General features: G+C 31.8%; 10 protein-coding genes, 1 long non-coding RNA gene and 1 other non-coding gene across 14 annotated transcripts in view; 5 read left to right on the top strand and 7 right to left on the bottom strand.

Annotated features, from left to right (window-relative positions):
* Positions 1–26,472: 26,472 nt before the first annotated feature.
* On the bottom strand, positions 26,473–29,823 carry LOC112744232 (CBS domain-containing protein CBSX6). Its single transcript, XM_025793788.3, has 2 exons — positions 28,838–29,823; positions 26,473–27,559 (listed from the first exon to the last, which is right to left on the bottom strand). The coding sequence occupies exons 1-2, from the start codon at positions 29,176–29,178 to the stop codon at positions 26,623–26,625; spliced, it is 1,278 nt and encodes a 425-aa protein (XP_025649573.1). The 5' UTR covers positions 29,179–29,823; the 3' UTR covers positions 26,473–26,622.
* Positions 29,757–31,432, top strand: LOC140178368 (uncharacterized). The gene is made up of 3 exons (XR_011871398.1): positions 29,757–30,104; positions 31,070–31,119; positions 31,230–31,432. It is a non-coding gene; the product is annotated as an uncharacterized lncRNA (long non-coding RNA).
* Positions 31,433–42,321: 10,889 nt separating this feature from the next.
* Positions 42,322–45,234, top strand: LOC112744230 (receptor-like protein CLAVATA2). 2 transcript variants are annotated; one of them, XM_025793787.3, is made up of 2 exons: positions 42,330–42,562; positions 42,859–45,234. In XM_025793787.3, exon 2 carries the CDS (start codon positions 43,008–43,010, stop codon positions 44,922–44,924), a length of 1,917 nt encoding a protein of 638 aa, XP_025649572.1. In that variant the 5' UTR covers positions 42,330–42,562; positions 42,859–43,007; the 3' UTR covers positions 44,925–45,234. The 2 variants fall into 2 exon arrangements, with proteins under 2 accessions (XP_025649571.1, XP_025649572.1); XM_025793786.3 differs by having other exon boundaries at positions 42,322–45,234.
* A 578-nt stretch (positions 45,235–45,812) lies between these two features.
* On the bottom strand, positions 45,813–50,674 carry LOC112744229 (protein TRIGALACTOSYLDIACYLGLYCEROL 3, chloroplastic). Its single transcript, XM_025793785.2, has 10 exons — positions 50,028–50,674; positions 49,703–49,831; positions 49,207–49,302; positions 49,041–49,118; positions 48,895–48,956; positions 48,719–48,794; positions 48,457–48,564; positions 47,297–47,472; positions 47,097–47,181; positions 45,813–46,376 (listed from the first exon to the last, which is right to left on the bottom strand). Exons 1-10 carry the CDS (start codon positions 50,235–50,237, stop codon positions 46,338–46,340), a joined length of 1,059 nt encoding a protein of 352 aa, XP_025649570.1. The 5' UTR covers positions 50,238–50,674; the 3' UTR covers positions 45,813–46,337.
* Positions 47,941–48,027, bottom strand: LOC112746369 (small nucleolar RNA Z161/Z228). The gene has a single exon (XR_003174258.1). It is a non-coding gene; the product is annotated as a small nucleolar RNA Z161/Z228 (small nucleolar RNA).
* A 14,548-nt stretch (positions 50,675–65,222) lies between the features above and the next one.
* Positions 65,223–65,705, bottom strand: LOC140178749 (uncharacterized). The gene has a single exon (XM_072215986.1). The coding sequence runs from the start codon at positions 65,703–65,705 to the stop codon at positions 65,223–65,225; it is 483 nt and encodes a 160-aa protein (XP_072072087.1).
* Positions 65,706–76,308: 10,603 nt separating this feature from the next.
* Positions 76,309–79,498, top strand: LOC112744226 (flavin mononucleotide hydrolase 1, chloroplatic). The gene is made up of 6 exons (XM_025793782.3): positions 76,309–76,815; positions 77,573–77,624; positions 78,254–78,368; positions 78,445–78,515; positions 78,630–78,717; positions 79,228–79,498. The coding sequence occupies exons 1-6, from the start codon at positions 76,465–76,467 to the stop codon at positions 79,352–79,354; spliced, it is 804 nt and encodes a 267-aa protein (XP_025649567.1). The 5' UTR covers positions 76,309–76,464; the 3' UTR covers positions 79,355–79,498.
* Positions 79,499–80,411: 913 nt separating this feature from the next.
* LOC112744227 (uncharacterized) lies at positions 80,412–82,560 on the top strand. Its single transcript, XM_025793783.3, has 3 exons — positions 80,412–80,760; positions 81,515–81,784; positions 82,312–82,560. The coding sequence occupies exons 1-3, from the start codon at positions 80,556–80,558 to the stop codon at positions 82,365–82,367; spliced, it is 531 nt and encodes a 176-aa protein (XP_025649568.1). The 5' UTR covers positions 80,412–80,555; the 3' UTR covers positions 82,368–82,560.
* Positions 82,561–83,795: 1,235 nt separating this feature from the next.
* Positions 83,796–88,895, bottom strand: LOC112744225 (uncharacterized). Of its 2 annotated transcripts, none has more exons than XM_025793780.2 (5): positions 88,694–88,895; positions 86,515–88,335; positions 84,980–85,571; positions 84,434–84,906; positions 83,796–84,351 (listed from the first exon to the last, which is right to left on the bottom strand). In XM_025793780.2, the coding sequence occupies exons 2-5, from the start codon at positions 88,333–88,335 to the stop codon at positions 84,025–84,027; spliced, it is 3,213 nt and encodes a 1,070-aa protein (XP_025649565.1). In that variant the 5' UTR covers positions 88,694–88,895; the 3' UTR covers positions 83,796–84,024. The 2 variants fall into 2 exon arrangements, with proteins under 2 accessions (XP_025649565.1, XP_025649566.1); XM_025793781.2 differs by having other exon boundaries at positions 84,434–84,891.
* Positions 88,896–103,463: 14,568 nt separating this feature from the next.
* LOC112744223 (probable 6-phosphogluconolactonase 4, chloroplastic) lies at positions 103,464–105,378 on the top strand. Its single transcript, XM_025793779.3, has 3 exons — positions 103,464–103,813; positions 103,948–104,083; positions 104,552–105,378. Exons 1-3 carry the CDS (start codon positions 103,650–103,652, stop codon positions 105,014–105,016), a joined length of 765 nt encoding a protein of 254 aa, XP_025649564.1. The 5' UTR covers positions 103,464–103,649; the 3' UTR covers positions 105,017–105,378.
* Positions 105,379–105,685: 307 nt separating this feature from the next.
* On the bottom strand, positions 105,686–110,721 carry LOC112744222 (uncharacterized). Its single transcript, XM_025793778.3, has 8 exons — positions 109,890–110,721; positions 109,337–109,428; positions 108,554–109,251; positions 107,959–108,029; positions 107,748–107,837; positions 107,468–107,662; positions 107,013–107,184; positions 105,686–106,334 (listed from the first exon to the last, which is right to left on the bottom strand). Exons 1-8 carry the CDS (start codon positions 110,256–110,258, stop codon positions 106,171–106,173), a joined length of 1,851 nt encoding a protein of 616 aa, XP_025649563.1. The 5' UTR covers positions 110,259–110,721; the 3' UTR covers positions 105,686–106,170.
* Positions 110,722–120,028: 9,307 nt separating this feature from the next.
* LOC112744221 (ALBINO3-like protein 2, chloroplastic) overlaps positions 120,029–122,552 on the bottom strand; it is a 6,079-nt gene continuing 3,555 nt past the window's right edge. The window contains exons 8-14 of the mRNA XM_025793777.3: positions 121,888–121,935; positions 121,595–121,792; positions 121,450–121,505; positions 121,205–121,322; positions 120,937–121,026; positions 120,567–120,676; positions 120,029–120,462 (exon numbers count right to left, since the gene is read on the bottom strand). Of these exons, the coding sequence (XP_025649562.1) occupies positions 120,288–120,462; positions 120,567–120,676; positions 120,937–121,026; positions 121,205–121,322; positions 121,450–121,505; positions 121,595–121,792; positions 121,888–121,935 (795 nt within the window). The 3' untranslated portion in view covers positions 120,029–120,287. The remainder of the gene's footprint in view (positions 120,463–120,566; positions 120,677–120,936; positions 121,027–121,204; positions 121,323–121,449; positions 121,506–121,594; positions 121,793–121,887; positions 121,936–122,552) is intronic.

The following is a 122,552-nucleotide window of genomic DNA, read 5'->3' as shown; positions in this document are numbered from 1 at the left end:
TAGTAGGTAGAAGTATAGCTCGGTCCCTGACGGAGGTCGGCGATCCTTCCCAGCGAAGTGTGGTATACGTCGGTAGACCAGAAACAGGGAGGTGGGTACCTGCAAAGGCACTCTGATGCTCAAGTTAGCAAAAGGATGTATATGTGAAAGCTATTTTTCATGAAAGATATATCATACCTTCAATTGTTTCCTCGCCCCTTTTATACCTGTGTGGACGAGGTTGATCATTCTCTTTCTTAGTTATAACGCCTAAGGAGAGGATTGATTGCATATCCGACTTACCAATTTGGAGTTAATGCTGTTTATTAAGAATGGTCGATTATGATTGAGGACCATACGTTTTCGAGCTATAACTCGTAACCGATGTTTACTGGTCATATCATGTACCATGCACGCATATATCAAGAATAAATTCAATTTCATACTGAATAAAGTTTTATTTATATTATTCCATTTTTTTTATACGTAGTACATCATTAGGTAGATAATTTTTAATACATACTACTCAAACACTAAAAATTATAACGGAAAGATTTAGCGATTTTTTTTTACAACAGAACAATTTTTTAGATAACGACGGTTTAAAATAGCCGTTATATGACTACAAATTCTAGGTTTATATAAACCGACGCAAAAACAAACTAATATGATATACTAATATATCGACAGTTATGTACGCTAACGGTTGCTAAAAACTACGGAAAACCTATTTTTCGGTGCCTTAAATAATAGCGGTTATTTAAACACTGCTAATTAATCTATTTTGCAGCGATTATTTTTCATTATAAAAAATGTCGCTATTTTTTGTATTCCTTATAGTGCCTTACTTATATTAGCTTATTAGACAACATAATTATTACGGCTTGTATATAGAAAAATATACAATTTCGCTATGTTACTAACAGCATTTCTACTAATTTCTATCAATTCTTGTTTATAATTGTGTTTAATGGAAGTGTTTTTAATGGAATTGTCTTTGTGGATGTGTCTAATAAAAAATTTTTTATATCTGTGTCTAATAGAAGTGTCTTTATAAATATATTTTCTGAATGTGTCTCTTTATATATATATATATATATTTAAAATATAATAATTAATTATTGTTAGTAATAAATTGACAGATAATATGTTAGTATCTATACTTTTCCAAAAATATAATGTTTTGGGTTTATTAATGATAATGAAGTTTAAACCACTAATATTATTATATTATATTGTAAACATAATGACCACTATTGAGAGATATATATTTTGAACTTTTGCGTGAATATAGGCATTAAATTGCTAAGCTAATCACTATATATAATATTTTTATCATGTTACGTTTGAAAAATTTTATTTCAACTACAACAAACTATAATCACAATGATCACTACTGTTTCTGAATTTATCTTAAGGTTTATAATCTATCAAGTATTTATCCATTTTAGTTCTTACAAAATTTTGGATCAAATACTTTAGTCTTTAATTAAAATTAATTGCTTGATTGATTCTTAACAATTAATTCTGTCAATTACTTAGGTCCTTTGTTCCGTCAACTCTAAAGAAAGATAAAATAGTCCCTAACAATTCTAATAGGTGATAAAATGGTCTCTGACCTCCTCTGTTTAGAAACGACACTGTTCTTCCTCAATTTTCATCATATCTCGCATAACCCTAGTAGTCTAATACTGTAATTTCAAGCTGCCTACTCAATGCACACTCTACAACTTCAATGTTCATAAGAAGAAAAATTCTCAATCAATTCATAATCAGGAAACTAATGATGATATCTATCAAGTACTTGTCGTCTTCGATGGATCACATGAATCTAGACAACAAGTCCGATTTGTTAAGACCCGTTGTCGTCGTCGTCATCTCCTGCCTCCTCTGCGCTATCATCTTCATGGCCACATACAATGTCCACCGCACCGGTCACTTCCTTCAGTTTCTTCTCCGAATCAATGTTCAGTAATCGCTTCAGTTTCTATATGAGCGGCGACGGTGACATTGCTCGTTGTACTGATAGCTTGGATGCGAAGTCGAAACTGTCTACTAGTTTGGACTCCGGAAAAGAAGGAATGAAGCATTCGGAGTCCATTCCAAATGAGAATTTGCATATGATGTCAAAGAAAAATCTTCTCATGATGTCCTAATATCCAACAATCTATATTGTTTGTCGGAGAATGGAGAAAGGCGTGCCCATGGGGTAGTTCGTTGTAGAACATGGTCTTGAGGATGTGGTGGATGCTGTTGGGATTGAAGGTGATGCTGTTATCGAGAATGTGGAGGTGGATGCTTCTGGTGGGTGAAGGGAGGAGGTGGGTGTAACAGTCACATAGATTTGAGAAGTGTGTGGTCCATGCACATGTTGAGGTAGATGCGACACACGTGGCAATTTGTTGAGTTAAGAAATTAATTAATAAAATTGATGATGACAAACATTTGATTAGTGGGCTAATCACCAAATTAGTTTTGATTATTTTTGATAAGTAATGCAGGCTAAAAACAAGTGTTGCAGTAGCCCAACATCAAACAAAAGATATATGCTAATGGGCTGAATGGTAAGTGAAAATAAAGACAAGCCCAAGTCATTCATCTCAAGCAAAAAGTCTTCCAAGAAGCAAGGCAAGGCACCAACGGGCTGAACTTGAGAAAAACCTGATCCAAGCCCGAATTGATTTTCAATTCCCTCCATCTTGCCTTACCAGAAGCAACGTTCCTCTCCTCTCTAATCAAGTCAAATTAAAGCTTCAGAAAAGTAAGAAAGAGAAAGAGAGAAAAAGCTTCTTCCCTAAGCTAGTAACCAAAGAAGCAAGAGAGAGAAAGTTTAAGCTTGAAGCACAGAAGCTAAAACAGAAAATCCAAACCAAATCAAGCTTAAGTTAAAGGTAATCCATCTCATCTTGCATGCATCAGATCTTCTTCTCTTCTTCCCAACTCTCTGCTCTATCCGAAAATAGCATTCAAGGGAAAGTTGTTCTCTACCCTATTCTGCTTTACATCTACGGTCACAAGTGATACTTGGGGACCAAGTAGTTTCTCAATGGCTAAGATCAAGTTGACCATGAGAAGATTTCTATGGTTACTGCTTTGTGGCTTTCGGTCAAGATGAAGGAGTCAGAAGCAAAGTTTCTACTCTAAGGTTTAATGTGAAAAAGTGAATCTGTGGGTTGGTGAATCTCAAGGCTCAAGGTGTTGATCTTGGAAGAAGAACCCAGCAACATGCAAGGAGATAAATGAAGCTTGCTGTTCATTTAGAAGGCAAGGAGAGAAAACTAGAGTGTGACAACAGTGTTCTGTAAAGAAGTTCCTCTACTTGGATAATGCTTTCTTTCAAAGAAGCATTCGGCCAATACTGAAGAACTCAAGCTGAGGTTTGCGAATCTGGTTTTGCATATAGCAAAGAGGCTGCTGATGAAGTCAATCTCCTTCATGTTTTACTGATTGTAATGTGATTTTCTAAGTTTATCTTTCTGTAATTTCTTGTGAGAAAAGGCATTGTGAGAAAGATTATGAAAAAACCATGAGTGGAAAAAGACTGAGAGAAACACTTGAGAGAGAAGCCTAGAGTTTATTTCAGATTTCTTTAGGTTGATTAAGTGTCTTGTATCTTGTACCTGTAAGGTATCCCTTTCTTAGTTGGGTTAGCACTAAGAGGAATAGTTAGGTATTAGCATAGCCAATGTCAAGTTAGGTTAGAACTTGAGTGTGAAAGGATTGGGTCATTCCTGTGAAATTGGTGTATGTAATACTGTTAACTATAGTGAAATTCTTCCATAGTTGTGGAGGAGACTGGACGTAGGTTGCATAGCACAAGGCAACCGAACCAGGATACATGCTGGTGTTAGCTTTTTTCTTCTCTGATGTGTTCTGTTTTCTGATATTCATGAGACAAAAATAAATTGTCTCATAAATTTCCGCTGCTGAGTACAAACAGAATCAGAATTGAAAGTTTGTTTAAAAAGGATAATAACAGCAACTTAAAAGGTAGGCATAGATTCAACCCTTCTTCTCTAAGCCTACCACAACCTTTACAATTACACCATGTCTTGATCTTGGAGTTGAAGAGGAGAAAGGAAAAGATGGAAAAGAAGACTGTGAAGGTGAAGAAGGAGAGTATGAATGTTAGTGTTATACGAGATATGATGAAAATTGGGGGAGAACGATGTTGTTTTGAGAGGGTCAGGAATTATTTTGTCTCCTGTTAGACTTGTGAGGGACTATTTTGTCCTCCGTTAAAGTTGATGAAGCAAAGGACTTAAGTGACTGATAGAATTAAGTGTTAAACACCAATCATTAATTTTAGTTAAAGACTAAAATGTCTGATCCAAAATTTTTTAGAAATCAAAATAGATAAATACTCTAATCTATCTTTATTTACCTATTTGAGTGCGATCATAACTCAATAATAATTACGGTTTTTTGAGATGAAGTCACGATGGTTTTTTACCTATTTGAAAATCGTATTGATAAAACTATACTGACGGTTGAATTTTGAATTTTGTAGTGTTTGATTTGATTAAAATGTGCGTCATCGTGAATCTAAGAACTGCTTCTTTTGGTTACAGGGTTACACTATCTATAGAGAAAGAGCTAAAAGACAATTTGCAAGTTGCAACTCGAATCAACTCTACTATGATGTATTATCCGCATTTAAGTACGTGGATTGGTTTCTTTAATTTATCACTTATCACTGAACCCATTCATTAGTTTTTTGGTATCGCTAGAGAAATTAAAAAAAAAAGTCATAATTTAATTTATTTAGTATTTATTAATTATTATAATAATTAATAAATATTAAATAAGATAAAAAAAATTTTGTTATTAAATATTTTTGTTAATTTTTATCGATAATGTTAAAGAAAAAAAATTTAAACTTATCTTATTTAATATGTCAAACCTTAATAAAAAAAAGAAGGTGTTCGATTTATATGTATGTCGTTTAATATTTTTTCACACACACAGTATATATACAAACATATAACTAGAAAAATATCAAGATATGTACAGAATTATATTATTTTTTGGAGTAAAGTATTATTTTTGTCTCCAACATTTCATCGTTCTATTTAAGTTTCTAACATTTTAAAACTGACTCAATGTTGTTCTACCGTTAGGGATCCGTTAACAGAATTGACGGTGGGACAAAGTTGAGACGATTTTAAAACGTTAGAAACTTAAATAGGACGAAAACATTAGGGACAAAAACGATACATAAAAATAAATTTTAATTTAATTTTATCTTTCAATAATATTAATTTTTTACTGTACATAGTATTTAATTATTTTTCAATTAAATCTAAATAAATTACACTTAATCACATTACTTTAATTTTAAATAAATTTATTTTTTTATAATTTTAAAGAATTTTGATACATTAAAGATAAAAAGTATAATTTATATTTTATTGTATATATATATTTTTTTTCTGTAAGTTTATATACTAGTCATTTTACAAACATTTCATGATAACTAAAAATCTTTAAGGATGTGTTTGTTTGAAGTAAAAATGGAAGGAAGGAGAAGGGAGGAAAAAAAATTGAAAGAAAAATAGTTATTTTTTTTGTTTGATTGAATGAAAAAGTCAAAGAGAAAGAATGTAGTGTAAAAAAATAGATGGGACTCATTGAAATTTTTTTCCCTTCAATATTGGATAGAAAATGGAAGAAAAATATATTTGGTATTAGTTTTCCAATATTATCCTCTATTTTTTAATATATTTTAAAATATATAAAGATAAAATTATCTATTTACAACATTATATATTATTTCCTTCTTCTTCATTTTCCTTTCATCCAAACACATCTAAAGAAAATAAAATTTCACTCAATTTTTTTCCTTTCTCTTTTTTCCCTTTCTATTTCCTTCCTCTTTATTTCTTTTCTTTCAACCAAACAAAGCTTAAGAGTAAAATTATAAAAAAAATTTATTTATTTAAAATGAAAGTAATATGATTAAGTGTAATTTACTTAGATGAGATTAAAATATAATTGAATATAATGTATAGTAAAAAATTGATATTATTGAAGGATAAAATTAAAATTTATTTCTATGTATTATTTTTGTCCCCAACGTTTTCGTCCTATTTAAGTCCCTAACATTTCAAAATTGTCTCAATTTTGTCTCGCCGTCAATTCTGTTAACGGATCCCTAACGGCAGGACAACATTGAGTCAATTTTGAAACGTTAGGGACTTAAATAGGACGATTGAAACGTTAGGGACAACTTTAAAACTTACCCCAAATGTTTAAAACAAAAACGATACTTTACTCTATTTTTTATATGGTCATATATATGAATATTATCGGTTAATTAATCATCAAACGTAAGTATTCAAGCTTTTTGTCACTGTCGTATATGGTAGTATAGTTACGTTGCATGTTAGATTATGATAAAACGTGTCACTGTGAATATATAAAACTTTTGAATGCTTCGAGTTACTTATTGATGTTAAAGCAATAGTGAGAGATAATTTGACTAAATTTTATCCGCATATAAATATCTTAAACGGATTTGTTCCTATGAAATATGGAACGAAATTAAAGAAAAAGAACATATGGTGCAGTGAAAGGTAACAATATATTTTCATCAGTTGCCATTTGTCTTCGTTCTTGATAAAAAGTTTCCCCTGATGTGAAAATTCATTAAGAAAAATCTAATAAACTTTTAATATATGTTGTTGATTTTTAATTTCTCCCTTCTTTTCAGATGTGAAACATTAGGGTGACGATTATATGTACCATGCACGCATATATCAAGAATAAATTCAATTTCGTACTGAATAAAGTTTTATTTATATTATTCCATTTTTTTTATACGCAGTACATCATTAGGTAGATAATTTTTAATACATACTACTCAAACACTAAAAATTATAACGAAAAGATTTAGCAATTTTTTTTTTGCAACAGAACAATTTTTTAGATAACGACAGTTTAAAATAGCCGTTATATGACTACAAATTCTAGGTTTATATAAACCGACGCAAAAACAAACGAATATGATATACTAATATATCGGCAGTTATGTACGCTAACGGTTGTTAAAAACTACCGCAAACCTATTTTCCGGTGCCTTAAAAAATAGCGGTTATTTAAACAATGTTAATTAATCTATTTTGCAGCAATTTTTCATTAAAAAAAATGTCGCTATTTTTTGTATTCCTTATAGTGCCTTACTTACACTATAAGAAAATCAGGATTTTGCTACGCTTTTAAAGCGTGGCGAAAAGCTGAAAAAAACTTAGTGATAGCTTTTCGCCACACTTTTTGAGTTATCGGCACGCTTTAAAAAGGTCACATCTGTTAGGGTGGTTGCTCTATCGCGTTTTTGGTGACCTATCGCCATGCTTTTTTTGTCGTCACGCTTTTGAAGTGTGCCAATAGCTGAAAATACGGCTACACTTTTAAAGCGTGCCAATAGCCGAAGATACGGCTACGCTTTTTAAGCGTGCCAATATCGTTTTTAAATTTTAACACGAACATCACCACAATTAGCAACACCAATAGATAAAAATTAAATAAACTAAAATAATTGAAAACTTTGCATACCTGAATCGACATAATTGAACAACTGCTAGTAGATGATCTGGTTCTCCTTGGAGCAGGAACCGATTGGGATCGAGTTGAATATTCGCTGCGTTTGGAACGCCTTTGAAAACACAACGGTTAAGATCTCGTGTCTTTTACTACTCTTTATACTTACGTTCGGCATAGTAGAAACGGGATAAGGCTATCTTTCAGATTTTTATTAATGGCTATGAAAACGGGATAAGTAATGAGAAACTCATAGTAACAATATAGCACCTCCTAATCAGAATTTCATGTAAGAGGTTCAAATTATTTTCTTACAAATAAATTGTAAGCATAAATATGCATAAATTATACAATATCCATCACACACGCAAAAGACACTTATATGAGCACATTGTCAACTTTAATCCGTTCATTTTCCATAAGGACCTTGAAATTCCTACCACCACCTGCCCAGGGACCAACTCACTGCGACGGAAGCATTGATGGCTGAAGCAGAGCTTGCGACAGAGCGCGATAGAGCAGCGACGGTGACAGAGCGCGACGACCTTGAGTCTGAAACGCCCGCGAGAGAAGCGATATACCGAAGAGATAGAGAGAGGTCGACGGTTCGAGACCATCCGTGAGAGAGGTGAGACTCAGTGAGCTTGAGGGTGAGAGTGGCGAGAGAAAAGAGAAGAAACTCAAAGGAGGGTTAGGTGTTCTTCGTCGCGGTTAGGGGTTCTTCTACGGAGGCATTGCGAGCGCCGACAACTGGCGACGTTCTTCGTAGAGTGCTGTTAGGGGTTTTTCGTCGCGGTTAGGGGTTCTTTGATATGGGATTCTTCGTCACGGTTAGGGGTTCTTCGTGAGACACAATGAAGAGAGGGTTAGGGTATGGTGAGGCACAATAATGAAGACAGGGTTAGGTTTAGCTAGGGTTCTTCATGGAGGACTTTCTGAACTGAGCTAGGGCAATTGTAAAGGAGAAAGACTAAGTCTGGAAGAGTAGATGGTGTTGTGCAAATTGTAACTTAGAATTTCGAAGGGACGACTTTGTAATTTTCTTTTTTTGGAACTTTTTGGTCACGCTTTTGAAGCGTGTCAAAAAAGTAGTAAGAAACGGCCACGCTTTTAAAATGCTCCAATAACAAAACTCTGTCGCTACGCTTTGAAAGTGTACCTATTTCTTTCTATGGCCGTTGACCCCTTTCGCCACATTTTTAAAGTGTAGAAAGAAAAAACGTAGCCAAATCTCTATTTAATCGCTATCCCCATAAAAGCGTAGTTATTGACCATTTTTTGCCATACTTTTAAAGTGTAACAAAAAAAAGTGTGGCCATAGACTTTTTTTTTGTAGTGATTAACTTATTAGACAACATAATTATTACGGCTTGTATATAGAAAAATATATTTTATGTTTTGGGTTTATTAATGATAATGAAGTTTAAACCACTAATATTATATTATATTGTAAACATAATGACCACTATTGAGAGATATATATTTTGAACTCTTACATGAATATAGGCGTTAAATTGCTAAGCTAATCACTATATATAATATTTTTATCATGTTACGTTTGAAAAATTTTATTTCAACTACAACAAACTATAATCACTACTGTTTCTGAATTTATCTTAAGGTTTATAATCTATCAAGTATTTATCCATTTTAGTTCTTAAAAAATTTTGGATCAGATACTTTAGTCTTTAACTAAAATTAATTACTCGATTAATTCCTAACAATTAACTCTGTCAGTCACTTAGGTCCTTTACTCCGTCAACTCCAAAGAAGGATAAAATAGTCTCTAACAATTCTAACATGTGATAAAATGGTGGTCCCTGACCTCATCTGTTCAGAAACGACACTGTTCTTCCCCAATTTTCATCATATCTCGCATAACCCTAGTAGTCTCATACTGTAATTTCAAGTTGCTTACTCAATGCACGCTCTACAACTTCAATAATGTTCACAAGAAGAAAAATTCTCAACCAATTCATAATCAGAAAACTAATGATTATATCTATCAAGTACTTGTCGTCTTCGATGGATCCCATGAATCTAGACAGCAAGTCCGATTTGTTAAGACCCTTTTGTTGTCGTCGTCATCTCCCTCCTCCTCTGCGCTATCATCTTCATGGCCACATACATTGTCCACCATTCCGGTCGCTTCCTTCAATTTTTTCTCCGAATCAATATTCAGTAATCGCTTCAGTTTTCATATATATAAGTGGCGACAGCGACATTGTTCGTTGTACTGATAGCTTGGATGCGAAGTCGAAACTGTCTATTAGCTTGGACTCCGGAAAAGAAGGAATGAAATACTTGGAGTCCATTCCAAATGAGAATTTGCTTATGATGTCGAAGGAGAATCTTCTCATGATGTCCTAATGTCCAACAATTTATATTGTTTGTCGGAGAATGGAGAAAGGCATGCCCGTGGAGTAGTTCGTTGTAGAACTTGGTCTTGAGGATTTGGTGGATGCTGTCGTGGTTGAAGGTGATGCTGTTATCGAGGATGTGCAGTGGATGCATACTAAAAATTAGTATTTTTCGAACGAATTTTGAGACGAAATTGAGATAAATTTCAAACAAATTAGAGACAAAATTTTTTTTTTCGAACAAAATTGAGACAAATTTTTTTCGTCCCAAAAACCATTGTTGCTAATTTACATTTTGTCTGAAAATTCGTCTGAATTTTTTTTCAAACGATTTTGTGACGAATTTCGAATAGGCATTTATCTGCTAGATTTCTAACTATTATGATGTATTTTAGACAAATTTTAGATAGATTAGCCAACATAAATACAATATATTTCAAACAAATTTTAAACAAAAAATATACTTCATTTCAGACAAATTTCTAATAATTTTAGTCAAATATAACAGATTTTTTCGAACAAATTTTAGACAAATCAAATATTTTTTCGATTAAATTTTAGACAAATTTAATTTAATATAATTTACATATTTTAAACAAATCTCATACAAAATAAAAAATTATTTTTCACACAAAATTTTTACAATTTAATTTAATATTTCAAGCAATTTTCATACAAAATAATTTGCTATTTAATATATAAATATTTTAGAAAATAAATTGTATACGATTTGCTTTTTATATTAAGACCATTATAATAAACAAATTTTTTATATTACATCATTGAAATTATAAACATATATTAAAATCATGAAAAAATTAATTACAATAAAAGACTTAAAAAAGATTTATTATTAAAATATTTTTATCCATAAATGTAATCAAACTAAAATAAAAAAAAAATAATTAAACTAAAATAAAGAAAGCCTTTAAAAAGGTCACAAATTATGAATAAATTAAAATGTATTAACTAATTCACCTAAAAATTTCTTAATCTAAATTCGAAAAAACATATATTCCAGATATCAATCACTCATGTTATCGTCCTCATCATCACTAAAACTTGTCCCAAGCTCATCTTCCGCAGGAACAAACAAGGTTGAAAGAAGTGGGAGAGTCAATTTTTCATATAAAGCATGAAGTGTCTTTTCAGCAACATCAATTCTTTTCTGTTGAACTTTTAGCTGACGTCCTTGATCTTTTGACATTTACTCAGCATCATTCAACTTAATTTTTTACTCTTCATGATCATTCCTTTCTCTTTTGCCTTTTTTTTTTCCACATGTGAAGTTTTTACTCAATATTTAGATCGTCTTTGGATGTCTCTTATTTTAAAGAAAAATCTAAATCAAAAGAACCTAAATCAAAAGCAACTTTTTATGAAGAAAGCTCTGCTCATAATAAGAACAAATACTAAAATTAAACTATTTTTATCTTACCATTTTACGTGCATGTTCACCCATAGATATAGAACCTCCAGTGTGTATGAAACTTCCATTCTACATGCATATTTACCCAAAAAATTAAACTACAATTTGATTTAAAATATTTTATTATTTCAAATCATCTATTGATTACATGAAAATTAAGCATTCAGAAAATATAATGCTAACTAATAATAAAAATTTGTAATCGGTGATAGTAGATTTCATAGATTATTCTAAGTTAATTTATACACATATATATTCATGTATATATAGGTCTTATTGTATACATACTTTTAGAAAAAATAAAAGTGGTCTATTTTTAAAATTTGTAAGATAAAAAATTACAAATATATATGCATGGTTTAACATTATTGACTATCAGAGCTTAATTTCTCAACAAAATTACAATAAATGATGAATAATTGAATATAGTAAAAATATATCAATGCTTGATCTAGCAGATATATCCAACTATGCTGAAGAAACTGCAAAGCATATCCTGCAATTGTTAAGATAAATTAACAAAATAAATATTCATAAAAGAGAACTATACTAAGATAGTGTATGTCTTGAAAAAAGAAACAAAGCAAACAAATGTATAAACTGATTATTTAAACATAGTACCTTATGATTAATTATTGCGAAATGTCAAACCACATTAACAGCACAAAATACAAACTAAAGTTGCAACTTACATGGCTATGAAAAACAACTCTAGAAAGAATACAAGAGTTAATTGCCTGAATTAGTTTTCTAACTGCCAAACAAAGTCCATCTACTAAAAATAATACTACAAGAGTTAATTTAACAACACCTATATAGCATGAAGAAGCTTATTATGACGATTAGCTCACTAAGCATAAATTATTTTCTTAAACATATTAAAGATATTTAAGGCATTTTTCTTGACTATTCAGTTAGGGATCAAGCCATAACTAAAATAACGTTCTGTCGCTAAAGCTAAGGTTCATGAGCATTATACTCTTAACCTATTCCAAATTCAGCAAAATTCCTTGAACCATAACAAACCATTAAAGAATCCAAACAGTTCCAGTCATTCGTTCTGAAGTCAAATTGAACAATCAGGTAAAAGAAGACAAATACTCAATCGGATTTAAATTGCTTTAAACAACAACTATTAAACCACTCTTCTATCTTAGCTCATGACAACAATAAAGACGCACTCTTCCACCTTAGCCCATGACAACAATAAAGACGTCTCACGGTCCACAAATTCAGCTCAACAGAATACACAAATTCAATTATAATTTTAGTCTTTATCTTATTTTATCTTTATCTTATCTTTATTTGCTTTTATCTTTCATAGTCCAATACTCTATATATACTTAGTTTTACCTTCATAGTTTATAATTTTCTATCAATCAACAATCAATAAAATTTCTTCATCTTTTCTTTTCTTTCATTATTCTTTCATAATTTTATTATCTTTGCGTACTCTTTATGTACTCTTTCCGTTTTATTAACAACTACAAAGTTTGAAATCAAATCCAGCAAACGGAAACAACAGTAGCCACACACGAATTCTACTTGAAAAGCCAAAGCTCATTCAATCACGCTATTTTGTTTTTGACACTTAGAGTTAAACTATAAAATTCAAGAATCTGACACAATGTTCAAGAATTCGAAATACGATGCGTAGAGAGCAAGAACATTAGGTGGAGAAATGCAGCATTTTGGATCGAGAGAGAGAGGGTGAGGTAGAAGACGAGGTTGAAGGAGCACTTGTGCGGAGGAGGATAGCAGAGAACGATGACGCCTGAACCAACGAACCTGCGAGCGTGAAGCACGAAAGAGGATGGAAGTCACCTGAGTTGTGAGGTCGGAGGCTGGCTGGAGTGCGACCCAGAAGATCGACGGCAGCCACAGGTAGGAGAGCAGTGTGAGTGAATAAGGGTAGGCTCTATGTGAACTGTGAGGCAGGGCATTTTTGAAGAGGAGATAAAAACTGAAACCAAAAGGGCGATTTTGAAATTGAATTTGACTTTTAAAATTTGGCTTTTTGGCGCAAGTAAAGATTTGATTTTAAAACAACTACATATAAAATTTTAAAATTAAACTATATCTAATTTTTATTAATAAATTAAAAAAAATTATAATATTGGTACCTAAAAAATAAATTTTAGGATATTGATATCTAAAAAATAAATATTTAATAAAATCATATCTAAATTTTAATTTTAAATTATTCAAATTAAATTGTATTTTTAAATCTTTATTATATAATCATTTTAAAAGATAAATATTTAATAAAATTAAATTTAATATTAATGTTAGCTATATATATATATATATATATATATACTTGTCTTCTGAGAAGCTTTAGAGTCTAAAAAGAAGTTTTTATAGAATATCCTCCGCTACTATCCTCGCCCCGGGGACTGGTTCAAGGTAAGCTACTGCCTCTACCGGTGCTCCTGTCTCTCGCCTCCACGTGGCACGCACGTGATGACACACAGTTGGTTGTTCCCATCCCCGCTCTAGGGATATAGAACTTTAGCGATCCAGCATTCCCCTCTCCTCCTTCTATCTAGTCGTTCCCGGCGGGATCACCAAAAACGCCTTAGCAGATACATTTTAATCTGAAGTTCGAGTTGTTATGATTCCGTTCTGATAGTTCGAGGGCCGTGAGAAGCATAGCTAGCATCCCAAAGACAAAGGTAGGAGAAAGATCTTGCTTTGAGGCTCGCTCTAGATCGGATGGTTCTATGGGGCCTATATGGAGCTAGTCTAGCGATGGGAGATCCTCATGGAATCCATTCCATTCATCCCCTTGGAATGAGGCGGAGATATAGATTTCAAAAATAGACGCGAAAAAGAAGCCATCTTTCTCCTATAGTACAAAGAATGGACTTTGAAAAAAGGCGATGAATTGGGTCATCAAAAATTGAGAAACTAATCAGAACTTGTGTGAGATCAAGACAAAGGCAAAGCGCCTAAGATAGAGCGGAAGTTCTTCCCTCCCGTTAATGGCAGAACTCCCGTTAATGACAGAACCATTAATGGGAAGTAATTATATGTCGATAGGTTTCAATTAATATCACAAGTAAATTTTTTTTCAAATTCTTCAAGGTATTTATATAATTCTTATATGTGTGACGCAATCATTTAATCAATAAATAAATTAATATATGAAATTATACTTACATATATATAAAATTTTACTGTATGGATTGCAGTAATTTTTTCTTTTTGAACAAACAAAAATCACATTATTATTCACATTGTTTAACTGCTAATTTTGTTTCAATTCAGTTTATTCATTAAGATCCACTTGGTAACCAAAAAATAGATAAAGTAATATTAATTATTAAGAGACATTATTTTGTTTAAATAAAGTAGAATAGAAATAAAAAAAACGAGTGAATTTTTGCAGATATTTGTAAAAAAAAAATTGTCTATAAACAAATTAATTAAAAAGAATTAGAATAAAGACTTGTTTTTTTTTTTTTGGGAATAATGTTAGATTAAATCTATGAGATGCACATGATAAAGTTATGAACAACTGATTCTTCAATCAAATTATAGATAAATTTAAAATATAAACAATATTTTTATACTAAATGTTATAATTTCTCAATAAACATATGAATTCCGTTTGAAAATTGATGGACTTTCATACGGAATTTATAAATAATGTTATTTTCGTCCCAAATTTGTGGAAAAAAATTTTAGCTACTTCAAAGGGTTAGCTATAGTAAAAATATTTAAGTTTAATTATAGACAAATTTGGGATAGAGTTAACATTTTTTAAAATGCGCCCCAAATCCGTCTGAAGTTATTGTGCATATTCAGATGGAATACGGACAAATTATAGTTTTTGTCTAAAATGTATTGCTAATCTGTATGAAAATTTTGGCACCATCCAAAAAGAATTGGCGCTAAAATTTGGGACAAAATTTAGACAAATTTAGAACAGAATATATTCTTTCAAAACCTCCCCTAAAAGTTGTTCAACATTTGTCTTAAATTTATTCGAAACTAAAAATTCATTCAGACGAAATTTATTCTATCTAAAATTGTTGTCTGAAAAAATCATATTTCTAGTAGTGATGCTTCTGGTGGGTAAAGAGAGGAGGTGGGTGTAACAGACTAACCGTCACAGAGATTTGAGAAGTGTGTGGTCTATGCACATGTTGAGGTAGGTGCGACACACATGGCAATTACACCATGGTTTGATCTTGGAGTTGAAGAGGAGGAAGGAAAAGATGAAAAAGAAGACTGTGAAAGTGAAGAAGGAGAGTATGAATATTAGTGTTATACGAGATATGATGAAAATTAGGGGAAAATGATGTCGTTTTCAAACAGAGGGGGTCAAGAATGATTTTGTTTCCTGTTAGAGTTGTTAGGGACCATTTTATCCTCTGTTAAAGTTGATAGAGCAAAGGACTTAAGTGACTGATGAAATTAAATGTTAAAGACCAATCGAATAATTAATTTTAGTTAAAGATTAAAATATTTTGTCTAAAATTTTTTGGAGATCAAAATAAATAAATACTCTGATCTATCTTTATTTACCTATTTGAGTGCGATCATAACAATAATAATTACGGTTTTTTGAGATGAAGTCACGATGGTTTTTTACCTATTTGAAAATCGTATTGATAGAAGTATAGAACTATACTGGCGGTTGAATTTTGAATTTTGTAGTGTTTGATTTGATTAAAATGTGCGTCATCGTGAATCTAAGAACTGCTTCTTTTGGTTACAGTGTTACACTATCTACAGAGAAAGAGCTAAATGACAATTTGCAAGTTGCAACTCGAATCAACTCTACTATGATATATTATCCGCATTTAAGTACGTGGATTGGTTCCTTCAATATCACTCAGGGCCGTTTGGAAATTCTAGAAGTAACTTTTTTTTAACTTTTGACTTATGAAAAATAGTAATATTAATGTTTGGTGTAATTTTTAAAATTAAATTGTAATTTTCTAAGAAGTTATTTAAGAGCTTATAGAGAAGTTAAAAAAAAAATGACTTCTCTCATAATACTTCTACTTTTCATCATATTTCTATAAAATAAGCACTTTTAGAGTTAAAAATCCAAATACAAAATAACTTATTTATAAGTTACTTTTAACAGAGTCATTTATTGTTTAAGTTATTTTATCAAAAGAAGCTTAATTAAGTAGGTTACCCAAATTGGGCCTCAACCCATTCATTAGTTTTTTGGTAACGTTAGAGAAATAAAAAAATAGTCATAATTTAATTTATTTAATATTTATTAATTATTATAATAATTAATAAATATTAAATATATAATAATTAATAAATATTAAATAGGATAAAAAAATTTTGTTATTAAATATTTTTGTTAATTTTTATCGATAATGTTAAAGAAAAAAATTTTAATTTATTTTATTTAATATTTATTAATTATCACTATAATTAATACTTAATAAGACAAATTTAAATAATTCTAACTAATTTTTTTTATTTTCTAAATATTATTAAATTTTTATATATTTTTTACTGTTTCATATACTTAGCGTTTTTATTTGCGGTATGTGCCAAATAAGACACAAGAAAATACATATACTTGCATTGAAAGAACAGGGATAATTTTTTTTTTTTTTTTGAAATAACAGAGATAAATTAAAAAAAAATTGTGGAAGAATCAAATAATGAAGGATGTAGACAGAGAAAAGAAGCAGAAAATGAGATCATGAATGCATGATGTTAACTTCTTATAGATATTGCAATTTACTTTACAACCATATTTGTGGAAAGGGAAGGAATAATAGAATTTTTAGTTAAGCTGAAGTGAAGGAATAATTTGTGTGTGTGTGTGTGGACGCAACACGCAATTCTATTATTATTATTATTACATGATACAAAATAAAATCAATCATATAGTAGTCTGGTGAATAATAATTGTTGTGTATAAACTTTATAACTTTAAAGTATCAAATTCGATTCCTCATAATAGTTACTTAAGAATTACTCATACTCATTTTAATAACTAATTTAATCAAAATTAACTTGATTATTATCATATATTAGATATATCATTAAAAAAAAAGCGACTACAAAATCTAATCCCCCTGTAAAATAGTTATTATATTATTGCATCTAATTATTTTAGTAAAAAATAATTATATTTTATATTAATTATATAAATAATCATTTAAAAAAAAAAACAAATATGATTTAGAAGGTGTATTTTGTCATCTCATTTTTCCAGCAACTATTGTCCAAAAACAAATACAGTCTCTCCAACACTCCACTTGAATATTCTGGTTTTTGTCTTGAATGATGTCAAAATTTATTTGTTTCTTAAAAGAGCTTTTTTGTGTACATCATAGAAAGAATTGATGCGATTACAATACAGGCACCCATATTGTAAGTAAGCATGCATAAGTTCTAATTTAGAATATAATCTTTTAGTAGATTAATTTGATATCACACATATTTTTAACGGTCTATATAATTAATATTTTAGTGTATTTTACATTAATTATTCTTTTTCATATTTTGAGTTATTTTGTTTTATAGTTTTTCGTTGGTATTTATATATATTGTACTTGGAATATACATAAGAATCAAACTAATTAAAATGTATGGTTGTAATTTTTCTGCTTTTGTGTTGTTCTTTTCCTTTATTTATGCATTTACTTTGTCCTTCTTTTGATTTTCTTCTAATCACTACCTGAAAAATGGCGTTTTGCCACCAACAATTTGCCCACAGATCCATAAAAGTGGCAAAATCATATTACTCTGCCTAAAATTTGCAATAAAAATTGGTTTTATTTGGGAAGCCAAGCAGATTACAATCTTCCCTCCATTTTTTTATTTTTGTTCAATTATTTTTTTCTAATCAAATATCTAATTTTTCATACTTTTTAAATTTTTTGTTTTGCCACTATTTCATTAAGAGTAAACTATAACTTTTATCGATGAATATTCGAAACGCAGATAAATTAGTCCATGATAAAATGAAATGATATTATATTCATGAAGAAAATTTTTACATACGAATAATAAGTTTTAGTCTTTTTTGCCATCATTTGACCAGTACAAGTACTAAATTGTCTTTAACAAATAACTTTTACTAATTTATATCTGCAAACTCTGAAAAATATAGATACAAAATTGTATTAATTTATGTGTGTAAATTCTGATAAATATAGGTACAAACTATATGTTTATTGAATATAATACTTTTATAAATGTAAATGTAAATTATTACTAAATACTGATATAAAATAATAATATTTATTGACCATATAACATTTTTCTATCTATAAAAGATAAATTTTAATTGACAAAATTATCTAAATTATAAATAAATTATTTAAAATTTTAAAATTAACCTCTTAACCTAACTTACACCGGAATCTGTAACCCTTTACCAATACCAACTCAACTCATCTGCAGCCACGACCACCTCATTTCCACCTTATCAGAATTTTCAACATTTGTGAGTAAAATAATAAAAGATACTTTATATGTTTAATTTTTATATGAAAATATTATTTTATTATATTTAGTTCAATTTTGATTATTTTAGTTAAACTTTAAACTTTTAAATTTTTAGTTTTGCCACTTCAATAACTAGTCCGATTTCAGAATCTATTCAAGTCATAGAATGTTCTTAATTTTTTTTAATTTTTTGGAGGACTTATTAGGAATGTTCCCAAACTTGATGGGATCATTATTTTGTTTTATCAAGAAACTTTACATGGGGTGTTGAAGGCCCAGTCCATTTTTATTGGGTTCTTAATGGGCTTATGCCACTCCTTTTACGAATATGACCCATGTTTAGAACCTTGTGACACTTGGACCAATAATTGGATTGATTTAGCAGTTAATTCATTAATCCACTTAAATAAGTGTCGAAAATTTAAATCTCATCTTATGTCTATTGATCAGTGATAAACCCTTAAATCAAACAACATTGCTGCTGAGAGTGTTTTTTTTTTTTTTTCGAAAGAGAGTAAATAATTTATTACTATTTACAAGGGTCAGCCACCTAAAAGGCTGAAACCAAAAAATAAAAAAAAAAGGAGTGGCAGCCATATATAAATATAAGTTCTAGTATTATTCTATATTAAAAAATGATTAAGATTAAACATTATGAAAGATTATGTGTGATATTTTAAATAAATATAAACATCTCGTTTGTAAATGGAATAAATAACAAAATTATATTACTTATTTTGTTTAGACTCTATTTTAATTGCAGTGAAAACAAAATAAATAATCGAGTACAAAAATGTAAATAATTTTAAAAATACATCAAATGGTAAAGAATGATAACTTGAACCCCAAAGAAAATCACAATTATATATATGTATTTGGACGACTTTTACATTATTTTAAGGAAAAATAATATTCTTTATTTTATTACTAATACATTATATTTTTTTTATGTGCGGTTTAGTTATATTAGTCTGGTTTTGTTTTCACTTTTTTGTGGTTTTTAAGGTTATGGTAAGAAAATACTAAAAATAATAAAATAATTCTTTATTTAATTTCACTTTTTATTTTTAAAATTTTTAAAGTAAAAAGTATTAAAAATAAAAACAAAATTCAATTCAGAAAATGACTAGTGTGATTGAAAAAAAGAAAAAAAAGAGCATTATTAATTAGATATTTAGTGTATGAAGATTCCTGGATTTTTTTCAGAAATAAAATTAAAAAAATTCATATTTTCTTAAACACTATTTTTGAATTTTAATTCTCCAAATACAATTTTTCTTTTGGTTTAGAGCAAGTTCGTCGTATTCCCGTCAAACTCCCTTTAAATTTTTTGAATCCTACGTTTTTAATCCATTTTAATTCATTATTATCATTTTTAAATAGTATATAGATCTACAAACAGTATATAGGAGTACACAAAAATACACGGACAACAAGTATGACTTCTTCAAGAATTTTTTTAATTATAAATTAAAAAATAAGTCATATTTAATAATGACAACCATTATCATAGTCTCCAGAAATACACAGGTACATTAGAATAAGCCATATTTCACAAGAATTTTTTTAATTATAAGCGTATTTTATTTTGAAAAAATTTATTTATATTTTTTAAAATTTTTTTCAAAATAAAATACGACTTATAATTAAAAAAATTATTGTTAAATATGACTTATTCTGGTGTAGCGGTGTATTTCTGGAGATAATGATAATGGTTGTCCTTGTTAAATATGGCTTATTTTTTTAATTTATAATTAAAAAAATTTCTTAAAAAAGCCATGTTTGTTGTCTATGTATTTTTGTGTACTCCTATATACTATTTGTAAATCTATATACTATTTGAAGATGATGATAATGGATTAAAATGGATTAAAAATGTGGGATTCAATAAATTTAAAGGGAGTTCGCCAGGATAAGGCGATCTCTATAATTTTTATAGAATTCGCCGGAGGTACGATAAACTTGCTCTAAACAAAAAAAATTATATTTAGAAAATTAAAGTTTAAAAGTAGTGTTTAAAAAAATATGTATTTTTTTATTTTATTTCTGAAAAAAATCCGAAGATCCCTAGCTAGCTTATTATCACTTCTTCGTCGACAGCAATTTTATAGTTTTTTTTTTATAATGACACATCTAAGTATACACAAAAAAGATTTTAAATCTTGACCTGACATTTATCCGATATTTATTTAAGTGAATAAATAAACTAATCACTCAAATAATTCGTCAATTATTCAAAAAAAAATTATGTTAGTTTTAAAAATCAACTTTTATTAAACAACCTTAATTAGTCAATTATCAGTTTTAAAACACTAATATATAATTTCACTTAGGATACTGTCTAGAGAAAACTCAGTGTTTATAAACATCATTGTCACACTCCTCACATCACATGTAAAATAATTGTCCCTTTATATTTAAATAGCCAATAATTTTGCATGAATGACTGAATTTGACACGTCTATCTTTTGCCCCCATGAGTGTCGTGCTATACATGGCTTTCTCCTTTGACTTTAGTAATTTCTAATTATCAAATATCTACTTAATTATTCTTACACACTGAAAATATACTACACGTATACAATTTTGTTCTCCAATTTTTCATTAATAATAACGTGTTCATTTGTATAAGATTAGTGGTGTGATATTAGCTATATTCGATGGTTGAGTAATGTCTCACTGTTTTCATTTATATTGACAGAAATTCTAAAAAACAATTCTCTTCTGCAGATATTAACAACATATCCACTTCTACTTTATACTGTATTTGTATATAAATACGGACGACATGAATTTATTGTACCAAATTTTTGTCCCTAGAGGCCTAGAATATCTTCTGTTATGCACATTCACAAAACTAGTATTTTATTATTTCTAAACCTTAAATTCATGATTTTTAATAAGAAGAATGTTAGGGGCTAGTAACTTTTGTTATTTGTAGCCATTAAATAACTATTAATGATGGTTTTAATAGTGTGAGATTGGTATGAGATTTCATCCAATGGCTCACTTTTCTTTGCTGGTTACATACTGGTCAGAATTTAACAAAGTTATTGGCCCTTAGACTTTTTCTTTTAATAATTATAAATAAATATTTATTATTTTGTTTATATTTTTAATATTATAAATATTTAATAAATAGAATAGTAGATTGATAAATAGGGTAGTATTAATTGATATACTAGTATATATAAAGAAAATTGTACTAAAAATATATATAAAGAAGATTTTTGTGTATTCTATTCAGAATTTTACATTAATTACATCTTGTTTCAAATCTTTTCAATCTACGACGTAGTGCTTGTGAAATCGGATGAGTTTTCGTTAAATACGCATACCTTCGATGATAATGAAAAATTGTAGTTTAGATGAGTTAAATCAATATGAATTGAATTTTTTTTTGTATTGAACGGTAATAAATTAGTGTGAGCTACCAGGGTATTAACTTCGATTACTAGTTGTTTTATGCTTGATATTTGTGTGCTATTTGTATATATTTTTTTTTCTTGATTCTAGTTATTTAGATGATCTTAGTTTACGTTCTTTGAGTTATTGTTTGACAAATTAGTGTTGTTCTATGATTCTGATTTTTATTCTATACATGTGAATTTGTGTGCTATGCTAACTAAAATATGTGATAGGCTTAAATATTTTTGTACTGCGACAAACCAAAACTTATTTTTTATATGATCTTCACTGTACTGTGGCTATATATTTCAGAATCAAGTTTTGTATGGTATTAATGATCAGTATGTGTCAGGATGGGATGATTTATTTTTAACACTTTTGAAGAAGTTGAAACGTCCTAAAAAACGATTGGAATCAAGCACTGAACAAAAAATTGCAAATGCATAAAAGCAAAGAACTCTCACTGAGATAATTTTGATATCCCCTTTTATATTATGATTTGTTTAACTTGTTTTTAAATCTTTCAATTTGATTTTTGTTTTTTTAGGATTTGAATTTGATAGATTATGGATCAATAGTAGAGCCATGTTTAAGTCTTTATCATAGACAAAGTATGAATTTTTAATTTGGAGATTTAATGAGATCGATCAAACATAAATTCATAAACAAAGATAAATAAAGATATTTGTATTTGTTATAAAAGAGATATGTGAATTGTTTTCTTATCATTTTAGTTAGATAATATGATGGATTTGCTACATGCTAGAATAAAACAGAAAATGAGCATTAGTTTAATACATCTCATAATTGTTGTGTTGAGAAAAGACGTTATTGTTCTATGCTTTAAAATTTGTGTGCTAGTCACAACGGTTTTTATGCTATGTAATGAAGACAACAATAAAATAAGATTTAAAGTAATTCTTTTTTTTTGTGCTTATACAAATATTTTGTGTGTTATGCTACACAATTTGTGTGCTAGCTATAATAGGTTTTGTGTTATGCAATGAATGAAGACACAACAAAATGATAAATTTAAGACAATCTTTCTTCTTTGTGCTGACACAAATATTTTGGGTGCTATCATACATAATTTGTGTGCAAGCCATAAAAGTTTTTGGGCTATGCAATAAAGACAACAACAAAACGAGAGATTTAAGATAATTCTTAGTTTTTGTGCTAAATAAAAATATTTTTATACTAGAGAATAAATATTTGATTAAAGAAAGTAAATTTAACCAACGCAAGTTGGCACAGATGGATGAGGGTCTGTGTTCCTTAACCATCTCTCTCGGGTTCAATACTCACTGGAGGATGAGAATGGAGTTTGCTTGCTTGGGAGGGTTGCCCACTTTGTGTGTCTCTGCAGTACTTGAGGGATTAGTCATTGGGCTTCCGGCCTGATGGATACCCTGATGCAAACCAAAAAAAAAAGAGTAAATTTATATAATGAGTTTTTAACCAAATCTTCAAGGATTTTACAATAAGCAAAAAACAAATATTTGTATTCTTGATATTAAAACAGTGAATTAATATTCATGTTCTAAATTTATAGATAAAAATCTTATTTAATGACTAAATCAACTGATTTTAGTTGACAAGAAGGGATTTACAATGCAGTAGAGAATTTAGGTATTCTTCTTTTTTGTGTTCTTTCAATTGCTACATCTCAATATTCATTTAACTCATTGAAAAGAATTGTAAAATTATATTCTTTTCTAAATCTTTGAAGATATGTTAAAATTCTATCAAATTAGCATATAGCAGTACATAAATAATGAATCATAGCACATAAACAATGAAACACAACACACAAATAATAAAACTCATCACACACATACAAAATCACAGTACACAGACAATGAACATCAGCACACAAATACAAAATCACGGCACATAAACAATGAAAATTAATACAAACAATAAATCACAGCACATAAATAATGAATTTTATGACCGAAATAATGAGCACAAAATATGAATTATAGCACATAAATAATGAACATTTCAGCTTCTTTATTATTTCACTTACATTTTTCATAAGTAATTTTTCGAGAAAAAATCAAGTGTGATAAAGTAAGCAATAATCAAACAACTTGAATGAGTGATGAGCATCTTATTACACAAGACTTTGTACTTTAATTGTAGTTGGGTCAATTTAGTTGAGTTTGATTATCAAAAGACTTGTGCTCGTAGCATTGTTATTCAACAAAAGCTCATCTTTAATGAGTTTTATACTGAATTTGTTTGGTAACTTATTATAATATTAGTTGAAATTGACTACCATACTATTGGTCGTTATTATTACTCTATTAAAAATTAAAGCGTTAAACTGGCAACCAAAAAATGCACTCGAATAATTTTGACGCTCACAAAAATACACTCAAATAATTTAAAAATACGATAAAAATATCCAACATTAAATATGTATTCTCAAAAAATATTTTAGAGATTAAATTTTGATGTGGTGTTTTGTAAGCATGATTAAAAAAACAATAATGCTAGGAACTAAGATGGTTCTAGCAAAAAATCAGTCAAATGTCTTTGGGTGAATCTAAAACCTCTACGTGGATAGTGTTTATACTAGGCATTAGGATGTTTCTTTTCTTTGTAAATTGGATGGTTTTGAATCTGTTTTCTGATTTATCATGTTTTAGGCATTTGAAAAAAGAAGGAGGGTGAAAAAACGGAAGCTAATTGAATCAGTTTCTGTGATTCATGTTGCAATGATACTGAACGTATATCCTTCTAATTTGAATGTGGTGAAACATTTAATAACCAATATTTTAAATCATAAATAAATAAAACTAATTACTATATTTATAATTAATTAAGTTGTTCTATTCTTGACTGATTTGGAATTGGTTCCATATACTTTTTCTTAAAAAATGAGATATTTTTATATTTAATATTTGGTATTTTTTTCTAAGTATATACTTTTTTGTGATTTTTTTTCAACAATCAATAATACTTTTAAAAAATAAAATAAAAATATCGAGATCAAATTTTTATCTCTTTTTTTGTGTGTATTTTTTAAACAATTATCTAAATATTCTTATAAAAGTTTGGATCAAATGTATAAGTAATTGTTAAATATAAAAGTCATTTGTCATTTATAAAAAAATATTTTTTTAGCATTTTTGTCGTATTTTAAAATTATTTAAATATATTTTTGTCAATAATAAATTTTGGATACATTTTTGTTAACAATAAAATTATTCGAATGTATTTTTTGTAATTTTTTTTTATTTTTTCGTCAAAATATATAAGTTGAGTGCTATAATTGTTCAAAGACAAAATTATTTTTTTTTTCTCAAAGAACTCTTTATATATTCATTGCAAAAATTTGTGACATCATTCCATTATAATAAATCAAGGAAAAGGAGTCTAATGTTTTATATCTTAGCATTCCCTCACCGCCTCATACCACATGTTTGGAGTATCCAAGGATTTTTTTTATTTGTAGAACAATCCAATCCCAATAGTTGGCTTTGTTGACTAATTTTTATGTAGAAACTAAAAAAAATGAATGATTGTGTTGGAGGAGGAATCCAAAATTAGTATAATGCTAAATAATAATATTAAAGTCATAATCATATCAACCATGGCCATGCCAAATAATTAACCACATTATTTGTGGTCATCAATATTTTCAAAGACATGACCGGCACCTTATTAGGGAGATCTTTTCTCTTCTTATAATGGACAACTTTTTTTTTTCTTTCTTATCTTGGAGTTTACTGAAAAAAGATCATGTGTAGTATATATTAAAATAAAACTTCTCCGTCAATATTTCCATTTATTTATTTAAATATAAGTTATGCTATATAAACAACCGCAGCCATCCATAACTCTTTAATACATATATCTAAAAGCATACAACGTATCTGTAATAAAAAGAAGTCAATTATTTCAGTTGTTTAAATATTATTTATTTCTTTTTTTAAGCTAACCAGAATTTTATTAAAAAAAAGGAAGGCAATCGGATTTTGTATTTTTATTATATTTTTTTATATTAAAAGATAATTATTTTTACTAATGTAATATACACGTGTAAAATAATTTTACACTGACAATGTATTAAAATTAAATTCATATTTTATGTCCCTCTATTTTTTACTTTTGAAGTATAAAATTCATCTTAAAACTTGTTTTAAGAGAACAACTTTGAATTCTGACCCTAATCTCACAAAAGTAACAAAACTTAAATAAGGGAGATGATTACATCAATTGAACTGGGTTATCATGTTACTCATGTTGATCAAGAAGGAAATTTTCATGTCAAACTAAGATGCCAAAATAAAGCAAGAATTCTACTCATTGAACAGAAAGCTATTATTCTTTCATTTTCATTCCAATACTGCTTATTCATGTTTATTATCAAACAATACATACTTGTACAAACAACACAATCCACCTTTTAACATAATATGACAGATTCATAAACATCAACAAATTGAAACAAAAATTTCAACTTTGAATTTCGTTTCCAATCGCTTCTGTCGATCTATTTGCAGAAACGAAGGTCGTTGGTGGTTTGGTTACAGCAGCCATAATATCGGCATATCCAACCACGCCAACTAAAACTTCATCGTTCTCATCCTCGGTCACCCAAATATGAGTCGCCCTGTGAGATAGCATCTGAGCCATGACTGCAGCCAATGAACTGGTAACTTTACATGTCAGAGGTGCGCTTCTACCCCGATACATGCTCCTGGAACCAAAACTATGGCTTGCAGAATTACTGAAGAACCCGATACTCCTGCTACTGAACTTTTTTGGTTTTCTTGGACTGCCACCATTAACTAAATTATTTTCTCCAGCTGCCGAGTTTATGGAGAAATCGGGCAGGGTCCTTGTGGTAACATTGTCTTCAACTCCCATAACAAACTGCCCAGATGAGAGATTGGCTAGAGCCCATGCTGCGGCTAGATAGTCGCATTTCCATAACCTGCATGATGAAATTTCTCCAATGATTTTACGCTGGCCATCTGGCATGCTTTCAATGACTGCCACTGCAGTAGGGTCTTGAGGAAGCTTTTGAGTTGCTTCAATGGCCGGAGAAGAGGATTCGATATAGCTGTAGTTAGAATTAATTGCTCCAAGAGCAGCAATGGAAGTGAGAGGAAGAGGGGCGAGAGCACCAAGGCAACCAATGATAAAACGGAGTACATCTTCTCTAGAGAGACAGCAGAACTTGTCACGGATAGCAGCACTGGAAGATGAAGAGTTTCGATTCATGTTGGCAGGTAGGTTGTTGCTGCTGCTGCTAGGAGTTTCAGAATTCTTGAGCCACTTGCCATAGTAGATAACCGAGAATCGCTTACTCATGCCCTTCCACACCACACTCTTTGGAACAAGAAGACGTTTCACACCTTGCTTCATCATGTCCAGTGCATCTATCAACCTAAATGAAACATTAAGGGTGTGTTAAGCAAATTAGAAAACTGATCCAAGAATATTACTAGTTACGCAATCTACCTAAATTTAAACTAGCTTCAAGAGACACATATTTGTCTTGAATTTGTTTTGAATTTAGATCAACATCAATTCATTTTTGTTAAACTAGATGACTATGCATTTTTTTTTCTTATAAAAAATGGGGATGGAAATGTGGAAACCTTTTAGCTCAAAACCAATAATTTATTGGATTTTTACCATACATGTCTAACTTCAAAACCAGCTCCAGATTAGTTATTGGATTTTTGAAGCTTAATAAAACCTCAACATTTTCATTTGTTACTATGTTTTTATTCTTTTCATAAGACAAGATGGCAATTCCCTAAAATATGAGCACTTTATCCTGAGATGGTGACTTTTACAACCAGAGCATATATTGGACACCATTTCCCAGGGCCGATTTGGTAACCAAGCAAAAACAATTATTTCCAAGAATTCAAATAGTTGATAAACTTTAAACTTCATTTTCATATGAATATAAGAAAGCAATAAATTCACATTTAGGACAGAACTTCAGATAACACGATATAATTCTGGATACTTCTAGGCGGTATACAGGCGTATTTACTTCCTACATAAGTACGAGAAACCATACGTGGGTACCTAAGAAACATGTGCTCGGCATAAGACTAAAGTTATGAAACAATTACTTGGGAATACAAATCTGCCACTTATGTTTTCAGAGGCATGAGATACTTGTAATTTGACAGAATCATATTCCGGGGAAGGATCTCGAATACTAGTATTGGATTCATCTAATCCTAGATGCCTATAAGAATATGATGTTGCAACAACATTCCCCAAATATCTCATCTCTATTAGCAATACAAATCATACCAAAAACACACACACCCTCCATCCATGTATGATGTAATAAAGCATTCTATCAGTATGATCAGACACAAAAACACACGCAAACATTAGAATCTTATCCCATTGCACACTCGCAAAGAATTGTCACCAAAGCAACCTATAGAATTGCTATAGTAATAGCACAATCATCAGTTCAATTCAGCACTAATCCAGCTCAACACAAGTCAACGAAATTCTTGTCGGTAGAGACACTGGACAAACTTACCTGAACCAGATTAACTGAGTGGATTAGACTAAGCAATTCAACAAACACATGGTAAGCATACCAACCCAACAAGTATAGTTTAATTTTTTACTTATTTTCATATGATCGAATCTAAAAAGTATTAGTAGGGATAGGTTGCTTGTTTACCTTGTTGCAGGATCAACCAATCTAAGCAAAGAATTATTAGGAACAACCACATCAGAAACAGGTGTCTTCAATGCCTTGTCCTGATCCTCAAGACACTGATTCTTAGCCAAGAAAGCAACTATATCAAATGAATTAAGGATCCCAACAAACCTCTGCTGCCTCATCTCACTGTTCTCAATACCAACATGAGATCTCTTCTTCCAAATTGGTATGCTCCCTTCAGGGGATTCACCAATTGCCCTGATTGCAGTCTCCACAGTCTCACTCTCATGGAACTCCACTATCTCTGGCTTCCCCACAGTGAGATCCCCAACAACATGGTACAAGAACACCGATGCCATACTCAGAATCCAAAAGGGTAACCGGATTCACAACAAAGATTAGATTTTTCAGAAGGGGGAATTAAAAAAAAGCAAAAAAAAAAAATTAGGGGAAAAACCCTAAAAAAAAGATGAATTTTTTAAAGGTATGAGCTATAAGAGGGTATGGAGGAAGATGAGGAGAAGATCAAGTGCTGTAATGGGTAGTCTGAGGAGGATCAAGTTGAGAAGGAGAAGTGAAGAGAGAGAGGTTAAGGAGCAGAGACCCTTTGCTTTTGCCATTGCCATGGAAGAGGAATCCTCACAACAAGGTTAAAGCCCATCAATCAAGTAGGGAAAAAAAAGAAAAAGAATATCCGAAAGGTTTGTAATATTAGATTAAGAATTGGGTTGTTGATAGAAGATTATAGAGAATTTTGAGTGGCCTATGGAAGAAAGGAAGAGGCAGAAAAGAGAAGAAAAGAAAATGAAGGCATTTAAGATGAAGGTCTCACGCGGTCGGGGACCTGAGAAAGTGACAGTGATCATCAGCTCCCTACCTCCACATTGTAGTAACCCAATTATGTTGTAACAGGACATTAACCGAGTAAATATCCTTGATGGCTTCCTAGACTCATCCAAACATTGGCTATTACTCATCCATAGTTATATGTAATTAAGTTGGCCAAAATTCAAACAGAATCAGACGCATTAAATGGCGAGTGAAAACACACGCTAGAGACAAACGAAATTCTTCCTTTTTCATTCGCACTTCATTATGAAAAAACGTTACATCTTCTTTAACACGAAACCAATACACGAAATGACTCATTCTCTTCGAATCTCTCTTAACATCACTCAAACTTCAATCATGTTTTCTGCGGAAATCACTACTAGAAAGGAATCGGGAGAAGATTTCGCAAGCAACAACCAGAAACGAACAAAAACTGCAACAAAGACTACCAAAGGTATGAGAAAACTATTGTTCATTTGAAATCTTGCAATGTCGCGCTTCTTCTACTTGCATTTTAGGTTTACTAGATTGATTTGTTTCGCTTAGTAGATGGAACTATTGTGAATGCATTTTTACAGTATAACTAGCCCTTGGAATGAAATTTATTATTATTTTCATTCAATTCAGTGGATAGTGTAATTAGGGCTTTGAGATTTGTTCGGTTCGGTGACTTTTGTAATTTTGGTTCACCAAGTGAATGATGTTCGATTTGGTGGGTTCCTTTTGTGATAGCATGCAGCAAATCATTTCCTAACTGTTTCATTATTTATAATGTTTGATTCTGTGCATGAATGAGTTTCGTTAAGGCTGTCCTATATAATGCTAGTAAGAATCTTCAGTTTGGATCCCTTTGAGAAGCAAATAGTGTATTGCCCAAATGTAAATTTTGTTTAGGACAATTGACATTAGAAACAACTCTTTAACTTTGATAAGCCATACTACTGTAAAATTGTCTCATTATATTGGATAAATTTCAGTAAGAGTTTTTAAAGAAGCCAATTTGCAAATGTCATTTTGAAAGAACACCTAATTTATGAAATTTGAAAAACTTTTCTTTTGGAAGATATTGATTTAATTAAGATATACGTGCTTGTTCTTATCGATGTGGATAGTTTAACTAGAGCTTTGAAATTGGTTGTTACTATCTTCAGTACTTCTTTTGCATGGAGGAATACTATTCTTATTGATTGAAAGTTGATCACCATTTATTAACCACATGAATGTTGTTCGGTTCGGTGGCCTTTGTGATTTTGGTTCACCACATGAACGTTGTTCGATTCGGTGACCTTTGTGATTTTGGTTCACCAAGTGAATGTTGTTCGATTCGGTGTCCTATGGCATTTTAATTGACTTGATTAAGATATACATGTTTGTGCTTGTTGATGTATTGAGTGTATTGACCAAAATTTTTTATTAAAGCAAAACAGAACAAGACAATGGCAACAATGAAGGAGAAGCCGCACTATAACGTAAGTAGATTAAATATATTTATCCGCTTTCATTTGAATAATATCTATTTTGTATTATAAATATATCCTAGCATTCTGTTTCAAAACTTGCAAAAAATTCATTATTGCAGATGCCAAACAAAGTCAATAGCAACAGTGTACAGGGATATGAGTCAAGAAAAGAAAGATAGAGTGGAAGAAATGGGATTTGGTGCCCTGGCAAATGTCCCAGAAATGTTAGATAGTAAATAGCATGTACTATGATTGGCTGATTGTAATTAACAATATTTTGTTTAACTTGTTTAAAAAGCAAAAAATGCTTACTTTAAATGTATATATGTCAATATTAATCTAAATGTTAATGTTAATATTTATATTTGATTCAAGATGGATTACTCATCTGAGATGTTAATTTATATATCTGTTGAAACTGTCTGGCTGTTGTTTTATTCCAGGTTCTCAATGATTGCAATCATTGTATTTACCAATACATTACGAACTCCAAAAGAACACAGTAAACCGACATTAATACATTGGACGAACCGAAAGTTGAAAACATACTGAACCCCTAAACCCTGAACCCTAAACCCTAAACTCTAAACCATGAACCCTCAACCACTAAACCTTAAACCCTAAACACTAAACCCAGAACCCTGAACCCATAAACCCTAAAACCCTAAACCCTAAACTCTGAACCCTGAACCCTGAACCCTGAACCCCTAAACCCTAAACCTTGAATCCCTAAAACCCTAAAATCCTAAACCCTGAACCCTGAAACTTGAACCCCTAAATCCTAAACCCCTAACCCTAAACCCTCAACCCTGAACCCTGAACACAGTGAACCGAAATTAATACACTAGGCGAACCGAAAGTTGGAAACACACTGAACCCCTAAACCCTGAATCCTAAACCCTAAACTTTAAACCCTGAACCATGAACCACTAAACCCTAAACCCTAAACACTAAACCCAGAACCCAGAACCCTGAACCCTGAACCCTGAACCCATAAACCCTAAACTCCTAAAACCCTAAAACCCTAAAACCATAAACCCTAAACCATACTCTGAACCCCTAAACCCATAAAACCCTAAACCCTAACCCCTAAAATCCTAAACCCTAAACCTTAAACCCTGAACCCCTGAACCCCTGAACCTTTAACCCTTAACCCTTAACCCTGAACACTGAACCCTAAACCCCTAAAATCCTAAACTCAAAACCTTAAACCCTGAAAATCCATCCAAGAAAGAGTTTTAAAACTCCACCAATGTAAGTTAAGAATAATTATGTTACTCCACCATAACTTTGGAAATTGTCCAAAGACCAACATCCTTCATTATGTGTATGTAAATTCTGGCCGGACAATTTAACCCAGCTGAAGGGTTTGTCTTCAAAGTTGGAGATATCTTGGATTTTCACCTCCCCTCTCTAGTGCATACAATTAGTTGATTCTTAATCTTGTCTCCGTCCCGAGTCGTGTTCCTTATTTTCGTAGAAAAACCGACAAGTTTGGAATAATGTTTGTAGAACTTTCCAGCTTCTTCTAGTATCTTGAAAATCATTCCCACCTTTGGGATGAATTTTTCATCCACAACACAGTTGATCTGCACGGTGAACTGAAATCTTAAATACAGTGAACCAAAATCTTAATTACGGTGAAACAATTATATAGTACTTAGGGAACAAAACAGAATATATTCGTCTAATTTTTTTAGACTCCTTTCTGCATACCGAACCGAACACATGGATATGGTGAAACAACTCTATAGTACTTACCAAACTGAAAAGTTACTCACAATGAACGAAACCATTATACATATTATCAATTCAATTCAGATACAGATCACCTCAGTCCATTCAATTCAATTCAAATAAAATTAGCAATTGCATTCAATTGAATTCGATTCAAAATTCAATAATCCAAACCTCATCAAATTGATGCGTTTCGGAAGAATTATCCAAATCACACTCATTCAACTGATTTAAAGTTGATTCATTCATTGTTTCAATTCAAAAGTGTAGATCGACGAAGAAAACGAAGAATAAGAAGAACGACGAAGCTAATTATGTTGAAGTCAATCCAGATCCATAATGCAAAGAAGAAAAATGCAAATAGGGGAGAAGAACGAATTTAATTAGGTTGAAGAAGAAGGAGGAGAAGAGGAAGAAGAAAGAAAACGTGAGAATAGAACAAGGTTTACATTGAGAAAGGTTGATCACGCAAAAGAAGGATTACGTTATATACGTTATATGAGGCACGTGTAAAACAAACGAGTGTAAAACGCGTATAGTGGAAGGTACTTGGATAACATTCATGTAATTTTTAAATGGATGTAGAGCTTTTCTGATTATTTAAATGGTCTTTGAGATTTAAATTTTTTTATAATAATCTGTTAGATAGAGTTTTAATTATAGTAGTCTTTCAAATTTCTTTCAAGATTTTCTTTATTATTTTCGGTACTAAATCAGTTATCAAAGTGCTAATGTGATTAGAGATGGTAATGAATATTTATAGGGGTAGAAACTCTCTCCTTTCTCCATCTTTTTCCTCTAGTTTTCGCTCTATTTCTATTACAGATCTCATTTATTTTGTTTATAGAACAGGCATATATCTGTAGATATCCGTGAATATTAAATTTTAATAATAAAAAAATTATGATAAGATTTTATATAATTCAACTAAAATATAAAGACAATTAAAATAACTAACTTGAGTTGGTTGAGTGGTCAGTTCACTCGTCTGCTTAAACAAGTAGCGGAGCCTTGTATATGTAGTAACCCGTTGACCAACAACAGACTATTAAATAGAGCTCAGATCTGCGACGAATTAGTCTTTTGACCTGTCAGGCTGGGGAATAATGTGGACAACAAAAAACAAGACAATTTAAACATATTCAACATAATAACTGTTCTTGTGCGAATGGATTGGATGTAACTCGTCTTCCAACCATCGGCACCGAGTTGTTATCCTCAATTCTGAGCTAGTGGCTTAAATGTCCGAGCTTTTCGTCCAGAGAATATACCACATCACGGTGAGAACAAAAAGGAGGGATGCACCTGCAAAAGGCACTCCGATGCTTAAGTCAGTATTGTGTGTATTTTTTGTGCTCGTTCTGCCGAAGATAACATGTCATACCTTTTTTATGTGAGGTGAAGCAGAACAGTTACATTTTTGGCAATCATTTTCATTGAAGGATAGTTGTTGAGTTAAGAAATTAACTAACTCAATTGATGATGAAAAACATTGATCTAATGGGTTAAACACCCAATTAGCTTTTAATTGTTTTGAATAATGTTGCAGGCCAAACTTACAACAACAGAAACCCAATGAGATAGAGTAATTGAAACAAAGATTATTAGTGAGTTCTCTAGCTAACAAAGCCCAAAAATAATAGAACAAAGAATTCAGCTGTGCCAGATGGAACATATATCCAACCCAAGTCCAAGAAGCGAGCTTCCACCAAGTTGAAGCTTTCCAAAGCCAACGTTCACATAATTTGCTTCAGTCAAAATCAGAGAGAGAGAGAGAGAGAGAGAGAGTCGTTCTCCTTGTTCATTTCACCAAGAGAAGAAAGAAAGAGAAAGGTAAAACTCAAAAGGTAGTGTCTAATTACCCAAATCAAAGTAAGCTAAGCTAAGTTAGAGGATAAAGGTGATTTATTTTCATTTACATGCAATTTACTTTATTTAATCCTTCTCCAAATCTGTACAACTCCAATTTGGGATAAATGGAGAAAGTGTTCTCTGATAATCATTGTTGTGAATCAAAGGCTAAAATTATTTCTTGGGGACAAAGCATTTGCTCAAGGGTTCAGATTTGGGATTACAATGAAACATTTCTCTTTACTGATCTGAGATCTTCGGTCAAGCAAAATGACCAACTTTGAAATCCCTAATTTGGAGGTTAATTGAAGAAAGTGAATGACAAGCCTGAGAAGCACACAGCTCGAAGAGTTGACTTAGAAGAGATCAATACAGCAACTTAGAAAAAGGTACAAAAAGAAAAATCTTCATCTTTCTAAAGACAAGGAGAGAGAACCAGAATCTGAGTTTATTTGAGAGCTTCACTGTGAAGGGTTCAACGTTTTGGACAGTGTTTTCTAAGTTAAAGAAGCATTCCGCCAAGATGAAGAACTAATTCTGAGTTAGCTGAATCTGGTTCAACCTATAGCAACAGAGGCTGTTAAAGCATCAATCTCCTTCATGTTTTACAGTCTGTATTTCATTTTCAATGTATATCTTTCTGTAATTTCTTGAGAGGTAAAAGGGTGAAAGAGAAAAATTAAGAAAAAGCCTATGAGTGACAAAAGACTGAGTGAAACATTTGAGAGAAAAGCCTAGAGTGATTTCAGATTTCTTTAGGTTGTTTCATATGTCTTGCGTCTTGTAACTGTGAGGTGCCCCTTTCTAAGTTGGGTTAGCACTTAGAGTGAAGAGTTAGGTATTAGCATAACTAAGTCAAGTTAGATAAGAACTTGAGAGAGAAAGGATTGAGAGAATCTTGAGAAATTGGTGTATGTAATACTTTAATTATAGTGAAAATTCTACCACTGTTGTGGTGGAGACTGGATGTAGGTTGCATTGCACAAGGCAACCGAACCAGGATACATGCCTGTGTTATTCTTCTTCTCTTTCTCTATGTTCTGTTTTCTAATATTTATGAGACAAAATAAAATTGTCTCATAAAATTTTCGCTGCACAGTTCAAACAGATTTTAAATGAAAGTTTGATATTAAAGGCTTGATCCATCAAAGCAAAAGAAGGCCATAGATTTAACCCCCCTTCTCTAAATCTTCTGTAACCTTCAATAGTAATACTGTATTAAGTCGTTACGATACTTATTTTGTGTGAATTCGAATTATGACGTTTGAATAAGTCATAACGTGTGGGGCCGAGCTAAACGTATAAGGCCGATTTATTGCTTTTTAATTAAGTTTTACCGACCATATCACAGCCTTCAAGTTTAGCCTAACGATGTTTTAATAGAGCAGGTTGAGTTTTTGGTGAGTTATAGCTCGGCTAGTGTGGTGGTTATGGTGAACTTTTGGCTTGATGATGTTTTAAAGAGGATATTTTAGTAATTTCACACTATTGGGAATTTAGCGAGTCTTTATGGGCTGGGTACCTCAATCCCCACCCCGTTTCCGTTTATTCGAGGGACGGGTTCCTGTCTCCATGTGGATTTCGTTACTCTCAACATACAATGCTTTGTTTTTTGCAAAATATTGGTTGAAGTTTGTTTTTCATTTTTCTCGCTCTACTTTATTAGTGAATCTTTGGGAGACGTTGGTTGATTATGGTTGTTGGTGATGGTAGGGTTCTTGTATGCTAGGGTTTGATTTTTTTTTATGTATATACATATGATCAACTGAATCTTTTAATTCTTTGTCCGTTTGAGCAGTCATTGATTTTTCATATTCCATTTTAAAATGACAATCTTATTCCTTCATATCCCATTTTAATTCTTTGTCCATTATTTTTCAGTTGAAATTATATATATTTATTATCGGAGCAGCCATTGTTAGAGCAATTGTATTACTCTTTGATCAATTTAAAATGACAATCTTATTCTTTTATGGTTCTCTAATACAATTACTGTACATAACAGAAAAAATATAATTACATATATGAATAATTGACCATTTGTACCCATGATAGTTCAGAACGCTGACAAATGTACCCATCGTAGAAGGAAACTGACTTTGTAACCATGAGAGATGGGCTCCGTGTGACAAAAATAGCCTGGCTTGGGTTGGCACCTGCTTCGGGTTTGTATAGTCCTACATGGCAATCCGAACCTCCCAAAGCCTAATCCACGTGGATCTGAACGTTGTATACGTAGATAATGGTTGAAATGAAAACCCTAGCAAGCTCTCTTCCCCAATTCGAACCATAACCCCAAATCTGAAATTTTGTTGCAATTCGAACCATAACCCAGAGTGATCTCAGAACCCCAGCGATGTCATCACGCAGATTTAACTCAGATGGAAATTTTGGAACTCGCAGCAGTTCTTCAAGTTCGAAGAAGATGAAGGAGAAGAAGCTCGACGGCAAATGTTTCTGTGGGATAGATGTTGTGTTGATGGAGTCTGGAACGATTACGAACCCTAACAGATGGTTCATCAGATGTCCTCTATGGGCGGTAAGGGACAGCTGCTGTTGTTGTTGAGGTTAGACAATGATTTCTGAGTTTTAGTTGACAAATTTGGGATTTTTTTTCTCTTAGACAAGAGATTGCAGATACTTTGTTTGGGTGGATGAACTCGAACAAGGATGGGAGGGTGTGGCAAGATGTTTAGCCAAGAGGAAGTTCGAGCATTGTTATGCAACACCTGATGATGGATTGACTCTGAATTCAGGGGGGAAAATCTGCAAGCATCCTCAATTATGGCTAAGAAGATAGACAAATTTAGGGTTGAAATTAGGGGTGAAATTAGGGAAATTAGAGTGATGATTATTACTGTTGCACTGGGGGTAGCATTTTGTCTGTTTTGTGAGTTGTATTTGGTTATGAAATCATAAGACTTGTAAAAAGAGAGGTCTTTGTTCTGTCATAGTTAAAATTTTTGAATGATATGGGTTGTTCCTAATCTATACTGGTTTGCTTTTCATGTGATACACTGATGTAGATACATAATGTTTGAAGTTGTTGCTGCAATCTAAAATGATGACCAGGACCTGGTTAACTGGAGCAGCAGGATTGCTCTGAGGAAAAACTGGAGTTTGTTCGGTATCGTCGTCACTTGCTATGTTATGCAATTCCTCTGATTCATAGCAATGATGACCAGGATTTTCATCAGAGAAATCATCATCATCAACGGGGACGTAGAAGGTTGGAGGCTTGTCTGGATCGGGGTTTGGAATGAAAGACTGGCCTGTATGGGGGGCCTCCTAGTTGATCTCCTCTTATTCACCTTTGGCCTTCCCTGAACCTCCTCTGAAGGATTGCTCTGATCATTCTGGGGAGTCCTATTCGTGTCAGAGGGTGGGAATGTCTGAGGGATTGATTGTGAGAGTGGATTCCCATATGGATGAGGGGTGTATTGGGTTAGTTGTTCTGGTTCAAGAGGTGTAGAGACATTGGGTTCAGAAGCAGGGACTGAGTCTGAACAAGCAGTATGTGTTGGTTGCTGATCTTGTTCAATAGGTGGCTGGGAAGGTTGGGACTGACTTGATGGTGGTTTATCTGGTATGCCAGGTGTTGGGGGAGGCTGAGAAACACCTGAGAGTTGTGGGTCTGCTGTCTCCTCTTCCATAATGATATTGTCCTCTTTTTGGGCATCCAAACCAGCCTGTGTATGTGCTTCATAGGCCCCTTCCCTGCTCTGGGTCTCATTCCTTTTTCGGTCATCCATCCCAACTTGCAGATTACTTACAATATCAGCATCATCCTCATCTTCCACTACTATCAACCTTCTTTTGGGACTCTTTTTCGGAGTTGGAACCCTTTTAGCACACCGCTTTACTCTCCTCTTTGATGGAGTCATGTTGTTCTCCTCTACTAACACGGGCTCATCCACCGGATGCTCTGTATATACATTTACTCTGTTACTGTTCTTCACAGCTGCCTCATACATCCTAACTATATCCATGTCAACCTTGAGCTCCCTCAACCCATCATCAAGCCCTTTCCCAGGTTCCAGCCAGAAAAATTTAGAAACAGATGTATATCCTATGTCCTTCACCAAATCAGATACGAAAAAGCCATTCAAGGTATCAACATTAACCCTCTCTATCTCTGTGACTTCACCATCAACATAAGTAAGCTTCCCAGACGGCCCTCTCTCAAACCGTCCTCTATGATTAATACATAGTGTTATATGGATGGTGGCCATTCCTGAAACTGAAATAAACCAACACATTCTAAGATAACAGTGCATGTTACTACACCTAACACAAACCATAAATCAACTACTTCAGCACCTAACAGAAACCCTAAATCAATTAATCAACTAATTTAGCAACTCTCAGCCACGATTTCATATGGTAATGTAATCTGTCCAACTAGTCTCAGTGACATTTGAAATAAATTAACACTGGCAATGACATACCTCAGCTCTCTGCCGAGCAAAGGGGGTGACCTCTACACCGTCGGCGACGAAATCCCAGGGTTCGAGCTCCGCTGCCTATTCCTTGCAAGTTCCTCTACCACGTTCTCGTTTTGATGGCTCTGTACTGCTCCAAATGCCTTTTCCAACTTCCGAATGACAACGTTGAAAGCCGTAGCTTCAGATTGATGGTTTCGGAGTGTTCCCGGCATCTTCTCCGGCTAGGAAACAAAAGGACGTTCTCTGCTAGGGCATAGTCAAGGTCCGCGAATTTTTCTTCAATGTTAAATTTTTTAATGTTAAATTCCACGTGGATTGGGCTTTGGGAGGTTCGGATTGCCATGTAGGACTATACAAACTCGAAGCAGGTGCCAACCCAAGCCAGGCTATTTTTGTCACACGGAGCCCATCTCTCATGGTTACAAAGTCAGTTTCCTTCTACGATGGGTATATTTGTCAGCGTTCTGAACTATCATGGGTACAAATGGTCAATTATTCTTACATATATTTAGATAATTGCATGATTGAGATTGGATTTAAATTAGACATTTTTAATAAAATACTCTGCTTTAAATTTTAAATTTTAACACTTTTTTTAATGGTTGTCAAAATACTTTTGATTGATTGAATTATTCAATATATTAAAACTAGACTCTAAATAAATTGTCTGTCATCTAAATTACTTTTTTTAATATATTAAATTTAGTATTATTTTTAACTATTGTGTCATTTTAAATTTTATTTGCAAATAAATGATGGTATAACGATTTTGTATTATTATAGAGAGAATTTTGTCACCAAATTAAATGACAGTTTGGTTTATGACAAAAACAATTCACTAGCTGGATGTATTCTTAGTTAAAGGCAGGACTACTCTTTCTCCGGACTTATATTGATATCTTGGGCTCTAGATGAATTCACAGTGTTAATTGTTGCCTCCAATTGCAATATGAGCAGCTTATATGCCGAAAACCAAAAATCATAGTAACTTATTCTAATACAAATTATATCAATTGCCTATCTGTAACTAATAATTGTGAAGTTCCAAAGTTACAACAATGTACACCCAGGAAATGAAGATGAGATGAGGGATCCACATATGGTTCCTTCACATTTGCAGCACAGTTTGCTGAGATATTCTGCTAGTATAGACAATTTAACGACTCTTCCATCGCCTCAAAATGTGATATTTTGTAGAGTCTTTTTAAATTATACTCTTTCCATATTTTAAGATTTTGTTATGTAAGATATTGTGTTTTGATTAGGATATTTTAAAACTGTGTTATGTAGAATATTGTAGTATGTTATAACAGACACTATTACCGTTAATGTTGTTTATCACTAATAATAATAATTAATTACTATGAATTAATAAATTGCGAACTATCTTTTATTTTTTTTATAACTTATTTTATAAAATTTTATACCTCTTTCATGTAATATCAGTTTTAAATAACTTTTATAGGATACATTATTACTCAAAAGGACATAAAATCTCATTTCTATTATATCATCAACTTTCAGTTATATGAAAAAAAAAACAATCAAATATATAATAATATTTTATTCACATAATTAATATCAGATTTACATATATTTCATTTCATTTAATTCATAGACTACAATCACAACCCTAAAAATAATGACAAACACAAAAAACGTAATATTCCACATTCTTAAAATTTTAATTTCAATTTCAACTGTACTAATTTTTTATTCTAGAGATATTTTTCAATAATTTTTATTAACTGGAGTTTCATTTCTTTCAATTATGACTTCTTCTTCTTCAACATCTGCCCATTTAAAAAAATCACATCATCTCTTAACGATAGTCTACAACACCAAATACCCAAAAAATTTGAGAGAAAGAACAACTACAAACCAACAAGAATTTGATAAATAAGACATAGAATCAAGTTGCAACAATTCAACCAACTCACATTATTGTTAGGGCATCCATAAAATAATCTCTCTGAATTAGAATCCATCTTAGGCCATTGAAGAACAGGTCGCAACCCACAACCGCACCAATGCAGCTGTCTGTGCGTTCTTCACCCAAACACCATGCGAACGAACTCTACTAAAACTACTTGAATCTTGGCTGCTGCTCTCCAACATCCTTTCCAACTCTTGAAGATACTACTACAATTTGGGAGAATTGGGGTTGCTAGGTTTTATGTTCAAATTATAAGTGATTAAATTGATATTTTGAAAAATTTGGCCACGTCATCTAACCGTTAAAGTGTTAGTTAGGTATCAACTAAATGTGCCAGGTCAGCTTTTCGTGATGAAAAATAACAAAAAGACCAAATTGAGACATAAGTCAAAATTTCAGGGTATAATTAGAGCCAATTGAAAATTTGAGAGCTAAATTAAATTGAAAGTCAAACTTTAGAGGTCATCTTGAGTATTAGCATTTAGGAAGATATAATAATTTGTACATCATATAAATTCTTCTTCTTTTGTTCGTTTTTGCCTTGTTTAAATGCCAAAATGAAACGACGCTGTTTAGCCATATATCCAGCGTGACAAGTCAGAGCCAATTCAGCATTTAGTTCGCTAATTCAATATTAGAAAGGGTTCAAGGACTAATATTGTGCCCAGAACTGAATCTTGGGATTTAGTCAATGAGATAAGACTTTATTATTGTTGTATATTATTATTAGGCTTTATCGAGATAATTTTATAATTATATATATTGCTATTTTTAATATTTTTTTAAGAAAAATTTTAAGAGTTTAATTTTGATCGAAATATTTTACAAAAATATTGAATTAAATTGATTATTTATGTCATGTAATTAATATAAAAATTTATTTTTGTACTATACATAATTAAATGTATGTAAAAAACTTTTTATTGTAAAACATTTTTTACAACTAGAGTATACCAAAATTAAATTTAATTTTGAAGTAGTACTTGAGTAAAAATAATGCTAGTTAAAATTTAAATTTAACTATTAAATTGTTCTCTAAAATAAAATAATAATAATAAAAAATGTAAAAATTTAAATGCAGTCAATTTAACGTGAAGTTGATAATTGAGAATTGTTAGATTATTTGATTGATTTGGCTAAATTTTTATCTAACCACTCTCATTTATCAACTTCACGGCGAATGCACTTGAGTTTTCAAAAAAAAAAAAACAGTGAAGAGGAATATAGCGGGAGCAGTGGCAGTAACACTCAGAACAGGAACATATGCCACATCTGCAACTGCAAGTGAATGGGGAAAAATATAAAAAAGAAAAAAAGAAAAGGGTAATGCTGATGCAGATGAAGCAAGCACGGCAAGAAAAAAAAGCCACTTTATTTTTCTTTCTTTGATCTAATCTAATCTAAACCCTCCCTTTGCTGTGGAATTAGGCACCACCACTTTTCCTCATTGCAGCACCACCCAACACAACACACAAACACCAATGTAAGTTTCTTCCTTCTTTTTCAATCTTCTCTCTTTCTCTCTACTTTTCTGTTTTTTCATTCTATTCTTCAAGTTGTTGCCTTCAAGTTCATGTTTTTACACCTTGTTTCTGTTTAGAACTCTTGTTTCCATTCCTAAAGATTGCAACTTTACAATGGGACACACATGGGGTTATGCTATTTCCTCCTTTTTTTCCTTCACACCCCACCATTGTTTTTTGCATCCACTCACACTCTTGTGTATGATTTTTCTTCTGTGTTCAACCACTTGTCACTCAATTGATATTCACCCACAAGACAAAGTTTCACTTTTGTGCTTCAAGTCATGGATTCAAGACCCTGACCAGGTTTTGTCCAATTGGGGTAGCTCCAACAATAACTGCACTAATTGGAATGGAATCACCTGTGACAACACTGGCCATGTTCTTTTGGTTAACCTCACAAGTATGAACTTGTCAGGCCAAATCCACCCGAGTTTTTGTAACCTTTCATACCTTGAAAAGGTGGATTTTTCACACAATAACTTCACATGCCCTCTACCTGTATGTTTTGGGAACTTGCTTGGTCTTCGAGCCGTTGATCTCAGTCACAACCGGTTCCATGGTGGGGTGCCAGATTCCTTCGTGAGGCTTAAGCAACTTACTGAGCTTGTTCTGAGTGGGAACCCTGATTTGGGAGGGCCAATTCCTGGTTGGATTGGTAATTTCTCTGCTTATTTGGAGAGATTGCAGCTTGGTTTCTGCTCATTCAGTGGGATGATACCTGATAGCTTGGTTTACTTGAAGTCCCTTAATTATTTGGACCTTGAGAATAATTTGCTCTCTGGAAATCTGGTTGATTTTCACCAGCCACTGGTTTTGCTTAATCTGGCTTCGAATCGGTTTTCGGGTACTTTGCCTTGCTTTTCGGCTGCGATTAAGTCTCTAACTGTATTGAATCTGTCAAACAATTCAATTGTGGGGGGAATACCTGCCTGTATTGCATCACTTGAAGTTTTGAGTCATCTGAACCTATCAGGGAACCACTTGAAGTATAGAATATCTCCAAGACTAGTGTTCTCAGAGAAGCTCCTGGTTTTGGACTTGAGTAATAATGGTCTGAGTGGTCCAATTCCAGGTAAAATTGCGGAGACGACAGAAAAACAGGGCCTGGTTCTTCTTGACCTTTCACACAATCAATTCTCTGGTGAAATTCCTTTGAAAATTACAGAATTGAAAAGCTTGCAGGCTTTGTTCTTATCTCACAACCTTCTGTCCGGAGAAATTCCTGCTAGGATTGGAAATTTGACTTACCTCGAAGTCATTGATCTCTCACACAACTCACTATCTGGCACTATTCCGCTGAATATTGTTGGGTGCTTTCAGCTGCTTGCCCTCATACTTAATAATAACAATCTTTCTGGCGTGATTCAACCGGAGTTCGATGCACTGGATAGCTTGAAGATACTGGACATAAGCAATAACAGGTTCTCAGGGGACATTCCACTCACTTTGGCTGGATGTAAATCTCTAGAGATTGTTGATTTTAGTTCTAATGATCTTTCTGGATCCTTGAATGATGCAATAACCAAATGGACAAACCTCAGGTATCTGTCTCTAGCTCAGAACAAATTCAGTGGAACTTTGCCTAGTTGGTTGTTCACATTTCAAGCAATAGAAATGATGGATTTCTCACGCAACAAGTTCTCTGGGTTCATACCTGATGTTAATGTTAAGGGTAGTTCATTGTTTAACAACAGAGACTTAACTGTTAAAGAGCCAACAGGTGCAACAAGAAATGTTCAGCTGAGAGTATCCGTGATTGTTTCCGATAACAATCAATCCAGTTTCACTTATAATCTTTCCTCAATGGTTGGAATTGATCTATCGAACAACTTGCTACATGGGGAGATTCCAAGAGGCTTATTTGGCCTAGCTGGCCTACAATATCTAAATTTATCATCCAACTTTCTTGATGGGCAGCTTCCGGGTTTGCAGAAAATGCAGAGCTTGAAAGCATTAGATCTGTCTCATAATTCGTTGTCGGGGCATATCCCAGGAAACATTTCTAGCCTTCAAGCTCTGGACACCTTGAATCTGTCTTACAACTGTTTCTCAGGATCTGTTCCCCAGAAGCAAGGGTATGGGAGATTTCCCGGAGCATTTGCTGGAAATCCAGACTTATGCTTGGAATCTTCTGGTGGCAGATGCGAGGATGGAAGGGTTTCATCAGAGCAAGGCAGTTTTTTCGGGGAAGATAGAATGGATGGACCAATTTCTGTTGGAATTTTCTTTATTAGCGCCTTTATTAGTTTCGATGTTGGTGTCGTCGTTTTGTTTTGTTCTACTGGAGCAAGAAACTACATTCTCCGGACAAAAGTTTGATTTAGTGCTTGTGAGAGTGATAAACGTTAACCTGTAAATTCCATTTTTGTAATGTGGTAACTGTCTTGTTACAAGAGATGAAACTGCTAATCATTTACTGAACTAGTGTCCAGAAATGACAGGACTTTGGTCATGATGTGAATCACAAAAGGTATAAACAACTCTTGTGCCTTTGCCTCATTGATCTTGTTTAGTAGAGTGAAGATAGAATAGTCCTGCATTATTCAGCTGGAAAAGAATATATGTATATCGTGGAAGTTTGATAGGTGAAGTAATTGTAGATCATTGAATGGTTCTTTTTTTGCTGAAACTGGTTATTTTAGCATTCATTAGCATCTCCACTCAGATATAATGCTATGTATAATTGAAGTAGGTTCAGCATGATAAAATGCTTGTTTGTCTAGTGCAGCAATGATGAAAATTTGACTCTAGGCATCAAATTGTAGTTTTACTAGTTGGAGAACTAAAAACCTGCCTTGATTTTGGTATTGTTTACACTAAACTGCAAATTGGCGCAGTTAGAAGCAGTAAGTTTAGACAAAATTCAATTGTGTGTTTACCAGGCTTAAATAGCAATTAAAGTACCAATCTTTTTATCGGATTTGGATCTTCTAAATTTTGAGTTTTACTTTAGAAGAAAAAGTGTAATCTCTCATCATTTATTTCATAAGTGGGACTAAAAAAAAATATGACAAAAACCATTCAAAGGTGAGAAATTATACTTTACCTTCTAAAGTGAAATTTCAAAATTGAGAAGATCTAAATTCCTTTTTATCAACCCGATCCAAAAGATGATGAATAAGGAAAAAAAAAAAAAAGAGAAATATCTAGTATTAATCTGATCGAGGATCAGGGATTGTGATTGACAAAACAAAATACAAACTAATATACAAAGCAATAATTCAAATTTCTCATTGAGTTGCTTGCAGCCTTGTTCAGAGGGAATATAAAATCATGAAGCAGATTTATTTTGACTACAATAATGAATAGTTTACAATCAAGTGGAAACCCATCAAAAATTAAATATAGAACTATGTAATAATACATTGAATTCTACCAGTCCTCTTGTTCTAAAATCTACTAATTATTACTATCATTATTTTTTCTTTTGGGGAGAGGGGGGCAATCCATTGTGCATCTTCCAGAGGCAGCAAGTTTAATATAATTTCAATAGCCAGCAACAATTTATGCTGTTCTTCCTAACTTCCAATCCAAGTTTCAAAATTGAGGTTAGATTGGAAATTACTACCAAACCCCTGACAAACCCCGCACAATTCTTTTAGCAACAAAATTACTGCTCTCACATAAGTTGTCAGTTGAAAGCTATATCCATTTTCCATTCCTATCTGCACAATCTGGGGTAGCCAAGATCAGCCATAAACCCATTTCAGCTACTCTACCATCATTAATGTTCTAGTATTTGATAGGACCCTCCAGGCTCCCAGATGCAAACTGCAATAACAGAAAGAAAAAAAAAAAGGGGGTCGAAAACAAAGTCCAAGTTATTCACATTATAAAATTTAAGCTTGCCTGCAATATGCAGTCCTGTGATAAACTCAAAAAGGCCAAATAAATAAATATAAGGGACTTAATTTAGTCAAATCGTCCAAGATCTAAGCCAACTCAATGGTCTTATCAAACTTCAATTTCTCTTGATATAATGTAATCCTTTGAGGCTCCTTCAGCCTAGTTTCTGTTTCTAAAATCCTGTTATTCTTATGTTTTTCTGGTTCTTGTCCAAGACTGTGATCTGCTTTCAGCTTCCCTTAATCTCGGACAAAGGCAAGAGATGCCTAGTCAACATGTATTGTTTCCATACTAAACATGTACCATAACTGAATGAACTATTGCAAATTAGTTTGTTTGAATGATCAGAAAATATTTTTTTGATTTCCATTTCAGATTGTGCCCATGCTTTTTATTAATGTGGAAACATATAGCATATAAACTTAAGACCCACAAAAATCAGGACTTCGATAGATAATCACAAAAGTAAAGAAGGATCTCCAGAAAAGTGATTGTACAATGATACGAATCTGATCAAGAAAATTTCATGAAAGAAAAGTACTTTGACATAATAAACTATGGTACAATTCCCTACACTTGTTACATTTACATATTTATAGCCCCTAGACTCCGAATTCTTAAACAACTCAATTTGTGTTCACTTACCTGTTGAACAATTGGATTTGTTGATGTTGTAAATTCATGAGTCATTCCTTCCCAAACAATCTTTCCCTTGTGTAGAAACACCAACCTAAATTATGCAGTAGCTTCTCAGATACGTGTTTGTCAATCCCAGCAAAATTACGTGACTTGAGGGAATGGGAAGAAGAAGACTAGACATGCAACATTATGAAAAAAATGCTTACCTGTCAATGGCTCTTTTAATGGTACTATGTTGGTGAGTGACGACCACATATGATGCAATGTTCCCGGGTTTCCCACGTGCATCTTGTCCTTTTATGTGCACTGAACGAATTAGATCCTCAACAACAGTTGATGCAATGGGATCTAGTCCAGCAGTTGGTTCATCATATAAGAGAACCTTTACAGAAGCACAACACCATTTATAAACAGAAGAAAATAAGGTTTGGAGGAAAAATTAAGTGGTGTAGAAGAAAGTGATGCGTTAGCTTAAAATCACATTCTCTCTTTGATAGAAAATACATAACAGGTAATTCTGGATCAGATAAGAACTCAATAAGTATAACCGGAGTCAAAAAAGTTTATTGTCACACTACATAGCTGAAAATTCATCTAGTTTTAGCAACGTAAAGTAACTAGAAGATGAGAAGAGGATCAGTATAGAACAGAAACTCCTCAAAACAATATCTCTATCGCTTTGAGTGAGTCAATACCAGAAATCCTAGGTAAAGCCATTAACAGAGAAACGGCTACAATGTGTTTGTACAGACAAAAAAATGCAACAGGAACCCAGCTTATCTTTGCTATAGATTTCACATTGTCTACCCTAGAGTGGAACAGAGATAACTTTTTTACAAGATTGCAATCAAACCATCAGAATTATTGGATTGTTGCATCAGAGAAAACCTCAGATGACCATCGTGAGAATTTACTATCCAAATTCATCATATGGTTTACAACCAATCCAAGAATAAAAAAATCAAGAAAGAAAGAAAAACCAAAAGATGGATTGACAATGAAGTCATCACATAGCCCCACTATTCCAAATTCCATTGGAGGTCCAATCAAGAGAACATTACAAGGAAATAACTTTTTCACTCCAAATTGAAGCCAGAGTCACTGACCTACTGGATTACATATGGTTTCATACATGCTGATATCAAAGACAATTTTAGTAAATCCAAAATGCAACAGATGTCTTTTTATGGTTCTTGAATTTATAGGTGAACCCATATCTAAAGAAAATTGGTCAATCATACCTAGTAGTAGACATTTCAAATATTAATTAAGAACTTGGAAATACCAGCAAATATTTGCAAATCTGGGTAAAGATGGGGGACTTAAGAGAGAAAAGGGAAGTTGTATTCTAAAAGCTATATTGTACCTCAGGCTCAATTGAATCCTTTGAATTGTCATAAATAATAGATCGAGCTAAAGCAACTCGTTTTTTCATTCCACCTGATAACTCAGAAGGCAACCGATTCTCAACTCCCTAAAAAAGTAAGAAAAGAGAAAGTGATCATGCATTCTAGCCGCATGTATATGGAAAAAACTTTCTTAAGACCAAAAAGAAAAGGTATACTTTGCTAATCTTAACTGCATCGGTAATGCCTAAAATTAACAGTAACCATGTTTATGATGAATACCTTCAATCCAACAGCAGCCAAGGTTTCCTTGACAACCTCTGATATCTGGTCCTCAGGCATGCTTGAGTGTTCATACCTGAAAAACAAACACATCAGAAACAAACAAGACAAATCCATCATTTAGACAAGATTAAAATGGAATCAATATTTCAAAGGCAATGAAGGTTGCATCTTACAAGAGAAAACCAACATTTTCACGGACAGTCAAAGAATCAAAAAGTGCTGCACTTTGGAACACCTGTAAACCAATAAATAAATTCCATTACAAAGGGAAATTAATAGAACTTAAAATGAGCAGGTTGCTGATCACTCGAAAACTTACTAATCCAATGCGAAGACCATGTAGCTCATCATCGCTTACCAGACCAACTCTCTTTCTACCTCGAATATAAACTTCACCCTGTTCGTTTAACAACAATAAGATTCAACAAGTAGAACTCAGGTATTTCGAATTGACATCAAGATCAACATCACAATCAACTACTTACCTTATCTGGAATAAGTAATCCTGCAATAATCTTTAAAACTGTGGATTTTCCAGTCCCAGAAGGACCAATTATTCCAACTGCTTCCCCATGTCTAATCTATTTGTAATGTAAAGGGGAAAAAACATAAAATAAAATTAGTGAGCTCCAAATCAATTGAATCCTCCAATTCTAGAATAGCTAACTTTCCTTGAGAGATGTGGAGGAATAGCTAATTTTCATAAGAAAGGCATTGATCCAAATTAAGTTATAAAAGAAACTTTGCTTTCACAGATAACCAAGAAGATACTCTAATCCGTGTAACCAACTAATCCCACTTTCCAAAGCTTGCAATAGCTGTCATAAAAAATATGCCTTGAAATACTATAAGTCATTCATTATTTCATTTCATTTCATAAAAAACATCACAAAAACAAGCATAACAACAAAGTAAGAGATCAAAACGAAACAAAAAATATGCAAAAGGATCATATATACGCAAGTATAAACAATGAATCACCTTGAAGCTAACACCATTGAGGATTTTCTTTTCCCCAAATGACTTGTAGACGTCTCTACACTCAATAAGAACATCAGAGTCACCATCTTGTTCCCGAAGTGTGCTCAATTGCTCCGATTTCGATGAACCCTAGACACCAACAACAACAACCACCACGTTGACGTCAACAACTCCCACGTGAAATACTTTACAAAGATCAAAACTTTATAGCTACTTATCAACCACAATTCCCAGAATCTAACACACAACTCAAACACAAAGGAAAATTTGAAAGAAAAAAAATTGGAAAATCGCAATGATAAGAAGAATGATGAATAATAATTACATTGAATCTGAGCGCGGAAGAGTCTTCGCTCTTGAAGTTCGTTGGAGGAGCGACGCAAGCACAAACAACCTTTCTATGATCTTTATTATTTGCGTGGAAAGAATTGAACTTGGTTGAAGCCGCGAATCTCGAATACAAAGAAGAAGAAGAACGAGACGCAGCGTTTTGGGTGGTTAGAGAAAAGAAGGGGTTCGTTGACAAAGAAACCATTGCTTAACGAGAACAAAATGAATGAGTCAAAGAAAGAGACTTTGATCGAATTTGTAACAATAGAAGAAGAAAAAGAAGAGGAAGAGTTGGAATTATGAGGTGGAAACCATAATAATAGAAATAAACTAAAAATTAAAAATAATAAGCATGTGAATCATATGGTTGGTGGTTTTGAAAGTTGAAAAAGCGTGAGTGTGTATGTAATGATGATGGGGAATTGGTCGGTGATGGTGAAGGAAGAGGAATGAATCTGTGTAGTGTTATGGTGGCGGAGTGTGGAAGATGATGTTGTTATCGAAAGTGGGAAGCACAATCAAGAAATCAAAGGATATACCAAAACCCAGGGACTCGTTAACCTCACCTCTCTCTTTCAAGGTTGTGACTCTGCAAATCATGTTCAATTTCTTATGAACTAAAGATGCCATGGTTGTGTGTTAAGTGTTAACATAATAATTAGAGAAAAGGACAAATAGGTCCTTAATCTTTTGATCTGGAGACATTTAAGTCTTCGAAGATTTGAAAATACATTTAAATTTTTAACCTTTTTAAAACTTGGACATATTGATCCTTCATGTTCACTTGGGTCTCTCGGACTTATCGAAAAAATCAAACGTGACTTCTGTTGTACTGACCTGGTTGATACGGATGCATACGTGAGAGAGTTTTTAAAATTGGACAAATTAGACTCAGGGATCGATATGTCCAGATTTTGAAGAGGTCAATGACTTAAATGTATTTTTAAATCTTCAGGAACTTAAATGTCCGCGGACAAAAAAGTTAGAGATCGATTTGTCCTTTTCTCTAATAATTAAAAAAAATTTCGGGATTTTTACGGTATCTAGGGGTGGCAATGGGTAGGGTATGGTAGGATTTGGATCCAACCCTAACCCTATCCGCGGGTTGAGATTTTTATATAAACTCAACCCTACCCTACCCGCGGTTGAGAATATCCCAACCCTAACCCTACCCGCTCTTAACCCGCGGGTACCCGACCCTACTCACGGGTTACAAAAAATATACAACATTATTATATAACTTGATGATAATTTAAAATAGAACTGATTTTTTTTAGTGGTTAAGAATCTTTTGCATTTAGTGAGAGGTCTTTAATTCAACATCCACTTAAAACATATTTTTATATAAGTATATAACATAAACATATATAGAGTGCAGGTTGGTCGGGTAGGGTTGAGGCTCAACCCACACCCTACCCGACCCGCACGAGAACCCTACCCGCACCCTACCCTACCCGATGCGGATCGGGTTGGCAACCCTACCCAATCAGGTAGGGTCGGATTGGATACTCGCGAGTAGAGTACATATTGCCACCCCTAACGGTATCTCTTAATCCAACAGAATAAAGATTAATCTGTTACGATGTTAAATTTTATTTAAGAGTTTATTATTAGTGTTGTAATATGCACAAAATAATATTTGAATTTCTAATACTTATTTAAGCATCTTTGCTCTTGATAATTTTTTTAAAAACTAGGAGTTCTCAATAAAAAAATTCATTTCAGTCTTTAATGTTGTAGTTATGGTATGAAAAGATGACAAAATCTTATATTTGTGTTATGGTTTCAAGGCACGATTAGATCGCTTTCTTTAGAGAGATATTTGTCCCCACACTTAGTTGCTATAGGGTTGATGACAATACTCTCTCAAGATACAATGAAACCAATGAATTTCTTAGTTAGCAATAATAAAAAATTCTTAATTCTCTTGAACAAAGAAAACTCTCAATAATTAAAATTACATATACACTTAGTACTTGTTATTTTCCCTTTTGTTACACACTATTAAATAGTGGGTAATTCATATATATATACTGTATGTATTAGAATCAAAAGTCATGTAAATCAAGAGTATATATATATGCTGTATGTATTAGAATCAAAAGTCATGTAAATCAAGAGTCACGTAGCTTTTGAACATATGTAATCTTTGGTTATTGAATAGTTACATAATGAAAAGATATGACTTTTTGATTATTTCTTGAATAGGTACAAAGTACCGTTAACACTTAACATACACTAACAAGCATTCATAAAATATATATATGTAGGTACACAACCATTAGAGAAGGAGTTAAACCATAAACGGTAATTATTTAACCGTTTATATTTAATATTAATATATTAATTTGTAAATACTCTTCAATCCCCCACTATTTACAAAATTTAAATATTATACAAGTATATGCATAAAAAATGTATCACTAAGATTAAACATTCTATTAGTGTAAATTTTAAAGTTCTAACGAAGTTATAGGTGACTCCATATGCTAATATCAAAAATCACACACATTACTTACACCCTCCAAGTTCAAGAGTTTATAATTTTAAGTACTTATATGGCCTTGTGCTCATCCTGGTTTCATGAATATTTACGAGAATAAAACTTCTAAAATTCTCGATTAGAGCGGCACCACTCCTATATTCATATAGGTGGAATCTTTTGATAAATAATATTATCATTCCATTAAGAGTTTTAACTTACCCTCCTAATTTATTGTAAATAGCACTAAATCCTATACCTTAGTGCTCCAATTGCTAAATAACTTGTTGTTACCCATTAAACCTTGAAACTAGTGGTCTACTAGAATAAGGTTGGGTTCCCATCATTTAGCAATAATAGGTTTTAATCCCATTTTAGCAGTAGTCTCTTTGATTTTATCCCTTGACAAACCTTTAGTCAAAGGGTCTGCTAAATTTTCTTGAGATCTTACATAAGTGATGGTAATTACACCATCATCTATTAGTTGCCTCACAAATTCATGTCTCAAACTTATATGTCTAGACTTTCCATTATAAACCTTATTATATGCTCGAGACATGGTTGATTCACTATCACAGAAGATTGAAATGGCTGTCGTCTGCTGTGGCCACAGCTTTATATCATATAACAAATTTCTTAACCATTCCGCTTCATTACCTGCGACTGATAAAGCTACAAACTCAGCCTCCATAGTAGAATGTGTAATACATGTTTGTTTCTTTGAGGCCCAACTTATTGCTCCACCACCTATGGTGAAAATCCATCCTGAAGTGGATTTGTTATCACTAAGATTTGTAATCCAACTTGCATCGGAATAACCTTCTAAAACTGCGGGATAATCACTATAATATAATCCCAAGTTTATGATTTTCTTGAGATAACCAAGAACACTTGTTATAGCTTTCCAATGTTGATTGCTAGGCTTTCCTGTAAACCTTGATAATTTGCACACAGCAAATGCTATATCAGGTCTAGTACAATGCATTGCATACATTAAACTTCCTATAGCACTAACATATTCTAATTGTGCTATAGGTCTTCTCATGTTTCCTTCTAATTTAAGATTAGGATCATATGGCATATTGGATTCTTTAATTGTGAGATGATCAAACTTTTCCAATACCTTTTTAATATAATGAGATTGACTTAAAGTAAAGCCAACTTCATTCTTATGCACCTTTATGCCTAATATTATATCAACTTCATTCAAATCCTTCATCTTGAATTTAGAAGTTAGATACTCCTTCGTTATACGAATTCCTTCTAAATTTGTTCCGATGATTAACATATTATCAACATATAAACAAATAATTACTTCATAATCTTTAGTAAATTTTGAGTAAATACATTTATCCGCACTATTATGTGAGAAGCCATTTGATAACACCACTGAATCAAACTTCTCATGCCATTGTTTAGGCTCTTGTTTTAGCCCATACAAAGATTTAATTAATTTGCAAACTTTCTTTTCATTTCCGGGTAGCACATGACCTTCCGGTTGCTCCATATAAATTTTTTCATCAAGATCTCCATTTAGAAAAGCCGTTTTAACATCCATTTGATGTATATGAAGCTTATGTATGGATGCTAATGCTATAAGAGCCCTAATAGAAGTCATTCTTGCCACAGGTGCGTAGGTATCAAAATAGTCTAGACCTTCTTGTTGTCTAAACTCCTTGGCCACTAACCTTGCTTTAAAGGTTTGTAATGAACCATCAGTATTATACTTTTTTCTAAATACCCACTTACATCCTATAGGCTTTGATCCTGGAGGCAAATCAACCAAGACCAAAGTATTGTTAGATAATATTGAGTCCATTTCATCATTTATTGCTTCTTTCAAAAAAGCAGAATCCCTTGAAGTCATAGCCTCTTTGAATGTTTGAGGATCACCCTCTATGTTCATAACAATAGGAATCTTGTTTGTTACAGAATTCCTAGTTCCTTCTACTAAAAAGGTGATAGCCTGAGAAGAAATAAAATCTGGACCCAAGTCCTTTTCTTTTCTTACTCTCAAGCTCTTCCTTGGTTTAATAAACTCTTTGTCGCTTAGACGTTTATTATTTTGATTATTTATTTCTTATGAAATATTAGTATCATTTTGGGATACTCTGAATTAGAAGTTGAATCATTGATAAATTTATTTTCAATAAATTCTACTTCTCTTGATTCAACAACTACATTAGACACTAAGTCTACTATTCTATATGCTTTAGAATTTTGAGTATATCCTATAAAAGTGCCTTTTATGACTCTTGGCCCCAATTTGGTTCTCTTTTGATCAGGAACTCGATAAAAGGCTAAACACCCCCACACTTTAAGATAATTTAAATTAGATTTCCTTCCTTTCCAAATTTCATAAGGAGAAACATTTCTATGTCTTGATGGTATCCTATTATGGATATGACATGATGTCAATAATGCTTCACCCCACAAATTGTAAGGCAATTTTGCATTTAGTAACATTGAATTAACCATATCCACTAAGGTACGGTTTTTTCTTTTCGCCAAACCATTTTGTTGCGGAGTATATGGAGCGGAAGATTCATGCACAATACCATGTAATTCACAAAAGTGATCAAATTCATTAGAAAAATATTCTCCACCTCAATCACTACGAAGAACTTTTATTTTCTTATCATGCATATTTTCTACTTCCATTTTATATTTCTTAAACATTTCAAAAGCTTCATCTTTATTTCTAAGCAAATACACATAAGTAAATCTAGAACAATCATCAATGAAGGTTATAAAGTATCTTTTTCCTCCTCTAGTAATATTGCCATTTAGCTCACAAATATCACTATGAATCAATTCTAATAAATGTATATTTCTTTCAACCTTAGGAAAAGGTTTCTTAGTAATTTTAGATTGTATGCAAATATCACATTTCTTATTAAAATCTTTGTTACTAAGATCAATATAGTTATTCTTTTGCATATATTCAATTGATTTGTAATTTAAGTGTGCTAATCTACTATGCCATAAATCACAAGAATCAACAACATACAAGGAAACATTCACTTTATTAATACTAAGTTTAAACATGCCTTCAATACAATATCCTTTTCCTATGAATACATCATTCTTAAGCAAGATCACTTTATCGGATTCCATTACAACTTTGAATCCTTTCTTACACAAGAGACTAACAGAAACTAAATTTTTTCTCAAATCTGGAACATGAAGTACATTTATTAAACTTAATTTCTTTCCAGATGTAAAATTTAATTCAACACTTCCTTGACCACAAACTTTGGTTGAGTTGTCATTGCCCATCAAGACTTCTCTATTGTTCACTTCTTCATATGTTTTGAATTGGTTGCGATCATTGCAAACGTGAACAGTAGCCCCAGAATCTAACCACCACTCAAGTGATTTTCCTTGTGTTGCTATGTTGACTTCTGTAACCATGCCGATATGCATGTTTTGTACTTTTTCTACAACCATAGCAATTAGATCCTTCTCTTCCACTAAGTTGGTCTTTGGTGCTTCCCTTTTCAGAAGTCTACATTCTTTGATATAGTGTCCTTTCTTGTGACAATGATAACACTCTCTTTGTCTCTTCTTATCTTGCTTTGAATCTTTAGAGAACTTTCTTTTCTTCTTATTGGTGTTGTTTTCACCAATATGATTCACTTTAGAACTTTGAGAAAGATACACAGCATCACGTTTTCGAGTTTCCTCCTCTATACGTATATGCCTTAGTAATTTCTCAATTGTGAAGTCCTCACCAAGATGTAAAAGTTTCTTCCTATAACCATTCCAAGATAAAGGCAATTTTGAAATAATTGCTCCAACTTGTAATGATTCAGGGATCACCAATTGTAGATCACGAAGTCTACTTACAAGGATTTGTAATTCATGAATTTGATCCATGACAGGCATAGTATCATTCATAATAAATTCAAAATATTTCATCATAATAAACTTATCTGTTCCTTGTCGTTCGGTATTGTACTTTTCTTCCAAAGATTTCCAAATCTCTAATGGTGATTGAATTGACATGTAGAGATCATAGAGTCGGTCGGATAAAGTATTGAGAATATGACATCGACATGCAAAAGTATCTTCATCACGTTTCTTTTTCAATTGAACAATCTTTTCTTTCTCTTCCGGTGTGGAATTTTCAGCGGCATCGGCAATTGGTGTAGTCTTTGGGTCAATCACATATGCAAGATTGAGAACTGAAAGAAGAAATATCATCTTGTCTTTCCAACGGTTGAAGTTCGTTCCATCAAAGCGATATAATTTGACAAACTCTTGATTCATGACCTTGAACGTAGTGTTTTGATCTTGTACCATCTTCAAGAAATATCTCTCTAAAATTGTTGTGGTTATGGTATGAGAAGATGACAAAATCTTATATTTGTGTTATGGTTTCAAGGCACGATTAGATCGCTTTCTTTAGAGAGATATTTGTCTCCACACTTAGTTGCTATAGGGTTGATGACAATACTTTCTCAAGATACAATGAAACCAATGAATTTCTTAGTTAGCAATAATAAGAAATTCTTAACTCTCTTGAACAAAGAAAACTCTCAATAGTTAAAATCACATGTACACTTAGTACTTGTTATTTTCCCTTTTGTTACACACACCATTAAATAGTGGGTAATTCATATATATATATATATATATATATATATATATATATATATATATATATATATATATATATATATATATATATATATATATGCTGTATGTATTAGAATCAAAAGTCATGTAAATCAAGAGTCACTAGCTTTTGAACAGATGTAACTTTTGGTTATTAAATAGTTACATAATGAATAGGTACAAAGTACCGTTAACACTTAACATACACTAACAAGCATTCATAAAATATATATATGTAGGTACACAACCATTAGAAAAGGAGTTAAACCATAAACGATAATTATTTAACCGTTTATATTTAATATTAATATATTAATTTGTAAATACTCTTCAGTATATTTAATTTTGTAAGATTAATTAATCCTTCTCTCAATAATTTTTTTTTAAATATATTTATATGGCATATTAATTAGTAATTTATTTTTTATTTAACTTTTATAAATAAAAACAACTTAAAAATTATTAATATTTTTTAGTTTTATATAATAAATTTAGTTAACATATTTAAAAAAAATAAAACAAAAAAATTAAATAGTCCTAACAATGAAACTCCCAACAAAAAAATTACCAATCTTAATTGATTTTTAATGGATAAATCAACAGTTTAACATGTCATGTAACCTTATTTTGTTAATACAAAAAAAAATATTGATAAGAAGACTAATCTATCTCACATAAATAAAGATTAAGGGCCGAAAAAAAATTATTTTTATTAAAAATCCCGTTATCTTTTGAAATATTTGTCAAAATTAGTTTAAATTTTTTTCTCAAAAATTATTAAATAATTTAATTAAATATAATTAAATTATTTAATATAATATATAAATTATTTTTTTTATTAATTTTTGACGTAAATACGAAATCAATATCGAAGAGATTCATGCGCTTACAAAATAATGTTTAGAATATTTATCAACAAAATGGTTTCTCATTAATTTTCAAATTTAATAAATGTGACCATTCATCATTTGATTCAGTTTTTATTGACAAAAATGTTAAATTGGCCAACAAATTTGATAAAATTCCTACTTTATAGTTAGTCACATATCCTAATCTCATCATCTTCTAACTCCTTCTCTCTTTTTCCTTTCAATTTTTATTGTTACTAACCTCTCACTCTATACCAATTTTACTATCATTCTAATTTCTCACCACATAACTTTATCATCATTAGATGTTCTTTATCAACAATAACAAAAATGCTCAGGCATAATTTGGGTGAACTTTGTTAGGCTCTTCTGCGAGGTTGTTTTTATTTTTCTTTTTTTTTATTGTTATTTAATAATGTGTTTTGTTTTAGTTATATTTGATTGTCGTTATTTCTATTTTTTTATTACGTTGTTGCTATTTTTTTTTTCTTCTTCCCCACCTCTCTGTTTTTGGAATTATTATGAATGATTATAGATAGAAAAAATTGATTCATTTATAAATTTTGATTATTATATAGTTACTAAAGTTTTAATCTTTCTCCCAAAATATAATGAGTTTGGCTTGTTGATAATGATATTACAGAGTTGATGGTAATGACCTTTCATTTCCATATGGGAAGAAGAAAGAGTTTTTGAAAGAAAAAGAATGTCAGTAGAATTAAGGATAAATTAGAGATTTCATCAATATTTTTTGTCAATTTCACATTTTTAGTCAACAAAAACAGTGTCAAATAACGGAAGATCACTTTTGGTAAATTTTAAAATTATTTAAGAATTATTTGTCGATTATATCTTTTAGGTATTAGTTTAACAACGCTTAAATCTTTTAGGTACTGAATTGATATTTACTTCTTAATTTTTAATAATTATGTTTAACTTTTAAGATACTCATTATTTTCAATTTTTATTCGAGTTAATTACTAATTTGATGTTTGAAAAATTTAAGTGCTGATAAAAAAAGTTTCTAAAGATATTATTGACAAAATAATTTTTAAATGATATAAAAATAAGACAAAAATAACTAATAAATATTATATTTTATAAATAAAATAATCTTTAGTATTTAACAAATAATTTATCTATTTGGTCCGCATTTTTTGTGGCAATATTTAAATAAACATTTAGAAGGTGTACTAAAAATTTTGGAACAAAATTTAATCTCTGTATTTTTATTTTTCAAAAAAATTTTGTCATTCACAATGAAATTTAAAAAAAAAAACTTGATATAAAATTATCAAAATTTAAGAATAAAAAAATCTTATTTTTTTAATAATTTATGTAAAAAATTACATCAAAAACTAATTTCTAAAGTCTTTTTTTAAAATATATATTTAAATAATATTATATGTACAAGTGTTTTTGTAACTAAATCCAACCAAGTTGGTGTACGCCCACCGAAAAAAAGCGGACATACATGAGACATATATACTATTTCTCATTTTCTGTGCTTTCTATATAATACACAAATTTTTGTTGAAAAGTACAAAAACTTAGTGATATAACACATAAATTTTTGAAGTATAACACACAAAATTTTGCACATAACACTCTATATAATATATAAATTTTTGTATATAGCTCACAAAGTTTCGCACATAGCACATAAATTTTTGCTGTAAATATATTTTATTAGTTGGATGAGTCAATGTTTTGGGTGGTATTTTGCTACACATCAAAATCAAAATTTATGTGTTGTGCATATTTTGCTGGTATAGTATACAAATCTTTGCATTATACATAAATATTTGCATATAGTACACAAATTTTTTCACATATGTACAAAAAAATGTATGCATAGCACACAAATTTTGCTACAAATGTATTTTGATTGTTGGGTGAGTTAATGTTCTAAACGTATAATCCTTTAGAAATTTATGTGCTGCACATCAAAATTTTTGTGCTATGTATCAAGATTTTTGTATTTTACACCAAAATTTATGTGTTGTGTATATTTCATTGGTTGGATATCAATGTTTTGGACATGTGGTCCTTAAAAATATTTTATGTTGTATACTAAAATTTGAGAACTATGCACTAAATTTTATGTGTTATGCATCAAAATTTCTGTGCTCTAATTTTCTTAACATTTATAGGAGAAGAGAAAGATGAAGACGATAAGGACAATGATAATAATAATAAAAGAGGATGAGACGAAAAAACACAGAAGAAGAAATTAAACAATAACAACATCAAGAAAAAGACATTGGTGGCGATGACGATGGTGGTGGTAGCGGCCATGACGACAATGACAACGACAACAACGTTAAAGAAAGAAGCACGCAAGAGAAGAAGAAGACAACGACAACAATGATAATGAAGGAAAAAGAAGAAGTGCCCGTATGTATATGAAAGAGAAGAAGCGTGCGGATTTAATTAAAAACTTGATTCAAAAAATGTTTGAATGCCTAGTATTTTTCTATATATTTAATATCTATTTTTTTTTGTAATTTTTTAAATCTTTCGAGAACTTATTTATCGTTAGCAATTTTTAGAGTTATTTTTTATCAGCAATATAAATTTTCTGATATCATGTTAATAGTTTGCTCGTTTTTATTTCCATCAACTTAAATTCAGTATGTTAATGGATAATATTATAGATATATAGAGTCGAATGAATCTGTACATTATGTCTTCTATATGATCTGGTGAGATATAAATATGAATAAACATGAGAGAACACAAATAATGTAAATACACAAAATGTATATAATATTTTTAAGCGGATTTGGATTCTCTAAAGTTTGAATTTCACTTTAGAGAGTAAAGTGTGATCTCTCACCATTTATTTTATAGGTGGGACCAAGAATAAATATGAAAGAGAAACCATTCAAAAGTAGAAGATCACACTTTACTCCCTAAAGTACAAATTTAAAATTTAGAGGATCCAAATTCTTTTTAAGCTAAGACACTAAGACATAGACATAAGATACTCATTTTTTTTCTTTTGTTCTTTACTACTATTTAAATTTCAATTTTAACCTCAATCCTAAATTCCTAATAACTTTTCATCCTTTTTCTCTTCCTCCCTCTTTCCTGTTCTTTCATCCATCTTCTTCTGTCACTATTCTCTCTGATCCCTCCACCATTACAACTATGCCATCGTCGTTGCCACCACTCATTCAGATTTGTCATCCAACACGTAATAGTCAAAGCGCCATCGCGATCCCACCCTCACGACACAAGACAGTTGTAACACTGTCGATAGTGATACAGCAACAACAACACCGTCACCTACTCACCTTCCTCTATTTTGCAACCACCATCACCTTCTTCCGTTTCGCAATCGTCGTGGTCTTCTTCTGTTTTGCAATTGCCATTGCCTTTCTCCATTCACAAACAAAGGCGAAGCTAGGTAATATTTAACAGGGGCCAATAAATTTTTTTTTTGAATATTTTATTTTAACAAAAAATAATTATATATATAACAAAATTTAATTGAAAATAATAATCACGACTTAAAATATACTCTTTACAAGATAATTGAACATATCATAATCAAAAAATTAAATACAAATATCTCAAAACTAATCTTAAATATTATAAAGATATATTGTTGCATTTAAAATTTATAAATACTATTCAATTCCTTTTTAGATGTTTCCTACAAAATTATAAAAAATTATCAACAAATGTAGCTATGCTTTATATAAATAATTTAAATCACAATTATAACATATGTAATGAAAAAATTAATAACAATATTACTAGAGTTTAAATAAATTAAAATTTGCAACTTATATAAATAATTGGGCTCGATGTTTTTTCCTTGATTCAAAGTCATCTATTGTTAAATCCGTATTGAAAGTAGCTTATGTTTCTTTCTCAATATAAATAATTAAATTATCTACAAAAAGTTATTTATCATTTTACTTTGAAGGCTTGTTTTAACAATTTTTAATGCCAAGAAAATTTTTTTTGATGTTGCTATAGATACTGAAAAAGTCAAGACATTCTGGATCAATCTATCAATCAAACAATAAGTTCTTGATTTTTCTATTTCTTTCAATATTTGATATAATTCAAAAAATATCTCGACATCTTTTAAATATTTTCAGTATATCAAATGCATAATGTTGTAATTGAGCATTTAAATTAATCCTTTCATGATTAGAAAAAATCTGAAGAATAAAGTGTTTTAGCTAACTTGCATATATTCTGAATATTAAATAACTTAAAATTGTCTGTAGAAACCAAAGCAGTACTTAAAGTAAAAAATTCCATGATTTTTTCATTGAATCTAGTATTTAACTCTTGTATTTGAGAGTCAATTGCCGCAAAAAATATATATACTCGATAATGATGCTCAACTGTTATCTTTAGTAGACGAGATCGATCTCTTCTAACCGTGTACCGTGCTCATATTAAGGATGTCAATTTCATATTTCTCACAAAACTTCTTAATCATCTCAAGTAAATTGCACCCACTATTATCCCTCAATTTTTGAAGTAATTTTGATGTGAAAATAATATGCATTGCATTTAAAATATCTTGGAATTTTTGTTGTAATGCTTGGCACAAAATATTAGTAATTCGCATAATTTCCTTCATCAAATGTAATGCAAAAATAAATTCAAATGAGGATAGCACTTTGTTGACACCATAAGTCTCACCTCTTTGAATAGAAATTGTATCATCATCAATAGCGTTCTTAAAGTGTGAACTTCCATCTTGTATCTCCAGTTCTTTGCAAAGTACCGGCTTGATTTGCACATTAACCTGTTTGTAGTTTATCATTGACAATTAATTTTGTATTTTTAATTTTTTGAGCTTCTTGTAGTTGATCATACCATTTACAAGATATACCAACAATATTGACAACAATAGTCAAATGTGTAAAAAATTCATGAATTTAAAATACTTCTCTTGAAGTAACTACCAGCGCTAGCTACATTCTATGAACAAAACAATGGATATAATATATTTGTCGACAATCATTTAAAAATAAAGTTTGTAAACTATTCAATTCCCCTCTTATATTACTAGTACCATACTACCATCATATTTTTTGACTTCGAATGTTTTTAATTTAGAGATTATAAATAAAAAGCAGAAACACTAATTTTTTTTTTCAAAATTATGATAGTGGTACTAACATGCAGTGACGGATCCAAAAATATTAAGTTGTGGGAATAAATATATAACACTTGAAAATAATAAAAAATTTCTTATAAATATATCAAAATGTATTGAATTAAATAATATAAAAATATTAAATATTTTTTATTTATTTACTATCAGTATTTATATATTAATAAGTACTAATGTGACTATTAATTCTCCTTTTTATAACTTAAATACATGTAATAATAATAAATGTGAAATCAATCAAGATAGTAAAGAGATTAATTTTTAACTAATATTTTTTTAATTGAATTTTAAAATAGTGAAATATGCATTTTATGAATTATATATGATAAAAAGTATTTTATAAGAAAAAATTAACCACTAAATCTTTCATATCCCAATTATATAGTTTAGCTCTAGAAATCTTTATAATTTTACTAAATTTTGATCAGTTATTAGATTCTTATAGTTTAAAATTTTGTAATTAAATTCCTATATTAAATTAAAACTTTCATGTAGATATCCTTTTGATTATAACTACTTTTTGTGTTTATTATAAAATAAATAATAAAATATAAAAAAAATATTTTAGAATTAATGTATTTTTTTCAACTAATTTTTAGTGTCTTTTAACTCGATTTATATTTGAGAATTAATTAAAATTAAATAGAAAAGTTCAAGAATATAACTTCAATTATATAAATTTTTTAGTTAAATAGTATCACAATATTCCATTTTTGTTAATTTGATTTAATATATATATATATATATAGATAAATTTTAATAATTTTTTTTATTATTGTGCGAGATTAAAATAAATTTTTGACACAAAAGTTTAGCATATTTTTTATTTTAATGTGGGATTAAATATAATTTTATAATATGGTGGGTACATATATTCATAAATATATATTTTCTAATATTATTATATTATTCTACAACGAGTAGTATTTTAGCGTCAAAAATACTGATGTGACGTTTTTTGGTATTAGTATATATCTCTCTTTTTTCTCAACTTATTTTAAAAAAGTATTTTTTTTATAATTTTATAAAAATCATCATTTAATACACAATCATATTAATTATCAATCTTTAATATTTTCAATAATTTTAATTATATTAATAATCAATCATTCTAATATAATTTTTAATCAAATATAATTGGCCATAAATATGATATTAACATTAATAACTTTTTTACTATTTTCTATTATGCACGTGTGTATCTTATTAGTATCAAATTAATATTGATATCAATAATTAATTCCTATAATTAAATTCGTGTTACTAAAAGGTATATATTATTTCTTTTGTAATTGATGAGTTTAGATTTAAGAACTAAAATATTTTATTTAATTTTTTTAATTTATTATTCTTTCTTGACTACTTCATAGAATAAGAATGTATTTTTCATTTTTTATTAAAGTTGATCATTTTAAGGCACACGATACAATTTTTTATAATATTTTTTGATGTTATCATTCTATTATTCATTTGATAATTTGATGATTGTTCTTACTCAAACTTATTCTTTTCCTCTAATTTTATAGCGTGATTGTCCTTTGCAGCAATCATTTATAATGCACCACATCTATCAAATACCATCTCAAGTTGTGTATTCATTAATTCAGGTTCTACGTACTTACATGGATGTAAGAGTTTAACGAATAAATAGTGAACTCTATTTTATTCAAGGATGATTGGATCTACTCATATATTATAAATTTATAACCAACCTAATAAAATGTGGATAAAGTTAGTTTTCTTAGAAGGAGTTTAATCTTTTATTGAGCAATATCTTCTAATCATCTCCTCCATACTTTTTACATCTATTAAAAAATCTTTAAAGTGAAGTATATAATGAGATTGAGTTTTTTTAATTTAGGTTTAGTTTTCAAAGAATTATGTTAGACTTAGAGATATAATTTTAAAGATTGGTACTCTATTTAATTTTTTTCTTTTAAACCGTTTGTAATAAAAAAATAATTTTATAACATATTATAATTTGTTCTCCCGAAACTATCAGCCTTTTGGTGCGTCAATACAATAACATTGATAGGAATAACGGTCAATATAGTTTCTCTTGTGGTTATTCTATACTTTATCGGTTCTGAATTTCATAAGGAGGTATTTGGTAAAGATAACTACGGAGAAGTCGTTGATTGTTTTCCTTCCGAGGATCACGTTATAGGCTGTGGAGTCTTTTAGGACTACGAATTCAGATAGGATTGTCTTCTTCTGGCTGCTCGTTCCTATGGTGATGGGAAGTGTGATTGAGCCATCTGGTTTGAGGAGGTTGTCTCCGAGTCCCGTGACGCCGTGGCGGTGTGTTTGGAGGTTGTCGTTGCGGAGTCCGAGTTTATCGAAGGCTCCTCGAAAAAGGATGTTTGAGTCTGCCCCGGTGTCTACCAGTATCCTTCGTACGAGTCCTGTTCCGATTCTAGCTGAGATGACGAAAGGGGCATCCTCGGCTGAGGTGCCGTGTTGGCAGTCCTCTGGTAAGAACGTTATCGTATTGTCGGCCGCGGAGATTGGGACTTGGTTCCTTACAGCCATTACCTTGAGGTCTTTCTTCATTGTTAGTTTTGACTTGTTTGATACGTCCTTGCCTGTGATGACGTTTACTATGATGGTTGGATCTTCCTCTGGGCTTTCCCTGGGGGGTTGTTTTTGGGTTCTCGGGTTACGTCCTTCCCTCTCTGACGACCTGTCTCTCTCCGTGCGTCTCGGTTCTCTGATGACTTTGGCAAACTCTGGGAGTTTGCCGTCTCGTATGGCTTGTTCAAGGGCGTCTTTAAGGTCGAAACAATCTTGTGTCCTGTGACCGTAACCTCGGTGGTATTCGCAGTAAAGGGTTTTGTTGCCTCCTGTCCTTTCTTTGAGTTGCCGGGCTTTCGGAATGATGCCTCGATCTGCTATTTGGTGGTATACCTCAGTAATTGGTGCTGTCAGGGGCGTGTAATTAGAGAATTTGCCTATTCTCGGTGGTCGGCTAGTCGGCCTGGGGTGGTCCCGTTGATTCTCTTTGAGTGTTGGGTTTTGGTGAGAAGCCGAATTGCCGCGCTGGGCGTTGCCGTGCTGCCGTTTGTTGGCGGCGACGACCTGGCTGACTTCTTCGTCGTTGATGTAATCTTTGGCGACGTTCTGGATCTCATGCATGGTCCATACCGGTTTGGTGGTGAGGTGTTTGCAAAAATCTTCGTTCATTAGCCCATTGGTCAGGCAAAGGCTTGCGACGGAATCCGTGAGTCCGTCGACCGTTAGGCATTCGTCGTTGAAGCGGTCGAGGTATTTTCTTGTGGATTCTTCTTGTTTTTGCGTGACCCCTAGTAAGCTGATGGGGTGTTTGGCTTTGGTGATCCTAGTAGTGAACTGGGCCATGAACTTTCGTGTAATATCGTGGAAGCTGGCTATGGATCCGTTCGGGAGGGCGTTGAACCATTTGATCGCTGGCCCGGCGAGGGTTACCGGGAAGGCTCTGCATCGGACCGCGTCGGCCGCTCCTTCTAGGTTCATTCTGGCCTCAAAAGCCGTTAGATGTTCTTGGGGGTCCTTAGTTCCATCGTACTTCATATCGGTAGGTTTGTCGAAGCCTTTGGGGAGTTTTGCCCTTAGGATTCTTTCTGTGAAGGGTGTAGCTCCCATTATTATATGGTCGTTTCTCGTGCGTTTGGTGTTTCGGTCCCTCCGATCTTCGTCCGAGTAATGTTGATAACTCAGATCTCGAGAAGCGCTGCGATTATGTTTCTTGTTGTATCGCCGTTCTGGCGATTTCTCGTGTCTGTGATCGCGTGATGAGCTGCGACCGTCTCTTCTGTCGTGTCGTCGGGTTGGCGACCTACCGCGGCGAGATCTTGATCTGGAGGTTGCATGGCTTCCATGCTCGTTGTTGTGTTTTCCTTTATTGGTTATCTTGCCTTCGAGTTCCTGAACTCGGAGGCAGAGATCTTGGATGATCTGCGCTGCTTTGTCGCTGGCTTTCTCAGGATGTCGTCGGTCCGTGATGTCGTGATCGTTCGCGTTTTGGATAGTGCTTGCTATTCTCGCTTGGTTCGTGACTTCACGTTGCTCGGGGGTTGGGTTAATCGGTTGAGAGTCATCCTGGCTTGAGGGGGTTTCCTCTAGGACGTCCCCCATTGGGCCCAGCTGGCGCAAGGTCCCCACAGACGGCGCCAATGTACGAGATGTCTCTGGTACGGTTTGAAGGGTGGATCGGGAACCCGTGGGCGAAGCTGGAACCGGATTGCTTGACTGGAACAATGGGGGGTGGTACCTGCAAAGACACTCCGACGCTCAAGTCAGAATGGATCTAAGAGGTAGAAAGTGTGTGGAATGGAATGAATACCTGGGGGACCTGGGTCCTCTTATTTATAGGTGATGGTGAATATCTTATCTTATCTTATTTGGTTAAGATAAGAGAGATATTTAGGTTAGAGGTTTTGAAGGGCCGGTGTTTGGGCCTTCGGGTCGAAGTGGGTTGTCCCCGGGTAACCGAGTATGCGGGATCCGTGGGTCGGATCCGTAACAAGTTTTTTCAATTTAGGTTTAGTTTTCAAAGAATTATGTTAGACTTAGAGATATAATTTTAAACATTGGTACTCTATTTAATTTTTTTCTTTTAAACCGTTTGTAATAAAAAAATAATTTTATAACATATTATAATTTGTTCTCCCGAAACTATCAGCCTTTTGGTGCGTCAATACAATAACATTGATAGGAATAACGGTCAATATAGTTTCTCTTGTGGTTATTCTATACTTTATCATAGTATATAGATAACAGATGATGAAACTAATTTATTAATAGGATAGTTTAAATTTATACGGATTACAAATATTCAAGCTGATGACATTATTTCAGTTGGTTGTCGTTATGAGAATGACTCTAATTTATATGTGTCTAAAGTCTAGAATAATTTAAATATTATTTAAATAATTAGTTCTAATATTAGCATTAATTAAATTAGCTTTAGAGAAATTTAAATTGTTACCTCAATTTATATATTATAACTATTATTTTTTGTTATGTTATTTTTAATATATTTTTTATTTTTAAATGTATTTTCATTTTTATTGATTCCTAGTATAACTAAAAAAAAAAATTAAACTTGCTAAGTTAAAAAATATGCTAATAATATATAATACTTTTAGATTATTGTTCAAATAAAAATTAGAGTAAAGTATCGTTTTTGTTTCTAACGTTTGGAGTAAGTCATATTTGTGTCCCTAACGTTTAAATCGTCCTATTTGTATCCTTAACGTTTATAAAAGTGATTCAATGTTATCCTACTATCAATTATACTAACAAATCAGATTATATTTTTCAATTATTTTCACTTTGATGTATTCATTCTCAATTATGTCTCACTTGGATGTGTTCGATTTTAATATTATACCCACTATTTATGTTTAGATTCAATTATGTCCCTAGAAAAGTGAATTATGTAAATGTTGTAGGAATTAGTTTCAACATTTGATGAGCTATTTTTCGGAGTAGATCATCGATTCTATCCCAGACATTTATATTCTAACTTCAAGAAGAGATTTTTAAAACTCAAACTAAAACACTCATGATGTGTAATTGACGGCAAGATAACATTGAATCACTTTTATAAACGTTAGGGATACAAATAGGACGATTTAAACGTTAGGGATACAAATAAGATTTACCCAAAACGTTGGGGACAAAAACGATACTTTACACTAAAAATTAAATTCTGTATAATACTATTAGTTGTATTAAAACAATTTATTGATATTGTATAAAATATTTAATAGTTGGGTTAAAATTTATCAACAACTATAACGTTAAAAATTTTAGCGATATATTTATTTGGGTTAAAATTTTATTAACGTATAATTAATAGGATCATTGGGTTAAAATTTAGATGTCGAATAACATGTATTTAGATATATAAAAAAATAATCACGAGTCTGAAAAAACTAAGTTAATAACTATTATTAATATATATCAAATTAATTTAACATTACTTAAAATAAATTATTTTAAAGTAGATCAAGTCTATCATTATTATTGTTAAATAAATGCACAATTATAATTGATAATACTTTATAAAATCATAATATTTTACATAATGGTAATTATTATTTCTCTACTATACTACTATTTGCATGAATGCATTATTAAAAGAAAATTATTATTGTATATTAATTAGATTATTCACTAATTATACATAATTAAAATTATTTATTTTATTATACAAAGTGATAATTAATTAGTCTAATTTTTTTATTAGACACAATTAATCAACATACAAGTTATATATTTAACAGTGATTTATAAAAATTATTGTTATTAATGAAGATTACCTTGATTTACGAAGATTACAAATTTACGTATATAATGATATTAAAAATGAAAAATGAAAAATATTATTAAATGATTGTAGACTAAAAAATAATTTTATATATATATATATATTAAATAAAAAAATCAAAATCAGAAAATATATAATTATATGTGATTTAAATATTTTAATTTTATCTACAATTAATATATATGTATACTTAAATAAAAAATATTAAAAATTATTTAAACAAAAGAAATATATCTAAAGAATCTACTCTTCGTACACTAAAAAATTTATTAACCTATAATGAATAGAATTATTAAGGTAAAATTTTGTTGTCCAATATTTAGATATATAAAGAAATAATCATATGTATAAAAAATAAGTTAATGACTATAGTTAATGAATATATATATATATATATATATATATATATATATATATAAATTTAACATTAATTAATTTTTTTTAAGTTTTAAAACAAATTAATTCTATCATTATTATTATTAAATAAATGTACAACTATAATTAACATTATTTTACGTAATTATAATACTATCCATAATATTATTCCTATTATACCACTATTTGCATGAATGCGTTATTAAAAAAAATTATTATATATTAATTACATTATTCATTAATATGCATAATTAAGATTATTGTTTTATTATATACTTTTAAAATAATAATTAATTAACATACAAATTCATGTCTTTAGTAATAATTTATGAAGATTACCATGATTAACGAAAATAATCGTAATTTATAAAAATTACACATAAAATGATATTAATAATAAATATAAAAAACATTGATTGGTTGTAGATTAAAAAATAATTAATATATATGACTTAAATATGTTTTCGTACAGTTAATATATATATAAGAAAATATTTAGAGTTGTTTAAACAAAATAACTGAATAAATAGTTAAATTAGTTTTCGAAAGATAACTTATTCTTTAAATTAGTTATCGAATGATTTTTTTAATAAATTTGTCATTCAAATATTTTAAATTAGTCATTTTAGTTCTTCCATCATTTTCATTGTTAATGTAGTTAAAATTTGTTGATGTGTTACTTGAAGTGACACCACAATACACACTTCTAGTAGTCCTAATTGGCAACTAAAATGATAAGTTTATGAAATTAAATCAAATAAACTCCAAATTAAAGGATTTCAATGCTTCAAGTTCTCCCCTAAATTAGATTTTGATTTGATCTAATTTTATAAATTTATCATACTAATAGTCGGTCAAGACCCATGTGTGTGTTATAGTATCACTTAACGTGTCACATTAACAAATTTTGACACCATCAACAAAAAAAATGCAGAAGGACTAACCGATTAATTTAAAATCTTTAATGGAAGAATTTGATTAAAAACATGTTTTGGGAACTAATTTAAAAAAATAATAGTCTCTCAAAAATGAATTTGACTATTTACCCTAAAATAAATATATCCTGAGAATACGAAACCTATTAATTAAACAATTAATATATACGTATACATAAATAAGTAAATTATTAAATAAAAGTAAATTTTTAATTTTTAAATCAATTACGTATAATTAAAATTATTTGTTCTAAAAATCAATAATCAGATTAATTTAACATTGAATATTTCTATTCCTAATTTAAAGTAAAATAATCCTACGTCCCTATAATGTATTATGTGATTGCAAACTTTTATATTTTTCTTAACAATTGTTATGGTTATTAAGTTATATTTTGGGTTTAATATATTATTAGATGTATTTTTAAAGTTTTTTATTTATATTTGTTTGTCTTTTTATTTTATCTTAATTTTTTTATAAGTATGATTTTATTAAGAGTAAAGTATTGTTTTTGTCCCCAACGTTTGGGGTAAGTCTTATTTATGTCCCTAACGTTTAAATCGTCCTATTTGTATCCTTAACGTTTATAAAAGTGATTCAATGTTATCCTACTATCAATTATACTAACAAATCAGATTATATTTTTCAATTATTTTCACTTGGATGTATTCATTCTCAATTAAATCTCAATTGGATGTGGTCGATTTTAATATTATACCCACTATTTGTGTTTAGATTCAATTATGTCCCTAAAAAAGTGAATTATGTAAAAATTGTGTCCTATGTAAGAAGGAAATGAAATTTGTTCATCATTTGTTTTTTTTATGTGAGTTTACATGGCAGGTGTGGTGCGCCTGGTTGAGGTGCCTTGGTAGTGAGTGGGCCGTCCCAGGAACCATGAAAGCTTTGTTTGAGAGTTGGACTGGCATGCATCATAGAAAGGAGGAGAAGAAGATGCTACTAATTGGGTTCTTTGCAGTAATCTGGAATATCCGGTTGGAACGCAATGACATGATTTTTAACAATAAAGAAGTAAGTGTTGAGGTCATCCAAGGAAGGACGTTTTTGAGTTACAAGGAGTGGACTGGTATTGATCTTTTTGGTTGTTGATAGTTATGTCGGAAATGGCAGAGGTTTGATAACCGTTGTGTTTGTTTTGTCTTCTTTTATGTCTTTTGTTTATTGCTCCATTTTAGTGTGTTGAGTTTTCTTTGTTTCAAAAAAAAAGTTTCAACATTTGATGAGCTATTTTTCGGAGTAAATTATCGATTCTATTCTAGACATTTGTATTCTAACTTCTAGAAGAGATTTTTAAAACTCAAATTAAAGTGCTCATGATGTGTAATTGACAGTAGGATAACATTGAATCACTTTTACAAACATTAATGATACAAATAGAACGATTTAAACGTTAGGGATACAAATAAGATTTACCCCAAACGTTGAAGACAAAAACGATACTTTACTCTCTTATTAATTAAGAATCTTAAGACAATATTTGGACACAAAATTTAAACATTTAAAATTAGGATACTTCGATACAGAAAAAGAAATACAATATGTAAATATATAATGATCAATGTTAGAGATATAAACTCAAATTTTGATTATTTACAAAAAAAATATGTGTACATATTTTTTCATAAAAATTAAGACATTGATTTATTATATATTATATTTTTTTAATCAATCTAATTATTTTGTAAATTTTTTTGTATGTATTTTTGTTTAGTATTTATATGAATAAAAAATAATAAATTAAACTTAATTTAAAATTAAATATATATTAAAAATACTTTAAAAATAAATAAAAAAGTAAATATTTCTCGGGCTATACATACACTTGTTTTTTAACCATTCTAGTGAGAACAGTAGAGAAACACTTATCCCCACACCACAATGAATGAATCAGTTCCTGAATGTGAGAGAAAAGGTGGGTGGAGAGAGTTAACGAGGGGGTGAATTTAAAATCAGTAATGACAGAATGTTGTGTATAAATCATGGAAGCATCGATCCCACGTTCTTCATTTTTCTTTTTTTTTTCTCGTGTAAATTATTATGTCTTCTGGCGGAGCTTAGTTGAGACAAGAGGGTCACCAAAACTTTTGTTAAAAAAATTAGTAGTACTTCTTTAAAAAATAAAAAATAGTTCAGTTGGCTCAAATACTTTATTATGACTTAAAATAACAAAATTCAATCTTCATCTCTATTCAATAAGTAATACTCCTTCTATCTTTGAGTTCAAATATAAAAAATTGGATATTTTTTATTTATGTAATTTGATATTATTTTATATTTTACTGTTTATTTAATTTAATTTTTTATATGATAAAAAATATTAGAATATTCAATAAGTATTGATATTATTGTATTTGTATAAATTGATAAAAAAATTTAATAAATATTATAAATTTTAATATTTGTTTTTCTAACTTCTTTTTTACATATTTTACAAGATATATATTCAAATTTTTATATAAAATAATCATAAAAAATTATAGAATTAATACAATTTTTTAAGAAGAAGGCTAATATTCAAGAAGGAGAACATATAATGTAAAATCCCTACAATACCCCTTGTTACTCTTTTTTTCAAACCAAATCCTAACCCTCTTCTAAGACACTCACTCACCTCTCACTACTGCACAAACTCTCACTCTCCTCACACCCTCTTCCTCACAGCACGCACACCCAGACTCTGATGGAAAAAAGAAAGAAAGAAAAAGGAAAGAGAGAAAAGGGGAGACTGCGAGAAGAGAATGGAGGAGGAAGGCGGGAGCTGTCCATGCCGAGCTACCATGCGAGGAGAGAGAGAGTCGCACCTCATCACCACCGGCCTGGAGCACGCCGTTCGTGTCCCATCGCGTCGCCATCAGAGGCCAGAACCGAGAGAGGTGCGTCCGAGAGGAGGGACGAGTGCGAGAGAGGAGACGCGGAAGAAGGACTGCCGCCGTTCTGCCTCGCCGCTGTCGAACTGCTATAGCCGCCGCGCCTTGTCTCTGTCGCCGCTAAGCTTTAACCGCCGCCATCTCTGTTGGGGGTCACCGTTATTGCTGAATGAAGAGGGAGAGTTTGAGTCGGCCAGTGAAGGGAGGAAGAAAGAGTCGCGATGGAGGAGCCGTTCACCATCGTCGCATCTGCTGTTGCCATCAACGGAGCTCGTCATCAGGGGAGCATCACCGACGTCACTACTAATGAACCGTCTCCGTCCCTGTTGTGATCTTGCTTAGCCCTATACCCCCTTCATTCTTGTCTCTAAATCAGCACAATTTTTCCCCTGTTCTGACTCCATGTATGAAATTGTAACGCTTCCACCTTTACTCTGCTATATTTCCTTCTTTTCTTACATGCTCTGGTTTTAATTGCGATAATATATCTCTGTTTTAGTACTATCGCCCTACTTTTGTTGCGTTTCTGCTGGAAATTATCTTGAGTACTGGTATTAGTGCTATCATGGAACGGTTGGAGCTGTTGATGTTATGATTACATCTGCGATGTAGCCGTGGAAGTTGCTGCCACCGTCTCGATCCAAATTCTGCACTCATTCATTTCATTTTACTTCAATCCTTCTCACCTTGGATTCTGGCACTTCGGGTTCGATATCTTCGGTCCCTTAAGACCATGTTGTGAGTAGGCTTTACATTTATAATGGTTTGGTTTTAGGTCTATAATTATTTTGATATACGGAACTTTGAACTTAGTTATACTCACAAAAATTATTATCAAATGATTTTAAATTAGTTTTACTAATTGATTTATTAGAACTAAATATTTATCCTTGTAAAGCTCATTTTAATATGCACATGAGACTATATATATTTTTATGAGACTATATGTATGTTTGAAAATAAAAGTTTATATTATCTTAAAGCATTTGGTTTTATTTGAATATGTATTTTTGAAGTATTGAAATTTGGTTGGTACTCACTTATTTTAAAATTGTGAAATTTGTTTGAAATGCCTTAAAGATTGAGAAAATATGATTGAATATGATTCGGATGAGAAAGTATTATCTGATTTGATTTGATTCGATATCTTGTATATTTGAAAGATCAAAGATTTGTTGTATTTGAAATTATATGTTTTGAATTGGTTTGGGAGACTTGTATTAGAAAACCGTAGTTAATGGCGGTTATGACGTTAACCTAGATGCATCTGGCTCAGATCTCAGCTAGCAGGGGCGTTGCTAGCCTAACGTGTAGGCCACACGTTGGATCTGTTATTCCGTACAGACACACGAGAGGAAAGGGCTACCCTTAGAGGTGGAGCTGCAAAAGTGTGGACTATTTGATTTTATTTCTGTATGAGAACTCCCTTATTGATTCACATATTCATATAAATTATTATTTTCTAACTAAAATTATTTTTATGATAATGTTTATATGGTTTCATGTGGATTATAGATGTATTGTCTAGTCACTGGGTTACAAAACTCATTCCGTTTTTTTAAAAATATTTTTCAGGAACAAATACTTGAATGTGTGAGCCTTCTATTCAAGAGTAATGATCTGCAATTGGTACTTCATTTTTGTTAAGTTCTTAGACGTCATATGCTACATATGTCACAGGCAGGATCCATCCATATCTATTTATTTTACCTTTTATTAAAAATATGAAATTATTCATTTTAGAAACTGTAAATTTCTTTAAAATATTTGTAACTTTCTTATTTAATTTATATTTGAGTCTGATAGGCTTGCTAGGAACTGTTTCCCTGAGCGGCGGTCATGGTTCATTTTGGGCTGTGACATATAACTTTTATAATATAACACTTGTGGATAGTTTTTCTACTTTAATAAATCATGAAGAAAGTGAGATACAACCTTCAAAAGTTTAAAGAGTTACATCTGATGAGTTTGACCTTAATTCTTTAGAACGAGACCTTGAAAAACGACTTTAAATTTGGCAATATCACCCAAATCAGAGAAATGAGGTTAGACAAACTTATCTTCAATGGGGTTCATATCAAAAGCATCTTGACAATTATCTTCTATCTGCCCCCAAAATTTTGTTTCAAGATCCGTCACTGCTTCTAACGGTTTAAGGAGTCTTCTTTTTATTTGAAAACCGAATTTGGATTTCATAATTTATATCATTATATGTATACTTCACGTGAAGTTGATAGTTGAGAGCTTTTAGATTATTTGACTGATTTTTCAGCTAACGATTCTCAATTATGAACTTTACCTGAAGTCGATCGCACATCATTTTCACCATATTTTAAACTTGTTGACGTTTTTAGCGAATTAGGACAGAAATCTAAGCATTTTAAAAAAAATTGTAAATAAATAATATTAGAAAAAGTTATTTTATTTAAGTAAATTATTCTAAAAATTAAGGGATTATTTTAATTATCGAATTAAATCAAAAAGATTATTTTAATTATAATTTTATCTACTATATCTAGATTCTAGATAATATTAAAATAATTAATTTAAATAAATTTAATAATTAATTTATTATTTTATTTAAATAAATATTAAAAATTTAAAATCTATTTTATATAATATCGCGCAATAATCTATTAATTTTGAAATAAAGCTCGAATTCACTACTAATTAGTCTTATTCTAATACCGTCTGAAATTAAAAAATTAGAAGGGAGTTATCTGATTTGGCATAAGCAAGATCAAAGAGAAGAACAAGTGTCTGCAAAGTGCAAACTCAGCCTAAAAGCTTTAAATTAATAATGGGAGTGAGAGTGGGAGCACCTTCTTCTTCTTCTTCCTACTCATTCTTCCACACTCTCTCTCTTTTCCAATTCCAAGCAACACCATCGACCCCAAAGCACTTCAATTTCAAATTCAGATTCAAACCTTCTTCTTCGTTTTCTTCATTCTCAATCACAAACATGTCGTTGCCGGTTCCCAACTACAGGAAGGGGAAGCTTCCTATTCTGCTCTTCGACATCATGGACACACTTGTTCGAGACCCGTACTACGAGGATGTCCCTGCCTTCTTCCGAATGTCCTTCAAGGAACTCTTGGATTCCAAGAACCCAACAACATGGATTGAATTTGAAAAGGGACTCATTGATGAGGTATACCTAACTTAACTAAAACTATGTTCCCTCTTTCAATTTTATCCAAAGCTTCAAACTTTGACCTTAATTAATATTAGTATATTTTAGAATTTGGACTTAGCTTAAAACAAAAAGCTTTCTTTTTTGTCAATACTTACTCATTTGGCTTGAACCGTTCCCAATATTTTAGTTTTTGTTTTTTTAGTTGAATTGCATATAGGGAATTTGGAGAATGTTCAAATCTTTTGAGTATGTGTCATATTGATTTGAATTGTTTATTAAGGGTCATTTCTAAGGATTTGGAATCTGTCATTGTTGTTCAGTAGCAAAGTAGAGTGTTTTGTGGATGCAAGTTGTAGGTTTTAGAACCCATCATGCAATATTCTTGATGAGTTCCTGGATCCTGTTAGTTTCACTTTGTTTATTGTTGTGATCGGGGATTGGTATTTCTGTTTATTTCCCTTTTATCAGAATCCAAACAATGGTTTTTATTATGTAAATGTAGGATGTCACATTTCATTCCTCATTAAAACATATGCTTAGGTTTTGTATAGTGATTTGTTTATTGGTTTAGGGAAGAATTTTGGTAAGCTGGAAACCTGGTTCCATTTCTGGTTCCTTTTTTATTTTTTGTTGGGGAAGAGAAGGAAGAAAGAGGGGGGGGGGGGGGTTGCTTTTCACTACTTGCTTTCGAATTTCTTGTATCTTCTGCATAAAATGGTTAAGTAGTTTCCACTTTCATAACATTGTTCTTAATAATGTTTTTCTCTTCCAGATGGAGCTAGCGAGAAAATTTTTTAAGGACGGAAGGGATGTTGATTTAGAAGGTTGGTCTAACATTTTGTTGCTAGAGCTGATAACTTAGTATTAGTCATGTACATGATACTATTTTAGTTTAATATAATACATTGAAAATCTGACTTTTGAGAACCGCAAAATGCTGATGTCGATATTTTTGTTCATAGATCAAATCATTTCAGATGAATTCCAGATTGGCTACAGTTCTTCCAACCCCACAAAATGTTAGCCTTTTGGTGATCTTTCCGAGGGAAAAAAAATTGTTTTTGTCCTTCCAGAAGTTTTAGCATCCTTTTCTCCTGGAATGCTTTGGGTGTTGATGATAAGTTACTTGATATTAATCTGATATTGGATGCTAAAGGAATTATTAACTCCAATTTGTGTCAATCGAGACAATTTTCAGCTTGCTGTTTATTTTCTAATAGTTGATTGCTTGTTTGTTACATGCTTTACCATGACCTGTTAAGACCGCTTTATATCATCGTTATTCATAGTTTAGAGTCCCTTGCCCTGTAACATTTTAACTTCTTTGTTCTAGAAGAGATTGTTGAGCTTTATTTAGAGCTCTCCTAAAGTACACTAAATGTATTATTGTTGTGTGCTAAGCGGCTGTTGAGTTTGATTAAGTTACTGAGTTTCATGTGTGTTTCCATCACAGGCCTTAAAACTTGCATGACAAGTGGATACTCATACATTGAAGGAATTGAACATTTGCTTCTTTCCTTAAAGCAAAACAACTATGAGATGCATGCTTTTACAAACTACCCCATATGGTAAGACAGTCGTTCTTATTATGATTTTGGTTTTTTTGCATCCCCACAGTCTTCTTCAGAATGTCTTGTATTGTAGGTACCAGTTGATTGAAGACAAGTTAGAACTATCAAAATATTTATCTTGGACATTTTGTTCGTGTACATATGGTATAGCACAACTTGTTTTGATTTGATTAATGAGGGCTGAAGCATAAATTCAAACTATATCAAATCACTGAAAACTTATGCAGTATTGGCCCTATTTATTATAATGTGTTTCAGGAAAGAGGAAGCCTGATACCGAGTTCTTTATGGAAGCTTTGGAACATCTTAAAGTTGATCCAGCAAATTGTATATTTGTAGATGACAGGTTTCTACTCTTTCTCTTTATATACTGTACACTATTCGGTTATTAAATCATACCAGGATGTTTCTTATTGTCATCTATATGAGAATGAGTTTTAACTTTCTTTAGTTCTCGTCCTTTTCGTGTGAATGAATGACTATTTTACCTCTGTATTGAGGAATTTATCAAGGGAAAATGAGTTATTTTTATTGAGAACTGAGAATATTTTTTATGAGATTATATTATGAAACTTAAAAATCTATTGTACTTCCACACCCTTTATGTTTATTTATTTTTTACCCTCTCAGTCGCTATTAAAGGTGCTGATTTCTCTTTTGCAAATTCCTAAACTTAATTATACACGATCATCAAACTAAATTTTTCTTTTTTTATTTTTGGATGACCATAGAAGTATTGGATGTGAAAGTTGGTTACTTTTTATGACATGACAATACATAATTAGAATGTTTTGTATAATGTTTATACTGAAAGTGTACAGAAATTAAATTCCTAATTTGGGGTTTATTGTGGCAGGAAAAAGAATGTGGAGGCAGCAATAGAAGTTGGAATCAAAGGTGTACATTTCAAGAGTGTTGATTTGCTTTGTGAAGAACTGTCTTTGATGGGGATTGAAATTACAGCTGATGCAGATCATCAATAGATTCTTTTATTTGATTTTCTCTGTATACAAAAATCCTTTGCCTGTTGGAATTTGGAAAGGAGACATGATTGCATATTCAATCAACAACTGTTTTTCTTGTTGGTAAATAGATAAAATGAAAAAAACTTTTCTTGTTGATCTCAATTAGGAGAATTGATACAATTTTTCTTTGGTTCTCAAGTTAAGAAATTCCATCAAAGATGAACATTGTCACATGATTTGTCCAATGATTATAAATAAAATGATAACATGAATTTGTAACAATGATTTCTTCCCAACATCCTAAGTCTTAGTATCATTACTCTTAATTTTGTATACAATTTCTAAGTTCTAAAGCCATGAAAAGTATCCTTATTGACAGTTATATTTTGTAATTTGTGAGCAGGATTTTCTTCATTATAACCTTTCAAATGCTCATTTGATCAATCACCTTTTTCCCTTTGGCATTCTCATAGTCATAGGTAACCTTCATTAGTGATAAAGAAACCTTTGCTTGTAATCAAGAGCCTCAGGAATATTCTCTCAGTTGGTCTAGTTTGCATCAGTTGAGTAGAATGTATTATTATTTATTCTTATCTTTATAAACCAAATAAACTAATTTTATAAAATTTAATTGAATTGAATTTTTACAAATCAATAAAAAAAAGTCTTATCTCACTAGTTGAATTTTAAAGAAAATATATAAATAAAACTAACTTTGTACTCATAAAAAAAAAAAAAAAAACTGTCACTTTTATTCATAAAAGTTTAGAATATTGATAAATTTACACATAAATAAAATTAACATTTAAATATTTTTATCACATAAAAATTATTTTTTATGAGTACAAAACTATTTTTATTCATTCACGATTAAATTTTAGTATTTTAAAGTTTTGTGATTAGAAATAATAATTTACTCTTTTTTTAAAGTTTTTTTTTCTATTATTATTAGTAAAATTTTTTATTTTAATAAATACATAATAATATATTAAAAACTTCATTTTTATATGTTTTCTTTAAAATTTTATCAATTAATAACCTTGAATCTTAAAGAAACTCTATTTCTTTTCCTTCTATGAAATAACACCACATAATTTTTATTAAGCTAATAAATAAAATAAACAAAGTTTACAAAGCAGAACACAACGCAACTGATATTTGGACCAAACACAACAGAAATTTTGTGGTGTCCTGAGATTTTGATACGAAGCACGAAAAAATGTCTTCTTGTTGGTGCATTAAACCTTTCAATTTGCACCCAACAATTCCATCATCATCATCATCGCACTCCCACCTTCGAGGAACACTGTTTCTGCAACCTTCTCCTCCTCTTGCTTTGACTCAAAACAACAACAAGAAGCTCCTCTTTCAGTTCCACCCTAAACAACACAAACGCGCTTCCACAATTGTTCGGTGCTCCTCTGGTACTGATTCTACTTACCCTTCTCTTTCAATTTCAATTTCGTTCATGGGTTTTGATCTGGGCATGCCAAAGTTTCAACCTTTGTCACTCTTTCAGCTTTTCAATCACAATTCACCAAAACCCTCGTTTTGCTGGTTTTATGGACTTGGGATTCTTTTGAATTTTCAATTGTGTCAACATTCATATTGTTAAAATAAGTCTTTATTTAGTATGTCTGAGCTTATTAAACTAATAATCATAGTAGAGTAAATGCCCAAATCAGTGTTTTTAAATCTAAGATTATCGAATTAGCATTTTCAAAGTGTGATTAGTTGCATCAAAATTAGTCTATTTACTTTTCTTTGTTATTGTAGATTGATTTCTATATACTACACTGTACTGTAAATTGTTAACCAAAAGAATTTTAGGAAGATGAGAAATCATGGTTGGTAAATATTTACTTATTTAGCATGTTTTGGAAACTTTTCTTGAATTTCTATTGATTTATGGTGTGAAAGGTTGAGCATTGATGTGATTATAAGGTTACTGTTTGGTCCTTCACAGAGTAAAATAACTATGAAAGGACTGAAACTGTTATCTAAATATACATCAGTGTGATACTGATTTCTATTTTAAACATTGATGACCAAATTGATGTTAAAGCTATTTAGAGGACTAATTTGAGGTTTGAAAAGAAATATGATTAAGTTGAGGATTTTTACTTGATAATTACTGGTACGCCTAATTATATGTTGGGTTTTTGGTTTTATTTGCAGGATTGACTCCTCAATTGAAGTCTACATTGGATAAAGTTGTTACTTCAAATAAGGTAGTTCTGTTTATGAAGGGAACTAAGGATTTTCCGCAGTGCGGATTCTCGAACACAGTGGTGCAGATATTGAAGTCTCTGAACGTGCCTTTTGAGACTATAAACATACTGGAAAATGAGTTGCTGCGCCAAGGACTGAAGGAGTATTCGAGTTGGCCAACCTTTCCTCAACTCTACATAGATGGAGAGTTTTTTGGTGGCTGTGATATCACTGTTGGTATGTCACTCAGATTTCTAGTTGTGAAGGTTAATTTTGCATTGGTTACCTTAATAATGGCTCGATCCATCGGTCCTGGCTTTATGATATGATTGCTTTGTTTTCCTGATGCTTGTAGAATTTGGTTTGTTTCACTAATCATATCATTTAAACATTGATCATAAGGGGTAGTAATAGTAATCATAAATGGTTAAGGGGATAGCTAGATAGTGAATTTTCACATTTTACATTTGACCAAGGAAATACGAAAACAAGAAGCGAAAACAGAAATCAAATAGGCCTGAGGGTGCCATTGACTTGTGTTTTTCATTCTCAGTATTTTCTGTTGTTAGGATTTTGCGAAGGAAAAAGAGAAAATAGTAAAAATAATAAAATTCTATTTTGTTGCTTCATCTCCTGTTTTTCCTTTTTTCTTCACAAAATTCTAAAAATGAAATTAGAAAATGAAAATGCAAACCAAACGGACCCTAATAGTTTCTGCAAAATACTTGTCCTCTTCTAATCTCTCATCCTTTCTTTGGCTGCAGAAGCATATCAAAAAGGGGAATTGCAGGAGCTGGTGGAGAAGGCAATGCTATCATGAATTGAAGCCCTCATTAGCCAATGACATGTGGAGTGAATGAATGATGGATGAGGACTTACCAAGTTATTAATGCTCCCAAGTTTACATTTTGTGACCAAATTTCCTGTTTTAAGTACAAAACGTAGAATTCAATTGATGAAATCACATTAAATTATGTATTCATAGTAATAATAAAATTTTAGCTTTGTTGACACTGTCATGCTTGCAGTTTTACACAAGTAATTCATGGTTGGAAATCTGTTCTTTTTTCTTGGTGTTGTAAATTGCAGGACACATTGCACTTGCTCTTGTAAGTTCGGGGTTTCATTCTTTTTGGATGATCTTGATATAGAAAAAACATTACATAAATAATAGAGTATTTACCCAAATTGGTCCCCAAAGAATTTTGAAGTGGACGTTTTGGTCCCCAACAAAATTTAATTATGTAATTAGTCCCCAACTTTTGTAAACGTCCGTCATTTTAGTCCTTTTGTTGGTTTTTTCCGTGAAATTCTAACGGTAGAGTCCAACGTGTCATGTTAATGTGTTGAGTCAGCTGTTAAATGCCACATGGGATGAAAGACAAAATAGTCCCTAGAAATACAACTACAGATTTGTTCTTGTATGATGCCCTAAATCCTAAAACAATGGTGTGAAGGTCATAATCATCCTCGTGTGCTACTCTGAAAACGTGTAACCATGGCAAGTGGAGGGAATTCAACAAGTTCTTATTGTCAACGAGTTATTAGAGGTAGCGGAGATGGTAGTGCTAGCAGTGCTTCAGGTGGCCCCAAATTTGGAATTGCAAGAAGGGAGAATCCAAGATGCCACTGTGGAGCTTATGCCATTGTTGTGGAATCTGGAACAGATAAGAACCCAAGAAGACCTTTCTTTGGTTGTCCTTATTATAGGGTAAGAAACGTTGGGTATGGTATTTTCTTTATGCATTGTTAAATTCATGGGTTAACTCTGATTTTGTGCATTTTCCCCTTCAATGTAGGAGAATCTTCCACACTGTAAATTTTTTATATGGTTTGACAAAATTTTTTCCCATGAAATGCAAGATAGCCAGCATAATGTTGTACTGGAAGAGAGGGTGAAGAAGTTGAAAGATTTGGTAGATGAATTAGAGAAGAAGACTAAGAATATAAGTAAAAGGAGGGAGTGGAGCAGTCATTGGAAAAATGTGTTCTTTTTCATGCTAGGTTTTTTGGTTTGTATTTTTTTAGGAAAGATATAGTTAGGTAGGAAAAGAAGGGAATTAAGTGCTTATTATGTATGGATATATTGTAATTGAATAATTGATCAAAGTGTAATTGCTAATATTATAGTCTGTCAGAATTGTGTAATGAAATTTCCTTTGCCAAATATTAGAATCATATGCATTCACAAAAATAATGTTTCAAAAACCTGATTTAATACAAATCACATCACTCATAATTATCAAAATAGTCTAATAACCATAATTTCATATATTTGAAATCAAGCATCAAAGTTCTAAATATTCCAACAAAAAACTTACTCCTAGCTAGTTTATATCTGTTGCTAGCATCAAAGATACATTCCAAAAGCATAGCTCAAAGTTGCATAAATGCACTACATAACCATAATCTGTTACAAAAGGGTCTTAATAAACTAAACAACATAACTACAATCAGCATGATATCATAGAGCAATATCATTTCTTCTTTTGGAGGTTGAGTCCTGGTGTAGGCATGAACTTGAATATTCTGGCAGCAGTTCCAGAGCTTGTAGCAGCAACTGTTTCCGGAGAGATTCTTGGTATCTGATTCGGATGGAGTGACCTAGGCACTGGAGCAAATGGGGCTGTAGGTGGAGGAGTTAAAGTTGGTGGAGGTAAAGGTCTTGGAGCCGAAACAAGCTTCATAGGAGGTGTTGGGGCAGTGACTGGAGCTACATGAGGTCTCAGAATTTGTTGTTTAGGTCTTGGAGGCCTAAAACTTGTTGTTGATGCAACTTGGTTGGATGAGTTAGTAGTTTGCTCCTAACACAAGACAAAGTAACAAAACAAGTAAGTACATGAATGGCATACAAAGCATCGAATATAATCCAATTTAGAAAGGTACCTGTGGCTGTGGTTGAGGGGCTGAGAGGGTTACTTGTACTTCTTCCTGTGACCCTGCTGCAATGGTGGATCCATTTCCATTACCCTTTTTTTTACCTTTATTCTTTGGTGGGGGTTTAGGCCTTGGTGGTCCCTTGCATGTTTTTGCATTGTGGCCAGATTCGCCACATTTTTGACAGGTAACCTTGAATGTTCGTCGTCCTTTTGTTCCATCACGCACGTCTTCAACAGGGTCCGCCTTCCTTTTTTTCTTCGTGGGGCGGCCTGCAGGTCTCCTAATGATGGGTGGCTCTGGAGATAGTAGTCCAGTCTTCACCCAATACTCTTCTGAGTTGACAGGTTTCATGACATGCTCATAGGTTGCTCTAAATGCATCCATCTTTAGCCAAGGATGCACATATAGTTCTGGCCTATCACACCTCTTTTGAATAGCTGCTAATGCATGAACACATGGTATTCCTACAAAAGAATTAACTAGCATTGACTTTAATACAGCAGAATGCATATCTTAAACTCATGTAAGTCAAATACAATATGTTATGACTACCTGTCAGTTGCCACATATTGCAGGTACAAGTATGCCTTCCAAGATTAACACCAACCTTCTTTGAATGTGTCTGCACCTCAAACACGTTACGATCATTGTCACCAGTCCATTGAGCCGTCCAGAATTTAGTATCCTTCATAAGGTCCTCCAATTTCCTTTGCTGAACTGGTGCCAGTACTCCAGTGTAGGTGCTTAGAATCTTCTTGTGTTTTACCATTCTCCTCATCAAGTAGCAACGAAGCTCCTCCAACATGGTGAGAATAGGCTTTCCCCTATAGTGGTTAATTTTGGCGTTCCAGACCTCACTCATGTTGTTGGTCACGTTGTCAAGTTTTGGCCAATGACTAAAATAAGATTTGGTCCAGCAAGAAGGTTGAAACTTTGCAAGATATGCCCATGCTTCTTCGTTCATCCTCTTTAGCCTCTGCATATGATGTTGGAACTCTGCATCTGTACTACTCTTTGCACATGCCCACACTATATTTTTTAGTTGTTTATCCTTGAACTTCCCAATAAAATTCTTCCAAATGTGTCTTACACAATTCCTGTGGTGTGCATTTGGCATCACCTCATGCAAAGCAGGCAGTAAACCCTGAAGAAGGCATCAAAATGAACAAACACATATACAGACTTTTTTAATAAAATCATAGATCAGACAGTAAGATCCCCAAAAAATTTATTTATCAGACAAATAAGCCCCTAAGTAAATTATTTATCAGACAGATTAGTCCTTAGTAATATAATTTGACAGTCATCTAGACCCTTTCATCCACCCGAAACCTTATTAGAACACTATTTCATATTAACTTCACCTAAATTCAATTCAAATATAATGACATCAATTCAAATTTAATTACTACAAATAGTACAATTCAAATAAAAGACAAGAGCATAAGAGACTTATAATCAATTACACTAATTCAAATGTCACGCATTCCACTAATAATATTTGCCAATAATATCACATGAACAGTAACATGCTCTTTATATAACATGAATAGTAACATGCTATTGTACATGCTCTTTATATAACATGAACAGTAACATGCAATTATAACATGAATAGTAACATGCTATTATATTATGCAACAATGTACATGATATTATTAGGTGAAGAAGTAACATGCTCTTTATATATGCCAATAATATCACATTAATAGAAACACACTTTTTTGTATGGCACGCTTCCTCATCCAATAAATATGCAACAATATAAAGATTAGCTTGAGACATGATTATATATACGCAGAAAACAAAGTGGAAAAATTAATTTACGACCAAATTTCAGTATAACTTGTGATATTGAAATAAAAGAAGCAGTATTAATTATTAACCAACCAGATTTTAGGATAGAAGAGAAAATACAAGTAAGCGTTAACATTCACAAATATAATCACAGTAAGCATTAACAACAATTATAACAATTCTATGCAACTATTATAACAACAATTCAATTCAAATGCAACCACACCAACCCAAATTTAATCACAGCAAGTAAAATAAAGTCAAATACAATCAGTGCAATGGTTATTTACCTTTTGTTGATCCGAGATAAAATTCCATTCTTCTGTTGAGCAGTTACCAATATCTTCTTGAAGAAGTTGTAAAAACCACTTCCAACTTTGTTTTGTTTCACTGTCAACCACCGCATAGGCAATCACATAGAAGTGATTGTTTGCATCTTGAGCTACAGCAGACAACAATTGCCCCCCATAATATCCTTTCAAGTGACATCCATCCAACCCAATCAGTGGTCTGCAACCAGCCTTAAACCCCCTTTTACACCCCTCCAGACAAATATACAGTTTGCTAAACAATGGCGGTGAACCAGGAATTGTGGGGGTTGTTTCCAGCAATGCAGTGCTGCTAGGATTACTTCTGTGTATTTCAGTGAGATAATCTCTCAACTTTCCATACTGAGCCCTCTCATTCCCAACATACCTTTCCCTAGCAACCCTTAAAGCTCTATAAATCATCTTGTCACTGCACACCACATTAAAGTCTATCTTAATATGATCAAAAGCTTCGCCATGAGTCATGTGAGGTTGGGTCAATAACCTCTTCTCTAATTTATCAGCCACCCATTTCTGATCAGCCATGTTAGACCCGAATTCCCTAGCACAAGTATGTTTAGGCTCATACGTCTTAATCTGGTAGCACCCTCTAGCACTATTCCAGGCACAATAAATCAGCCAGGGACATTCATTATCATCACTGCTAGGGACAATAGCAGTTCCATTCTCTCCAGAATTATCCACTTCTGCAGCATCAGTCTCTTTCCTTTTAGCCTTACATTTAGCCTTGAACTTTGCCTTTGCAATCATAGCCTTCTCTTCCCCACTTGCACACTTGCATCTAACTCTTCTATTATCATTTTTAACATAAAAAATCCTCCTTCCTTCAGCAATAGTATAGTCCTTTAAGGCATGCTTGAATTGATCCAATGTGGCAAACTCCATGTTCAATTGGAGTTGAACATCACCAAAGTCTGCTTCCTCATTGAATTGGGGCCAATCAAAATCATCTCCCTCATTGTCTGATGATTGAGGTGTATCAAACCCCTCTGACTCAAATCCTAAACCATCAGACTCATCACTAAAGATATCATCCCCTTCCTCTGCTATACCCGGTCCAACACCAAATTCTGACCTACCAGTAGTAGGACTAGGCCTAGCAGTAGGAGTAGGCCCAACAGTTATATTGGGCCCATATTTGTCATTGGGCCTAGTAGTCTGTTTAGGCCCACCTTTCTTCCTTGCATTATCCTTTTTTCCAACAGCTTTCTTTTTACCCTTCTTATCTCTGTTGCCACCTTTTCTCTTTGTTTTCTTCATGAGTTCTTCATCTTCAAAGCTATCATAGCTATCATTGGTGTCATCCTCAAATCCTGGAGGTGGGGGTTTATACGCCTCGTCTTCAGCACTTTCATAGCTATCATAGCTATCGTTGTCAGAAATTGGTTCATCAGACAAGACCTCGGCCTCACTATGCTCATCAGTATCATCGCTATCCTCAAAATCAACATCTTCCATAATTGGATGATCAAAGAACAGACACAATTCATCCGTCTCTCTGTCCTCCCTCTTTTTGTCACACATCTCTCTGATTTCCTTATCTCCATATATAGGATGTAGGCCTGCTTCATAACTAGGAGCTGTTGGGTCATACCAATACATCTTTTTGTATGCATGGTAGCCAAGTTCTTCAAACATTTTCTTCAAATCAAAATAATTCACTAAATCAAGATCCAAAGGAGGAAATCTCTTTACATTCCCATTAATGTAAAGTAGTTCACCCTTGTTATCTTTGACAAAACTCCCCCCATGTTGAAAGACAGGGATAACCCAATCAGTCATCTGTAATCCATAAACATGGAATAAAATGTCAAAACCAGAACACAAACTTATACAGAGCAATTTCATATTAAACAACAACTGCTCAAACTTTAATTTCCTAATTGTGATAACTAGATTAATTAATGTATAAAGTGTATTTACCACAAAATATTGAATCTTTTTAATGTTAAACTCATATATGCATGCATTACGTCACTTATCAGTAACTGATTTTCATAATAATGAAGAACTTAAAAACACTTTCTTCAGTAACTAATTTCTTTTGCCAGAAACAGATACACAAGGTAAACACATTCGAACAATTGCAACGATGATCAACTATACCATCCGCATCATAATAGAGAAAAGATATACTAACCTGACCGGTGAAGACCGATAGACCGGCAAAACCTTCTTCTACAATAACTTCGTTTGGTACAAAGTCTTGAGTCAACAATGTCAGCGAGGTCGTCGGAAGACTGACTACCGATTCACGTGGTGGTGGCTTTCTTTGTAAAACCTAGGGGAAGAGAGGGTGCTGGTTGTAATTTCGTTTTGGGGGAGGAAGACAAAAATGGACCTTTAAAACCACTCAGCTAACGAAACGACACACACCCTTATGTCCTACTCCCAAAACGACGCGTTTAGCATCATTCAGAATAGGGACCAATTTGTCTTGATTGAACATGTGGCACTTAACGGCTGACTCATCACCTGAACGTGACACGTTGGACTCTACCGTTAGAATTTCACGGAAAAAACCAACAAAAGGACTAAAATGACGGACGTTTACAAAAGTTGGGGACTAATTACATAATTAAATTTTGTTGGGGACCAAAACGTCCACTTAAAAATTCTTTGGGGACCAATTTGGGTAAATACTCTAAATAATAATAATAATAGTTTATTTATTTATTTTTTATCTAGTAATAATATATAAAAAGAGAATCCAAAATGTTATATTAAAAGTTTAACACATAATATTTTATACTATTGTCACATCATGCTAATCTTGCCATTAGCAATCTCTCATTTACTTATGTTTATTCCATTTTGTCATATTAATAAGGGTTATCTAAGTCAATAGAATTTGATAATTAAAGATAAATATTAGTTCTTATGTTATAACTGATATATCATTTACTTAAGAAATAGAAATTAACAATACTTAAATCTAATTATTCACAATTTATACTTATACAATTGTTTATCGTCGTTGTTATAATATTTTTTTTTATCAAAGATGATTGCATAAACATAATTCAAATAATTCTTTTGAAAAGTTTTTGGGTAAATAAAAGAGGAAATTGCAAAAGTTTAATGAAAAAAGTGAAAGTACAATTTCACTCTTTAATAAGAGTTATAATTATCTTTTTTATTAGAGAAGAAAGCTAAGAAATTACATAAAACCATACAAAATTATAATCAATTGTATAAAGACAACTCAACTAGTTTTTTTAGAAAAGCTTTTTGGGAAAATATAAAGAAAAGATTGCAAAAATTTAATGATAAGTAAAAATATAATGTTATTTTTTGATAAAAATTTCGGTTATTTTTTACTTAATTTTAGAAGAAAAACTACGAAATTACATGAAAACATACAAAATTGTAGTCAACGCAAAAATTTTAGAAAAGATGTTCACCTTCGTTGATAATAATTATAATGATTATTTTTTTTACAAAGAAAACTAAAAAGTTATATGAAAATATACAAAGCTATCTAGCAACTCAAAATTTTACATTAGCTAGTAGAGAAACTTAATATAAAAACCTTTAGAAAAACGTATTATTTTTCACAAATATTCAAATTCGTAATTTACAAATACACATATACTGAGATATAAGCCAAATTAAATCATGTCTTATCTCGTCTAGATATAAACAATTTTAATTTATTTATACTATAAACAAAATATGTAAAAAGATGAAAATTAGTAAATATTTATGCTACAAATTACCTATATCCATAAATAAAATATTTAAATTATTTATTTTAAAAAATCTCCAAATTTACCAATAATAAAAATATTTTAAGATGCATCAAAAGTAGTCGACGGTCAAATATATTCTCAAAAAAAGTAATAGAGATAGAACTTTGATACGAATATTTTGTAATATGATTATAAAAGTGAAATATTTATTATAAAAGTGAAATATTTATATCATTGAAATTCGGTGATTTGACATTGAGTTAAAATTATTTGGTGATTTTTTGGTTAATGGCCAAAAATATCTTTTAAAAAACAAAAAATATAAAAATTAAATTTTGGTTTTTTCATGCAAATTCTAAATAATTATTTAATATTTTTACAAAAAAACTGGATAAATATATAAATAATTTGTTAAATGTAAAATCCAGTTGTCATTTATAAAAGAAATTGATATTTTTATTTTTTTATCACATTTTAAAAATATTTTTATCGTTAACAAACTTAAAAATAATTTTATCAGTCATTTAATAATTTGAAGATATTTTTAACAGTATATTCTAAATTTGAATAAAATTATTTTTATTTTTAGATTTTAAACTGACGAATATACGAAAATCTACTTAGATAACAATTTTGATTCTTTCCTAATGTTTGCATTTGAGAATATGTGTATGTGATGTAATATATGAAAATAAATGCTTAAAGAATTCTAAAATTGTATCAAAATTAACAGACTTTTATTATGCTTATGTTATGAGAAGAGTGACAAAAAAAATAAATGTATTATTCAATATATGGAATAAAAAAAATATTGTTTTAGGTAAATAATTTAAAATTGGAAATTGAAGATAAAATAGGTTATTTTAGGAAGAATAATTTGAAAATTTTGAATAAATTTTTACAGTTTAATTAGTTTTGTTATTAGTTTAATACGTAGTTGTAATTAATTATAGTAGGAGTACATACGGAGTACGTAAGACATACAAATATATATTTTTTTTAAGGTTTAATTACTCTGTTGGTCCCTATAGTTTTACCAAATTTTTAATTAGGTCCCTATACTTTTTTTCCTTTTAATTGAGTCCCTACACTGCTTTAATTTTGTAATTAAGTCCTTCCTAGTATAAAAAATATTAGAGTTAACTGAATATTTTTTCGTAAATTGAAGGTACTTATAATTAAAAACTTAATTAAATCTTTGACCGCATGTATTTTGGTAAAAATATTATGTTAATTTTAATATTTTTAACATGAAAAGGACGTAATTACAAAATTAAAAATACTGTAGGGATCCAATTAAAAAGAAAAAAAGTATAGGGACCTAATTAAAAATTTGGTAAAACTATAGGACCAACAGAGTAATTAAACCTTTTTTTAAAGATTCTTGAGGATATTAGAAAATATCATGCATTATACTCATTTCTTCAATTTTTTTTTTCATCTTACTAATACTTAATGTCTTGTTAATACTTAAGTCTCAGTGATATTGGTGGTGTTGCTTCTTTCTCCTTGAAATTATACAATGAGAGAAGATTCGAACATGTGTGCGAAACTACTTCTCACAAATGGTTAATCACTACGGCATCCAATTATTATACTGTAACATGTTTTATGTAGGCCATCACAGGTGGCAAAGAAGGGAAACAGTTAAAGAATATGAGTACCTTACATTTTTGGAGACATGGATCTATTTTATTAGTTTGTGAAAATATTTTTTATTTTTATTTTTTAAAAATAATTTTTATTTTTATTTTTTTATATTTTAAAAAATACAATTAATTTATAAAAAAAAAATTTATTTTTAATTATCAAAAATAATAAAAATATATTTGATTGGTTTATTTTTAAAATATATTTTCAATAGTTTAAAATCACGAAATTATATTTATTAAATGTACGATTTTAGCTATTTATTTTATTTATTAAATTAACAATGAATTTTTATACAATATCAATATGAAATAAATTAATATTTTATTATATTATTTTAGAAAAATTTAGTATTTCTTATATATAGTTAGTTTTAATTTGGAGAGTACGTATTTAATACTAAATAAAATAAAAAAATTTAATAAATACATATTTTAATTTTAATTAAAATTTTATTTTTTTTTACTTATTATGGTCAAATAAAATAAAAAAAAACTTTCCTTTTCAAGAGATATACGTATAAATTAAAAGTAAACAATAGATATCCTAATAACAGCGAAAGGCGGAAAAAATATTACACGGAGGAATGTAGCATGAAAAAAAACATATAAAAATGAATAGCAAAAATTCAAATCTTTGTCCCAAAACAAAAAATCCAGTGATTTAGTTTAAAAGCATTTTCAAAAGATAGTGTTTTTATTTTTTTTTTAAATATTTAATCAATCATATTTTTATACCTTATTTTCAATGAAAACGCTTAAACCAATCAAGCACTTAAGTTGTCATTGTTCTTTTAAGATGGCCATGGGAGCATGTTTTCTTTTAACTTTTTTTTTATTTTAGTCCCTTGTGCCCAAAAACATAACAAGTTGAATCATATTATCCTCTGCTTTTGCTCTTACTGCACGTTACCAAAATTATTAAAGTTAAATTTTAATGATATGAAAATATATGATCGATATCTATGAAAAATAGTTAAATCCGTGTATAGCAATTAAATTCAAGTTACAATTTTTTTTTAAATAAAAATTGACTACTATTTCACCCCCATATTGCATGTAACAACTATCGACATCAATTAACAACAATAAATCACAGATTAAGCTACACGAATCAAATGAAATGACACATCCTTATATTGTAATCAATCCATTAAAATGATAATACTTTAACAATAGGGATACAATTTTTGTTTTTTTCATTTTTAAAGAAGTAATATTATGAATTTATAGTGAAAAAGGAGAATAGAAACAGGGCCATGTCTTTAGGTTGCCTCTAGAGTTGGAAGTGAGTCAAGCCAGCTCATGAGCTAGCTCGAGCTCGACTCGTTAATAGTTTGATAAGCTAAGCTCGTGAGCTAGTGAGCCAAGCTTGAGCTTGGAATTGAGCTCATAAATTAAATGAGCCGAGCTTGAGCTTGGATAAGCTCAGCTCATTAGCTCATGAGCTGACTCGATTATATATATATATAATTATTAATACACATATCCTATATGCATTTAATCTATACTTTTAATATTATATATATACATATGAAATAGTACTATATATATATATATATGATCTTAATTATTTAAAATTTTATATTTAATTTTTACATATAATTTTTACACATAATTTTGATGTAGGACATAAATAAAAATTTATAATTTAATGATAGATAACCATATATAAAATTGATCTTTTTAAATATTTTATAAAATATATAAGTTATAATTTATTGATATAAAATTATAGATTATGTATTTATGTTTCTATTATTTGAGCCAGCTCGTGAACTTTCGGTGAGCCGAGCTTGAGCTTAAGAAATAGGCTCGATTATTAATGAATCAAGCCGTGAGCCAAACTCAATTTTTGTGAGTCGAGCTTGAGCTTGGTCTAGCTCGACTCAACTTGACTCACTTCCAGCCCTAGTTGCCTCCAAGAACAGCAAGCAAATATGCAGCGATCACCTTCATTTTCCTGTTAGTAAAATATCCCACATCAAATTAAAAAAAAAATGTTACAACAATGATATAACATTTGCTGACTCAAAAACTCTAACTACTGTACAACTTTTATTTAGTTTATTTATTGTAACAACATTTCAACAATGGCCAAAATTAACTATGGAGAAGGGAAAAGAAGAATAAGAACCTGAGATGGCGAATATTCTAATGGCGAGTTCAAAGTTCAAACCTGTCAGTACGTCACTCTACCTAGTAATAGATTTTGGTAGTTGCACTAGGATTTTTTTTTTTTTTTTTGGTGAACTGGGTTCGTTTTATTAGCAACAGAAAAGAAAATTAAAAATGAATTTAAAACTTATTCATAGACTTTTTATTGGGCCTTCTTCAAATCCTAAGGATAAATGGACAATTCCTACATTAATATTGTCGACCAAAACAAAAGGAAAGAAAATACAAACGTAATTACTATTTAGTAACGAATTGAGATTAGTTAAGATAATAAATATTTTCCGACAAAAAAAAAAAAGATAATAAATATTACGTTAGTTCCTAAACCAGAAGTTTTAAGTTAGTAGTTTAATTAGGATAAAAATATTAAAATCTAAAATCAGATATTAGTTAACAAATATAGTTAGAATGAAACTAATTACTTGCTAATTAATACTATCTTTTACGCCATTTTAGTAAAGTTGTTCATTTTCTTTTTTTTTTTTCTAATAATTATCATGAATTTTTACGTGAGAGAAAAGTATACGATGATCACATGCACCTTTCTATATTGGTATAAAATGTGGCTGACCAGTGATTAATCTCGTCTATAACTACTAATGTCTTTGATAATTTAAGCATTCACACTATTAGCGTTGGCCATGTGCCCATGTCAAATACTCAAAATACAAATCAAGTTGGGTTGATCTAGTGATTAGTTCACTAGTTCGCTTAAGCAAGTGTCGGAGGTTTGAATTCCGCCTTGTGCATACAGCAACTCATTGGCCAACGACAAACCCTTGAATAGAGCTCAATACCGCGACGGATTAGTCCTTATCCTGTTGAGTTAAAGAATACCGTGGGAAACAAAAAAAAACTCAAAATACAAAACACCAGCGTTGATATTTTAATTTTAATAAATATCAAATGTGTTTGTACGGTATAATAATAATAATAATAATAATAATAATAATAATAATAATAATAATAAGCTTCTGTTGCGAAAACGCACCACTTTTTATTTTTATTATTGAAATTTTGGTGGTACTTTTTAATAATGTGAAAAGTTAGTGTGTGTATTTTTTTTTGTGGATATCATAAATTTGAAAGTTAAATATGTAGTTTTTAAAATTTTTTTTGTCAGATTTATATTTTGAATTGTTGAAAAATAAAATTTAAATTTAAACATACAAATGAGACCCTTCAATTTGTTTAAAAACGAAAAAAAAAATTCATTTCATCACAAATCGGACTCTCCGATTTATGCACTATCAAAATCTGACATTCCGATTTTTTAAACTCAAACGTCTAATTTGTTATTTAAAATAAAATAAAAAATTTTAAATTCATATAAAAAATACACCAATTAACCATAATATTGGATTATACATTATTTTTTTCAATTCTAAAAAATTAGCCAAAACTCACACCACAATTAATATATGAATATGTGCGATAAATATCTAATTTTTAATTTATATATGAGATATTTTTAATAAAAAATTATTCTTTTACATATTTAACTTTAAATTAAGTCTAATTTATTTTTTATTTATGTGAATACTAAATAAAAATACATTACAAAAAAAAATTCACAAAATAATTACATTAATTAAAAAAATATAGTATACAATAATTAATGTCTTAATTTATATGAAAAATATGCGTACTCATTTTTTTGTAAACAACTAAAATTTTAGTCTATATCTTTAGCATTGATCACTGCACATTCATAAGTTTGTATCTCTGTTCTTGTATCAAATAAAATATAAATATTACTTATATTAAAATTTTTATCCAACTATAAAAAAATATGAAAAAATACAATTAATAACAAAAAGATACTAATTGGTTAATCTGATCATCTCAATTTATCGAAAACATCTCTATACACAACATTAATCATGTAATTCTCTGATACCCCCTCATGATTCTGAATTAAAACCTTTATCCCTTACTTACTCTTAACTCTTAAAAGTGCCCTATATAATGATCTATGTATAAAAATCAGTCTCGGTATACAAACCCAAACCCATTATTTTCAACGTTTGTCCTTAAATCTTATTGATTGTCATACCAAAAGACACTATCAATGGTAATTATTTTCTCCAAAACTTGATTGAAATGCTCTCTTTATTTGGAATCATATTCATTCTTAAAATTAATGTAATTCTTCTTATTTTGGTCCCTATTAGTATTTTGCATTCAACCAAGTGAAGGAATGTTGTAGGAATGTTTTACCATAACCACCCTGACTATAAAGGAAAAAGAAAATCCTCTTTCAGACCCGTTCACAGCCTACATAACTCTGTCATAAGCTTCTTTCTGTTTCACAGTCACCATGCACAATATTGATGATGTTAAGGTCCCTAATTAATGTTATTAGTCATGCATCCTGTAATGATGAGTAATTACTACCAGAAAAAAATTGACATTGGAGAATATTCTTACAAGCTCCTTTCATAAGAATGCATCATATCTTCTATGTCTGACAATGCAAAATTTTTGATATCTTTATCAGACAAAATTAAATCTAACACATTTAAAAAAAAGTTAGATCAACAAACTATATATAGCCATAAAATATTCTTTAAAGTATGAAATACACAACTAAAATAATAAAATTATACTATTTATGTTCAAATGTCTTCGATGTCTATACAGAATATCATCTAAAAAGTTGCAAATAAAATTATAAATAACCTCCTCACATATGATGTAGATGTCCAATTACTTGTTTATTTAAGACATCTATAAATTTCTTATTATTGTGCAATAAACAAAAAAAATAGACATCTTTAAAAGTATTATAAATTACACCATTCACTATTTTTGTGTCTTTAAAATTAGTACAACTCTTATAAAAATATTCAGTAAAAGACAAAAATAATCTCTTTCACTTTCTATAAAAATATGAGTCAATCTACTAATAAAAAAAAAATTTTTTGGTGTTCATATCTTTTAAATTTTTTGCCAAACAAATTTTGTAAAATATTCAAAATATATCAATGTGATTCTCTATACATATTTTTTGTTAGCATCCATCCAAATAAAAAATAATTTTCTTATAAGCAACATTCTATGACAGTGAACTCTTTGACAGTAAACAATATTTTCTATATATTCTAAGTTCTCATAAACAATAACTTATTCACCGGATAGATAGAATAGTAGACGGATAATAGTAAACTCTTTGACTTAAATTTCATAACCAAACATCACATATTGATATATATTCACAATTATAGGGCTTTTTTACGTAAATGCGCATGTAAAATACTTTAATTCCCAAAATGCGCACGGTTTGAAATTCATCCTCAAATATGCACTGCCAACTCGCAAGGAACACACACGAAATGGAAATAGGAGGCATATCATGGGGGGTGTCCGCGAAATGGGTTCTGGCGACTGACACAAACCATTTCAATTGCCTCAACCACGAAATGGATCACCTCAGCCATGGCATACACGAAATGGATCATTTCATCTATGGCACACACGAAATGGCCCATTTCATATATGACAACCACGAATTGGCCAAGTCATGGGAGGCACACACGAAATGGCACTCCTCACGTGTGGTAGACACGAAATGGATAGGCGGGTAGTGAAGGCAGCAACTTCCAATATTACAATTTTCGTACGAGCATGCAGTGGGTGGATTGGGAGGCAATTTATTGTACTCTTGTGAGTGAAGCAATATAAAAGGGGGTGAAGGGAGAGGACCAATTCTAAGGTTAAAAAAAAGGAGAGAAGTAGTGGGGTGTAGGGGATAGTTGTGTTTGTTGGTGGGGTGAACAAAAGTTTTTGTGCTGGAGTAATATTTTTTTTTAATTCATAAAAATGAGTGGAAGTGGAATTAATGTGGAAGAAAACCTTAATAGGTTGGATGAATTTCACATTTCTGCTCATTTACCTGTGAAGGTGAGTTTTTTTAATAAATAAATAAAAATTTGTTAATGATAAAAAAAATTGTTGTAAACTGAATAATTGTATTTTGATGTATTTCAATATCAGCCGGCCCATGTGTTGACTCCACATGGCACACTGGTCGATATTTTCTCTGTGGACGAAGCAGATCCGAGTATGGAGATTAGGAGGCAGATGCTTGAACCGTATCTAAGAAGAGCCGGATTCTATTATGCGTCTTTGATAAAGCGTTTTGAGTACGACAACCCATTGATTAGCGCTCTTGTGAAAAGATGGCGTCTTGAGACCCACACATTCCACCTCCCATGGGATGAGTGTACTGTTACTTTGGAGGATGTTGCCATGCATTTGGGGTTACCAATCGACGGTGAGCCGGTGAGCGGCACTCTAAGGTCATGGAGTAAGTTCCACCAGAGGGATATTTGGCAATGGTGTAAGGAACTCCTCGGTGAAGTTCCTGACGGACATGTTGGGACCACGAAGTATAACATAAAATTGAAGTGGCTCAAGAGTAAACTACAATAGATGCCTCTTGACTCTCCCGAGGACGTCCTCGTACGGTATGCACGTTGTTACATTATGTATTTATTGGGTGGCGTTTTACTTCCTGACAAAGCGAACAACACGGTTCACGTACGTTATCTTCCTCTCCTGGCCAACTATGACGCCATTAGTACATATAGTTAGGGCAGTGCCGTGCTCTGTTGGTTGTATAGAGGCATGTGCCTAGCGACTGATTATAACGTCGAGGAAATGTCTGGCTGTCATACATTGCTGATGTCTTGGATATACTTCAGGCTTCCTTTCTGGACACCAGACGTGACGAGCCCATACATATTTTCGTTAGCTACAACGTAATATATTATGTTACACATCTTCCGTATTTATGACTTGTGTTGTTATTTCATTTGCGTTTTTATTTAAATGTGGTTATGATCATGGTGTTCTTTCATAGGTGGTCGGGCAAGAGAGGAAAGAATGACTACGCCAAGCAACGCTTGCAAAGGCACCGTCTGAGGTTGGACAATTTGAAGGTGGACGAGGTAATTATTCTTGTTGTATGTTCTAGCATGAATTTGTTTTCTCCTTGAAAGTTCGTCTACCTGTGTAAATGACATTTGGCTTTGGTAGTTTATGTGGATGCCATACAGGGATGCACGTATTCTGTCGAGGGTGTCTACGGAATTTTTTGGAGCTCCACATGGGGATTTCTCTATGGCGGTCGTGTCACTGATTCTGTTCCGCTGGATCGAGATTGTTAACATCGATAGAGTCATGCGGCAATTCGGTGGCAAAAAAGGTCCACCAAACCCTCCGTTAAACATAGACATCTTCCATCGCCAATCGGCTCGCAACGAAGATGGATGGTGGCCCATCCGCCTGCAGACATGGTTTGAAGTGTGGGCAAACCGACGGACTATATCATATCGGCTACAGATTGATACGGCAGATACCTTGCAACCCAGTCGTGATTATTATATGTGGTATTGCTCGAGGACAAAGAGGTTTTTGTCATCCCCGGATGCCTTGCATGATCCCCGAGGAGATGACATTCCGCGAGGGGCCCCGGCAGAGTGCGGTAGAACCCCAGTTGTTCAGCTACCAGCAGTTCCACAAGACAGGAGACACCATCGTTCCCGCCGTGGAAGACATCAGGCTGTCAAAGATGAGGAGATGCAGGTCCCAGACTTTTCAGTACAGGATCCACCTCAGGTTAATGCTTGGGATCCACCTCAGGATCCACCTCTTTTGGCTTCCTTACTCTTGAAGTTTGTTGCAAAGTTGGACGCAATATGTCGGACACAGTAAACATTGTGTTCCCAGCCACAACCATCTCGCTCGAGTGCAGCCTTTATAGCTGCATGCCTGTCATAGATTAGTAGAACTCCCGGTTGAGTAGCCACATGTCTCCTTAAGTTGGTCAGAAAGAAGTACCACGCATCTGTGTTCTCCCGCTCCACAAGCGCGAAAGCTATCGGAAGAATGTTGTTGTTTCCGTCCTGTGCTATTCCTATCAACAAGGTCCCCGTGTACTTACCATACAGGTGTGTTCCATCAACTGAGACTAGGGGCTTGCAGTGCTTGAATGCCTCGACACACGATGAGAATGACCAAAATACTTGATGAAACATGACACTTTCACGGTCGAGCGTGTTGCCGACATAGTATGGTCGGGTTTGAAGGTCGACAATTGTACCTATGATGAAAGTGCAAATTCATAAGAACATAATAATTGTTACAAAACAAGTATGCAATCCGAAAAAAGGCTTACCTGGAATGAAAGTTTGCAACGCGTTGAAGTATCTCTGTAGCTGGTTATAAGAATTGTCCCAGTCTCCATAGATTCTAGCTATTGCCTTTTGCTTCGCTAGCCAAACCTTTTTGTAAGACACCTTATATCCGTACGCCAACTCCACAGATCCCTGCAACACCTTTATGCAAATGGTCGCGTCTGCCTGAACCATGGGGAATATGTGCTGGCATATGACATTTGAATCAAGTTGAGCATGATCTTGCAACGTCGCAGATGCCAAACAACTGTGAGGCCCTTGGTATTTTCAAACTTTCCAAAATCTGGACGCCCTCGTCTTCGCAACCCTCACCATCCAGCAACATTGGTCACCAAAAAGTTTGCATCGACATACATACCGAGTATGATCTGACTCCACTACTTTGAATTCTGCACTTCGACGGATGTTTTAGTTCTTAATAGCAAGCATTGCTGCATCTTTATTCAGGAATTTCAAGCCAAGCTTTAGCTCCATTTCACCGGTCAAACCATAGTTACTGGGTATGTCCTCCACATTTGTCAAGTTTATTGGACCAAGACTCAGGTGCAGGTAGTGGTCGGGGTGCTGCTGGAAAGACCTCCAACCCTTGCGACATTTATCGGTTCGACACGAGTTGGGATGACCCTTTCGCCGTCAAGCGGTTAGGTTTTCGGAACAACTTCTGCTTCCTCTCCGCTATCATCCTCAATCTCGTCTTCCTCAGAGGAGTCAGCCAACCCGTCGGCCATTTCTTCCGGATATGCGACATGGACAGTGGGGGAGGGACGTCGGTCAGGAATTTCTACATTCTGGGCAGGGGCCGCGAAGGCGTTAAAGGACGAACTGCGAGCCCTACCAATCTCCAAAAAGGAATGCTTTCACCAGCACCGGAATTTCGCATTTCCTCCACGTTATTCAAACTAGATGAGCTGCCCCCCACATCTTGGAGCTTCACACAAAGTTCCATCGAATAGATGCTTCCAATGCTATGATGATACGAAAACATCATCGACACGTACTGGTCAGATTTAATATGCATTTTCTGATATGTAAACGAACTTGCTACCGTAACTGGCATCTTATAAATCAGCGTACTGATCTCCTTTTTTTCAATCAACCCAGTGTTCATCAGAATCATATTTTTTAGTTGTTGCAGACATGATTGTGGGGGAATCGTTATCCAAAGTGGGTCATCACACATAAAGGTCACTCCCTCAGCTGTATACAAAATTTTTTCGTTGGGATATATGACCACATAAATGTATTCAGATGCCATTATCACACCAAAAAATTGGTGAAAGCAGCTTCTATGAAAATGGAATTTTCGAAGAAGAAGGAAGGGTAGAAGAAGTGAGAATTGGAACTGTGGCTTTAGTTCTGCAGGAGAAGGGTTTTTATAGCCTAGCCGTTGTTCCAATTCGTGTGCAGTACACACAAATTTGTCACATTTCTTATGCAGTACAAGAGACATGGAGTGCCCAAACTCACCTCCGCAGTGCCCCCATTTCGTGCCTGGCGCCCCTGAGTTGTTCCTTCCATTTCGCTGCTGCCACCAAGGAAATGGGCTAGCCATTTCGTGGGAGCTGAACCTGATATGGTTTGCCCATTTCGTGGGCACCTGGAGTGAAATGATGTTGAAATCCATTTCGCAGACGCCGGAAAAGAAATGGAAGTGCGCATTTTCAGAAAAATTTCAAACCATGCGCATTTTGGGAATTAAAGTATTTTACATGCGCATTTAGGTAAAAAAGCCCAATTATAGCAGCTTCAAATTTCATCCGCAACCTATATACTTTGGTTAGAGTTTTCTTTATAAATAATTGTAATTACATGATCATTTTTCTTGTGCACATACTTAAACAAATGTTTAATTGCGCTCATGCGACATCCAAATCCTATCTACTCTCCCATTGCCACCCTATTCACCAACCCACCCCAACCCCACTTTCATGTTCCACCAACTTCTTTATCATATAGATTCTCTTCAATCCTATTCTCCTTCTCTAAATTTTTTCTCTCTTCGGTTATTCCAAAACACAAAAATTGACTTTTTTTCACCTCTGAAATCGTCGATGGCAGAGACTCAGAAGGCGTAACTAAAGATAAAAGGCGTAATTAAAGAAGGTTGGCCGATATCATTTACCCGACCTCTTTAAAGAGATCAGACGTTATAGAGGAAGCCCAGCTCTACTTTCCCAAATGAGTAATTGCTTCCGCAAATGTTTTCACCCCATCTAAAAGGATGATCTTAACAAAATCCCAAAGTAAAGGGAACGGCTATCCACCCAAAAAAGATAGAACTACTCCAAAGGTGGTTAATAACTCTACTATAAATACACTGACACCCATTAAGTATAATTTATGTTCTAATCTACTAAAAAATTTGCCTAAAACCCATGCTAACTTAAGTATCGGAGTCTTTTGTAGGTACCACCCCCCACCTCCTCACGAGGAACTCAAACGGCGGCACCTCGACTCATAAATAAGTCAGACATTGCTTCACAAGGAATTTGGACCTCACATTCAAACCCAACTCAACATTTCAGGTAACTCTCAGAAAAAAAAAACTCAACAATTATAATGATTCATTTTTTTACAAAAAAAAAACTAAAAATTTATATGAAAATATACAAAGTTATCTAATAACTCAAAATTTTACATTCGCTAATAAAGACACTCAATATAAAAACTTTTAGAAAAACGTATTATTTTTCACAAATATTCAAATTCATAATTTACAAAATATAAATATTTTTTTTACAAGTGATAATTGTTAATACAATCATGCTTGTTTAATATAAAATTTAGTATACTTTAATTTTATGAATTTTGTAAGAACTTTAGTCATGTATAAAAATTTTCTTTAAATATCTAATTAAAATACAATTATTTTAAAATAACACAATTAGTATATAATTTAATTTTTATTAAAATAATTATAGATCCACACAATTTATATTAAATTTTGAGTAAAATGATAAATAAATATATGAGAATTTATATTTTATATAAATTAATACTAAAAAAAATATCAATAAAATATTTTAAAATAATAGATATAGACACATTACTTTTAAATCAATCTTTATAATCAGAATAAAATTTTTTAACTTAAACTGTTTTATTCATATTTATTATTTTAAAAAAAAATTATTAGTATTTTTTTTTAAGAAATAATCCGTCTAAAATGTAAATTTTCATAATTACTCTGTATTTTTGTTTTTTCCCCAAAATGAATCAAACCCCTTTTCGCTCTTCTCACCAACCCAACCCCACTTCATGTTCCACCAACTTCTTTTTCACTTAGATTCTCTTCGACCCCATTCTTCACTGAGCTTTCTCTCTCTTGGGTTACTCCAAAACACAAAAGTTGGCTTTTTTCACCTCTGAAATCGTCGATGGCGGAGACCCAGAAGAGCAATGTGGTTGTGGAGGTCTTCGAAGAAGAGGAGCTTGCGGTGTCTCTGGCCAAATACGTCGCTGAGATCTCCAACAAGTTCACCTCTGAAAGAGGCGCTGTCACCGTTTGCTTGTCCGGTGGCTCTCTCATCAGTAATCTCAGGTTAGCTCAAGCTCCCATTTTGATGCGTACCCAACATACAAAATGGAAGCAATTTCTTTTAATTTGATGATTCTTTTGTAAATTTTTTAGATTAAAAATTCGGTAACTTTGGAGGTTTATGTTTGGGGTTTTAGGAAATTGCTGGAACCACCTTATGTTGATTCTATTGAATGGTCTAAGTGGCATGTGTTTTGGCTGGATGAGAGAGTAGTGCCCAAGACTCATGAAGATAGTAACTACAAGCTTGCTTATGATGGGTTGCTATCCAAGGTATATCTTTTTTTTGTTCTTCAATATTTTTCACATGTTTGTTTCTTGTTCATTGGTGTGTTCTGCTGTGAGAAATAAAAAGAAGGTTAGTTCAAAGTATGTGTCTGTTCAAGCTGAAAACCTGAAACCAATGTTCGTATGAATGGATCAAGCGAATGGATCCCTTTGTTGCATAGGATGTTCCCTTTATTGGGTAATGGGTATATTTCTTAAAGTCATGTAAAATGTTGCAATAGAGAGACAAATCGCGTCAGTTTTGATTTTGGTTTATATGGTACTTTCTCAGTCTCTCTTATCCGTGTTATTTTTTGACATATCTTTCGATCATAGATATGTTGATCCAAGGATATACCAAAAAGTGATAGTAACAGATAAAAGGATCGGAGGTAGTGTTTTTATGTATAGTCTTCTTTAAAAAGCTCTATCAATCTGACTCGTTGGTGCTTCGATCGTGGCTCTTCTTGACAGGTGCCTGTTCCTTCCTGCAATGTTTATGCAATCAACGATACCCTGTCAGCTGAGGGAGCGGCTGATGATTACGAGACACGTCTCAGACAGTTGGTCAAGAACGGTGTAATAGCTTCATCACCGGTCACTGGATTTCCCAAATTTGATCTCATGCTGCTTGGTATGGGTCCAGATGGCCATGTAGCATCTTTGTTCCCAGGGCATCCTCTTGTGAAGGAGAATAAAAGATGGGTTACTTTCATCAAGGACTCCCCAAAACCGCCCCCGGAGCGTATTACTTTCACTTTTCCAGTGATCAATTCCTCTGCTTACGCTGCACTTGTGGTGACTGGTGCTGCAGAATCGGTTGCTGTTCACTCTGCGCTGCGTGGATCTCAAAATTCTCCTAAGCTTCCTGTTGCAATGGTTTCACCTGAAGGGGAGTTGAAATGGTTCTTAGACAAGGACGCAGCCTCAAAGCTGTAGATCTTGCAGCCGAGTAGTGCTGATCGTGCACTTTGAAGTTGATCAATGTTTTCACAATAATCTAACCGGAATGAGATTTCCTGCAGCTGAGTAGTGTTGATCATGTACTGTTAATGTTTTCACATTAACTTAAGTTGGATGAGATGTTTTTCTCTCTTAATAATTATATATTTTCCTCTCTTGCATCCTTTGAGGAAGCAAATTGCAGAATGGTGGTGTGAAAATTTAGTAAAAGTAATCCAGAAATATTTAGTGATACCAAGAAAAGTACCTCAGAGGAAGCAATTGATTCCAAGTGGCTCATCGGTTCTCCAACATGTTTGAATGTCTTCTTGAAATACAAATCTTGATTTTAAACTTTCTATGCCTGCATAAAGCATGTAATTGTTATCTTTACTTTCAGTTATTGTTTCTATCCTTTCTTCTCAGAAAACAGAGCTTGAAGCATTGTATAATTAAGCATCAGCTAAAGCACATGTCAACAATTTAGCAGAAGAAATTAGATCATGTGGTGGACAGAAGCTCATAAGCCAAGTAAACTGAATGTATAAAATGTAGTGATATACTGTGCAACTGCTACATAACTATATACAGTATACTATTATCTCAATTTTTCCATTGACAAATCTTTCATTACTCATGTTCATTGCATATTGTCAAGGGGCTATGTTAATCAACAGAGCTTGATATTAAATAACATTAAAAAAAATTATACATTTTAATCCCGCACATTGCATGGATCTAGGTCTAGTAATAATATAATAAGTGAAAACTGTGTTACATCCTCAAGAACTCAAGCCTCACAATTGAAGTTCAATATCACTCTCCACTGCACAAAATAAAAGCATTGGCTATACAAAGTTATCATGACATGGAAAATCACTTGTATAAGAGTATGAATGAATCACTTGTAAAACCAAAATCTCTTTAAGACATGGATTCACATAGTTTGTCTAAACTCAAGCAGCTTTGAACGTGGGAAAGAATATCCGGCCAGAAGTTTTGCGAGTATTTCTGTCCATGCCGCAGATTCTCCGACCATTAGTTTTCCTTGATCGGAACTCCATTGTAGGATGACATCCATGCTTGTGGAAATCATGGAACAATTTGAGAACACACGGATAAGGACTCACATTTACAAAGATGGGGTATGGCTAGGTTCCGTTACTTTGAACTTTAGAAGATTGTGAAGATGAGGAAGAATGCAGCAGAGACTGTGCTGCTACTAACTTGTCCCTCAGCATGACATTGTACTCGTACAAGCTTTGGAGATTCTTCTGAACATCGGACATGTTCATTCTCGAGCCGTCCTTGCATTCTGCATTACATTTGCACACAGGTTATATAGGCTTGAAAGAGGTAATGGTAAATAATTATATTCCAACAAGTTAGAAACAAGCTTCACAAATAATGGATGATAATGAAAATTCTAATAGCTATATAGAGACTAAACTAAACAACTTAGTTGCATAATGTATGAAATTTCTAATTTTAGTATTGAAATTGGAAATAATGCAAAATATTGGTATATTAAGTTTTAGGCATGGGACTTGCTTTGACTAAATGTTACAACAAAAAAAACTCAAATAAATAGCATTATTACATCAAGTTAGTTATAATAGTTATAACAGATGATTTAGTTATATTAGTTTTTTTTTACACCCATGATCTGTTAACCAGCTCAACCAAATAACTTATCCTATGAAAATTAGATATGTTATAGAACAGCTATAAAGAAGCCTTTGTTTCTATTAGGTAGGGTTAGCTATATGAATCAACTACACTGTGGTATAATATATTATGGATAGTGTCAAGCTATTATAATATAAAGTCCTTGATCGCAATATTTATGACATTGCAACAGGTCATAAGAGTATATTAATATATTACTATTATAGTTTAATATGTGCACACCATATTGTCACAATACCACTTCTCCTAAACAAGGGTGTCAATGTCGCCTAATAAGTATGCCTGGTATGAAATGAAATTTTACCTAGTGAAGGTGGAGGAGGAATGAAGTTATCATCAACAATTGAAGACTCGTGCGATTGAGAAGATTGAGGCCGATGAGGATCATTGTGTATATCAACATTATGCTGTTTTTCCATATTTTCAGGTTGCAGGTTTGAACCATTTGCAGATCCAACTGGTCTGAAGCTCTGTGACTGAAAGATGAAATCAACAAATCCTTGAATCAATGCAGGGCTACTTTCCTCTTCTTTTTATTATATTTTATTTATAAATAGAGAAAAAGATAACTGCATAACCTATACCATATGCATTGAGAGAATAAGTCTCAATCAGTAAAAATTGGATATTAGTAAAAACACCTCGATGCATTAGGATCTCGATTATTCATTTAAGATTTAAGATCCAATGTGAAAGAAGATGCAGCTGCAAAATCAAACAAAACTGAAGATTGTGCAATGTGCATGGTAAAAGCTTTACCATGGTAGCAGGTTGGTCAGGTTTCTTGTAGAAACTTATAGAACTTGTTTTGCTTTGCATCCTTCGTTTACGCGACGATGCACTACCACGAACTGAATGCAGCATAGTCCCGCTACAACAAGGATCTGTTTCGGAGTTCTTGTAGTCATCTTCAATTGTAGGGCAGCCATAAGTGAACATCACATATTTCCTCAACTGATACCAATTAAGAAGGCTAAAATTTAGCAAAAGAGAAACAGTACAACTTCAAAGAACTTTCACTATTCAGCAAAGAATTTACTTTGTCCCAGTGTTCTTGTGCTTTACGCCGATTTCTAATAGTCCGCATAACGTTGTCTTCATTTCTGAGTTTCTTTATCCTATACTCACACTAGATTTAAACAAAAGTCAGGACTACATTGGAATATAAGCATGAAAAAGTTATGAATTGACTGCTAAGAAATAAAGAAATAAAACTAAAATTCAAGAGGATACAGGATTGAAAATTAAACCTGTATCAGCAGGTAGAAAAAGATCCCAATGCTAATGCAATACAGGCCACCAAGATCCGCAAGGAAGCTCACTGCAAATGGAAACGAAAAATAATGAAATTATTAATATATTCTGAAGCTACATTGAACATTCAGACAGAGGGGAAATGAGAATTTGATATTGCCTCCAAAATAGTTCGTTTAGATAACAAAACTTTTCAGAGCAGTTCAGTAGTGTCTTTCGAGAAAAAAGTCAAAGAACCATGTCTCCATTAGGTTATCTTTATTCATGCATGGCAAAGTGATGTATTTGCTGTCGATTAGGCCAAACCAATACATAATACACATAGCTAAGTAGTTTGACATGAGGGCAATTTCTCTTTTCAGATTATAGAGACAAATTATTCTTTGTTTAAAAAATAAGATATCAAATGAAAAGGAATCTTAAGTGGTTGAACTTGAAGGCAAAGAAGTTGATAGCATCTAGTAAGACAAAGAATTAGAAGAGATACTATTGATAATTTGAGTACTTCAAATAAGGAATTAGAGAGAGTAAGTCAAGTTTAATTAGTTTCAAAAGTAAGTTCTTACGAAAAATTGTAAACAGATAGCTTACCAGGACCCAAAATATTCTCCTTGTCGATTTCCACAACATAAGCAGAGAGAAAATTGATGTACAATGTAGTGTTAACTAGGCCATCAACAGAATTTTCAAGTGATGCTTGAAGTTGATTTCTGTCACGAGAAACCGAACCTGGGAGGAACTCGTGAAATAAAGGCTGTATGAGCTTTAGATCGTGTAAATTACGGTATATTCTAGGGAACAAGTTAAACTTCAGAATATTTGATTCTCTCCCTCTGAATGTAACAGGGCTATTGTCAAAATTGCTTCCATTCTTTAGTGTTCCATTAACAAAACTAACATGTTTTTTAGTATCATCAGATGCAGATAGCTTGAACTCAAAACCAACAGCAGTGGCAGGAGAACTTGGAAGATCAACAAACTGCCATGAAATATACATGTTATCAGGGATAGCTCTGCACTTTTCACACTTTAATGCTATAGTTGGCCCCTTGCTTGAGTTGTAACAAGTGTAGTTCACTAATGTTGATAGTGAAAGAACTCTCTCATCAACGAAGCCAGGATTCCCCGTAACTAAAGTACCGAGGCCACGTAGATTTGCACAGCTCATACTAGATATTGTTGTTATATTGAAATCCAAGTGACTGATAAATGAAGCTAATTCTGGTCCATTTGTTGCTCTTATATTATGCACCTCAATTGATCTCTTTGATATGATCTGGTATAGCAACCTGATAGAGGATTGAGTCAAAATGAAGACTTCACTAAGACATGCTAAAATTTTTTGGAATAAGCTATAAGTTATCAGGGACTCACGCAGCAAATAGACCAATAAAAAGTATCCAACTTGCTATGGAGAAAGCTCCGCCAAGTTCTGTTTTGCGTTTGGTAACTACTTTTTGATCGTCCTACAAGGGAAAAAATAGCACTAAATAAAGCAACTTCCAATTTTTTGTACAAAAAGTTAATACTTCTATATGTGCCTTTGATGACTAGAGCACTAGAATAATGGTTAGTAGCATCAAAAATATGATATAGCTATCAAATTGACAATGAGAGCATGCCTATTTTGTGATGCTGATCCATGAATAGCTGCAAGTAGTCTTGTCATGAAGCTAGCAATTTTAGAAAAGATGAATTAAAAATTTGAACCAACAAATTTAGCTTATCCCATAGATAAGTACATGAAAATATGAGGTACACCCCAATAGAATACCAGCATAGCAGCATCAACAAGAATAAAATTAGGCATCCAGACAAGGCTAATATATTCCACTTACTAGAAGTAGTAAATAAATCATCTCCAAATCAAATCAAATAATCACTTTTTTTCCCCACCCCCAAATAGAAAAAGGAACTCAAAACTAACCAGCCAGTGTCTTGTGGCAAAGCAAATATCCAACCGGCTAATCCACCACCTGATTTGGAACCACACATTGCGGCCATCACCAAGCTTCATGAACCTAAGGAAAAAGCACATAATTAGCCAAGAAAGAAGCATCACAAGTGTTCCTTCCAAGAACACAGCTTGTGACTGTGTGAACTTCTTGATTCTGTCAAAGGCAAAGAGTGTCTCAGGGAAGCTGAGAGCATAGTAGTCAACACCAGAATTTGTTGTTATGTCGGAGCCTGAAGAAAAAAGGGTGCAACTTTTTGCAGTGTTGTTCAGAACATAGCCAGGGATGCATGCACACAAGCTGCCATTGTAGGTAATTGAATTTGCTGGGCATGACGCCATTGAAGGAGGTTGAAGAATTTTGAGATTTGAGATCTATCTAACTATCCAGCTACCCTTTTGTAAAGATAAGCTTTTTATATTTATTTGTGGGTACCCAAATTGGGAAGCACCATAAAAAAGTTGAATTTAAGTAGAATTTTGTGTTTTAAGAGGAAAAGCGGAAAAGGGGTTCATGATGATGATGAAAAGATTGTGTCTTTATTGTTTGGTTGCTGCAACTGAATAATTGGTAAACAGAACATAACCAAAGCCAATGAATGTGTCTGTTTTTGTGTTTGCTGAAATGAAAACAGTGTGTGGTGGTGAGAGAAAGGGAGAAGAAGTGAATGGAATGGGGAAGAAAGGAATTGAAGTCTCTTGAGTTTATTTGTTGCTTTTTAGTTGGGTTTTGTTGTGTTATTTCTTTTTCTTTTATTTACTTTTGTTCTTGTTCTTGTTCTTGTTTAGCTACCTACAGTGTCATAAAAGAATTTTATTTTTATATTTCAAGGTATTAAAGTTTTTAAATTATTTGGGTATCAAGAATAATTTTTTTAATAAAATATTTTTACTTTTAGCTTCTTAAGTGTTAAGCAATAGTTAGTGTTTCTTTTGCTTTTATTTTTTAATGGTGGTTTAGGATGTATTTGGAAAGACAGTAAGATTTGAATTGTTTATATAATAATTTTTACATAATTAATTATGTTGAAATAAATTTATATTTAATCAACTGATTTTTTTTTTCAAAATAATTGTTTCTCTTTGGAAAAAATTGATAAAATATAATAAAATAACTTTTAAATTATATTTAATATTTTAACATTTAGAGTATTTGATAAAATTTTAATACATATTAAACTAATTAGTTTCTATTCAGTATTAAAATATTGGCTATGCTTTAAAGTTATTAAAATTATTAATTTTAAAGTATAATCTGTGTTCAATGTTTATACTGTATCAACAATGGTGTCAATATTTTGATAAATTATAATTGGATTTAGTTATTTTATACCTTAAGAACATATTTTAAGAAAATGATAATAGAAATTTTTTTTTACTTTTAATATATTTAATATTTTAAAAATATAAAAATATTTATTTTTTAATAATTTTTAATAAATTATTTTTATTTATGATATTCTTAAAATGTACTTTTAAGACACATACCAAAACCCATTATAAGTACGTGTTAGCAAAAGCCAATAATGTGATTTGGTCTTAATTTGGCACCAAATTCATTTACTCTGTTTTCGGAACACACGTCTTGCCCACGGAACATGCTGAATTAATCAATTTGTCTCTTTCAGGTCTTTTTTTTTTTTTAATTTCCTTTTCCTCTTACAATGAAGACGTAATTTAGCGTTCGAATAATTTTTATGATATTTGCACAATCAAATTTTATCGCTTCTACATATATATATAAATTTAGTGTGATAGAAATATAGATATTTAGATTAGATAAATAAATGGCCAATCATATTAACAGATTAAGAAATAAAGATATAAAAAAGTATTTATTGTTAAAAAATAATAAAATCTCATCCCATGTTATTTGAATGTGCAAATAGAAAATTAATAAATTATCCAATTTGAAGAATAAATCAAAAAATAGGTAACAAAAATAAAAGAAAACCTAAAAAAATTATATACAAAATAAAAAATATTTACACATAAATAATTTCATTATAAACATGATATGATAAAATATAATATCATCATTTAATCAATATAATAGATTTTACTTGGTGAAATTAGACTTTGTTATGGTGGTTGTACCGATTCCAAATATAATTTACACAAGGACACAACAAATGGCTGATTATGCCCACGACTTGCTGCTTTCCTTTCTAATTAGTTGTTCTAGGAAGCCGCAATATGGCGATTTTAGACCCTACCAAATAGATTAGATTATCTTTTTCGTTTGATTTTTGTTAATTTTGAGGTGTCAAATTAAATTTGTATTAAAATTTTAATTTGAGAAGTAGATACAACTTTTTTTAAAAGAATTAAATTTTTAAAGTAGTTTTTCAAATTCAATTCGTATACCAATTTAACTTTTAAGATTTTAATTGCACTAATTTAATCCTTTAGATTAATTTTTGAGTGACATACCAATCCTCTAGCTTATTTTTAGCGAGAGTCAGCAATCGAATTGCTGATGTGTAGGGGTGGCAATGGGTAGAGTATGGTAGGATTTTGATCAAACCCTAACCTTACTCGCAGGTTGAAAATATCTCAACCCTAATCCTACCCGCTCTTAACCTGCGGATTGCAAAAAATATACAACATTATTATATAACTTGATGATAATTTAAAATAGAACTTATTTTTATGTAAAAAAAATATTAAATTATCAATTAATAATTTTCTTTTAGTGGCTAAGAATCTTTTGCATTTAGGAAGAGGTCTTTGATTCAACATCCACTTAAAACATATTTTTATATAAGTATATAATATAAACATATATAGAGTGCAAGTTAATCGGGTAGGGTTGAAGCTCAACCCGCACCCTACCTGACCCGCACGAGAATCCTACCTGCACCTATCCTACCCGCTGCGAATCGAATTGGCAACCCTACCCGAGCGAGTGGGATCGGATTGGATATCCGCGGGTAGGATACATATTGCCACCCCTATTGATGTGGCACAACTAATATCACGTGGCATCATTACTAATCCCTACATCATCACTAATTCCCACATCATCATCATCCTCATACATTCCTTCTCATCTCTAATTCCCTAAACCATCACCACAACCATCATTTCTAATCTGCCACCACACTTTCCGTATCCACAACCTCTACTCGCTTTTGTTCCAGCTTCAGCATCCATCTCGATTCGGCTATGCTTCTTCTACTTCCATTACGACAGTTCTTAATTCTAATCCGAAAACACGCTTTATTTGTTGTTCTTTTTCAATGACAAATCTGATGGTTATATCAATTTTGTTCTTTTATTTTTTATTTTAAAAAAATGAATAATGTTCTTGTTGTTCATCAATGATGGATCTGAGTACACCAACTTTGTTCTTTTTTGTTTTTTATTTTGAAAAAAAAAAATTGAACGATGTTGTCCCTATTAGCTTCCGCAACTCTTCATCTGCAATCATTTTGTGGAGCCAATTTCACTTCTAGGACAGGTGGAGAGTCACGGGAGGTTGGTGGAGAGAGCGGCGGCGTTGTCGATATGGGTGTGGGAGAGGATGGTGGAGTCGTGGAGGCGACGATTGAGGGTGTCGAGGAGGAAGTGGAGGTCGCACTTGAGCTCGCCGTGAGAGGGGTTGGGGGAGTGGCAGTGTTGGAGCGAGGGAGAGAGCGTGGTGGAGCGTTTGGGAGAGAGAATGGATGTATGAGGATGATAATGATGTGGGGGTTAGTGATGATGTCACGTGTTATTAGCTGTGTTATATCAGCAGCTGACTGCTGATCACGTCGAAAATAGGTTAAGAAACTAGTGTGTCACTCGAAGGTCAATTTAGAGAATTAAATTAGTACAATTGGAATCTCAACGGTCAAATTGGTGTAGGAGCCGAATCTGGAGGACTATTTTGAAGATTTAGTTTCTTAAAAGAGAAAACTCCATCCAAAATTTAGTAAGTGTGTGTGTCAAACAATTACTTGTGTATAAAATGTATGAAATATTAGGTGACATTAAATTATAACAAAGAATGTAAATAATTATAAGCCAATGAGTAATAGCTCAAATGGCATAGTCTCCCCATACTCAATTAAGAGGTTGTGGGTTCGAATCTCCTATCTTTGGTAAAAAAAAAAAAAAATAATTATAATGCATGGACATACAAAAGATCACTTTTTTATTTTACATATTGGGAAGAAGACGGTGCATAACACGGTTATGGACATCCATGGTGCTTCACGCAGATGTGACGGCTGCGATGAAGAAATCGAACGGTCTGATTAAGGGCTGGGAAGGTACACAAATCGGGCCGTCCGATTTGTTCCCCCAACCACGTGTCGCGCATGCAAGTATCCCCTCTACCAAGATGTATACACGCCTTTACTGATTGAATGCCCCCCATTCCCTTTCACTTTCAAGCAGCAACGAAATTCTCTTCTCCTCCAACCTCACCACCAGCTTCATTCTTCCATGGCCCTCCATTGATGAAGCTTTGAATTAAAAAAAAAATTAGACTACTCTTTTTTAGCAATGCCTAGAAGAAGAATAATAATAGATGTCAATCGTTCGAAGTTCCACATTGTTAATTATCTTGATCATCCTAACTATGTAAGTTTTTATTTTAGAAAATTTTATTTTAATTAAAATAATAATTATTATGATGTTAGAGATTAGTAGTTTATTATAATGATAATGTTAAAAATTAGTGTAGTAATAATTTTTGAATATTTTAATCTAATTAAAATAATTTTAAGGATTAATAATAAATTATAATGCAAATGTTAGAGATTAGGAATTAGTGTAATAATATTGATTAGAAGGAAGAATTATGATACATTATGATAATAAATTAATTATTATTATTAATAAAATAATTGCAATAATAATAATAATAATATTGTTATTAAAAATGGAGATATGATAAATAAAATAATTAATATTAATTGTTATTAATGAATTTATTGGAATAATAATAATAATAATAATAATAATAATAATAATAATAATAATAATAATAATAATTATTATTATTGTTATTTACTACTGATGGTTTAATTATTATTAAAATATAGCACTAATATTAAGATTGTTGTACGTGTGATAATAAATAATTTAATTAGTATTAATTGTTAATAATAAATTATTTTTTGTAGTAATAATGTTTATTATTAAGCTTTCGTAGGATAGTAAAATAAATATTATGAATTAAAAATTATTAAATTAATTATTTTTGTTATAAGTATAACATAAATATTTAATAAAGAATTAATGATTGATTTATTATTGTATGTATGTTGTTAGAATAGAATTAAATAGTTACTTGAGTATTAGTATATAATATAATAGTTATTTATTTAGTATATATTAGTGTAATAAACTAATAATCACACAACAATGGAAAAAATAGTTGTCAAAATCAAACCGATCATCGAATCGGTCAGGCTACTGGGTTATTATATTACTGTTTCAACCGGTGGATTACTGGTTCAACTAGAGGATCACTGATTGAACCGATTGACCCGATGCTATGTAAGTAAAAAACAATCCATAGTAAAAAAATTTCACTAACATTTAAAACAATATGAAACAGTAACAATAAATATGTTGTTAACTTTACCGAATTTGACCGGTTTTAACCGGTTCACTCCGAATTGGACCGGTTTGTACCGATTCATTACCTTGTGCAGTCTCATCATCGGACCAGATTGGGATCCGGTTCATCAATTTTTGGTCAAATCGTCCAGTCCAGTCCGGTTCATCGGTTTTTCGGTCGAACCAACCAGTCTAGACTAGTTCACTAGTTTCTGGTCAAACCGGCCGGTTCGATCCGATTTTAGTAACAATGATGGCAAATACTAAATATCTCAGCATACATGTTTACTTGATAATCAAAACATTAAACAATTGGGAGTTGCTATGGTGCTGAAGGACAAATTCTTCAGCAGGTGGTGATGCTGCGTGTCCCAAGGTGGTGGGAACACGCTTCTACCTAAGGAAATACAGAAGCAATATGAAGTAACGCAGATGTGATGGGACGAGTAGATGCTATATCAGTAAGGTACGCACGCTAAGTACACAACCTTTACTTCTTATAACTTATTTAACCATTTAGCACTCTAGTAATATAATTAAAGATATTGAGAAATTAACTCTACAAATAAAATAAAAAAATATATCACACATCTAAAATAGGTTCTTTATAATTACCCAGTATTGATACAAAAAAAATGACCGTAAAACTAAAAAATATAGTGCTTAATTTTTTTATTGACACATATAAAATAAAATGTTGACTAAAGGTATTTCACATATTATATGTTATTTGATATTTTTTAACGGTTGTTTTATTCTTATGTATTACCAACATAAAGTACTTTAATATTAAACTTGGTTAGAAAATTTATTTGATTTAGTACTTGCACAGTAGCATGGCTCCAATCGTTATTATTCATTATTAAGGTCAAACCTATATCATTTACTATTTAGCTACTGTTCAGTATCACTTTAGACAATTTCTAGTAGAAAGTTCATCTCAATTTTTATTTATAACCCACTTATATTAAAAAGTAATTTTAGATTAATTTTTGTATTATAAACAATAAATAAAAATATAACATGTCTCTCTCTTTTTCATTAAGAGAAACTAATTTTAGTCCTTATTATGGTTCCACTTAATTAATTAAAATAATTAAAAGAAATATAATTATATTAGTCCGGTTGTAGTTATTTGATGTCTATTTTCAGCGATTTTTACTACTATATACAATAATAATTCGACAGAATTAAGAAAAATTTAACTCATATCGTGAATAGATATTCTTTTTCACTAACATTTTAAACATAATCAAATAAAAATTTTACTCAACAATTGATAATCTAGTTATTAGTTAATAAGAATATAACATTTTAGTATTTTTCATAAAAACACAGTTTTAATTTTATTTTTAAATTAAAATAAACATTTTTTTTATTAACTAACTCATTAGTTTATATTCATTATATTATTATATACTACATATTATATGTATTTATCGAAAAATAATATTAATAAATATTATATAATCTTAAAAAAATTATATTGTTATTTACTAAAATATTTAATTTTTTTATTGATACATATTTAATTATATTTATAATAATAATCATGACTAATAAAAAATATACTTAATTTAAATATAAGTGAGTCTAAAATTAAAATAATTAATAACAGGAATTACTACACATATTGATATAACATTTTTTTTATTTTTTTTATTTATTTATTCCACAACAATATATATAATTTAGTATAATTACATATATTGATCCAATATATATCAAGCAAATCTCAAATGATTAATTTAACGCACGAAAATGACAACTACTATAATATCATTAAAAAAATTATTCATAATTTTATTCTCCACGTTTTTAAATTATTAAGATATTAAATAATTATTTTAATATTATTGTTTATTAAAGTCCAAAAGTAATATTTTATATTTTTTTGTATAATATTAAAATCAACTATTTTAATCATTCATTTTTTTAATCCCATTTCATTATTTGAGTTTTAGGATAGCGTTATCATCCCTTATTTTTTTAATGTTTTTAATTAAAAAAAAGACAAACAAATTACAAATTGTAAGATTATCCTATCTTTTATTAAAAATCAAATTAAAAGACAAAAAATATCCCTTTAAACTTATCTAAACATTTCAAAACCTATAAAATTTAACATACAAGTTAACTTAAATTAATTCTACCATTGGACTCGGATAATAAAAGTAATGGGACATGCATCATGTATACCTATTATCAAATTTACTGTGTCCACCACATCTATACTACCACATCTACATGTCAACTACTAATCACTTTGGTTAGCCCAGCTTTACCAAACAAAAAAGGTTTTACAGCCCCGTCCATTTCATATAAAATATTATTAATTACAATAATTATATTATCCTTAACTGCATTAATTATCATCTCTAAACCATTTGCTAAGTACCGACAATTTACAGTTTTACACAAATACTGTCAACTGAGGGGGCCACAATAACTTTTGTTGGCTTACACAGACACTGTCAACTGAGGGGGCCACGATAATTTTTGTTGGCATCATCTTTGGACACGCGTTTGAGCGACATGCATCGTCAGCGGGTGGGGATGGATCTTCACTCAGCACAGGAGAATTTTCCTAAACAATTACTATTTATTTGTTATATTTACCGTTGTCTTAAATATTTGTCGTAAACTTAAAACCTATGCACAAATCATACTTTAACAAATCTTAATTTAAAATAATGACGTACCTGCATTTACATATTGAGGAAACTCCGGCGTCCAAATCCAATGACCGCATGAAAGTCAGCTCCTCAAACGGCTACTGGTTTGCTAGTGCATTTGCCACATCCGCCACATCTGCGACCATAGCATCGTCAGCATGATCTTCGTCTACACCCGGATGAACGACCTCGTAGTTACTTTCACTCTTCTTCATTATCACTGTTGTAATCTTCCAACTCAATATCTCGGTTCGCTGCAGATTGCTCGAACTCAATATACAGTTCGATGAACGATATTTGGGACCGACTTTCAAGATACACTGAAAACATTTCTTGCATGCTCGCTTCATCGGTCACGTATTTCGTTTGAAACTGAACGAACCCACCAAACACAGATATCGGATATCTGTACAGAATACACGCCACTCTCCTGGATACTTCAGAATCCATCTTCTCACAAATGACACCTTTTAATTCTTCAAATGACAGTGTGAATGGAATAATAATATATAACGAATTTTTACACACAAATTTTACTCCTTCTGATGTTTGTAATAAAATTTGGTCATGATAATACACCTTTAATCTTACTCTATCATCCATGATAATAGAGAAGAAGAGATCTACAAAGAAGAAGAGATCTGCAGAGAAGAGCTTTAGGGACTTGTAGCACCGGAGAAGAAGAAAATGAAATGGGCTGGTCAGTTTGAGTAGGTACATATACATATATTACACTGAAATCGGACCATCCGACCGCTTTCATGGTCATTCGAATTTTTTTGAATTAAAAATCGGACAGTCCGCTTACTAAACAGCCCGCCCAAAAAATTTTGAAACCCAGAAATTGCTGGGTCCGATTTGCTTGGGCCAAAAAAATTTCCTCACCCATGCAACAAATCGCATGGTCTAACTTCTGTGCATGCAACTATCCACCACGCACAAATCGGACGGTCCGATTTGTGTTCCCTCCCACCTGTAAAAAATCGGACCGTCTGATTTTCCTCCATCACCTAACCGCCATCACACCGGTGTAAAACTCCTATAAACTTCATAACCTGGCGTTACACCAAACCTTGCGTCATATGCAAAAAAAAATAGCCACAAAAGATAAATGAACTTTAAATAAACATGAAAATGAAATAAAAATTGAAAGAAAGCAAAATTCTTGAGGAAAAGAAAATAAAAGTAAAGCACTTGAAAAAAAGAAGTAAAAGTAAAACAAGTTGAAAGTTGATTTCTGACACTCACGTACACTTGCACTCCTTGACGTCAGTTGTGACTTGAAAATCAAATTGAAGTCTCTAACTCTTCTAAACTTCTCCCATTTATAAACAATGATATGAGATTGCTAATTGCTTTTCTCTTTTCTACTATCTAACTTTTCGAATTTTCATAACCAACGATATTGTATTGACTATGAAGAGACTTTGTTCTCCAAACTGAAAATCCCACATCTTTTTTACTTTGGTCACCAAATCTTTGCCCCCACGTTCTTTATTTACCACGAGTCGAATAATTTTTTCATGTGTTATTAACAAAATTCGATCTAAATTCTTTTCGGCTCGGCTCATATCATGCATAGTACAATCGACGCTCTCCTCATTATGGTCGAATCGCATGGAGTGTCAAATTTTGCACTAACATTATGAATCGTATTTCCCCCCTTCAAATTATACCATGACTCATTCGATATAACCATACAAATTTAACCTAGAACATCTCAATATAAGTATCTTTGTTTTACTAGAGGCTATTCTTAACTAGAAATAAAACTCCATCATTTTCATCGTATTTCAGTTAATTTCCATCTATTACATAGAAATAGAAGTGAATTTGAAACGTGCAACATTAAAAAAAATGTGGATTACAATTACACATTTAACGTATACATAAAACAAGTATTGAATTGATTAAATAAACCTATTTCTAGGTAATTGAATATGAATTCTGTTATTTCTACTCATTTATATCTTGTGTATGGAGTCTCCAATACCCTTCACTGTTAAATGGGGATACACAAAAATTTTGAATTTGAAATACACAGCTAAAATATTAATTCAAAACTCTAAACTAGCGCAAAGAAAAACTTTTATTGTTTTGAATATACAACAAACAACATAAATAGAAACCAAAACAATTGAATTTAAAGTTCTCTCCTACTATTGGCAAGATCGGTGACAATATCATCATCATCACCATCATCATCATCATCATTTCTCTCGCACTGGTCCAAGAATTTTTGGTAAGAAGGGTTGTAAGCAACAACAAGACGCAGGTACTTGGCAGCTTCTTCCTTATTACCCTCATCATATAGAGAGCTGCGTATTGCCAAAGACACAATCCAATATAAAGAAAATGACAAGAACAGTGTTGAAAAAAAAAAAAAGTTTCAAACTGGACTAAGATGAACTCTAATTTGTACCTAGCAAGAAGTAATAAACCATCAAAATAGTAGCGTTTGCTGGTAGGATCTTTCGGCTCCTCCATATTTGCAATTCTTTCAAAGTGTACGCGTCCTTCGGCCTTCTTTCGCTGCCATACAGAAAATCTTGTTTTAATAGACGCAGACATCATATAATAGATCTCTTCTAGTAAATTTGGTGATATTGAGGAGGAATAGAGGTGCAATTTTCGAGCAAGACAATTAGGGAGTACAAGACCCCTTCCATGCACATCTGTCACGATGTTCCCTATTAAATGCATATCTAATCCATTTTTTGGCCATATATCTCTCCAAAGGACTGGTGCAAAATAAGTTTACTCGGTTTGACAAATTGTAACAAGTGTTTCACCTGTCGTTCACATGCAGTTCCGGCCCACTGGGACGATAGAATTAAAAGATCAAGATCTTCTGCATCAGTTGGGAGGCCAGCATGATAAAGCTGATAAAAAAAAGAAAGTTAATTGGGGGTTACACACATTAAGTGAAATCAGACCAGTGCAGCAAAAGAGACAGTATACATCACAGTTCTTAGATGACCCAAATACTAGACCCGGCACCTAGCACCATCATAAGTCATATAAATTTAAATTAAAATGCGTGCAAACATGACATCATACCTTTGATATTGCACGCTCAAAGTATTCATTAGCTTCATCATTACTCTGTTTCAGCAACAGAATCCGACCCATCAAAACCAAAGCTCTTATATATTGAGGGTCCTTATCAAGTGCATGTCTGCAAATGGAAGTTACTAATCCAATGCACCATCAATCAGATACAAAGCCTAAGAAATAAGATCAGCAGAAGTGGTTCCAAAATCAAATTTTCTTCCCTTACTGAAGAAACTAGAAGGATGGCTTACTTTAGTAAAGGGATAGCACTTTCTTTATCATTACTGTTCATAAACGGGATTGCAAGCTGTAAGCAAATCAAGCATTGATTAGTGACAAATTCTTGATAGCAAATCTAGTTTGAAGAGCATAATGTACATGTTCTAGATCACTCACAGCAACCAATGCTTCAGGGGACATTTCCTCTATGGGGAACTTATGCCACTTTTCAGGTGAATCCATAGGGTTGTTTCCAGGAGACAAAGTTTCCTTGGTAGCTTTAGAATCACCACCTTCCTCAATAGCTGCTTTTTGATTTTTGTTGTCTTGTAACCCCAATTTTGCAAGGACAACAGGATTTCTAAGGGCATAGTGCTGCAAAATTTATTTGTAGAGCCAATAGTTATTATTATTATAAAACAGTAGTTCAAAACAGAAGAACTGAAAGATGTGGATGACATATTACTGACCTGAATGAGGGTTAATGAACTGTTGGTGGCCCAATAGAGTTGGCTTCCCTGCACGGAAAGATGGAATAAGTATACCATGAAATTAATATTAATGGTCGGTGCATCTTTTGGTTTTGATTCTTTTGTGTAGGATTTTGTCACAGAAATCAAATTTTATTCACTCCCCTCCCATAGCTTGGCCATGAAATTAATATTAATGGTTGGTGCATCTTTTGGTTTTGATTCTTTTGTCTAGGATTTTGTCACAGAAATCAAATTTTATTCACTTCCCCTCCCATAGCTTGGCCACAGATGTTACAAGTGACATGGGGTGGTTTTTGTTTCAAATGTTTTTTTTTTTTTGGTGTAAATTCATCAGTTTCAAAATGCATTATGTTCTAGGTTTTGTTGTGAATTCTAATTTTAAAATTTAAATTGTTAGAGCTTGAATTAATTAAATATATAAATTATCTTATGAGTCTTAAATTAAATGTAGTAGGCCATTAATGGGCCTTCAACCTTTTATCATAATTTTAAATTATGGATATTTTATTTTGACAGTTAAAACTTCACACACATTATGATCTTTCCTATATTTTCCTAAGTTTTATCAATAGCCTTATTAGCATAAATTGTCCAAACACAACACAGATAGCATCTATTAGTTTGGTAATAATGCATGTTGA

This window comes from Arachis hypogaea, chromosome 14, assembly GCF_003086295.3.
Source record: "Arachis hypogaea cultivar Tifrunner chromosome 14, arahy.Tifrunner.gnm2.J5K5, whole genome shotgun sequence".
Classification (NCBI taxonomy): Eukaryota; Viridiplantae; Streptophyta; class Magnoliopsida; order Fabales; family Fabaceae; genus Arachis; species Arachis hypogaea.
This window is presented reverse-complemented; position numbering and strand designations above follow the sequence as displayed.

Bases quoted from the DNA above. Each gene is read 5' to 3' on its own strand.
- LOC112744223 (XM_025793779.3), top strand. From the start codon at position 103,650: ATGGCGGAGACCCAGAAGAGCAATGTGGTTGTGGAGGTCTTCGAAGAA. The intron at 103,814-103,947 runs GTTAGCTCAAGC...TTGGGGTTTTAG, and splicing joins TCTCTCATCAGTAATCTCAG to GAAATTGCTGGAACCACCTT. The intron at 104,084-104,551 runs GTATATCTTTTT...TCTTCTTGACAG, and splicing joins ATGATGGGTTGCTATCCAAG to GTGCCTGTTCCTTCCTGCAA.
- LOC112744227 (XM_025793783.3), top strand. From the start codon at position 80,556: ATGTCTTCTTGTTGGTGCATTAAACCTTTCAATTTGCACCCAACAATT. The intron at 80,761-81,514 runs GTACTGATTCTA...TTTTATTTGCAG, and splicing joins AATTGTTCGGTGCTCCTCTG to GATTGACTCCTCAATTGAAG. The intron at 81,785-82,311 runs GTATGTCACTCA...CTTTGGCTGCAG, and splicing joins TGGCTGTGATATCACTGTTG to AAGCATATCAAAAAGGGGAA.
- LOC112744229 (XM_025793785.2), bottom strand. From the start codon at position 50,237: ATGGTTTCTTTGTCAACGAACCCCTTCTTTTCTCTAACCACCCAAAAC. The intron at 48,565-48,718 runs GTATTCATCATA...TTACTTTTTTAG, and splicing joins TGGCTGCTGTTGGATTGAAG to GGAGTTGAGAATCGGTTGCC. The intron at 47,473-48,456 runs GTACAATATAGC...GCTTCTGTAAAG, and splicing joins AGGATTCAATTGAGCCTGAG to GTTCTCTTATATGATGAACC.
- LOC112744226 (XM_025793782.3), top strand. From the start codon at position 76,465: ATGGGAGTGAGAGTGGGAGCACCTTCTTCTTCTTCTTCCTACTCATTC. The intron at 77,625-78,253 runs GTTGGTCTAACA...TTTCCATCACAG, and splicing joins AAGGGATGTTGATTTAGAAG to GCCTTAAAACTTGCATGACA. The intron at 78,516-78,629 runs GTATAGCACAAC...AATGTGTTTCAG, and splicing joins ATTTTGTTCGTGTACATATG to GAAAGAGGAAGCCTGATACC.
- LOC112744232 (XM_025793788.3), bottom strand. From the start codon at position 29,178: ATGGCATCGGTGTTCTTGTACCATGTTGTTGGGGATCTCACTGTGGGG. The intron at 27,560-28,837 runs GTAAACAAGCAA...TGTTTCATTTAG, and splicing joins TTGGTTGATCCTGCAACAAG to GTTGATAGATGCACTGGACA.
- LOC112744222 (XM_025793778.3), bottom strand. From the start codon at position 110,258: ATGGCGTCATGCCCAGCAAATTCAATTACCTACAATGGCAGCTTGTGT. The intron at 109,429-109,889 runs GTTAGTTTTGAG...TTTCCCTTGTAG, and splicing joins TTGCCACAAGACACTGGCTG to GACGATCAAAAAGTAGTTAC. The intron at 106,335-107,012 runs GTAAAATTTCAT...AATGTAATGCAG, and splicing joins TCCTCCTCCACCTTCACTAG to AATGCAAGGACGGCTCGAGA.
- LOC140178749 (XM_072215986.1), bottom strand. From the start codon at position 65,705: ATGAAGAAAGACCTCAAGGTAATGGCTGTAAGGAACCAAGTCCCAATC.
- LOC112744230 (XM_025793786.3), top strand. From the start codon at position 42,717: ATGGGACACACATGGGGTTATGCTATTTCCTCCTTTTTTTCCTTCACA.
- LOC112744225 (XM_025793780.2), bottom strand. From the start codon at position 88,335: ATGACTGATTGGGTTATCCCTGTCTTTCAACATGGGGGGAGTTTTGTC. The intron at 84,907-84,979 runs GTAGTCATAACA...AGTCAATGCTAG, and splicing joins CAATATGTGGCAACTGACAG to TTAATTCTTTTGTAGGAATA. The intron at 84,352-84,433 runs GTACCTTTCTAA...GTCTTGTGTTAG, and splicing joins CCCCTCAACCACAGCCACAG to GAGCAAACTACTAACTCATC.